This window comes from Chiroxiphia lanceolata, chromosome 5 (genome assembly GCF_009829145.1).
Source record: "Chiroxiphia lanceolata isolate bChiLan1 chromosome 5, bChiLan1.pri, whole genome shotgun sequence".
Lineage (NCBI taxonomy): Eukaryota > Metazoa > Chordata > Aves > Passeriformes > Pipridae > Chiroxiphia > Chiroxiphia lanceolata.
The window spans coordinates 68,177,181-68,319,372 of NC_045641.1; the positions used below are offsets into that span (position 1 = coordinate 68,177,181).

General features: G+C 43.3%; 6 protein-coding genes across 11 annotated transcripts; 3 read left to right on the plus strand and 3 right to left on the minus strand.

The window, feature by feature from the left end:
* Nucleotides 1–2,839: 2,839 nt before the first annotated feature.
* Nucleotides 2,840–10,698, minus strand: RAD51AP1 (RAD51 associated protein 1). Of its 3 annotated transcripts, none has more exons than XR_004357216.1 (8): nt 10,621–10,698; nt 8,194–8,243; nt 6,608–6,737; nt 6,134–6,221; nt 5,710–5,784; nt 4,957–5,100; nt 4,178–4,324; nt 2,840–3,340 (listed from the first exon to the last, which is right to left on the minus strand). XR_004357216.1 is itself a non-coding variant. In XM_032688635.1 (8 exons), the coding sequence occupies exons 1-8, from the start codon at nt 10,638–10,640 to the stop codon at nt 3,213–3,215; spliced, it is 792 nt and encodes a 263-aa protein (XP_032544526.1). In that variant the 5' UTR covers nt 10,641–10,698; the 3' UTR covers nt 2,840–3,212. The 3 variants fall into 3 exon arrangements, 2 of the variants coding, with proteins under 2 accessions (XP_032544526.1, XP_032544525.1); XM_032688635.1 differs by having other exon boundaries at nt 4,178–4,312; nt 6,112–6,221; XM_032688634.1 differs by having other exon boundaries at nt 6,112–6,221.
* A 100-nt stretch (nt 10,699–10,798) lies between these two features.
* C5H12orf4 (chromosome 5 C12orf4 homolog) lies at nt 10,799–32,756 on the plus strand. 3 transcript variants are annotated; one of them, XM_032688633.1, is made up of 15 exons: nt 10,799–10,874; nt 11,388–11,499; nt 12,056–12,255; nt 12,531–12,676; nt 13,780–13,961; nt 15,141–15,240; nt 15,336–15,457; nt 17,703–17,809; nt 19,419–19,616; nt 22,000–22,128; nt 23,212–23,280; nt 24,314–24,516; nt 30,208–30,265; nt 31,509–31,576; nt 32,486–32,756. In XM_032688633.1, the coding sequence occupies exons 3-15, from the start codon at nt 12,078–12,080 to the stop codon at nt 32,576–32,578; spliced, it is 1,653 nt and encodes a 550-aa protein (XP_032544524.1). In that variant the 5' UTR covers nt 10,799–10,874; nt 11,388–11,499; nt 12,056–12,077; the 3' UTR covers nt 32,579–32,756. The 3 variants fall into 3 exon arrangements, with proteins under 3 accessions (XP_032544524.1, XP_032544523.1, XP_032544522.1); XM_032688632.1 differs by lacking the exon at nt 10,799–10,874 and having other exon boundaries at nt 11,144–11,499; XM_032688631.1 differs by lacking the exons at nt 10,799–10,874; nt 11,388–11,499 and having other exon boundaries at nt 12,034–12,255; nt 22,000–22,107.
* A 15,150-nt stretch (nt 32,757–47,906) lies between these two features.
* TIGAR (TP53 induced glycolysis regulatory phosphatase) lies at nt 47,907–92,986 on the minus strand. Of its 2 annotated transcripts, XR_004357034.1 has the most exons (8): nt 92,801–92,967; nt 91,406–91,443; nt 90,410–90,531; nt 88,242–88,319; nt 86,696–86,806; nt 86,006–86,209; nt 52,317–53,822; nt 47,907–48,403 (listed from the first exon to the last, which is right to left on the minus strand). XR_004357034.1 is itself a non-coding variant. In XM_032687435.1 (6 exons), the coding sequence occupies exons 1-6, from the start codon at nt 92,830–92,832 to the stop codon at nt 85,760–85,762; spliced, it is 831 nt and encodes a 276-aa protein (XP_032543326.1). In that variant the 5' UTR covers nt 92,833–92,986; the 3' UTR covers nt 85,113–85,759. The 2 variants fall into 2 exon arrangements, 1 of the variants encoding a protein (XP_032543326.1); XM_032687435.1 differs by lacking the exons at nt 47,907–48,403; nt 52,317–53,822 and having other exon boundaries at nt 85,113–86,209; nt 92,801–92,986.
* On the plus strand, nt 52,818–56,458 carry FGF6 (fibroblast growth factor 6). Its single transcript, XM_032687437.1, has 3 exons — nt 52,818–53,373; nt 54,276–54,379; nt 56,265–56,458. The coding sequence occupies exons 1-3, from the start codon at nt 53,034–53,036 to the stop codon at nt 56,439–56,441; spliced, it is 621 nt and encodes a 206-aa protein (XP_032543328.1). The 5' UTR covers nt 52,818–53,033; the 3' UTR covers nt 56,442–56,458.
* FGF23 (fibroblast growth factor 23) lies at nt 72,801–76,904 on the plus strand. Its single transcript, XM_032687436.1, has 3 exons — nt 72,801–73,361; nt 75,305–75,408; nt 75,855–76,904. Exons 1-3 carry the CDS (start codon nt 73,142–73,144, stop codon nt 76,290–76,292), a joined length of 762 nt encoding a protein of 253 aa, XP_032543327.1. The 5' UTR covers nt 72,801–73,141; the 3' UTR covers nt 76,293–76,904.
* Nucleotides 92,987–100,952: 7,966 nt separating the features above from the next.
* CCND2 (cyclin D2) lies at nt 100,953–133,628 on the minus strand. The gene is made up of 5 exons (XM_032687438.1): nt 133,195–133,628; nt 131,547–131,762; nt 128,627–128,786; nt 117,475–117,605; nt 100,953–105,043 (listed from the first exon to the last, which is right to left on the minus strand). Exons 1-5 carry the CDS (start codon nt 133,387–133,389, stop codon nt 104,888–104,890), a joined length of 858 nt encoding a protein of 285 aa, XP_032543329.1. The 5' UTR covers nt 133,390–133,628; the 3' UTR covers nt 100,953–104,887.
* Nucleotides 133,629–142,192: the final 8,564 nt, after the last annotated feature.

The window sequence follows — 142,192 nt, forward strand, 5'->3', positions numbered from 1 at the left end:
TCTTCCCTGGGAGGGTGGTGAGGCCCTGACACAGGTTGCCCAGAGAAGCTGTGGCTGCCCCATCCCTGGAAGTGTTCAAGGCCAGGTTGGATGGGGCTCTGAGCAACCTGGGCTAGTGGAAGATGTCCCTGCCCATGGCAGGGGGCTGGAATGAGATGATCTTTAGGGTCCCTTCCAACCTAGGTCATTCTACAATTCTATGATCATTATGATTTTCATCTTATCTTCACTTTCCTGGAAATGTTATAACCTTTAGAAAGCAATTTTTAAAGATTTGTTAATGCCAGAGTAAGCTATAATTCAGCAAACCATACACTGGAGGCAGTGAATGTGATAGGTTTCAGTAAAATTTCTGCGGATGAGGTTCTAACATTTTACCAGGTTTCAAAAACTCTTAAACGATCTCAGAATGTAGGCATTTTCCTCAGAGGTCTCCATCTTATGGGATCGAAATAGGGGGCTAGAAAAGGAGAGATGATTACCAAAATTGTTCTCTTTTAAGTCTGGAATCTTATGAGCAAGCATAACTAACCAGAAATTGTTACTGTAACTATTATTAGTCCCTTCACCTATGAAAATGCATTAAAGCTGTGTTGTTGATATACTTGGACAAAAGTTGTTTGTTAAATTTCTGTTTGTTTTCCTATTCTAGATGTTTTGCTCCCAAATATCACCCAACCCTTTGATATGTAAATACAAATCATATGTATATCATACATATAGCTCCACTGCACTGGAATGATAACTTGATGTTGTTGTGCCCTCTAATGTTGATTTCCTACATAGTTACACTTATATTACTCTTTAAGATAAGAATTATTTAAAAAATTCTTTAAAATATTAATAATATTCTTTAAAATTATTAATGTAATTCTTAAAAATATGCACCTGTCTTCTAAACTTTCTGCTGAGATGGGGTTCACAAGGTATTCCTAAAAGAGCTGTCTGATTACAAGTCTTTATAGTCCTTCAGTTCAATGAATCTTGCAAATATTTTAGAATAAAAGCAAGATTTATGCAGATTTACTGGAAGTAAAAAAACGTGAAACATCTGAGGAAACCTGTCATGAGGGAAACAGAAAGATAACCAACCAGATAAATATCTGGTTTTCATGTTCAATCAGTTTTATTTTTTTATATGATTTCTTTGTTCATCGTAGTCTTATAACTTTTAATGACATCATAATTATGATCACCTTGTCCTCGAGGGCTGTCATTATGAAGAAGAATTTGGTAAGAGGAACTGAGAGCCCTGAGCATTAAACAGAGAGAAGCTTAAAGACACTAAGGAATATGTAGCTTTTGTCTTTTACACTCAATGCCAGTTGACCAAGCTTAAAGTCCTTTCATGCTCTTATTCAGACAAACCTAGAGAAAACTAACTTTTATTGAATCATATTCAAGAACAATTAAAATAAAAAATCAAACTGTGGGGAAAGCCCAAAATATAAGAAAATGAAATTTCAGATTTTTCAATATCCCAAATATACAGGAACAACTCCGGCTCAAAGCCTTCATTTAAAATGTACACAATGTTGCGGGTGTGAGGAAAGATCCAGCACAAACAGAAACAGCCTTAACCCACCAAAGTTCTTTTGTTTATCACAGCTTTTTTGGCTTCCTCCCAAGAGAACCGTGTCACACATGAGTGGAGATGGACCAATAATTCTTTGTGAGCAGCAGGACAAAGTGTTTTAAAATGCAAAGGGCAGGTTTTTGCACAGAGCCTCGGCAGAAGTGGTAACTCAGGGGTTTTCAGCTTTGTGGTTTGCACTGATAGGTTACAAGTCTGCTGGGGGAAAGGAAGTTGAGACAGCAAAAGTGATCAGGCATGAAACATAGTTTACATTTAATCTGTTTAGAGCAAATAATACCCAACCCTTCTGTTGAAAATTAAAGAGCAGTTAATGGAATTCCTGTTGCACTCAATCACAGGAAATGGCATTTGGGCACTTCTTTTCCCATTAGAAAAATAATGGGAAAAGGTGTTTTTCCCTTATTAAATCTCACAGTTCTGAGTAAGTATTGTTACATCTTTATTATTTAATCACAAGATACAGATTTTCACATTAACAGAATACCTGAGAAAAGTATAGACCAGGGAAATGAAGGCTTGGCTTCAGGGTGACCTAATGGTGGCCTTCCAGGACCTGAAGAGAGCCCACAAGAAAGATGGAGAGAGACTTATTTCCAAGGGCCTGGAGAGACAGGAGAAGGGGGAATGGTTTCAAACTGACAGAGAACAGGTTTAAATTGGATATTAGGAAGAAATTCTTCCCTGTGAGGGTGGGGAGGCCGTGGCACAGGTTGCCCAGAGAAGCTGTGGCTGCCCCATCCCTGGCAGTGTCCAAGGCCAGGTTGGATGGGGCTCTGAGCAACCTGGGCTAGTGGAAGGTGTCCCTGCCCATGGCAGGGGGTTGGAACAAGATGAGCTTTAAGGTCCCTTCCAACCCAGGCCATTCCATGGTTCCATGATATTCCTTTGTTAATGCAAATCTGAGAGTCATTACCAGATCCCTCAAGAAAGAAATGCATTTGCTACATCGTCCAACATAATCAATATGCTTACATAGGAAATTATTTACATTATGGAGCAATAAGTTTGAAAGCTCAGTTTCATTACTCAGTAACTGTCACTCCAATGCTTTACAAAACCCCCTCCCTAAGCTTGGTATCATGGTCCTCAAAGAAGCCTGAGGAGCTCCAACCAAAATCCTCGTTGTCTGAGCCCAACTAACGCTGCTGACTTCCAGTAAGGGCACACACATGCAAAAATATTTGCCAGACTGCAGCCAAAATTTGAAGTGATTTTCAAAATTAATAAAGTAAAATCATAAAATCAGATTATACGAAGCACTTTATTTTAGTTTTTTTTAAAAATACAACATTCTAAAAAACATATTTCCTGTCATACATACTGCTGTCTAGGTTATTTTATTGCCAAGAGTTTAGATATTAGAGAATTAAAATTATCACAAACCCACATCTGTGAATATAATACATGAAAGAGCTGGTGACCCAGATGTCACCTTGATTAAATAATACAATTGTTCAGTAGCACTTAAGGATGCCCAGCAACTTGCAGGATAAAAACTCATTACAACACCATCCATAAACAACAGTCCTCCAAAATGGATGGTGCCATGATGCTGTTTATAAGCAAAACGCTTTCCACAGTCTTTTCCTTCATGTGGCACCTTGTCACTGACCATTCAACTGCTGGTGGCACTGGGATGCAGTGGTTTAACTCTTGCCAGTCTGGAGAGGCCAAGTCTAAGGCAGTGAGTAGGTGACTTAACAGCAACGTATTTCCCAGAGGAATTACTGCTTCCTGATGGAGCTGAAAATAAGTTTAAAACAAAAAGAAGGTATAAGAGGTTCAGAGGAGGAAAAAAAAAATAAATCATATGACTGTTGACTTTTTATAGTTTCCCTAACAGAACAAAAAAACTGTTCTAAAGATATTGCAGAGAGGTCTGAACAACACAGCATGTGAAAATCAGCACACTCCCCAGGAATCCATCCCTTTGGAATGGTGCACAGTTTCTAATTAACCAGCAAGACACTGGAGCAACACTGCCCATAAAAACTGTTCCCAGTGTTCTGTGCATTTTCAGGCACTCCACAGAGAATCACACAGCACAATTCCAAGTGGGAAAGGAAGCTTGATGGAAAGGAGCCAAACAGAGAGAACCAGAAGAGTAAATTAGAAGGAAAATCAAAGCAAACAGCAGGACTCAATGGCAGCAGCATGTTCAAACACCTGCAAAAATAAAGCTTCTAAGCACTTGCCTTACTAGAGCAGTTAAAACTCTCAAACATTTTTCTAATATTATTTGTTTAGGATAGATAATTAAGGAGTATGTAGCAGAGATAAAGAAAGCTCTAAATAAGAGAGAAATGGACATAAAACAATCTCTTGATCCACACTATGAAAAATATTTCATTAACCCTTCCTTCCCAGATAAAGGAGTTAAGGATAATGCTGTAAAAGAAGCACAGAGATAGCTTTTCATCCTTTCTCTCTTTTTTAATCTTAAATCTGTCAAAAGAAAACCCTTCTTTATAAAAAAAGCAAGCATTTTGCTGAAATAGTTTGTTTTCTTTGTTTGCTTTCAGGTGAGATTGCTAAAAGCTCAACTAATGTATCTGTTTACAGTTACAACCTCACACGTACCTGGGGGTGTCCATTTAGGCTTTCTGTGTGTTACAGGACTTGATGCCAGTAGAGGCCTCCCAACTGGTTCTGAGGAGTTGGACATCATCTTTTGCCTTGGCTCAGGTTTCTGTTCCATTGTCCATGAAGGAGAAACTACAGGTGATGCTTGGTTGGAAAATAAAAGTGACTTTGGGAAGGCACTCTTTAGCAGAGAAATCATTATGTAAGATGACTGATCAGCACAAGCTCTCTGCAGGAGCAGCAAATATGGTACTAGACTGTCTCATCTTTGAGCAGTAAATATTTATACAGACATGTCACCTACTGGGGAATGACTGAGACATGGATTAGCTTGCTTTCCTAAGAGCTGAGAATTGGAAGAAAGGAAGAAAGAAGGGAGGCTACTTATTTTTATAAATAAGCTTAAACTGAAACCACCAACACCTCATACTCCAGAGTCTTCACGTTGATGCAAGCCCCAGAAAACCACAGGAAAAATGAACAGAGGCTCTTTAAAAAGACAAAAGCTTCCTGGACAAGGAGGGCAGAAGAAATTTGTCCTGACATACAAAGGCAGGGAAGCTGTGGAATTCTGCCACTTTGGGGTCTGTGTATGAATAAGCTGCAACTGTTTAAATTTATTGTGAAAGTGCTACTGGGTTGTCACTGGTATTAGAGAAGGGGGGAGGGAAAATGCAGTGGAAGCAGCAGGAATTTCCCTGAAAATACAAACTATTTGTAAGGCATCACATTCAAAGCACATTTAAGGAGAGGGTTTTTTGTGGAGAAGAACTTACTGGGGACAGACTCTGGCTCAGAGTCAGTGTCACGCTCTGTGTCATCACTGTCAACCACCTTCTGCCGCGCTGGAACTTTGGATGTCACTGTTCTTTTCCCACCATCACCCTTGGGTGTGTCTTCGTCCATCACCTGATTGAGACCTAGGAAACAGAAGGTGGTTCCATTAACGGAAATTCACAGCAAATCTATCCTCCTTCTCAAAGAGAAGAAGGTATTTGAGTTCCCAGGACTAATTTGTGGTGATGTTGAGTTACACTACACAAAAACATATCGCTGACACTTGATTTCCTGGGGTCCTCATTTTACTCTTTTAACCAACCAAACTGTACCTTCTCATTGTGACATTTCTCCGTAATCAAGCTAACAGAAGGACCAAAATAAAACTGGAAAAATGAAGTTTCCAATGGCACAGCAAATGCTTGGTCATGTTTATTTGATCCTTGGGCATTATGGACCCATTAAAGAGCAGAGGGTAAGTGTAGCTTCTTAAAGAATGAAATAAAGTAAGCATCTAAAAATGTCACATGCCTGTTGTGTTTTCCAACTGACTTTTAGTGATGTGTAACAATCTCACTCAGCAATCCCCAGGTTTTCCCATTTTAAGACTTAATGAAAAAATTAATGCATCCTTCAATCTTTATTTAAGACAAAGACTCTTTTTTTCACATCAGTGAAAGGCAACAATAGAGATAAAAAAGAGATAAGTACTTAAATCCTCTTTCTGAAGACAGAATATGAGAACAACTTACCTAAAACCTCACTGTCTACACTGCAGTTGGAAAAAGGGGGTCTCCTGTGTATGTTTTCTGATTCAATACTCTGATCTGTTTTAAGATCCAGAAAAAAAAGTTAAAAAATAGAAAATATCAACACGCAAAAACCACATGATAAAAAGTAGAAATATTAATAAATGAAAACAGCTACAGTTTTTATCTGTCTCTAATCAAACTATATGTTTGGGAGATCTTACTTTTCTCACAGAAAAAAAAAAAAGAACATAAGAAGACAGGCACTACCTAAAAATTCTCACTTCTTTATCAGGACATCTTGAAATAAAGCACGATTTTCAATCTATTTCACTGCAAAATAAATTCTCATGTTCAAATTCACTACATATGAATAAAGAGTGTTGCATTGAACTGCAAAGTAACCTTGTTCTTCTGAATTTTGCACCTCAAGGATATTTGCAGATTTTTCTTTGACAGACAAGGCTAAGGCAACTTCCAAATCTCTCTTATAAAGTTTGTCATCCAAGGATAACCTGGAAAAAAATCACAACCATGGTAAATAATAAAAGAATTATATGAGTGTTATAGGTCTTCTTCTGACTTACTGAACTTTTTAAAATTCAGATACTTGTAAAGAGATACATATTTTGATACTTATTTATAGAATTTCATGTTCTGAGCACTACCTTCTGAAATTATTTAGTCAAAGTACACCCTGATGTTTAAAGCACTCTACACTTAAAAGTATCATGATTGCAAAACATCATATATATATATATAAAATAATTATATATATTTATTTATATAATTATATATAATTATATATAATTATATAAATTTTATATAAACATTATATATAAATATATATGTATAAACTAATAATTGGTATTAGCACAGAGTTGACCACAACATTTGTTACCTTTTACTAAGTGTCTGTGTTTGTGACTGAGTCACTTCTTTGGGTGGCTTTTTTTGCTTCTCTTTTTTCTCCTTCTTTGGTTCCTTGGGTTGTGTTCTGGATTTTTTGCTTGAAGGTGCAAAGTCTTCATCTGTTGGAAAACAGCAACAAGCTCTCAGGAGTTTTCCTACACTCTTCCATGGGGCCAAAAGAAGTCATTTGACTTAATTCTCAACACACACTGACAATATATCACAGATAACCTTTTTTTTCTGAAATTTTTAAAGACAACAACTGTAAGTATACTATCCTTAAATGTATTTGAAATGAAAATTCAACAAGACCTCTTTTATATATGCTTTTATTAGCAATAAAGCTTCAGTGTCCACTGTTACCAGATTTTGATACACTGAGCATCAATCTTATTGATAAAATATGATATGATAGGATTGATATTATATATCATAATAGTAATCACTACCACTGTGATTTGAGTTCCTGGTGTTTTGGGATTGTTCCCCTTAATGACTTCCACTTTTAAAATATCTATGCTGCTCCCATTTTCATATTGCCTCCTATTAGGTATAATGCATTCCTCCAATTTTCAGATAAAAATAGAAGGCATGAAAACTGCCTTTCTTTCAGTTGAGGGCACTGCACACATATCACAGTGCTAAATAAGGAAAAAAAATAATGATCCTCAGTATTCTCTAAATGATGGAGAACCTTAGCTAAGATCATAAAGGTTTTGGAGACCTTACATTTTTCTTGATTGTTAGAAGTGGCCTAGAAACTAAGAAAAGTCATGCACCACATTTAAACTAAGAATATGCGTTGCCTTCAACATTATTTATTTTTGCCCTCCCCTTCCCACCAATTCAAACTGTTCCCTGGATCCTGCAAACAGCATGGAAAAAAAAGCAAACAAAGATGGAAGCAAACAAACTCTGCCAGAAAAATGAGTAAAAATGAGTAACATCCATTAGGGTTTAGAAGGAAAGGAGGACCTTTGTGGAAAAAGACAGCTTGCAATCTATTTTTCTGGTCAATGACACTCCAAATTTGACTACTATGTCCTTACCACAAACCCAGTGAGACAGAGAGCTGTGGAGAAATGTTAGACCTATGTAGAGATGGTTCACACTTCCTCTGTATTCACATTTACAGCCCTGTGAACTAATAGTCAGGGTGTCATGGACCTAATTGCCACTGAAAACTGGGGCACGGAGAGAAAGATTTAACTGCAACAAGATACTGTATATTCCAGAGTTTCCTGGTACACTGCTCTTATGCTCTGCTTTACAGCCATGACGTGGTTGTGGAATTGGGATATTCACCAGTGTGCCCAGATTCCTTCTGCTGAAAGAAGTAAGAGCTTAACAAACTATTCTTAACAAATATACTTCATTAAAGACACTCTGATGGTATTTTCACAGAATCACAAAATCACAGAATATGCTGAGTTGGAAGGGACCCACGAGGATCACTGAGTCCCTCATGAGGAAGCTGCACTGCTGTGAGGTCTCCCTTCATCTCTCCTCCCACCCATTTTGGGTGGTTCCATTAGTTCCTGGCATGTTTGTTACATGCAGGAACACACCACTTACCGTCATCTTCCAAATCCCCAAACTGAGAATAATCAACTACTTTCCTGTTCCTGTGTCAAAAGAAAATATACACTATTAGTCCTTTCTGTCTGAGTATCTTGACTTGCTAACATTTCATTTTTGGGTAAAGCAAGTTTTACAAGAAAAAAAAGCAATACATGTTCAAAGGTAGGGAATAACAAAATCACAGAATACCCTGAGTTGGAAGGGACTCACAAGGATCACGGAGTCCAACTCCTGGCCCTGCACAGGCCACCCCAACAATCCCACCCTGTCCCTGAGACTGTTGCCCAAACACCCCTTGAGCTCTGGCAGCCTTGGTGCTGTGACCACTGTCCCAGGGAGCCTGTTCAGTGCCCAACTACCCTCTGGGGGAAGGACCTTTTCATAATATCCAATCTAACTCTACCCTGACACAGTTCCAGCTGTTCCCTCGGGTCCTGTCACTGGTCACCAGAGAGAAGAGATAATGTGTATAACGAGTACTACTGTATAGAACAGGGTTAACAGGAATAGCTTCCAGATTTTTTAAAAATCTTAAAATAACAGCACTTTTTGTTGTTGTCATATGGGAGCATTGCATTGTCCTTATGGACACACTGCCTGTGTGAGCTGCTACTGTGCAATGGAAATTATTTATCTACGAGGTCACTTCTAGGCACTTGAAATGCTGCTGTCAGGGCAGGTGTTACTTGAGGGGAGCAGAGAGGACACAGCCTGGGATCTACCTGAGGGGTGCTCCCTGACAGGGACACAGACACACCAGGGAGAATCCCCATGCTTCACAGAATCACAGAATTTAAGGAAGGGTCAGGTTGGAGGGGACCACAGTGGGGCATCTGGTCCCACCTCCCTGCTCCAGCAGGGTTATCCCAACGCACATGGCACAGGACTGTGTCCAGGTTGTTCTGGAATATCCCCAGTGAGCAAGACTCCACACCCTCTCTGGGCAATCTGTTCAGTGCTCGGTCACTGCACAGCAAAGAAGTTCTTCCTCATGTTCAGCTGCAACTTCCTGGGCATCAGTTCCTGCCCGTGGCTTCTTGTGCCATTGCTGGGCACCCCCGAGTAGAGCCTGGTCCATCCTCTGTCCCCTCCCTGTAGACACTGACACACATGGATGAGGTCCCCTCTCAGTGTCTCCTCTGGAGGCTGAACAGCCTCAGCTCCCTCAGCCTTTCCTCCCCAGGGAGATGCTCCAGTCCCTGAATCATCTCTGCAGGCTGCTGGACCCACTCCAGGGGAGTCCCTCCTGTCCTGAGGAGCCCAAGACTCCAGATGTTCCTCACCATGGCTGAGTAGAGGGGCAGGATTACCCTCCTCATCTTGCTGGCAGTGCTCTTTCCAATGCCCCCCAGGATCCCATTGGCCTTCCTGCCCTCAGGACACACTGGTGGCTCATGGACAGATTGTTCTCCACCAGGACCCCCAGGTCGTTCCCCACAGAGCTGCTTCCCAGCAGGTCATCCCCAGCCTGTAGAGGTGCACAGGGTTATTCCCTAGGTGCAGACCCTGCATTTGCCTTTGCTGAATTTCAGAGGTCTTCTCTCCCCATCTCTCCATCCTGTCAAGATCCCTCCGAACGGCTGCACAGCCCTCTGAGATATCGGCCACTCCACCAGGCTTTGTGTCCTCACCAAACTTTCTGACGAGGCATCGACCCCTTCATCCAAGTCACTGACGAACAAGTTAAACAACACCGGGCCCAGGATGACCCCCCCTGCAGTGCTGCCTCCAGCTCTGGGGGCCCAGCACAGCAAGGACATGGAGTTCTTGGAGCGAGTCCAGCAGAAGGACACCAAGATGATCAGAGGGATGGAGCAGCTCTGCTGTGAGGAAAGGCTGAGAGAGTTGGGATTGTTCAGCCTGGAGAAGAGAAGCTTTGGGGTGATCTAATGGTGGCCTTCCAGGACCTGAAGGGAGCCCACAAGGTAGATGGGGAGAGACTATTTCCAAAGGCCTGGAGTGACAGGAGAAGGGGGAATGGCTTCAAACTGACAGAGATAAGGTTGAGATTGGATATTAGGAAGGAATTCTTCCCTGGGAGGGTGGGGAGGCCCTGGCACAAGTTGCCCAGAGAAGCTGTTCATGTCCCATCCCTGGAAGTGTCCAAGGCCAGGCTGGATGGGGCTCTGAGCAACCTGGGATAGTGGAACGTGTCCCTGCCCATGGCAGGGAACGAGATGATCTTTTAAGTCCCTTCCAACCCGAACCATTATTTGATTCTATCACTGAACCCCGAGGGACCCCACTAGCGACAGGCCCCCCCATCCGGACCCAGCGCCACTGACCGCGACCCCCCTGGGACCTGCCGCTCAGCCAGCTGCCAATTCCCCTCCAGCTGGAAAGGAAAACACGGCCACCCTGGGAGCCATCCCAGTCCCCGAGAGCAGGCGGCGAGCCCTCCTTTCCTCCCGGCACACGCACCTCCTGCCCGGCCGCGCCATCCCCGCTACGGGCGGCCGCTCCCGCCGCCGCTCCGCCCGCCCTTCCCTTCTTCCCTCCCCTCCTCCCTCCCTCCAGAGCCCTCTCTCCAGAGGCGCTTTCTCAGCACGTTCGCCACGGAAAAAAGAGCCGAATCTGCCTCTCCGGACGTGAAGCTGCGATGCCGGGGAGGCGGGAACACGCCGGGTCAGCGCCTCCCCCGGCGGCCGGGTTATCGCAGTGCCCGCCCGGAGCAGGTGAGCCCGCGGGGAGGGGGACACGGGTTATCCCGGCAGCCTTCCCGGGGCTGGGAGAACGGGGAGGGGATCCTGCGGGCCGTGTGCCTTCCCGCTGCCGGCTTTGCTCCTGCCTTTTTTTTTTTTTTTTTTTTCAGTAGCAGATTTGGGAGAGGGGGTTTGTCCCCGTCTGCCTCTCCGCCACCTCGTCACGCCCACCTCCTCTACCCCACTAAACCTCGGGGGACAGCAGAAAGACCTTGGTCAGGCTTGTGTTTGTCCCAGTGTTTTCCCTTTGAATCCAGCTCCTGGAAGGGCGGGGACACCGCCTGGCTTTAGCATGGGTTGCCCCGAGGTATTTGTTTGTGTATCTGACCTGTCTCATCTATTTCCAACACGTGGGTTTGTTCAGAGGAAGATCCAGCAAAAAAAAAACCAAACACAAACAACAAAACAACGCCAAAAACTGATCCCATGAATTCTACTTTTTTTTTTTTCTCTTTTTTTGTCTTCACCTTGGGCCGTGGTTTTTAGCACTGGGGAGATTTCATCCGAAGCAATGTGTCCAGCTTTGCGGGTAATGTCCAAAAAAGAGGGATGTGAATGAGCAGAGGAGCCCGAGAGGAGAGTAAAATTACCGACGCAGGTATGTTCTCCCATCCCGTATTTTCATTCTGTAGACAGCTCTCCTACATTTCTTTTGGATTTTGTTTTTTTTTAATACAGGTTACAAAATGACAAACTCTAAAACTTATTGCAAACATCCGCTCTACTCCCCCCCCAGCTGTGCCATCTGCACAAAGGAGGAAAGAAGACCTTTGTGCACTGAGAAGGATTTCAGATTTTGAGACATCCATGGCAGAAGTTAGAGTGTTTCAGTTAGTTTTCTGTTTATGAGGATTCCCATCTGTCTTGGTTATGCCTTTAAGTCAGGAGACTTATGCTGTAATTTCTGAGAGTAATGGCCCAAATTCATATAGTGATATAATTTAGAAATACAAATACAGTTTAGTAGCATTTGGTGTTTTGGAAACTGGGATTTATGCCCCAGTTCCAGCTGTATATGTTTGGAAGTCAAAACTGAGGGGAGAATCTATGAAAATGTGGGGGATTAAGTTTTTATGACAGAAGCTATAAATTATTAACAAAGCTATGTTTTTCTTATTTTACAAGAATGTAATTCTTGTTATTTTTATTTCTAGTGCAGGAAGCCACCTCAAGAAGATGAAGCCTAATAAAGGAAAGACTTACACTCGGGAAAGAGACTATGTGTACACATTCAGTGCTGGAAATGAACATTTTGTGCTCACTGTGCCTCTCAAATTCCCTGTGCAAGAGAATATCAGTCATTTACACGGACGTCTGATGGTTCTGCACAACCTACCATGCTTTGTAGAAAATGGTATGAATCCATTTCTTGAATCAGCGTCACATATCTTTGTCCACAATTGTCTTGCAACTTTCTTTAAGGGGAAAAAAAAAAAAGGGGTATTTTAGTAGAGCAGTGTTAAAAAATGTTTTTTAAACAGCGAAACATCAAAGACAATCACTGTCAGTGCAAACAAGTAAGGTGACCAAGGAAAAGGTTTTCAGAAAAACTATTTATGTTTCCTAGATGATTACTGGTACTTCTGTTGGTGTGTTTTGTTGGTGGACCATTCTCTTCTTGTTATATAGACCTGAAGCAATCTCTGAACAAGTTCATAAAAGAGGAAACTATAAAAGATTACGATAGAGAAGCTGAAGTGGCCCTGGAAGCAGTGAAATCAGGAAAAGTAGACATCAACCAACTGGCAGATACTTGGGCTAAAGCTTATAAAGAGGTAAGATTAAGGCTGGAAAGTTAATATTCAGGACTTGTTTTGTGAGAGTGTGCGAGTACAGACAGAATCACAGTTGTGAAGAGGCAAAATTACAGTGAAATTCACTTTTACTGATTAATTCATGCAGTTTTTTGTGTGAACATGAGCATGTGAACATGAGTCCTCATCCTACAAGTTCTGCATCAGGGTTTTCTTGAATGTAGTAGATTCAAAAGATACAAAATGAGGAAGTAAAGGGCTAGTTCATTTACCAGTTGATATTCAAACAAAAATAGGCATAAGGATTATAGTGCATTAGAATTAAAGCAAGAGTGGTGTTTTTAAATTAAAGTGATACTCCTAAATCTCCGTAGTAGCAATGAAGGCTATAAAGACAAAGTGCACAATGGAGTGCAACCTTTTAGCTCATTTTTTGGGTTCATGTGACTCTTCTACATTATTTAGGAATAATGAGGCTTTAGCTGGAATAAGGTTTCCAGTTTTGCCTGTGATCTTCAAAATAGTGGAATGGGAAAGAACTGGAGGGGTCCTAGTGAAGGCAAAAAAAAGAGTTGACAGAAACTGCAGTATTTGGGGAAAAGTTTGTAGGAATTGAGTTTGCTTCTCATGGAATATAGAAAAATGTTGGGAAAAATTTCATAAAGAGCTTGCAAAACTGGCACTTTTGGGCCAGTCTTTGTTCAATAAAAGTAGCTTTTCTTAAATCACTGTTGTTGATCAAATTCTTAGTGACATCAGAGGTTAGTCATCCTTGATAGTAAAGCATTTTTGTTTGCATAGCTGGTGTTTTGGGCCTTATCTAAAATTAATCAGTTGCAAATACTGTAGACATTGCTGTTCTTTCCAAGTTGGTGTCGTGTGAAAATTCTTAAGTCCTCCCTGTAGTGCAAACCTTAGTGATTCTACCTTCAGTTGCTTTGAACAAGAAAGAATATGGGAAAGGAGAGAATTTAAAGCTAAAGTAGAAGGTTTAAATTAGGAGAGATAACGTACGTATGGTAAAAGCTGTGTGTGTGCCCACTCGGTTTTGCCCCACCATTGTGAGGGATCCTTGTATGTCCTAAAAGGTACCACGTGCTTTAAAATCTCTTTAAAATTCTTAGACAACGTTAGAACATGCCAGACCTGAAGAAACCAGCTGGGATGAAGATTTTGCAGATGTTTATCATGATCTGATACATTCTCCAGCTTCTGAAATGCTGTTAAACCTGGAGCACAATTATTTTGTCAGCATCTCGGAATTAATAAGTGAAAGGGATGTGGAACTGAAAAAACTACGGGAAAGGTATTCCTTTTTGTATTTTTTATGTTTTCTTCTCTCTTATTGCATGTCACTGGATGTATAAACTTTTAGGACAATACGTCAACTTGTATTTGTTTTGTGTAAACACTAAGTACGAGAGCATGTAGGGACAGGAGAAGGGGGAATGGCTTCAAACTGACAGACAGGAGGTTTAGATTGGATATTAGGAAGAAATTCTTACCTGTGAGTTTGGTGAGGCCCTGGCACAGGTTGCTCAGAGAAGCTGTGGCTGCCCCATCCCTGGAAGTGTTCAAGGCCAGGTTGGATGGGGCTCTGAGCAACCTGGGATAGTGGAACGTGTCCCTGCCCATGACAAGGGGATTGGAAAGAGATATCTTTAAGGTCTCTTCCAACCCACCCCATTCCGTGATTCCATGATTCATTAGGGACAGCTGTCTTATATTACCTTGATGGTCTTAGATTTTATTATTTTCAATGACCGAGGAGAATATAAGTTTTGATTTCTGTTGTTCTAACATGAAAAGATTAGCAAAAGACTTGAGGCAGCTATAAATCAGAAACTGTTGAATTTGAATCCCAAGTTCTGGAATAAGTTTGGATAGCTGCAGGTGACTTTTTTGTCCACAAGAGGGAACACATACAGTGTTTTTCTTTTCCTCCCAGAACACTGAGTAGGTGTGTTTGAGCATCCTGAGTGGCAATACTCCTCTTGAACTGTGAGTGTTCAAGCTCACATTATACAATGCACATCTGTTCATATGGTTTCTCTGAGACTGAATTGTACATATTTCTAATTTGGGGACAAATGTTGCCAGTAACGGGTTTGTAAACTTTTTCGCTGCTTATTGGCTCTTCTCAAATGTTTTAGCAGTAATGTTTTAGAGCAATAATGTTTTAGAGCTCAGGTGTGATGCAGCTGTGTATTGACTCTGATGGAATTTATCAGATCTATTTGTCATAACCAGAAAACTCCCTATTCTGGTGGCGGCTGAGAGTGTCCCAAATGAGTGTAGGTTGTTGTTTTGTTGACACAGGAGCTGACTTGGAATCCCTGATCCTTAACTCTAATTTGTTTTGTGGATATTCACTGCTAAATCTGGGAGTGATATAACTATTCACTCTACCACTACTACTACTTTTATCACAACAAGGGTGTTCTTCTGCCAGGTTTTTGAAGTCTGCGTTTCTCATCTCTTTCAGACAAGGAGCAGAAATGGATAAGGTGATGCAGGAGCTTGGGAAATCACTGACTGACCAGGATGTGAATTCCTTAGCAGCTCAACATTTTGAATCCCAGCAGGTAAACTGAGGTCCAGTGAACTAAAACACATCATACACGTAAATGTCTTAAAAAGAAAACCCAAACCCCTCAAACTATCGCTGTTGTCTTGTCAGGATTTGGAGAACAAGTGGACTAATGAATTAAAACAGACTACTGCTATCCAGAAGCAGGAATATCAGGAATGGGTGATAAAGCTTCATCAGGACCTAAAGAATCCCAACAACAGCTCAATCAGGTATTTAATTCCTCTGTGATCCTTACTTCCACCTGTAATAGTTCAAAGGACTTGCATTTATGTAATCTTTTAAACAGAATAATATAATCCTATTAGGGTCATTATAATATCTATATACACATTTAAATAGGGTAATCAAAGCAAATCAAAGGCAAATAAACCACCATAATTAAATGTCTGTATTATTAGGAGTTTCTTCATTATGTAATGCTATAACCTTTCAGTATCAGAAAGTGTTCTACTGCACTGATATACAACTTTAGCTGAATGGAGTTTCCTCCTATTTTGCCTTTATTTCCTGTGTCTGTCTTTAACACTATTTCACAAGGCTTTTTGTTATCAGTTAAGGATGTTCTGCAGAATAATGGTGACTTGATACCATAATAATAGTTATAATGGTAACAATATCACATTTTGGAATTAATAAGCCACTTGATGTGTACATCACTGGGCAGCTAAAAAAATGGCATTTTTTAGTGTGAACGTTTATGGAGAGAGTGGATTGAAAAGCTTTCTGTTTGAGAAAATAGCAGGGAAATTAGAATTTGTAAGTGGTGGGGTGATCCTTAGTCTTTATCACTAGTAACCACCACCTTTACTACTAACAGGAAAACAGAAGGAGTAAAACCTGATGCTTTCTTATCCCTCATGTTGGTAGAAGAGTCAGTCTGATGGTGGACACAGTAAGGAATTTATGGGAAACACCACCTTTGAACAAAGTGGCTACCAGGGATAAGAGGAGACAGGATGGATTGTAATGCATGAAACACTTTACTTTCCCATAAGTGTTTCCTTTTGGGATAAGGAAACTGAGTGTATAGAGCATGAGGGAAGAGAGAGAGGAGGGGAAAGATGTTGGAAGATCGTGCTGTATGTTTAGCTTTCTCACTACTTTCCTCAGGATATTTTTTTTTTGTCTGTGAATTTGTGTTTTGGAAGTTCTTGTGCAGTTCTGAGGTTAGTCCCAGAATGTCCTAGGACTTCACAGCTCACAAGCAGTTTGACCACATTCTAATCCAGTGATTCTAATCCCTGCAGACTGTGCAGGCTCTAAGACCAATCCTCAAATATTTTTCCACAGAATTTTCATGTTGGCTCTGTTGATTTATTTCCACGAGGCTCTAAAGATAATGAAATTGCAAAGGCTGTTCATACTTGACAGTGTGAACCTCTTTCCAGGTTCTGGCCTTCTTATTTTACTGCTGTAAAATAAGACCAGAGTGAAGTTGCTTGGAGCTGAAAGCTAGAACTGGAATGCTGGAATTCCAGAGAGACAGTGAGGATGTCTCAGCTTCATAACTCTTGGGTGTTTATTGTAGATGTGATGGTGTTTTAATCATTGCGCTCTCATACAATGGCAGAAAGGGGAGTCTCTCTGCTTGTGTTCAGTCTTAAAAACTATAGGTCCTTAATGCATTTGAAAATAATGCAAAGGAAGTCTGTAACAGGTCAACTAGAAGGTTAAAGAGAGAGAGAGATGTGTGTGTGTGTTACACACCTATAGACATAAAAGAGAGAGAGATGCACATATTTATGCATTATGATATTGCTTGTATGTGTGTATATGTATTTTTCAGTGGTATATTTCAGTCCTATCTCATCACTAGGCATTTGCAATGTTTATAAAACACCTTTGTAAGTTTATAAAACACCTTTGGAGATGAGGCACTTTGAAAACAGAGAGAAACATTTCATTGATGCGGACTCACATTGGAGAGATGTTCATGTTATTTCACGCAGCATCAACAGCACTTATTGCATCACTAACAGACAGCTGAATTAGGGAAAAAATTGAAACTGATATCTGAAAAATTTCCTTGTGGGTTGAACACTGTGGAACATTTGATAAGGCTTTTTTTAACCTCCAGTTTTGTGTGGGGAGAAAAAAGAAATGTTTTATCCGATAACTTCATAAATAAGTTTTTTGCTATTATAAATAGGCTGAGAAGATTTTTTTTTTCCTTTTATTCCTGCATTCTTATTTTGTTATAAAACTTATTTTTATTTCTCAGTCTTGGAATGCTTTACAAATAAGCCAAATCATGTAAATCTAACAGTGGAGTCTACTCTCCCTGCTGCCAGCAAGGTAAAGATAAAGCCCCAGATTAGTGTAGTTCATGGAGGTTTAGTGTCCTGGTTTCTACAGACCAGCTGAGAAAACTTTAGATAGCTTTCACAGAGTTGTTGGTCTTGAACAAAAAATTAAGGATAAACTTCCCATTATGTATGTTTCTCATTATTTTAGTGATGAAATTAAGGTTCAGCCCAGTCAACTGAGAGAATCTGTGGAAGGAAATGGAAGAATTTATGAAGAACAAAGGCTGTTAGAAGAAAGCTTTACTATTCACTTAGGTAAGTGGAGTAAACTGACCCCAAAACCAAACATAAGAGGTGCTTATAAATAATGGATCTAAACCATGTATCGTTTGCAGTATTTAACTGTCAATGTATATAATGTAGAATTTATTTTGTATTTGTTCTTTACTTGTGTAAGAGAAGAATAGGATGGTATAAACTGTATCAAGCATTATCTAGCTATCTGAAATGTACTTCATGGAAGACATCTCTAGAAGTAAGGTTTTATCCACTTTAGCAAAGTGACTCATGTAGAAAAGCACAGTAACATCAAAACCCATAGTGTTTAAAAATGATATTTTAACTTTTCTTGGTAAGAAAACTGGTTTTTGGTAAGAAAACGTGGTTATCAAACTCAGTTCTCGTGCTCAGTTAACAGAAGAATAGATACTTAAAATTTGCATTTTTTTGTTTGTGCAGTAAAGACTTCTTGTGCTGTTTTGACCTTGTTATGTGGCTTAAAAAATCACCAGCAAAGGCATCAGCCAAAGCAGTTTTAATATAAATTTGCAAAGGAGCAAAAAGGTTCAAAGGCAAGGTTCACTCTATTGCTTACTATATAGATAAAGCACACAAAGGAAAATTGGATTGCAATCAATCTAAAATGATTTAGGCAGAGATAGGCAGTGACAATCCTCCAAGTGTCTCAAACCTCAGAGGTTGCCAGCTCTGAGAAGCTTCTCTATAAGAGGGAGATGCCAGTGCATCCTGCTGGGGTCCAGGAGAGCTCAAAGACATCCCTTAGGACCACTATCCATAGCGGTCATGAGATGATTGGCTTTAGTCATCTGTAAAATTTTCATCCTCAGGTCGGTAATTACTGGAGTTTCCAAACCAACTGGGAATTGTTTCCGAAACTCCAGCAGCAATGGTACCGTTCCCCTCAGGCCATGGTTCAGGTAGAGAGTGTTTCAAGGCTGTCAGGGGATGACTGATGATCCCTGCTCTTGTCCTTCACCTCCGTGCAGCTCCCACTTTAGCAAGACTTCCTAGGATGGTCAAGGGATGCTTCCCTCACCTTAACACTCATTACACAAACACCAAGGCCCACCGGGAATTCCTGAGGCTGTAGAGTGGTTCTAAGGAAGGGGGGAGAGGATACACCACCACACACTAGTATTGAATCCATAGCCTTACAGTATTCCTCAGGAAGAATTTCTTCATGGAAAGGGTCGTCAAGCACTGGAATGGGCTGCCCAGGGAGGTGGGAAGTCCCCAGTTTGGAGATGTTAAAGGAAAGACTGGATGTGGCACTCTGGCCTAGTTGACAAGGTGGTGATTGGTCAAAGGACTTGATGATCTCGAAGGTCTTTTCCAACCTGAATGATTCTGTAATAGGGAACAAGACTCATTTCAGGAGTGAACAAGCCTTGCTTTGTGACAGCATGTGAAAATACTTTACTTTGAAAATACCCTTTGCAAACTGCTGATACGTCTGTGAAACTGAATATAGGGTTAAGAACTTTTTTTGAGTGGTGTTGGTTATAACTCCCTCACAGATCTTTTTCAGCAAAACTTAGGGGAGCACTTTGATCTCTTGCATTTTAATCACAATCCTGAGTTTTGTCTTGTACTGTGTGTATTGAGCTGTGTGTGTTCTGGGCAGGAGCTCAGTTGAAGACCATGCACAACTTGAGGTTGCTGAGAGCTGATATGTTGGATTTCTGCAAACACAAGCGCAACCATCGAAGTGGAGTGAAGCTTCACAGGCTTCAAACTGCGATGTCTCTCTATTCAACTTCTCTTTGTGGCATGGTTTTGCTGGTGGACAACAGGATCAGTTCATACAGTGGGATCAAAAGAGGTGAGATTTCCCAGGGGGTGTATCATTTAAATTCTTGCTGTCTTCTCCCACAAAAAAATAGTCCTTGTAATATTAAAATTTAGTGGAGACCCTAATGTAAAATTTAACTTTAGTGGAGATAGTGTTTTGGATATGGCCTTGCAAAAGGGTAACAAATGCAAAAAGAGACACTGATAAGGGTGGAGGACAGTGTTGTGCTGTTACCCCTCTCATCTCTTGCCTAGGTTTTGTGTTTGAGTGAGGAACATGCTGGAGAGGACATTTCGATGTTGATTTTGCTGCCTTAGGCTGACTTTTTATAGGGGCTTCTCACTCTCTAATATCAGATTAGCACGCTGAATCCTGTTTGCAAAAATGAAAAGGGAGTATGCTGAAGTGATGAGTAAATGTATAAAAATGCCATGTGCTTTTGATAGCACGAATTCCATTAAAAATGAACAACAGGAATATTACTTCCAGGTCTATTCCTGGAAAGCTTGATTAGTAGCATTGGTTGAAGTGCATGTCTTTTGAGGAACTGGACACTATGGTGAAGGTGTTTTCTATCAAGGTTTACCAACTGAATGTGTGTTTGTTCCTGTTCTGATTTGATCCCCAGGACTTTCTGTGAATCACATTGCTGACCTTCCCACCTTGGTCTGGAAGTTCAATTCCAAAATATTCGCACTTGGAATGTCTTTTTTATGACTAGAACCACTATTACTTGTCATTATTCCAGCATGCCATAAAAAAATGTACTTTGGAGGTTGATATTCCCTGGAAACAGTGTGGAATCAGGCTTGTAGGAAGACAGAAAGGGAAGTGTACCAGTAAAAATTGCAGTTGCATTTGTGCTGTTTATGATTCCCAAGCTGTTTAATTATAACAGTATTATTTCATACTTCCTTGCAGTTACTTTTTCAACTACTTAAATATTTAAATGAATAACAAAAGCAGAAGATCTGTTTTTATGCTAAATTTTAGGTGATAAGACAGACATTTAGGTAATAACTTTAAAAACAAAATTGCCTTTCCCAGCCACCAAGGAGATCCTGCAACCATGGTAAAGGAGGAAAATATGGACCATATCACAACCTGTAAAATACAATCCTCAATAAGTTTGGATTTCTTTGACTTCTGAAGGGACTCTCTCAAACCTCTGAGAATGGTTTCTTTGTATACTTTATGCCTTATCTACCTCAAGTGTTTTATTAGAGCTTTTTAAGGCTACTGTGGCTCATACTTGTAGTGCACCCAGACAAATTATGAATTAAAGTTAATTTAAGTACAATTTATTTGCTTTCAGCTGATGTCTTCTAGCCTTATTTTACTTTGATGCACACAGAAAACACACTCTTTTGGAGTATCAGCTTTTTTCTCCCTTGGTTTTAGACACCAGAATTTAATAAAGCCTTTTGAAAATAGTTTTTAAGATGGAGGTGTCATGCAAAAAGATAAGATACATTAAGATTTTTCTGTCTACTCTGCCTGTTCTTGTCACTACCTGTTCATAGGAATATATGGTGCTCTCCAGACAGACAGAGCACATTAAGAAATTAAAGGAGGATTAGAGCAGGTACTCCAAAATGGGAAGTAAGTAGGAATTGCTTAGTTTTTATGATGGAGATTTCATGTAAAAAGAGGAAACTCTTTGCTGAAGACTTGTTTTGGCTCCTATTGACTTCCTTGGCAAGACAGCTGGACATTAGCATAAGGAGTTTAGAGTACCAGTCACATTGTGATCCTAATTATCAGTATATTTCCCAATCTGCTGTAATACCTTCTTTATCAGGAAAAGGAACTCACAGCTCTATTTAGCTGATGACACTTTTCTTTAACTTTCAAGATCTCTGTTTTGAGAACTGAAAGGAAAGAACTGTAATTCCAGTTTTCCAGATACACTGTTTAAGAATTCCGTTAATAGCTCTCATTTTTCAAAACAAACTGGAATGTTATTGTTGCTGTAGGAAGTATCTATTATATATGTTTTAACGAAGTATCACAGATTGAAAGACTGTTAGTAACAAGGCATCATTTTTAAAGCACAATTACATTTAATGCTCATATTATTGCTGTTATTTTGGGGGTTTTTGTGGTTTGTTTTTTTTTTTTTTTGCTCTGGCTGGTTTTGTTTAAAGAGCAGCAACACTCAAAGTTGGTTTGGTTTGGTTTGATCCTTTGGTTTGGGGTTTTTTTTTCCCGAGCATTTAATTTATTTCAAAAAATATTTTGTTCCTCTCCGAATTTTTTTTCAGAAATTGGAAGGGGGTGCAGCAGGGCTTTGTCTGCTTTTGAGGGGGTTGACTTTGTAGCTTTGTAGCCTTGCTTGAACAGTAGAGTAGAATTATGTAATGGTACTGAGCACAGCCTGATGACGCGGATCATAATCTTATTTTTTTCCTAGATTTTGCAACTGTTTGCCAAGAATGCACGGATTTCCACTTTCCTGGAATTCAAGAACAGCTTGAAATTGTCCAGAAAGTTGTACTTAAGGCCCGAGCACAGCGCAGCAGTAAGTCGAAAAGGCACCATGGTTAGTGACAACCAAAATTACTTTCCTTGAAATAGAACAGTGGGCAGCTGGATGTTTGTGGGCAGGGGCAAGTTGATTCCACTCTTCTGCAGTTACTTCATCTATAAAATTGGGATGTTTGGGTTTAGCAATAAACCCTGAGACTTCTACATGAAATTCTCTTTTCATAAAAGTCTCTCTTTGCTGCCATAACAGATATAATTTTACTAAAACTCAACATACAAGTCCTTAGGTTCTGATCACACTTTAACAGCATGGGAAGTGTATCAGGCCATCCTGCTTTCCTCTGCAGTTTAAACTACCTGTAGCAACACAGACTTTATCTGTGGTTCCATTTTATTTCTATTTAAATTTAAATCTTTAAAAATAGCAGGAGAGGAGTTATGACTTTTTCCCCTTCCTTTAAAGTGAATGCTAAAAATTGAATAATAAATTGACTGAATGTGTGTACCTTTAATGCTGACCAGATCTTTGTGAATGATTTCCTTTGCAGTTGTATTTACAAATGGCTATGAAATGTTCTGACCACGTGGTGTTTGTACATCCCCAAACTTTGTTTTTCTTGCAAAGAGCTACCTGTGTGATTTAAATATGTCAGGAACGTGAAAAAATTCATAGGAGTACATAGAAAACCAGGTTTTCTTGGGAATATTGCATTATTCTTGGAAATATTGCTGTAGTCTTGAGGGAAATAGTGAAAGCTGCTTTTATGTAAATACCGCTGATTTTTGTAAATCTATTAGGAATAAATTTGTTAAATTTGTTACATCATTTAAAGTGTAATAGGTGCTATGTAGTTGTGGGGGCAATTTGGAAAGTTCGGTACCACGTATGAGAAATTGTGTTTTGTTTTTTCCAAATGAGGAGATATCATAGAATATGATAAGAAAGTCAATAATTAGAGGTAGGATTCAGTTCGCTGTGTCTTGAAGGCAACAAAAACACTTCTGTCCATCCTCCTTCTTTTGGTGGACTTTGTGGTAAAAAGTCAAGCCAAATATCATCTTAGTACATCAAACTTTCGTGCTAAAATGTGATTAATAGAGGACCTATTTAATGTTTCTGCTGTGTGTTTATGTACAGAAAACAAAATGAGTGGAAATGAAGATAAATTAAAGAATATTGAACGAAACCAGTCCAATATTTTGCCGGGTGAGTTGTGTTGCAGTGACCCCCCCCCCTTCTTGAAGCAAGTTGTGTTCTGTACATGCACATTTTTAGCTCTAAAGTCAGAACATAAATTATAAACTAAACCCAAGTTGACCTCAATCAGAGGAGAAGGATGTTCTTGTGGCTAAGGCAGAGAACTGGGTGTCAGGACATCTGGTTTCTATTCCCAGCTTTGCCATTGCATCATATGACTTGGGGCAAATCACTTCTCTTTGCCTAAAATTTCTTTTCAGAATTCGAGGGTGGAAAAAAAAAAGATCTCTGAGCGTCTTGGGGAAAAGATGAAACTGAAATGCCAGCAGCTAATTTTATTTTTTAAAATAACTGGGTGTACATCACTATTGCGATGCAGAAAAGCGCTTTAGGATATGTTTTTTTAACTTGGGAATGGAGAAATCCATTCACCTCAGAGAAAGTATCTATATCCTGATGTTTAGTAATGAAAGCTGCTGTGGAGTTTGAAGATGAACACATGGTTGTTTGCAAACAACTCTGCAACTCATCTTCTCATTCTTATGAATTGTTTTGAATTCTAATGATCACTGATACCTTTGTCTTCCAGTACCATATCTCAGTTGTTACGTAACCCACTATCTGTTTCCACATCCTTTATTTGAACCCATCCATTTTTGGTATTTCCTCCTCCCACATCTGTCTGCAATTCAGTGCTTGCATTGTGTATTTTGAGTATTACACCTCCTCTGTGTTTGTTTTGCTGCTTCCTACTATATATAGATCATATCCGCCTGTGCTGGCACTGTTGTGTTATTACACCACATGTCCATGATGCCAGTGGAACCCATCAAAGCAGGAAAATGAGTGTAGGATGAATGTAAAACAGTGATATTCCAAGAGATCACTCGGTTCCTAACCTTTATTTTTCATCTCCTTGTTCCCATCTCTGCTGTATATTTCTATTTGACTTTTATCTTGAATGACCCTGTCCTTACATTGCCTAACAAGGGGATTTCATGCAGATCACCACCATGAGATCTTGGTTTATGTTATTCTGCAGGAGAATTCTACATCACACGCCATTCCAATCTGTCTGAAATCCATGTTGCTTTTCACCTGTGCGTGGATGACAACGTGAGGTCTGTTAATGTGACTGCTCGGGATCCTGCAATCATGGGGCTCAGAAACATCCTCAAAGTCTGCTGCACACACGACATCACCACCATCAGCATTCCTCTCCTGCTGGTGCATGAAATGTCAGAAGTAAGTCAGTGGAAAGGTTTGGTTTGGTTTTATATCCTTGGGTGCAACCGAAGTGATTTTTGCAAAGGGTGTGTTTTGCGCTGGTTTAAGCCAAATGGGGATGGTCTATCTCAGTCACATACCACTGTCCTGGCACTTGGATCTGTGTGGTGACCCAGGTAAAGGAACTGAACCAATTAAAACCATTTCAACCAGCTATATCACTTGGAGTTGTTATTCCCTACCCTCATTTTGGACACTTCACTTCCTGGATCCAGCTCGTTGCACAGCTGTACGAGTATTAATGAAAGGTGGAGTCTTGTGGCAACAGCTCTTGCTTAGGAACTGTACCTTCAGACTTGCTGATGAAGCAGTGATACCAGATCCCCAGTTTTCACTATCATTAGCTATAAAACCTGAAAACTAAGTTTTAGGAGCTGCAGATCTAGCAAAGCTCAGCTTAGAGTTCTGTATTCCTAAATACCACTCTCTAGCACCTCAGCCCTACACAACAGCAACCAAATTTCACCTTTACTTTTAACTCTCTCCTTCTTCGCTCTCTAATCAATATCATCCTTAAATTTTGTCCCTTTTTCCTGTAAGTCCTCCCAGATACCAGCTGGGCAAGAGGCAGCATATTGCCGAGGCTCTTTGTGTTCTTACCTACTAGGCTGAGTTCTGTCTTATTTTCTTTAGTGGGATTCTGATGTAGAGCTTCTCTCTCAGTCAGTAACTTTTCACAGTGCACAGTAATTTAAAACTGTTGGCAACCTCTTTTCTCTGTCACACCTGGCTCAGAAGACACCAGCAGAGAAGAAAAGGGGGTGGGAAGGCAGGGAGAGAAGTGATGGGCAGGCAGCACAGCCATATCCTTAAGAGGTGGAAAGTCTATAAACCTAAAGAAATGAGAAAAAAAAGATAATTTTGCCATCCATGCCAGGGTATCAATGGTAATTATAGTCGGTTGTAGGGTTTTTTTTAAGTAATCCTTTGATTTTTCACTTGTAATTTCAATATTGCCTTTACCTCTTGGGAAGTGCCTGAGTCACAGCAAGGTAAAGGCTCATGAGAGTATTCCCTTAAGCAGTGACTGGTTTTGTAACAGAATTTGACTGGAGCACAGTGTAGAAGTGGCCCCCCTTTTGTAGGATCAGGGTCAATTATGAAAAAGCAAGCAATGCAAAAGGTAAAAATGTTGGAAAATGAAGCTTCTAAAGGATATATTACCGTGCAGAAAAGCAGACTTTTAGGAACAGATGGAATTAGTTCTGAAATTTGTATCAAGTCCTTTGTTTTGGGCACAAATGCAAGTAATCAACATGCAGGGAAGGAGTGTGGGTCACTCATGGGACCCAGTTGCTGTATTTCACAAATTCATTGACCTTTTTCTTAGCCAAGTTGCCATCTGATTATATTCTTCTTCTCTTCTTTTGTTTCATTTAAACTTTGTTAGTTTTAGCTTTCATTTGCATATCTGTATTTTAATATACAAATAAAGCAGAAGACCAAGTGTTCATCATGTCTTGAGAAGGTGTGAAACTGAAGAATAATCTTCTTGTCTAGTGCAGGATTCTTTAAAGGTCCTGATAAAACAATTTATGTTCTATATGAAGTTGTAAGTCTTTGCAGAAAAAGGAGAAAGTGTCGTGTATGATAAGCGTATGTTTAGGCAAAACAGCCTTGTGTGACTTGCATTGGCAGCATTGCTTATTACAGTGCTTTGCAGCTGGCTGACCTCATTTGAAACATGCAAATATGTGACTTCTTGGTGAAGGAAAAGTGAATAATGACAGATTTCTGAAAGCTCAACCTGAACTCTGTGCCTTTAGCAGCCCCAGTTCTGAATCTGCGTTTACCACCTACATAAAAACATTTTTGTAAAGTGGTTAACCAGGAGCCCAGCTGCAGAGATGTTTCACCCTGACAGGCATTCATTAGGAGTGTTCTCTATGCTTTCTTTTATGGTTGGAAGGTTGTAACCTCAGAGAAGTGATCACAGAATCACACAATGGCCTGGGTTGGAAGGGACCTTAAAGATCATCCAGTTCCAGCTTCCTGCTGTGGACGGAGACTCCTTCCTCTAGACAAGGTTGCTCAGGGCCCCATCCATCCTGGCCTTGAACACTTCCAGAGATGGACACTGTTTCTCTCTGATCACTGTTATTATGGCTGGGCTTAACGGACGAAGATTTGGAAAAGGCTCTATCCACATTTATTACAAGCATACTGGTGGCTAAAAAGGCCAATACGAGATAGACACGTCCGATTGCAAAAGGCACAGCAGAAAGACTCCTTAGGTGGTAAATTCTGCAAGAGACGGTTCTTTCTGCGTTGTCTTTTCTCCTCGAGAGTGATCCTGCGTGCGTTCTCAAAGGCATCAGCAGTGTTATAGATGGTGTGTCTCCAGGCCTCCTAATTGGAGGCCAGAGTAGACCAGTGATGAAGATCAATGTGGCCAAGGCTGAGATGTTGTTTCAGGGAGTCCTTGTATCTCCTCTTCGGGACTCCTCTCTTGCAGCAGCCAGTGGCAAGTTCACCATAAAGCAGGATCTTAGGGAGGCGGTGGTCCTTCATCCTGGAGACGTGCCCTGCCCATCGCAGCTGTGTTCTCAGACGCATGGCCTCAATACTTGTGACTGCTGCTTGTTCTAGGACAGATGTATTGGTCACATAATCTGACCAGTGGATGTTTAGGATTGTACAGAGGCAGCATTGATGGAAGCGTTCTAGGAGACGCAGGTGGTGGCGGTAGATGACCCATGATTCGGAACCATATAAGAGAGTAGACAGCACAATGACTCTGTAAACACTGATCTTGGTACTTTTCTTGAAGTGTTTATTTCACCAAACTCTTTTATGAAGTTTTCCAAAAACACTATATGCCTTAGCTAACCTGTTGTCTATCTCTCTGTCAATCTTACCATCCGAGGAGATGAGGCTGCCTAGGTAATTAAACTGCTGGACTGATTTGAGCTCTGATTGGCCAATGGTGATGTGGGGATGATGGAAGACTTCCTGAGGTGCAGGTTGATAGAGAACTTCTGTCTTCTTCAAGCTGACTTCCAGTCCAAAGAGCTCAGCAGCATCTGCAAAGCAGGATGTTAAACGCTGCAGAGCTGCTTCTGTGTGAGTGACAAGGTCGGCGTCATCAGCGTAAAGCAGCTCCTGGAGGAGATGGTTTAAGGTCTTGGTGTGGGCCTTCAGTCGCCTTAGGTTGAAAAGGCTTCCATCAGTATGATATCGAATGTAGATACCGTCCTGACTCTCGAGGACTGCCGTGGCCCTTTGGAGCATCGTGCTGAAAAAGATTGTGAATAGGGTTGGTGCAAGAACACAGCCTTGTTTCACACCATTAGTTATTAGAAAGGGTTCAGAAAGTGCATTGCCATATCTGACTTGGCCGTGCTGATCCTCATGGATGAGATGATCATTTTAAGGAACTTGGAGGGACAACCTAAACATTCCAAAATCTGCCATAGACCTTTTCTGCTCACATTATCAAAAGCCTTGATGAGATCAACAAAGGTTACATAAAGACCTTTGTTCTGTTCCCTACACTTCTCCTCCCGGGACGCGTGTGCTCGGTGCGGCCCGGCCCCAGGCCCGGCTGTGTTCTTGAACCAACCCTATTCACAATCTTTTGGTTTGAAATCTTTGTCCCACAAGATGTTTATGGACTTTAGTGTTTTCGTTACCTGATTATGATGTGGTTCTGCAAAAGCATAAGCCCTTAGTTTTTTTAAAAGCAGCAGCCCCATGTAGTGAGCCCGTCACAAATTAAATCAAAAGAAAATATTTTGTAGCATTTCTTTCTAATCAATGAAGCTGGTCTCCCTCCCTCCCTTTTTTTTTTTTCTACATGAGGAGAAGAAATCTTAATTTGACAAAATCATTGCATCCTAGAAGGGAGTGAGGTGTGGTCTCTGCTAGTGAACAACACCCAGAATTCCAGGTGGTTTTTTTACTTACTTGAATGCTATTGACCAAAACTCACTATAGGAGATGGGGTGTTTGCTTTTTTACTTCCTGCATTCTGCACTGTATTTTGAATTGGTACTTAAATGATCATCGTTTTCACAACTGTTACTTAGTCTGCACATAGAGAAAAATCCTGATAATATGGCAAATTCATGAGAACTTACATTGTTAAAGATGGATTAGAAATGAATCACTGCAACATCATTTTCAGTTCCTGTGGCTTTCGTGGAGTGACATTCTGGATTCAACCTGTTATTTCCTTGAGTGCCCACAAAATTTAACATCTGTGTTCCTCTAAAACAGTCCAAGGAATAGTGTCATATCCTGCTGTTTCAATCAACCCTTTTAAGGCTTAGTTCCCATCAGTAATTGCACAAGGTAGTCCCAAGAGAGAACTTTTCTTCTTAGTCACTTGTTTTTTTACCCAAGCCAAAACAGAGATCAAAACCAACAATAAACACCTAAATTATTGTGACAGAAAGCACATGTGGGCAGATAAGTTATAATAAAGATCACGTGTTTCTTCTAGAAAGCATGGAAATTAAAAAACCCCAAACCAATACTTGTTCAGCATTGCTCTGATTAATGTGTTGAATACCCTAAAAGCAGCATCTATTGATGCAGTGATTTACATAATGAAAGTTTTCTGAAAAGACATTTCTAACTTACGCTGTTTTTAACGTATTGTGTATTTTGGGGAGGGCAAGGGATACTCCCACCTCAGTAGGAATTTTGGCCACGCATTCAGTTTATTGCTTCAGTGTTATCATTCTTAGATAACCTTTCCTCTCAAATAACTTTCTTTAATCCTGAAATTAAGCTCTTTGATAATGTCAGATTGCAGTGTTTGACATTGCAAAATAAAGGCTGGCTGGTTTGGGGTTTTTTTGTGAATAGAAAATGATGTAAAGCTTACATTTGAAAAGGTACCTGGGAAGATAAATTGGTTTCCATGTCTCTGTTCCTGTATTCAGACTAGGAAGTGCTCATCTTCATCTTGAGAGTACATCTGAACAAATAGAGACCGTTTTCTTTCTGAGAAGTGTTTACAGTGAGTTATTCTGTCTCTGACTAGGAATATTCAACCAAAGAATGTTTAATGTACGAGATTATTTAAACTGTTAACTTAAATTATTTAGTCCAATACTTGTAGCCATATCTTAAACACATGTGGTTTGCATGCCACGTTTTGCTATTGAACTTTAGGTAAGGATTTGCTCTCTGTTGTATCTGAAACTCCTTCATCAGATGAAGATGAATTTTGTTTGTTTTTACTGTTAACATAAATGCAGTTTTAGAGGAGAAGGGCTGCTTCTAGTTCCAGTATTAGACAGAAGGTTTTGCTGAAGGCTGTGGGTGTGCCAAGTAACCTCCACCAAAATCATCAAGAACAGATAGAAGTCATTATACTGTTAAGATGTGGTCAAGAGCCTGGTTTTGACTAGCTGAAGCATGAACCTGACATTTGTCAGTTGGATATTGGACATTTTCCTGCATTTTCCTGTATAAAAGCGTTCTGACATTGGGGTCTCCTGCCAATAAGCAATGGCAGTGCTTTTATGATCTCCTGTAAGGTATATACCACCTGCCCAGAACACTCTGGGAAACTCAGTCTGTAATGCTGCAGGAAAAATGAGGGTCTGCAACAAAAACATATTACTTTTAATGATTTCCCTGTCACTCTTGTTGGTTAGATCCATTGTGCACTGAGGCTTTTCTTTTATTCATTTTTAGGAAATGACCATTCCATGGTGCTTGAAGAGGGCAGAGCTCGTGTTCAAGTGTGTCAAAGGTATGTCAGTGAATGCTTTGGTTGGGTTTTGGTTTGTGTTGCATTTGGTGACATCCACTCTCAGCTCAGGCTGTGTATTTTACAAAAAAAATTAAAAAGGTGTTTTTCAAAATTTATCATTTGTTAAACACACTTATATTTTTTCCTTTGAAACTATTAACTGTCACACCAGGAAATACTCTCAGACACTTAGAGTACTGAGATAAAAAATGTTTCAGAAGGATCTTTACAACTTAAACATAGAGAAGAAAAAGTGCTTATTGCTGCTTTGAGAAGTTTCTGAAGGAGGGCAAGAGCTGCTGTTAGAGGTGAAGGGGGGATTCTGCCCCTCTGCTCTGGGGAGACCTCCCTGCAGTGCTGCCTCCAGCTCTGGGGGCACAGCACAGCAAGGACATGGAGCTGTCGGAGCAAGGCCAGAGGAGGGACACCAAGATGATCAGAGGGATGGAGCAGCTCTGCTGTGAGGAAAGGCTGAGAGAGTTGGGATTGTTCAGCCTGGAGAAGAGAAGCCTTTGGGGTGACCTAATGGTGGCCTTCCAGGACCTGAAGGGAGCCCACAAGGAAGATGGAGAGAGACTATTTCCAAGGGCCTGGAGTGACAGGAGAAGGGGGAATGGCTTCAAACTGACAGAGAGGAGGTTTACGAAGGAATTCTTCCCTGGGAGGGTGGGGAGGCCCTGGTACAGGTTGCCCAGAGCAGCTGTGGCTGCCCCATTCCTGGAAATGTTGAAGGCCAGGTTGGATGGGGCTCTGAGCAACGTGGGCTAGTGGAACGTGTCCCTGCCCATGGCAGGGGGTTGGAACTGGTTGATCTTTCAGGTGCCTTCCAACCCAAACTATTCTATGATTCTATGATTCTGTAATTTCCAGTGCCCTTTGTATTTTGATTGCCTCAAACAATGGAATTCCCTGCATTTTTCCGAGACTAATTTATATACTAATTCATCTCTTTGATGGAAAGTCCTCGTGACTCAGCATGGTTTTCTGTCTTTCCAAGTGTTGTTATTACTTTCTGTATTTTTGTGTGCTGCACTTAAATACTTGAACCAGTCATTCAATTTAAAATGTTAGTAGTGTTCTTTCTACCACCTACTTGAGGAACCTCTTCCTATAGTGACCTTTAGTAATTCCTGATGGATATGTCATCCATCCCTACTTTTATATGAAAACTCCCTCACTGATTGATGCTGGTGTGATTAATGGTAAATATTACATGGATATATAAGAAATGCTGTTATTTTAGGTTTCATGATGGAAATGGCCTCGTGGGATGGAGGAATTTCTCGGACTGTACAATTCCTGGTACCACAGGTAGGTTAAACCAAATTCACATCCAACCTAGGAGACTGTTGGAAAAAGAAGTTACATGTCAGCAGATCTAGTTTTGATGTGTTTGCTATTCCCTGCTCTTTTGGGGTGAGCTTAAATTAATCAGTGTGGTTTTGGTTCCTTGCCTGTAAAACAGGATTAAGGTTTATATTTTTGAATATCCAGTAGTATCTTCTGAGGATGCTAAAATTTCAAACTGGGAAGTTCAGCTTTCCAAATGTGCATCATTTTTGAAAAAGAGACTTTTTTTCCTGTTACCCTGAGGAGATAGGCTAACCTTGCATTACAGAATTTAGGTGTTTATTAGTCATAACATCTAGCAACTTGGAAAGCTGCAATGCAGTCACTTCAGTCATGCTTCCACAAAAACCTGAATTACTCCGGGTATTTGAAGTTACTTGTAATTAAGGTTCTGAAATGATTTAATTTGGAGTTGTAGCTGATCTTCAGAAACAGGAAGTTTTCCAAAGATAAAAGGCAGTGCTGGACATAAAATCAGAGTTATGTCAGGAAAGAAATAACATGTATTTCTTGACAAAGTAGGAAGCTGCTGAGCAAGGAGGAAGCCAAGAATAAATACTGAAGTTTAATCTAATGCTGGAATTCAGAGAGCAGGAGTCCTGTAGATAACAAGCAGCACTATCCGGCTTTTGCTAGGTAGAAATAATTATTGGAACAAGAAATCTACTGGAAATGGATATGTCACATAAATACAGTGTTTTTAGGTCAGTCTTTTAATTTAATTAAGTAGGATTATAACACACAGTTTGAAAATTATCTGTGTGGTCTCCTGAAAAGCAGCAATTCTCTGAAATGTCAAGAAACAAGGTTGAGAGAGACTTAATTCTTCCAAAAACCAAAGCTTACTGGTGTGTTTTTTTTTTTCCCCAGACAATTTCCGAGGAAATGTTTTACCAACTGAGCAACATGCTCCCCCAGATCTTCAGAGTATCCTCTACACTGACTCTGACCTCGAAGCACTGAATTTTGAGGAGCAGAAAGCTGTATCCTGTTGGACAGAGGATGAGATTAAAGAGATTCTGGACTAGAATGTCTCTTTCCTGAGGGATGATGACCCTGAAATGGTATTTGTTGCATTTTCAGGAATCGTGTCATCATAATAAAAGATAAATGCTGTCTGTACCTGGATGTGAGCAGCTGATTTTTGCCTCTTGCTTTGTTTCAGCACAGTATTGATGTTGAAGTCCTAAACTTTATCTGAAAGACATTCAATGTAACTTATTGTATGTAATCTACAGAAATTTATAGGCGATCCTCCTCATACGTGAGTAGGCATAAGAGTAGGAACAAGGTTCTTCTAGTTGTTGACTTTTACAAACATTTTCTGAATTTTCTCAGTGATTTAGAAAAACAATGTCAGGTGTCTCCTTGGAATAACTTTGGTGTAATTTGTAACAGTGACCACAAAATAACATGTATTACTGCCCCATTTTTACAGAATGAAAGACATTAATCAAACATTTAACCTGGTACATTTTGTAAATCATGGGAGTGTTTAAAAAATCAAATTATTATAGACCTGTGACAATAATTAGAATTTTTAATTATTATTTCTTCCTTTTTTTTTTTTACTGTGTTTGCTTTTTGCTTCATTTTCAGACTTCATATTGACAAGTGTGTCATATGAACAACTTAGTAGGAACACTAAAGTGTTCTGGACTGTTGTACAGGTATAATTTACTGCTTATTAGTTATTAACATTTTATGAATAATCAGAAATTCTGGGGAGACAGCTCAAGATGCAGCTATGGAATTTCTTGGGACGAACTTGAATCCAGTCAAAAAACCCCAACCAAACCAGCCTTGCATCCCAGTGATGGCAGGTAAGGACAATATTGGGAACTGTTTTTCCTCCTTCTTGGACATCCTGGAACTCAGCTGTGGACCCAGGAGACTGGAAGGAGCCCTTCTATGCAGAGACTGGCCACAGGGAAAGTCCTGTCTGGAACTGGGATTCCTGGGATTGCCAGGACTGTTGGGCTCACGGCAAAGCAGATGGGGAGGGGAAGGTCCCAGGTGACTCCTCAGATCCACAGTTCTGCTGTGTAGGAAGTGTGGGGATCCTGGCAGAGCTGGAGTCAGAAATCTCTGCCTATGCATTGCTGAAATTCTGCACTTGAAAACTGGAAAACCTGAAAGCTAATTAAAACCCAAATTCTTTTCTATCTCCATTGTGATTTTCTTTGAAAGTGATTTAGTTTGACAAATGCAAAGATGGCAAAGCTCCCTTGTGGGGAAACTGCATAATTTAAAATTCTCACAGAGAATCCAAGGAATAATCACGAGTTCATGATGTGTATAAAGTCACTGTGTAATAACAGACTCTCAGCTTAGTATTTTTGAGTCCTGCATGCTGTAAGAAGCCATTTAAGTGACCCAGCAAACATCTCTTGCTGAACTGTTAAATACTTTCTTTTCCTCTGCCAGCAACTTCTAAAGAGGAATCATGCAAGTAATGCAATCTAATTTGGTGTTCTAGAAAAGAAGGATGTAAATTCATCTAGAAGGAGCTGGATTAATCCTATTAGAGCTCACTTTACATTGCTGGCCTTCAGCTGAAATCAAACTCTGGTCCCAGAAAAGCAAGTGCTCTAACACTATTCTGTTTAGGAAAGGTGTGGTGGCAGAAGTATCCCTTTTTATAAGCTCTAAGACTTATCTGTGTTGTGATAAAGGTCTGTGTTACAGATTTTTAGTTTTATTTTTCCCTTCAGTCATCACATCCACCAACAAGGAGCCTGTGGAACACTGGCAGTCCTTGAGCAAATGTCTTACTTATACTTCTAGACTATTTGTTAATAAAAATTATGCCCGTTCCTTTGCCAAAGCAGGAAGAAACCATTTAATTTAGTTGCACTTTGGTGAAACTGCTGCTAATTTCTAAGAAAATAGTTAAGCTTTTTGCCTTTTATTTTTTGAATGTGTGTTTTCAGTCCTCAGGAGGTTGCACAGAAACTTGTCAGCAGTTGGTCTTTGGTACTAAAAAGAACAAACAAGCTCTAGAGATGAGGTTTTGGAAAGTCAAAGTGGTTGGAATGGTATGGGGAGCCTATTAGTTCTGCTTACTGAAGTCTGACCCTTGGAAGTGCTGAATTGTCCTGCCAGAGGGAATCTTTGTCAGAAGGATCCTTGACACAACATGTATTATTCCCACTTTTCATATCTGTTCCCAAGGAAGTGGTGGTAACAGCAGATTTTTAGCTGCCTTTTAGGAAAAAACCCAGAATATAGAAATGGGATCACCTAAACTGCACTTTCTGTTTGATCTGTACCCAGCAACTGTAACATGCAGGCTGCAATTTCTCAGAAACCCTGTTTGGGTCATGAAAAGCTATTCAAGATTAAGAGGAAAGTGACTTAATGGGAATGAGGTTTTCTATTTGTATATGCAGTGCACTATTCCTTGGAAGGATGACAGGATTTAATGCCTTGAAAATGTCGTGTAAAATTGCAGGCATGGCTCGTATTGAATAAAAAATTTTTGCCACTAGGAGGAGTGAGGAGCAAATGCCGTTGTTCAGCTTTATTAACCTGCTCGTGGTGACCACTGTAAACTGCAGGTGCCCTTTGCAGAGTCTGAACTGAGGATGTTGCAAGGAAAAAAAATTGCCAAGAGTCTTGATTTGTCAAGGATATAAGTTACTGACCTTCACCTATTGTCCCCAGCTCTGTGATCCCTGTCTGTTTGCTCACATGCTAACTGGTGGCAAATAAGGGCAGCAGAATGCAGGCAGTTGAGACACAGATGTACAGACCTTGTCCTGCCTGTCCCCTGCTGCGATGCCAGAAATTTCCCTGTTGGTAGATGGCACTGCCCAGAGGGGTGGGAATTGTATCTGGGGTCTTTCCTTCTGCAGTAGTTCTCTCTGGAGAGCACAATCTAAGTTCAGCTGAAAGACAGAAGAGTTATTTTATAACTTTTCCCATTGTATCAGAGATGAGTGAAGCCACAGAAGGTGATTATGGAAGAAGGGATATAGTGTAAAGGAGGAAATTATCGTGGAATGGTTCGGGTTGGAAAGGACCTTAAAGAACACCTGGTTCCATCTCAGTTAGGACTGAGATCACACACTCTAACCCAGTTCTGTGATTTCTGTGAGCTTAAAAGTTGATCAGTCTGTTTCATCTGTGTCTCATTTTCCCCTCATTGGAGGAAAGTTTAATTTACACTTGCATGATATTTTGAGCATTAGTCCTTGCAGGCCTCATTTACTCTTATTTCTTGCCTGTGCTATATCCAAAAATATATAGCTATTTGCTGGTATTCACACCAGGTCAGCAGTGTAAAGAGATGCCTGCCCTCTTCTTGTATCTTTGCCTCATGGAGGTACCAGGGCACACCATCAATACTGCATAAAAATACATTTATTACTTCATACTAGATAGTGGATGTGGTAGAAGTCAGTAGCAACCACAGGATTGTGGTCCCGTGGGACCACAGAATTAGAAGAATATATTCTTATGCACAAGGACAAACAACTTGCTCCTGGGCTGAGCCCTGGGGAGAGCATGTATGGTGAAGGTAGCCTGAGGTTACCAAATCTGAGTGAGCTCAGAACACAGCCAGTTGTCTTATGTGCTTGTTATTCTTGAAAATGCATTTTTGAATATTTAGAAGCAAAGCCTTTCAGTTCTTGGAAACATTTTCATATCCCATGCTTCAGTACCAAGTACTTCCATAGGTGACTACAGGCTCAGCATGGGTGGCAGGTTCACAGCATCTGAAGTGGGCATATAAATTGCATCTTAATTCCCATTTGGAATGGGCTAACTTCTTTCTCTGCACATGGTACAGGCTGCCCTGATGATTTTAAGCTATAGAGAAACCCATAAGAAATCTGTAAAGCTCTTTTGAAGGCTGTTTCTCACAGGTTAGGCCAGATTCTGGGTAAAGACAAGTGGTTCATAGTTCCTTATTTCCAATTCCCACTTCAGAATAAACTGGAAAGGGAGAAAAACAGAGTTATCATTTATAATAAAGAGAAAAGCTGTTGAAATGAGTCAGATTAGGATGTGAAGTCAGTCTTGCAAGCTCTGTCTCGTTCTATAAGGTTCCACACCGAGTGCCATGTCCAAAGTCCATTGTTTAGGAGGACCTATCAACTATCATTATAGAGAATCATGGAATCACAGGAGGGCCTGGGTTGGAAGGGACCTTAAAGATCATCCAGTTCCAACCCTCTGCCATGGACAGGGACACCTTCCACTAGACCAGATTGCTCCAAGCCCCATCCAACCTGGCCTTCAACACTTCCAGGGATGAGGTATCACAACTTCTCTGGGGCAACCTGTTCCAGTGCCTCCAGTAGAGAATTTCTTCCTAATATCCAATCTAAGCCTACTCATATCCAATCTAAACCTACTCTCTGTCAGTTTGAAGTCATTCCCTCTTGTCCTGTCCCTACATGCCTGTATAAAAAGTCTTGTAAAAAGTCTTATAAAGAGTCCCTCTCCTTCAAGGAAGCCAGCTGGAACAGGAACACAATTTAGACCAGGCCAAAGGATATGGCTGGAAAATAGCTGATGCAATTTTGCAGCCCATATATGCAGCCTATATGTTTAGTGGAATATGGCGGAATGGACAGGCCACCAGAAAGACTGCAGAGGTGGTGGAGCACTGTATAAAGAGTGGAGTGGCAAGTGCAGCTTGGGGAAGATGAGACAGCTTGAGCAAGCAAAACTTCCTTTGGGCACTTCATGTCCGTGTCATGTATTTTTTTAACTGGAAAATGTACTGTGGACATAAGTATGTGATGCACGGTTCCTGTCTCATTCGCCAGTTCCTCTGCTTACAGAACTGACATGGAACAGCACTTTCAACCAGTCCTGTGCAGGGCTGAGAAAAGGTGGAGAGATTTTCTCTAGTGGGAATAATTATCGATACCCATCAGAAAAAAAAAGTCACGGAGCAAAACAAGGTTACTGTGTCATGTTTGTAACATGGTCCTATAAATTTGAAGTATCTCGTATCAAATAATCTATGTAATATAGAAAAACTCAGTGTTGAATCGTGGAAGAAATCTGCATGGACCAGCACATAATGATGATATCTTCACTTCTCACAAGAACCATGGTCTGTACTGGCATGTTCCAGGTGGCTGTTGCACTTCCAAACTTCTAAATATTCACTCAGTGTGAATGCAAGGAAAAAATATCATGATAGAAAAGGCACTAACCTTGTGCAGTCTGGAGCCTGCAGGATGTGATGTTAGTTTTGATTGTCTTCCTAGTTTTTATTTGGCATTCACTTCCTGCTCTGTGTTTTGCTCATGTAAATTCAAAGTCTACCAAAGTTCACTGTCTTACTCCAAAATTACACAGGTGTAACTGAGGGCAAAATTTGTGTCCCCCTTGCGTGTCCTTCCAAGGGTGCTGCATTTGAAGAGATACACACAGAGCAACACTGGCTGAATGACAACTGAAAGGGAATATGAAAACCATCTGTAAATATTCAAAGGGTGCAAAGAGTAAGGAGGAGGTGGGTTTGTACCTCATGTTCCAAGAAGGGTTTCAACTTAACTAACGGGGATAAAACTAGTAAAAAAAAACTATGTAAGATTTAGAGAAGCAGCCTTTCTAAAAACTTAGAAATCAGTCTCATAATATACAAACATTTCTCTGAGAATGGAGAGAGAGCCACTGTGTGGATCAAGGTGACAGGATACAGCTATGCCTTTGTGTTATAAAGTGCTCTCAATCTGCCTGGAAGGTGCACAAAGGAGTATCCCCTGGAGAATATCTCTCCATTCCTTCAAGAGACATTTTCCATGGAAGACAAAATCTTGGGGGAAGAAATTCTTACTTTGAATTAATTCAGGTTTGGACAAAGAGGCATAGAGATGTGCTACATGGCACTGCCAGCTCTTTCCAACTCTTAACAGTGCCAAATGTCATCAGAGCATCTTTGAGTTTCAATAGGAGTTCAAGGCCCTCACCCCCCAGGCAGGAACAGACCCGGTACACATAAAGTTAGGAATGTCTTGGTCTGGGAAGTTACCAAAGGTGAAACTAGCTTGGTTGTCTCCCAGAAGTCTTATTTTGAGTTCCTTAAACTGAGCCATAACATAAATTATAATCCTCCAAAATGTTCTGTACTCACTCATGCAAGTCATTTATAGTGACTGTTTCAACTTTGCTCCAAAGGACAGTTCTAAATCCCAGCAGAAATAGCAGCACTCCACAAACAGGGGCCTGCTTCCTTCCGCCCCTCCTCATCCATGTTATCCGTCTTCTCTGTGCCTATTTCCACAGCGGAAATCCTACCAGCACAAGCCAGCCAAGCCTCCTTTTTTGAGGAATGAATCTCTCCTTGCTCACCAATAAAAGATGGAATTTGCAGTGGGTCATTGACAGGAGCTTGGCCTCAAGCTTGACCAGCCACACAAGAGGATGTGAGTCCTTCTGTTGAGTAGTTATTTGGAAACCGCTGCCTGACCACCAGTTGTTATCTTGGATGTGTTTTTGGCCATTTTAGGCAATTCTCCCTGCTGGTGGAAGGGGTTCTTTCTTCCAGGCAGTCCATAAATTACAGGCAAGTCTTGCAAGCTGATGTTGCTACATGTAAAATGGTCCACACCACTCTTGCGTTGATAGGGCTCCTCAAGCTCTCTGGAGTCTTCCTGTTGAGAAATGTGAACTGCAGATAAAAATACACTGTTGGCATCTTTCTGAGTGACCACAACACAGAAGGCAAAGCTTGAAATGAAATTATTGTATCCTTAATGGAAATTAGCTGCCTCACCCCTGAAGTGCCCAACACCCAGCAAAGTCCCTGTGTTTCAAATTACCTAGTCCTTTTAGAAAGCCTATCATTGCATCAAACAATTTATTCTACTAAATTGATTTAAAAATGGAAGCATTCAAGAGATTGAATGATACACAGTTGACAGTCATGCGGAAGACAGGCAGCAGACCCGAGGAGTTTTTGTTGTTAGCAGTGAAGAGAGACCTTGTCACTCTCTACAGCTCCCTGAGAAGAGGTTGTAGCCTCGTGGGGTTTGGTCTCTTTTCCCAAGGAATAAGTGATAGGAACAGAGGAAAGGGTCACAAGTTTTGCTAGGGGAAGGTTTAGATCGGATGTTTGGGAACATTTCTTCAGAGAAAGGGTTATCCAGCACTGGCACAGGCTGCCCAGGGAAGTGGTGGAGTCACCATCCCTGGAGGGATTTAGAAGACATGTGGATGTAGTGCTCAGGGGCGTGGATTAGTGGTGGACTTGGTAGTGTTAGTGTTTGGAGTCCATTGTCTTTAAAGATCTTTTTCAACCTACGTGATTTTGTGATTCTATGAAGCTGCAAAACTGTGGGCCAGGTAATGACAGGATAAATTAGAAAGAGATAAAAAGTAGTTTTAGATCAGGAAATTTTGCTGATTGGAAACATTATACAGCTATAGAAAAGTTAGATCACTTAAAATCACCTGGGAATTAAGTAATATGTCCAGATTCTGATAAGGCCTCAGAAGAAAATACCAGCACCCACAGGTCATTTGAAGCTAATTCCTTATAATTGAAGTCCCATACCAGGAAAAAGATCATTACAAGGGTCAAAAAGGTCATTACAAAGGTCTTCCAGCCAGAGCACTACACTCAACCAGCTGTGAGCTCTCCCGATGAAAACAACAGGTTTTGAACTGGAATGGCTCTGTAAAGAGGACCATCAAAGCTGTTCATACTGAAACTACAGAATTTGAAAAGCTAAAGCCCCAAAACCTTCATGTGATGATCTTTGCTGGGTGCTCTTATAGTGGCTGACTTTAAAGTCAGTCTTCTCCACTCAGTTGCCCACCTAATCCAAATTCAGGGCTTTTTATGGCAACACAATGTTAAATACTAGCCCTACTGAACTTTGTGGGAGTTTTGGCAGCATTTGGCCCAAGACTTCACTTCCCAGCCTATCTCTAACAGTAAGAATATATACAGCTCCACAAAATTCAAACCCATGCTTTCCAAATCCCCCTTGTTGGCAGTGCATCAGCGTAGGCAGTACATATCTCATGAAAAACAAAGCAAATTAATAGACCCATTCATTCACATCAGTAACATTATTCAGGTGCTTACATTTTCACAGGAGAGAAAGAAAGAAAGAAAAAAAGAAAGAGGAAGGAAGGAAGAGAGAGAGAAAGAGAGAAAGAAAGAAAAAGAAATAAGAAAAGAGGAAAATCGACTGCCAGAGGTCTTTGCAACAGGTACCATCCAGTGTATTCAAAAGATCCCCCTAGTCAGAGAATTATTCTTAGCCCTATAGTAATCATCATATGTTAAGTTAGATGACTGTCTCTCTACTGCTGGAAATACAACATGAAGGTCAGCCATGGCTTGATCTTTTCTAGGGCTGGCAGGAGTCCTAATACAAGTGGGAGGTTAGACTAGATGACTTCCAAAGGTCCCTTCCAACCAACATGATCTCACACCTATATTGTAATTAAAAGGATCATGTTAATTAAACATAAAAAAAAGAATCTTTGAGATGTGCAGAACACATTAAGGGCATTCATTTATAGAGTCTGGAAGAAGAGGCTTTCAGTCACGCTGATTCTTTATCTATGTACACCATATTTATATCTGACTACCACAGTTATATCTTACTTTGGTTTACAGTGGGGAATCTTTTGCTGAAAGACGACCACAACATTTTCTAGTTCTTCTTCTGCCCATAATTATTTTGCAGCAAGTAGATATTTATTGATTAGGACAGTCTGCCCCCTTGTCTGGGTGTGAGACCCACCAGGTGAGTCAGCACATCCTGGTTGTTGTGATGAGGGGGCCCTCAGGTCCCCAGCACAGAATCTTTTGGAGAGTCCAGAGGAGGGACACCAAGATGACCAGAGGGATAGAACAACTCTCCTGCGAGGAAAGGCTGAGAAAATTAGGGTTGTTCAGCCTGGAGAAGAAAAGGTGCCAGGGGAAATTTCAGTTCTCAAAGGGCATCTGTAAGAAAGAGAGGGACAAACTGCTTTGCAGGGCCTGTTGTGACAGGACAAAGGATAGTGGATTTAAATTAAAGAAGGGTCAACTGACATTAGATATAAGGAGGACATTTTTTACAATGAGGATGGTGAAACAGGTTGCCCAGAGAGGTGGTGGATGCCCCATCCCTGGAAACATTCAAGGTCAGGCTGACCAGGGCTCTGAGCAACCCGATCTGTTGAAGATGTCCCTGCTCATTGCAGGGGGGTTGGGTTGAATGGCCTTTAAAGGTCACTTACAACCCAAATGATTCTATGATTCTAGGAAAAAGGCATCAAGAATTTGGCAGTGCAGGCTTTATGCAATAAATGTTGGATCCATGTCTTTTTTTGTGTTTTCTACTTGATTTTTTATGGGGAAAGATGCTTTCAGTTGTGACTTTTGGGAAGCTCAGGCCATGCACATAAAGGAAAGAGCTCTGCTGTCCATCCAAACACCAAGCAATGTCTTCATTTTTGAGTATCCAAACACCAAGCAATGTCTTCATTTTGAGTACCCAAACTAAAGCAGGTTGGCTTTCAGATGGGACACATTCAGCACTTTCTGAGACCCAAGCCCAAGTGTCTGAGTTTAATGCATCTCATAAGCAGGGGTATTTGGAATTGCAAGCTGTCTGGGAAAGCCTTGGTCTTCATGCAGTGCAATGACACCAAACTGGGGCAAAATCTGGCTGTGTCCCTGTGGTTTGCTCTCACTGATGGCAGCACTTGACATCACAAATAGCTCTTTAAAGAAGCATCCTACCCAGTAATAACTGCCTGCTGAGTCACCTGCTTGCTTGCATGGTCCATCTTAATTTTTACAGTGGAGTTGTACAGTTTTACAGTGGAGACCAGACCTGCCAGACACTTACAAAAACTAAGCTGAACAAGAACAAAAGATGGAAAACATAAAGCAATCAGAGAGAGGTAAGGATGGGTCAAGCTGGAGGTGGTACTTCCTGTGTTTGTCACACAGATAGTAATAAAGTACAACAATCCAGGGCCTATTAGCATGCACTCCTGTGGCCAATTCTGGTTTCTCAAGGTGGATTTTATTGTGCCACGAGCACAATTAATTTTCACAACATTATTTTCGTGGGAGGTTATTGCACATTAAATTACAGCATTGCCATGCCTCCAGGCTTTTTGTAACAGTAGGAGAAATGATGGGCTGGAGAAGACAGCTGCGTTTGCACGTGGTATATGTCAGTTTACTTAAGCAGAACCATTTTACTGCTGCTGGAGGAATGCAGCAAAAGGTCAGTGCTGAAACTCCGCTAAAGTAAGCTGAGCACACATTCCACAGTGAGCCAACATATGCTCACTACTTGCTTGATCAAAAAGGAAATTTCAGAGCTCTGCTACATGCTTGCCTTGACCCTGCTCCATACCGCCTGTCCAGTGTGCATCAGGCAAACTGTTCTTTAATCCTGCATGGAATACACATTCTGGTTAGAGGATGCTTGGAATACTTGCATATCATCATTAGCAGCATAATCTTAAACTGGGTCTGTGCGTATGGAGTAGTGTAGGATAGTGTGGAGAGGGATGTCAAGAGAAGTGTTTCATGAATGCATAAAATGCATGGTTTTATTTCTTAGTCCTTTGTGCCCATCACAACCTGACCCTGTCCAAATGAGACTCATCTTTGCAGGCGAAAAATAAACTCAACATTATTATTCAGCTCTTGCATTTTCTTCACCTGTCTTCTTCAAATGTTTAATCTTCTGGAGTTTGTCAGATCTGGGCAGTGTCAGAGGAAGAATTCTGTACTAACAACATGCACAAGAAGCTGTACCAACTTAATTGGGCTGTTAAAAAGTTGCAGAAGTGAAGCTCTTGTAGCTACAAGAGCTTTAGGCTGATTTAGAACATGCCCTCATAACATCACTTGATAAAAATAAGACTTGAGCTTTTTAATAGAACGAATTACTTGGGTTTTATATTTAACCACAGTCACTGTTAAAGCTATAACTGGTTTTCAGAATATTTTAGGAATCTGATCTTGATCTTCCATATGTTAAAAACCATCACAACAAATGCCTTACACTGTGGTTCCCGACGAAGAAGTAACAAGGTGGCTGCAGCCCTTTCTGAAAATGGGACTTGCAGGCTTTAAAAATATTATGCAATGATTGGTGTAATCAATTAAAACTAGTTGATTAAAAACCTCTGGGTTGTGCTTTGGGGGGAAGCTAACGTTGGTTTCAGTGTATTGTATGGTCATGGATTAGGAGTAAACCAGACATTTACTTGAGAGTTGGACTCGATGATCCTTGTGGGTCCCTTCCAACTCAGAATATTCTGTGGATAAAAAAGTGGATGTTAAAAAGGGCACATCTCCAGGATGAAGCACCACCACCTCCCTAAGATCTTGCTTTATGGTGAACTTACCACCGGCTGCCGCAAGAGAGGAGCCCCAAAGAGAAGATACAAGGACTCCCTGAAACAACATCTCAGCCTTGGCCATATTGATCAACATAACTGGTCTACTCTGGCCTCCAATCAGGAGATCTGGAGACACACAATCCATAACGCTGCTGATGCCTTTGAGAACACACGCAGGATCACTCTCAAGGAGAAAAGACAACACAGAAAGAATCATGTCTTGCAGAATTTACCACCTAAGGAGTCTTTCTGCTGTGCCTTTGGCAACCGGACATGCCTGTCTCGTATTGCCCTTTTTAGCCACCAGTGCGCTTGTGTCACACGTGGGCAGAGACCTTTCCCAAATCTTCGTTCACAAAGCCCAGCCATGACGATGAAAAAGATGAAGTTAAAGAATAAGGTCTTTTCGGGCAGAAACCCAACCTGCTTTTTTAGTATCCCTTTTTACTCTGGGTACTATGCATGATGACCACGTGGCAGAAAATCGCAATGAATAATAGTCTGGGGAGTGGAAACAATATGCTGCATGAATGGAGTAGGCATTTGAGGAAGAATCCATCACTAGCACCAGATTAGTTTAATTTCCCTTACTCCACAAGTTTGTAGTTGGCAACAATAAATTGTAGGAAAGGCTGATACAACGAGGGTAGGGCTGGCATCCAGCAGGACCCTGGAAAGGTGGAGGGATGGGTTGACAGGACTCTCATGCAGTCTGCCATTAACAAATGCAAAACCTTGGCCCTGGAAATACATTATTCCTGGCAATAGTCCAGGTCTCATAGAATGAACAGAGTTCAGTTCCACTTTTCTAGTATCATATTTTACCTTTTTCCATGTTTCTGTTCATAATTTCTTTACTAATCCTGTTATACCATTGAAATAGAGGCTGTCTCATCTCCTTCATCTCACACCAAGAGGTTCACTACTGCTTATTTTGCACCCTCTTCTCCTCAGTGCTCCTTCTACCTTCTACATGTGCCTTTCTTTACTTAAGTCAGGCCAGTTCATTGATCTGCAGCAGCACTTTGAGAGTGTGAGCAGTCTCAGTTTCCACAGGTGCCAACAACCACAGACTCCAAGAGTGCAGAGGGCTAAAAGTTGGGTACTGATTGATCCCACCCATCTGCCACGTGTTTACATTTCCTGGACAGACTTTTTTACCTCAATCTTTCTTTGCAGAACTAAATCTTAGCAGTTGCATTGCCTTAAACAGCTCACCTGTCTTGCAACAATGGTCCCTTGCAAGAGTTCCCTATACAAATTTGGAACTCCTCAATAAGCTATGGCATAGCTTTGAGCCCTCTTTGCTGTGTTACTTTTGCTGCTGTTGAGGAGCCAAAAATTACCCTTTTCTCTTTCCCCTATTCAGTAAAGGAGCTGTAGGAACAAAACCTGAATTACTAACGTTATGAAAACTCGTCCTGTTTGCTTTAGCCTGCAAACCTGACTAGAATAAAGAATCACTTCTGAAATGGCTACTTTTCATCATTTAACCAGTGGACCTCCTCTTTGGATGAATTTCTGGTGGCTAACTGAGCTTTAGCCACACATCTAGGTGGCTTTCTGAGAATGCAGCCTGCAGGTTTACCAGACCTCTGGTGATAGTTTCATATGCAAAGAGGGAATTAAAAATCTACTGTTACTGTTGTAGATTCAGTTTAATCTCAGGTCCCTTTTAATAAGTCCCAGGAATCAATGCATTTATACTAAATAACGATGAAATAAAACTCCCCTACCCTCCCACCCTTGTTTGCCTATTTACAGAGATTCACATAATAGCAACATGAAGGGAAAACTCCAGCTCCATCTTTAAGCTAAAATGATATTTTTGAGCCATTGAAAATTCAAGATGACACCTGTTCAATTTATGGTCCCAGGAACTGAAGGCAAATAATTCGATCTTTTGGACAGTTTTAAGGACAAAGTTCTAGAACGAAAAAATATTTACCCTTTAGAGTAGTGCACCACTGGAAGGGACAGTCAGAGGGAGCATGGAATCCCCAGGAATCCCCAACCTTTAAGGACACTTTTTTCAGAGCCTTGAGTGCACCAGGAGGCTGTAATTGATCTGTACATCCCCATCTCTGCCCTTCAAACTTCATCCTCTACCCATTGCTCCTTTAAGCTCAGAGCTGCATCTTCAGTCCTGGCCTAAGCTGCAGAATAGGCATTCCTTGTGTCCCTGAACTCCTTCTAACTAGGTAGCCAAGGCCTTAATCACATGGAAGGCTCATGCCGCTGATGACAGAAGCCAAGTGTTTCAAAACCCTTCATGGGTCACTTAGCTCAGTCTGGAGTTTTGATGCCTTTTAGAAATGTTCTCCCAAGTTCAGATCTGGATGCAGGCAGGGTCAGGACTGTGCATTATGCTGTCACCCTCCACCCACCCTTGTGTAGCTGGGAATGTGCAAATACTCCAGCATCTGCAAGGGTATGTAATGACAGGACAAGAGGGAATGGCTTCAAGCTGACAGAGAGGAGGTTTGGACTGGATATTAGGAATTCTTCCCCGGGAGGGTGGTGAGGCCCTGGCACAGGTTGCCTAGAGAAACTGTGGTTGCCCCATCCCTGGAAGTGTTGAAGGACAGTTTAGATGTCCCTGCTCATGGCAGGGGGGTTAAAATGAGATGATCTTTAAGGCACCTTCTAACCAAGGCCATTCTATGATTCCATGAAACCAAAGGAACATGGTCTTTGAACACACATCTCACCCCAGAAAACATCCAGGATGCAGTAACCAGAATACTGAGACACCCACCTGATACAAGAGTGCAGGAAGAGTATGCTGAATATGGACTTGAGCTTCCTTTTCAGACTTTGAGAAACATGTCTGTGCCATTGGAACAGAGGTGCAAGAGGTTTCCAAGCAGACATCCCTGCAGATGCTGCTGGATCCAACACCAGCTAACACACCTTTACCTGCAGTCTATTTGCTGCTCCATTCCCAGGGAGGCTGCTGGGTACCAGGGAAGAGATTTGTCTCCAGAGTAGAAGGCATCCATGTGTCTCAGCTCCTGTGAAACACAGACCTTGTCAATGAAGGTGGTGGAGTCCCAAGAGTGTTTCAGCTCCCTCTGACAAAGACAGCTACTGGGGGATGAGCTGTGTCAGTTCCTGGGCTCCTTGGCTGTATTAATTAAATCTCCACTGTCTGCTCTGCAACCTTAAATCCTCAGTGCACATGGACCTACACGCTGGTGTCTGAATACAAAGCAGATTCCCACCTGAAGCTGCCTAAGAATCTTGAACCAAGCTCTCCTCTCCTCTCTCCTTGTGGGAGAGCCTGCGTATTTCCCCTTTCCCCTTCCTGTCACTCTCCCAGTAACTCATAACTTCCTCTGTGGAAGAGCAAAACAACAACAAGGGTGACACCACTTTCTGACCTATGGGATTTTGAAGGTACTGTGAGAGCAGCCAAAACATGAGGTAGTGTTGCTTTCCCTCACCTCCTGGGGGCAAGTGGGCAATCCTGCCACGTGCTGGAAACATCTGTTATGCTTTGGTTCAAGTCTTGTATTCCATTTAAAAACTAAATTATACTTCCCTAATATCAGGGATCTGAGGAGTTTCACTTCCACCCCTCAAGTAGCTGTGACCAGGACTCCAGGATGCAGTATCCACCCAGCATATTCCCACCTTCTCCTCCCCCACTAACACAGCAGGGAGAATGGGAAAAGGGCAGGAGAAGAGGACAGGAGGAGATTTCAAAAATAGAATTCTTTCTATGGAAGTTAAACTACAAGTCAAAACTGCTGTCAAAAAATGAATTACAAGCTTTAGAACTTCAAGTGTTGCCCACCATGCAGGGAAAAAAAAGCTTGAAAAAAACAGGGAAAAGCTCAGATGACTGCACAAAAGGTTTCAGAATTCCCTTTCAAGATATGAGGAAGGATCCAGACCCACAGATGAAGAATTGACATGCAAGAGGAAGAAAGTCCTCAACAACACAAGGAAGTTACCTGGAAAATGGCAGAAATTGTCTTTAATCATCTATACTGGATTGCATCATTTAATCTGAATAGTTTCCGTGGTCAGAAATCACCCAGAGATCTGGTCAGCTGGGCCATTGGACAAAATCTCATCACCAACAATAAAAACAAGGGTTTTTTGCTTTCCTATTCATTGAGTTACTTAAAAGTGGCATTTAGCATCCCTGTTCCTGCTGTAATGAGAAAACCATACATGTGACAAGCTAAACCCAAATTAAACATGCACCATGTCATTCCTCTCTTCTAATAAATAATACCAAGCAGATCCCTGTGGGGGCTGGTGGCTGTCACTTCTGTTTTTTCCAGCTCAGCCTTTTACCCTTGGACTGCCTGTCCCTGCAGAGTGGGAACAGCTGAGGAGGTGATGAGAGAAGCAGCGTGGGCTGGTGGGCACAGCAGCAGTTGGGAAGCCACAGGTTCTCTGTGGAGTCACCACTCTGTCTTCTGACTGTCATTCCAACTCCTGTAAGACATGGAGAGACAGACATGGCCACTTCAGGAGGCAAAGATGGGTGTATTTGACTGTATCTGTGCTTGACGTTCCCTCTTCAGAAAATGAATTTATCATGAATAAGCAGTAAACCAAGTTTTTTTTTTTCAAGGAAACTAGAATCTCCCTAGTCCTAAATCTTCCACAGTTTCCTTTGGGAGTAGATACTTTTTGCCACTTCCCTCCAAAAAAAATAGCAGTAATTTGTTCTGTGATTTGTACCTGCCTGTAGTGTGTGAAATCTCAGCGAGAGCCCTTGTGGTGAGACCTCTCTCTTACCCATGTACTCACATGCATGTGCCCGAGTGGCCTAGCCAGGATCTCTGTGTGTGTGACATGAAGGATGAAGTAGGACCTCTGTTAACTCCCCACTGTCTTGGGTTCCTCTTTACTGACAATAACAAACCATGTCTGAACAGGTCTTGTATATGTTTTAAGAGGCAGCAGCTGTAATGAGGTGACAGTTTTGGTTCAGAAGTTTGCTTGCTTCAGCCTCCAAGAGCTTATTAGCCCCCAAGAGTCTTAGCCAAGATTGCTGCCTGTTGTCCTGTTTATTCATTCTGGGTTTTGGTATGACAACAAATCCGCCTCTCTGTTGGATAATGGGGAGACAAATAACAAATTAATTGTTGTGCTACAACCATTTTTGTCACCCTCCTGCTACCAGGGCTTACGACTGCTGCTGATTAATCACCTATGCTGTGGCCCTATCCAAATTAGTCTTGATGCCAACAACACACTCCTCAGTGTTTATCAGTTTTATGGCTATTGGGGGTCCTTGGGTGTCAATACAGCCCAGCCCTACAACCTTTGCTGTATTTGGTACTCTCGGCCCATGGTGTGACTCTTGGGGATGGATGGTCCTGTGCAGGGCTAAGGGTTGGACTCGATGATCCTTGTGGGTCCCTTCCAACTTGGCATATTCTGTGATTCTTGATTACTTTTCCCTGCTGCTTTCATACTGTGATTCGTATTTCATTCATAATAGTCCCTGTATTTGTGTTATAAATCTCTACATGCTGGCCAACAAACGCCAAACCACTAAAGATGGTCTGATGGGGCTCCATGGTCATTCTTGGGCTTACAGAGTTTCATGCAGGTTGTCCAGAGTCTGCAACACTTGCCCTGCCACAACAGTCAGATTTGCCACCTGTAATCTCCTATCTCCTCTGACCATCACCAGCCTGGGGCTTCACAGGCGAGGTGAACAATTTCAGTCTGTCCTTCTGAATGAGGGATTGCTCTTTCCAGGCCTTAAAATAGGGAGAGACTTTAAAGAGATATGAAAATGGAACTTAGGATCCCTAAGTCATCATGCATTTTTTTGAAAGATGTGCTCTGCATCCATATCATGTTACTGCTCAGCTGCAGGACTTTTCTTAGACTATCTGAAAGTGGATCCTTGCTGCTGTGTTCCAAAGGGGATTATTTTAATATTGTACTAAAATACCGACAATGAAAACTTGTTACTTTAATTAGGCAGTAAGCACTGTCATCCTGGGTCTTAAGATTTCCAGTAAGCAGAGGTTGACTGCTGAAGTAAATTTTTACCATTTTTGAATTTTTGGAGGGTTTCTTTTACTGCAAATGCTATAGGTCTCTCCCTTGATGCCTTCTGTGAAGGCACATGAATCCAGGACAACATGCTGTCTGAAAATTAGAAGGTTACAGAGTGTTTTCTGGAAACAGGTGCTTCATGGGCCAAGAGCACAAGATTAAGAATGAGACATCTTTTAGAGGAAACAAGGCTTGCCTAGTTGAATGAGAAGCTCCAGGATTAACATTACAATTCATCTTCATATGCTAATACACAGAAACTCAGCAAACTGCTGGCCACAGATCTGACTTCAGAATGGTTCCAGACTCATTTCAGCTCCGATGCAGAATTGCTGAGCAACACAAGACTGCAGTATTCACTTTATCTCCCAGCTGCACATCACTTTGTCTTGGGCCAGATACCAAGACTCCTGCTCTTAAAAGGGCCAGGTGTCCCAGTGAAATCACAATTTTTAGCTGTTTAGTTTGGTTTTCAGGTCCAGCAGGAGAAGTCCTGATTTTTGCAAGTGTTCTGGCCAGCCTCTCCACACAGAATGCTGTCATATCTACTTGCTCAGAAGAAACCACCAGAGCAAGGCTGCCCCTGGTCCACCATGGCCCTTAGCAGTCACTTTCCAGCTGGGCTGACTAAAAGTCAAAGCAGTGCATCCCATAGACTTGTCAGAATTTATCCCCCCTTTTTTTTTTGTCCTGCTATTTGGTATTTCTTCTAGGATCAAGGGTGCTGGGATGAGACACAGTGTATCCCACAAAGTGTTCCTTTGACTTGGGCCGTCAGAATACCTTGTAGGGAATCTGCAGCACAAGTTAGAGAAACTCTTTTAGCCCGTGGCTTGTCTTTGCAATGAGAAACCTAATGAATAAGATATAAAAATGCAGAGGTGATTAAAAGATTATTAAAGCCGATGATGGAAATCCATCCATTACACTTGAAACATTCTTTAAGGGGGAAAAAAAGTGGAAAGGAAGTATTACAATGCATATTTTAACAGACAGTGATGGCTCTGAGATTAGGCAATGTTTCCAGGAGTCACGTGCATTGGGTATGGGCAGGTTTTCAGACTGCAGAGAAACCAGGAAATGAGTGCTCCATGCTTGTAACAGTGACCCTGGGCTTTGGTTCCCACTGGCACTGCCCTCTCATAAGGGCTAAGAGGCCAGAAAATACTAGTGATATTCCTTCCTAAAAATTATATATGCATTTTGCATAGATGAAAAATCTTGAGGTGAAGTAGGATGAGACAAAGATTTTAAGATTTTTCTTGTGAGCAAAAGGCAGAAGGTATGATTCCTTTGGTCACAGGACAATGTTTGGACAATGCTCTCAGGCATGTGGTGGGATTGTTGGGGCTGTTCTGCGCAGGGCCAGGAGGTGGACTTGGATAATCTTTGTGTGTCCCTTCCAACTCAGCATATTCTGTGATTCTGTGATATTCAAGTGCTGCTTCAGCAAAAGCACAGAGGTTTTGAATGTCACCTGGCACAGGGTCTAGTCCAGTGCCTCCCAATGATTTTACAGCTGAGCCTCTCTCAAGAGAGCCATCACGATTACATACCTCACTGGATCTGACTGTTCACCTGCCTCAGGGCTACCATGGGCTCCCCTTCACTCAGGGGTCTTGTGCTGAAGGGTTTGCAGTGGCTCAGGCCTCATATTACACTGCTCCTAATGTGAAACTCTCTCACGCTGGGTGTGCTCGGTTCAATTACTCTTCCAGGTACTCTCCTCTTTAACATGCAGGCATCTCAAATGACACAGAAGATGCAGTTTCTTTGCTGTGAAAAGCTGACAGTCATATTGGCAAAAATATTTGTATAAATCTCAGCTGTTTTCCTCCAACTAATATCTTAATAACTCCCGTGAAACTAATTTAAAAGATTAATTTGTCCAACTCTAAAGAAGCTGAAACAGCATCAGTTCAAAACGAGGGGAAACAAGCAAGGCGGATGGAAGGAGAGGCAAATTAAGATAGTCACATGTTATTAAAAAAAAATAAAGTGAGTATTTGCGCTTGGGGAAAGGAGACAGTGAAACAATAGGGAGCTGTGGCCATTTCCCCTTTTCCCTCTTCTTTAGCACATTACCTAAGTCCTTGTCTTGCACATACAAATTAAATTGCACCCCCGCAGGAGGCAATTACGCCCTCCCCAAATAAATGTGATCATCTTGAAGTCACCTCAGTGAGCAACATGAACACTTAATGTACCCGGCTATGTGTCACTGCAGGATCAATGCTCCAGCCTGCACGCCCTGCTCAGCAGAATTGCCACTGCAATAAAGGCAGCAGGAGCAAGCCCAGGGGCTTCCTCTCCCTTTAGCATGGCTTACCTGTCTGTTAACCAGCCAGGAGTTCTCCTTTGAGAGGTACAGACCAAGCTTTAGCATGTGGATCCCTTAGGAAGAGATGCCTTGGATTTGCTGGGCGTGTACAAAAAGAGCAATGGCCACTTGGAGCCAATTATCCCCAAATACTGAGACGCTTGGTGATAGTGCCACCAAGGAAGTGGCTGCAAACTTTTCATTGCTCACTGATGAGGTCCTCAACTGTTTTTACACCTTCTCCTCTAAATAAGGAAGCTGTGAGGCTTCTGACTAGCCGGCCAATTTGACTCCTTTGCTTCCCACAGCCAATGAAATCCCACTCCTGCCTCCAGTCTTGGGTGACAGCATTCATCAAAGCTCGGCCAGCCGGGGAGGACGGCAGGTTACTGTTACAGCCGTGGCAGGCTTACCTTTGGCAAGCTGTTGATGTCAGAGTGATGATGTGGGGAGGGACAGCCTCTGCACTATAAAGATGGCTCAATCAAATATAACCGAGGCTGCCCACTGGGGAGCAGGATCTACAAAACATGTTCCCCACCAGTCGGAGTCCTGCTGGCCTGTCTCTGCTCCCAACCCAACTGCTCTCGGGCTTTAGTTTCAGGTCAGCAATCTCTATTTGCTTTCCAAAAATAAGCCTCTGCCACCATGCTGAAGGGAGAAAAACAAGAAGGGCGGTATTTTTAGGGCCATTAATTCTGACCACGTGCCCAGGAGGTGAACCGGATGGCCACTGCACAAAGACTCCTCATCACTATGTCCTGCGAAGCCAGCGTTCACCGGACGTTCCCTGCCTTCGTTCTCCTGGGCTTTCTAGCTGGGATTGCTTCTACACATCCCGTTGTAAGCAGAACTAATGGCACATTGCTGGAGAGAGGATGGCAATCTCTGTTGTCCAGGTCCATTGCTGGGATGTCAGGGGAGAAGTCAGATGTGAACTGGGAGAGTGACTATTTGCTAGGAATCAAGAGGCAGCGGAGGCTTTACTGCAACGTGGGCATCGGGTTTCACCTTCAAATCCTCCCAGATGGAAGGATAAGCGGAGTTCACAATGAAAACCAATACAGTGAGTTGCATCCAGAAATGAAATAGAATAGATGTCACTTAATTGCTGTGAACTCTAATAATTACCCTTCGCAGAATGCAAATGTTATTACTTGGTATTATTAATCTGTTGCCTTTTGAAAGTCTCTGGGATCAATAAACATCAGGACCCTTTCGGTTGAAACATGGCACAAATGCTTAGACAAATTTAGGTAGAATTTATTGTTACTCTGCTTTACTGCACGGATGAGAAAAAAACCGAAACAGGTTGAAAACTGACTCTTCTGCTTCATTTTCTCACTCCTCACCTTCTCATTTGCCTTTTGAATCCGGGAGGTCGTTGCTTTGTTCCGAGTGCCAAAGCATGATTTTTGAATCCCAGCTGACTGTTCCTTTTGGGACACTCAGCGTGTCCCATGGAAGGGGCTTGCTGTTCCTGGTTTGCTCGTTCTTGTGGGTGCTGTTCTGTAGCTGTAAGAATAAAGAAAAGCATTAGTCATATGGATTTGAATTTCCTGCACAGGGCAGTTGCTAAAATCTTTTGCAGCTAAGATGTCATGGGGGACTTCAAAATAGTAAGCCACACTCCTCTAAAGCTAATAACAAACCCTCTGGAAGTATAGTATATTAGATAAAAATAATTTACTTATAAGAAAGCCCAAGAGTTTGACAGATCAAAAGAGTCAGATAGAGCAAAGGGATTATACAGTGTGTGACTCTGATTTCAGAATAATTATTTTCCAAGCCTATGGCATGTGGGAAAATGCAAGATCCTCTCTGTGTACCTCTAGACTAGGGAGATAACTCTAATAGAGAAAATATGATGAGTTCCTTAGGGTTTTAAAATAAATAATGATATGTGAATTGCCTTGGATTAGCTCTAGATTCTGTGATAACACTTCTGCTTAATGTCTTATTCTTCAGGTCTCTTTGAGATATCCACTGTAGAGAGAGGTGTTGTCAGCCTGCTTGGGGTGAAAAGTGCTCTCTTCATCGCAATGAACAGCAAGGGGAGGTTGTACGGAACGGTGAGTGTCAGTGTAAATACTTTTTCAAGGTTTAAACAAAGACTACAAAGGTTTTAGAGTGGTTTTGTTTGGTTTGGTGTTTTGTTTGTTTTTGGTTTCAGTCGGGATTTTTCTTCATGGAAATCTGTGATTACAAGCAGAGAAAACAGCCTTGCAGCTACAGGGAACGTGCCCAGCCTGGTGTCATCAGTGTTATTTAGTGCTGTTGGAGGTCTGGGATTTTAAAGCTTCCTAGTAGGACTGTACAGGGAGCACCCTGGGAAAATGAATGTATTCTACAAATAGGACAGATTAATTAAGTGGCTTCTTCTAAGGTCTCAGTGCTGCAAACACATTCTAGTAAAAGTGAGCCCTGTTGATTCCCTTTTGCATTGCATTGTGTGTAGGAGAGGTACAGTTAGAGCTATTAGTAAAATAATGACCACATGCTTCCCCCTACCAAAAACAACCCCAGCATGGAAAATAAATAGGAAGTCTACCCTACAAGGCCAACATATGCGGTTGGGGTTATTTTAATGATCAGTTTTGTGAGATCAGTTGCAAATGATGAGAAAATAATGGCTATTAAGAATGGAATGAAAATCATACTGAAACACTGTCACCATGGTCCTCATCTGGATGATTTGTCATCTAAATGCAATTTAATTTCCAAGGTACGAGCAAGACATCTCCAGGACATTCAGCAGTAAAAGTGCTCGTTAGGAAGTGCATTTGGAAGAGGCTGGCTCTGGGCAACAGGCAAAAGCAGCCCATTTCAAAGTAATGAACAGCACTGATCTCTTTTGTCAAGGAATAGCAGAGTCCTTTCCTTTGAAACAGCTGTAATTTCAACAAAACATTTCAGTTGCTTAATAAAATGGCAAATGTTGTGAAGGACCCGTAGCCCCGTAGCCATTACTAACCTGACTGATTCCTTCTTACATAGATAAGGGACATTTTGAGGTTCCACCGCAGGAATATTATTTCAGTCATGTCTGATCACCAGCACTTAAAGAGTGCCACGAACCCAACTGTTTTGCTTGACTGGGTCTTCCTGAAGAAATGCAGGGTCTGGCTTCAGAGCTCCCTTTGATTTGCCCCTATCCCCCCCAGTTTCAATCCAGTTTTGTTTATCTTCAAAGACACTTTTAAAAGCTGTAAGAGATGTCCGTTTTCCCCCACACAACAAGCTTTGAATGGTGTTATCACACAGGTGTCCAAATAGCACAGCACTGGTGGCATCTCATGTGTCAGATATTTGAAGTCAGAGAATTATTCTGTCTCTTGTAATTTCTTTTGCATTTGTCTCCTTCTTGTCCTTGCATTCCACTCTCCCAGATGACTCCTTATCCTTGGATTTACGTGATGTAATGTGGAGATAAATGAAACTGTCTTCCCAAGTTAGAACCCGCTGCATAGTTAAATATCACTAATGATTTATCGACAAAAAGATTCATTGTTAATCAAATCTCTTATCTCAGCAAGCAGTTCTCCCTGGACATTGGTGTTTGTAAGAGAACTGAAGTTTTGACATCTAGCATGTAGTTTTTTTACAGGACTTCTGGCAGAGGGGAGGTATTAAATTAAGCTATGAAAAGGCGTGATGCTGACAGAAATCTTTCCTTGCAAATAAAATGAAGAAACCCATCATTTAGAATTAATTAAGTTGATCTGCTGCAGGAAGTGCACAGTCCATTATGTGGACAGGTGGCATCTGAGTTCATCTGACACCAAATTAGCACCGAGGAGGGATTTATTGTTGGACACAGTCACTGAGGCACCACCTGTTGCTCACTGCAACGAGCCCTTCTGTAAAAATGTGAGCAAGAAAAATGACCTGGGCTTTTGTGAAGTATTTATTGTACCTGCTTTGTTCTCCCACCCCCCTCCCCTTACTGTGCTTCAGGCTGTCTTCCAAGATGAGTGTAAATTCAAGGAAACCTTGCTGCCCAATAACTACAATGCATATGAATCAAATGCTTACCGTGGTACTTACATAGCCCTCAGCAAACATGGGAGAGTGAAGAGAGGAAACAAGGTTTCTCCTGCGATGACAGTGACCCACTTCTTACCCAGAATATGAACATGAGAAGACTGAATCCCAGGAAAAACTGTTTCATTTTGCACATGGGAAATATGCTCCCAGGTAAAGTAGTATTTATACTGGTCATTGAAAAAAAAAAATCTATATATGTATGTGTATATTTGGATAAAAATATTTGTACTAGATTCATACATAGCATATGTAATATGATGCTGCTTCTCTTCTACTCTGTACAAATTTTACATGGCTGTGTGCCTCCTTTGGTGCTGTACAGAGAAAAAAAGCAAGGTGGAGTGCAAAGGATTTGGAAGAAAATTATACAAAAGTATACAAAAGAAGTATTTGGACCGGCTGTGGGCAACCATCTAATCAATCACTAAATCACTATTATTTACTAAATAATATTATTTACCTCAGATAATAACCTTTCCTAGTTAGCTGTTTACATATCATGGGCCAAATCACCAGACGATTTTGCTTCACCAGAGCTTCAGGCAGTTCACTCAATCTGAATATCTGCCTGCACCTCCCCTTCTACAGACTGTGCCCTGTCTTGCAAAGTCCTCAAGCTGTTTTGATCACTAAGGTGCCAATTCCACAACTGTTTCTACACAAGCAAACTGCTTATCCCCAGAGACCCTCTGTCTCTGAAGGGATTCTCCAGGGTCTCCTCACATGGACTGGTTGGCAAAATGAAGACCTACAATCAATTTCCCACAGGAAGGGCCATGGGATAAATCACAGATGGGTCCCAAATGCAAAACTTATTTGGAGCTGAGGATTTTGAATGGCATTTTGTGAGCTTAGTTTAGACTTACCTCAAATATAGATGTGCACATCTTTAATATAAGTACTTGTATATATATAGACATGGGATGTGTGAGTGTGTATCTATGTAATTACATGCTTTTAATGAATTAACCATCCCAGTCTCTCAAAGCCCAGGTGCCTTTACATGCATACACACCTAAAAGAACATAAATATTTAAAGGCACTGTGTTTCATTTAGGCTGAACTTTGTTAATCTCTAAGAACTAGAACTGGTCTGCAGGATGCATTTTATACAATGTAAGAAATCCATGGAAGCTTCCAGCAAAGGGTTATTTTAGAAAACTTCTCTGTTTTGAATTTTCTATTTACCACCTTAAATATATTTGGTTCTTCCCTATCATACCTCACGAGGTATGGAGGACAGAGAAAGAAGGAGGCTATATAAGCAAACCTTCCCAAGTTAGGACAGAGGAATTTGTGCCATAATTCCAATTTCTGTCACTTGCAAAGCATCAGTTTCAAAAAGAACACAGCAAACTGTGTGAAATACTCTTCAGAGCTCTCCTAGAAGCCTAACAAATGGGGCATAACCTCGCCTTGCTATTTTGACAACCTTCTTCCAGATCACCAACGAAGCTGCATTCTCTATGCCTTTGAAAGAGTATTTTGAGAGGCCCTAAGTCAATAGTCACTATAAATGTCAGTTACCAGAAGCCTTGGGATTCCTGCATTGATGGTGTGCTCCTAAATTTGAAACTAGATTCAGTGCAATGTCAGAGCACGAGCATTTTCAGCATAGATGGGCCGCGCTGCTGCAGAAGGGAATATATGAGTGCAAGATTATCTCCCACAGCCAGCCAAAATGGGGCTATGTCTAGCCTTGACATGCCATTCTATTTGCAGGGAGTGTCTATTCGTGATGAATTTGAGCCTTCTGACATGCATGAAAAACACTGTCAGGGTCAGATCCTCACTTGGAGTAAATTAGCCTCCTAAGACTATCAGTTTATAGGTGCAGAAGATTCGGCCCAAAGAACACACCCACAAGGATGTACCGACAGCCACCACTCCTGAAAAACTGCCAAGACAATTGTTTTGTGAACAAGATACAGTTTTCCAGCATCTTTTGTGTGATTGATACTTGAATTTATTTGGCTGAAATGTAAGTGCTGGTTTTAAACTGATCACAGTTTACATGAAGATTAAAAAAGAGGGGAATGCTGCTTACAGGAAATGAATGAGATGCTTCGGATGATGCTTTGGAAGGAAAGGAGTTACTCTTCATTTTCTGGTCTTGCAGTGTGTAGAGAGAAGCCAAGTTGACACACTTTGTTCATCCACAACATGCACAGCAGTTTGCTTTGGAAAAATGTGCATTTCAAGTGAAAAATCAGGATAGATTTTTTTTGAGAGGGGAGAGTGGGTCAGAGGAAAGTTTGGAGGGTATCCGACAGTCACATAGAGTCCCTAGAGGTAGAGAGAGGAAGACTGCAGCTGCGATGAAATGCATAAGCTGGCAACCAGCATCCTGGTGCTATATTCCTAATTGTCTTTGAAAAGAAGTTTGAAGAAGGATGGAAGATACATGGATGTGAAAATGTGGTTCGAATTCTGACACACAAGTTTGTTTCTTATTACAGCTTAAATCAGCCTTCTTAGGATAGGATGAAATCTGTTTCCTCTTAAACCAGCGCAGCCTAGAGGAATTTATTGTTGCCAGTACTGACAAGAAGTGGGATAGCTGACACAAAAGGTGAGAATCAGACTCAGTGGCTCTGTTTTTCACACACTGGTCAAGGTGAGAACAAACAATAGACCAGGTCACAAGAAGTCAGAATGAGGAAATGGCCTCAAGTTGCACCAGGGGAGGTTCAGGTTGGACATCAGGAAGAATTTCTTTACTGAAAGGGAGGTCAGGCATTGGAAGGGGCTGTCCAGGGAGGTGGTGCAGTCACCATCCCTGGAGGTGTTCAAGAAACTGCTGGACATAGCACTCAGTGCTCTGGTCTAGTTAACAAGGCGGGGATCGGTCAAAGGATGGACTCAATGATCTTGGAGGTCTTTTACAGCCTAAATGATTCTGTGATGCTACAGATCTGTGCAGACACAGCCGACTGCGCTGAGATTGTTCTTAGGAACTGCAGACCCTTTCAGGTGCAGTTTTGGTGGGCATTTGGAAAGCCCCATCAGTCACTCTACTGAGTTACTCTTTACAATACTGCATTTTTTCCTTACTACACATCAGTGACAGCCAGATCAACACTGAAGTCAAGGCTGAAATCAAAAAAGGTCTCCTGATCCCAGGAATTCTGACTAATATGATATGTCAGGAGGGATAGCTGTGGGAAGAAACCCCTCCAGCACAAATAGTGTAGAACTGAAGCCCTGTGGAGTTTTAGACCTGTTGGATATATGCTTTGACAGAGGTGCTTCTTAAGTGAATGCAAGTCTGCTTTCCAGAGAGGAGCTGAGGAATGTTTTGGCACACTGCAAGCAGTCCAGGGGCTGCTCATGGTAGCAGGGTTCAAGAAGTTATGCAGCTAAGCTCTGCCTGAGAAATGGCCTGATCCTGTTCTGCCTCATGCTTGATTAGCTAAATTCCTCCTTCTTAGGCCGTTATCATGGAGAAGGAAGATTTAGGAAGCCCACCATTCCTTTTGCACACCTTAGGATAAATTTGTTAAGCTGGCAAAACCCAAACCATTTGAAAGCCTAATGTACGTGATACGGTGGCTGTGGAGTGAATATGAACATCATCTGACAAACTCTTACACAAAACTTTCTTCCAAAGAAAAGTTTCATGGATGGGTGACTACATAAAGAAAACTCATGAAAGTGAAGGGATTTCCCAGACCAGAGCCAAATTAGGAACTGCAATGCACATCTCATCTCAGTGTGCATTAATGGGCGGTCATGACATGGGCTACAAGCTCTGAAAGCATTGCTGTGAATGCCCCGCACCAGCCTGTCATGCCCATATTTTCCACATGGGATTCTCCTGTGGAGTTGATACCTGTTTTCAAGGTTTCTTCTTCCTTAGGCAAATCCAATAACAATTTCAGACTTAATCCACCCCCGTTAGAACTGAGTCATGTTCTTAAATAACTGTATTTTTCCCAAATGTGCAGAGGCACAGATATACACAGTGGAAAAGCAGAGTAATATTTGTATACCTCACTATTTCAATTCCAAGATTTTATTTTGCACAGTAAAATGGTGCCAAAGTTCTCAGATTACTTTTTTTTCACTAAAATATACCTCATATTCTGAATCAACATGGACTCACAACTGAGACTGTAAATTTGCAAGAAACATGAAACTGTCCAATCAATTGTTTGTGAAATTGCTTCTATTTTTATATGTATGTGCTGTGCACAATAGTTTAATGTATTCCTAAAATAAAACTTTATACATTTTTGGTAGTGTTTTGACTCTAAGTTTCTCTTAATATTTGGGTTTTTTCCTTGATTACAGAGATTCTGTATTAACCACGTTCAGGGCAAAGAACGGCATCAGTGCTGGCACCCAGAACCCCCCATGCCCTGGGCTGCACCCAAAGCAGCGTGGGCAGCATGGGAAGGGGGATTCTGCTCCTCTGCCCTGCTCTGCACCTGCAGTGCTGCTTCCAGCTCTGGGGTCCCAGCACAGGAAGGACATGGACTTGTTGGAGCGAGGGACACCAAGGTAATCAGAAGGATGGAGAAGCTCAGCTGTGAGGAAAGGCTAAGAGAGTTGGGATTGTTCAGCCTGGAGAAGAGAAGGCTTTGGGGTGACCTAATTGTGGCCTTCCAGGACCTGAAGGGAACCCACAAGGAAGATGGGGAGAGACTATTTCCAAGGGCCTGGAGTGACAGGAGAAGGGGGAATGGTTTCAAACTGACAGAGAGGAGGTTTAGATTGGGTATTAAGAAGAAATTCTTCCCTGGGAGGGTGGCGAGGCCCTGGCACAGGTTGCCCAGAGAAGCTGTGGCTGCCCCATCCCTGGAAGTGTTGAAGGTCAGGTTGGATGGGGCTCTGAGCAACCTGGTCTAGTGGAAGGTGTCCCTGCCCATGGCAGGGGGTTGGAACTGGATAATCTTTCAGGTCCCTTCCAACCCAAACTGTTCTATGATTCTATTCTGCCGTCTGAGGGCCGTTTAACGACTATGGTGCTAGAGACAGCTAAAAAGAGTCTGGCCTCCTAAGGCTGATTACTGCCATTTTAATCAGCTGTTATTCCTATCATTATTGCCCTCTGGTGGTTATTTTGTTAATTTAGCAGCGAGATGTGAGAGATCAAGCATGGATTCTGTACCATGGACCTGGGCACAAGTGAGAAAGGAGTCTCCCGTCTCATGGCTGGTACTCTTTAAATGCTTCAGGCCCTCACTGTGTTGGTATCTGTTGCACCATTATATAGGGAAGCCACAATTTTAACTGTGAAGCCACCACACAATATTTGAGATTCAGGTTTCTCCTTGACAAGCAACTTTTCGTAGCATTAGGCAGGTAAATGGTTCAGGAAAACTATTTGGTTTTTGCTCCAAATTTTCCAACTCGAAGGTTTGCCAAGGATTTTGCAAACATAAAACCCGAGCCTAGGCCTCGATGGCAGTGCCATACAGAATGACTTAAAAGACATAGGCATGGGCCTGTTGGAGCAGATCCAGAGGAGGGAAACCAAAATGATCAGAGGGTTGGAGCAGCTCTGCTGTGAGGAAAGGCTGAGAGAGCTGGGATTGTTCAGCCTGGAGAAGAGAAGGCTTTGGGGAGACCTGAGGGTGGCCTATCAGTATTTGGGGCCTATGAGAAGGATGGGGACAAATTTTTTAGTAGGGCCTGTTGCAATAGGACAAAGAGTAACGGTTTTAAACTAAAAGAAGGTTGATTCAGACCAGGTATAAGGAACAAGTTTTTTACAGTGAGAGTGGTGAAACACTGGCACGGGTTTCACCTGTAGATGCCCGGTCCCTGGAAACATTTCAGGTCAGGTTGGATGGGGCTCTGAGCAGCTCCTAGTTGCAAATGTCCCTGTTCATTGTAGGGTGATTGGACTAAATGGCCTTTAAAGATCCTTCCCAAGCCAAATTATTCCATGGAAATACTGTTTAGCAGCACGGAGCACCTTGAAAAGGAAAGAAGAAAGCACAAGTTTTTTCTAAATTATACTGGAGAGATTTTAAAGCATGTTAAGAAATCCTGTTTTTCCTGTTACCTCACTGAGTGCATTAATACAAATCATGCTGTGGTGCCATAAGTGATCACAAATGATACAATCTCCAGTTCATAGAATCACAGAGGAGTTTGGAAGGGACATAAAAGATCATCTTGTTTTAACCCCCTGCCATGGGCAGGGACACCTTCCACTAGACCAGGTTGCTCAGAGCTCCATCTAATCTGCTCTTCAACACTTCCAGGGATGGGGCAGCCACAGCTTCTCTGGGCAACCTGTGCCAGGGCCTCCCCACCCTCCCAGGGAAGAATTTATTCCTAATATCCAATCTAACCCTACTGTCTGTCAGTTTGAAGTCGTTCCCCCTTCTCCTGTCACTCCAGGCCCTTGGAAATAGTCTCTCTCCATCTTCCTTGTGGGCTCCCTTCAGGGTCCTGGAAGGCCATCATTAGGTCTCCCCAAAGCCTTCTCTTCTCCAGGCTGAACAACCCCAATTCTTCACCCTGTCTTAGTAGCAGAGGTGCTCCAGCACCGGGGAAGTTCCTTAACTACTAGAGATATTTTTAAGGATCAGGAGCTCCAGGGGTCTGGCTGCCAGGGGGCAGTGTGCCACCTGAGGAAACCATAACTCTGGGGGTAAGGAAATACACAGCGAAATTCAAAACCACACGGGGTTCATTCACACTTAGAAACAAGAATATTGTTAAGAAATGTACTGAACAGAGATTTACCCCACCAGCAAAAACTAAAGCATCACAGTAATGTCAATTCTCCACCAACTGCTGAGCTAGCAGTTTTTCTAGGAGAGCACCAGGTACTAAGAGTTTTGTGGGGAAAGGGTTAACATTATACAGGAACATATCCCAAGGAACTATGGGAGATGTAGTCTCCACAGCAAACCTCTGGAAACAGTACTCAACAGAGCATGGAAGGACTCGCTAAGAACTGTGATGGGAAATACGGGATGTCACGGGAGGTTTATAAGGGCTTGTTAGCCCGCGAATAAACGATTTATCAGTTGCACATGCATCAGTTTGGTCCGTGAAGCTAAATGCTACAGAGTTTCATGAACAAATATAGCCATAGCTTTCCTCAATGGAAAAAAAAATAGGCTTCCAATTCAGAAAAAAAATCAAACCAAACCAAAACATCAACAAACAAAAACCAAACAAAACCCGCAAACAAAGAAATCTAAAACCAAAACCCCAAAACGACAGCCCAAAAAAATACAACAAACAAAAACCGTTCAGGTAAGTTGTACAGGTACATCAGAAAAATGATAACTGAAAACATTTTGATTTTTCTGTAATTTTCACTCATTTACTTTTTAGATCAATAAAATTTATGGTGGAAAACATCAAATTTTATTTAATAGGTCCTTATTTTCTGCATTGTAGGAAAAGGAAGAAATCCTTCTAGTTTACATGACAGTTATGTGAGACACCTTAGTGTTAATTCTTTTAAAAATGGGAATGAACAGGCTGACACAGTCTGAGACCACTGTACATTATGTCCATAAGTGTCACCTGACATTTAAGGTTCAGGTTTGCTCAGTGTGTTTGATCCAGGCCTCCAAGAAAGTCTCCATGATTTTCTGTGCTGGATCCCAGCACTGATCCTACGAGTGGGAGAAAGGAGTGGGATGCATCACTTAAATCTCATGGGGACCTGAGGACCCAATTGACTCTTGGATCTTTTTGTCCTTATTGGAACTTGTTGTTGCCCATAGGAGGTCTCAGTATGGATGTCACAGGGTGTCCAGCAGCTCTGGGATGCCTGTCCCCAGCTTCTCCCAGTCAGGAAGAGGGACTGGCTCTGCTGTAAGCCAGCTAACCCCAGCCTTGCAACCATCTACCTGTTTCCCCCCAGGCCCACCCAGCCCCTGGGGCTGAGAAGGGGCCCAAACCCAGCCCTAAATCGCTCCCTTTCCACTTTGCTCTTTCCATTGCAGCTGTACACCCCATAAAATCCCACAGGTGCCCCACATCAATCTCATCCCTCGACTGCAAGTCTCTCCTGATCCCAGCTCTGGCTTGGCAGGGGCTGCTGCTGGAGCTCCAAGGTCACTATTTGACCTTAGTGGCCCTGACCAGCCTCACCTGGGACCTCCTGGATTGAGATACATCCTCATAACTCTGGAGATGAACGTGTTTGCCTGGAAACTGGCAATATTAGGGAGAGGCTAATGTGAATTTCCACCATTAATCTTATTTTGGAACTGGAGGAGAAAGACCTTTTCCTCTAGGAAAAGGTTCCCACAGGGGTTCTGTAACTGCAGCCAGATTTGCCCCCTCATCTCCTCCAGGATGAACAAACCCTACTCCAACAGCCTCTCCCTGTACAATCTGTGACCAATCTGGACTTGCTCCTGCTTCTTAAATCTCTCTTGCAAATGGACCTCAAAATTAGACACGTTGTCTAATGTGTGTCTGATCTGGGGACATTTTCTGCCAAAGGGGAAATTAATACATCCTTCAAGCTGTTGGATGTGTTTTTGCCAGTGCAACCGAGGATGCCATTGTTTTATTTAATGGTTGCATTGATAGTCTTCCTTACTAAGAGGTAAGTAGTGCTCTTAATAAAGAGACCCAGAAGGCAAGGAATGGCAAAGGCAGAGTGTGTAACCCAGGGATTCCCCCTCCAGCCTCTCCAGGGAACAGCCAGACATTCATTTAAGGCAGAGCATGACAATGGGGTGAGGCAGTTGTCTGGATTGCATTAAGTGATTTGCAAACAAATTAAAATATTGTGAAACTGTCTGGTCCCCATGGAGCTTAGCAATGCCCAATCCCATTCCCACTGTTCCTAAGGAAAGCAGTGGATATTCAGTACCTTTTCAGACATTTGGAGGCCATGATCTGAAGACCTCTCAGATTAATAGTGCTGGTCAGTATTTGCCATCTAACTTAAGATATGCTTATAAAAGAAAATAAACAGCCCTAAATCTCTTCCGCATTAGGTTTTTTTTTGTTTTGCTTTGGGGTTTTTTTGTTTTACTTTTGGCGTTTCCTGAAGCCACCCTGCTCTGCATTGGTTTAAGCAATGAAGGAGACACTTAGGACCAAGTTATTTAACTACAGATCACTTCGTTCCTTGGAAAAACGACCCAACTGCAAGCTCTTGTGCCTCATGTTTGGAATCACAGTGACTCAGCAGAAGCCAAGAGGACATTTGGTTCCCTTGTCAGAACCTGAGAGTAAAGGAGGAAGTAAGAATCTCTTCCAGCTGCTGGGTAACTGAGGAGGAGACTGAAGCTCAGATAAACAGTGTGGGAATCTCTAGGTTTTATACATGTAATGCAAACTGGAATTGCAGTTCACTGCAGTGACCAATCCTGGCTGCGGGAATAGCTGTCACTGGGAAAAAAAAATCATAAAAACAAACAACCAAGTATGCAGCCACAAGCAGAGATTTCTTTTTTTTTCCCCTCTCCAGCCAAGCTCTGCATCCAGCTCAATCCAAAAGCATGTTTGTTTTGGAAGCCATAGTCTACTGAAAAGTGTTTGGCCAAAATCCAAGGGGCCAATAAGTCCAGATGAGCTGAACAAGCTGTGTCCTTGGATCATGAGATTTGAACATATTATTCAATCCTGAATCTCATGCATGCATATTACTGCTGACTATTTTTTGTCACAGGGTGTGGACAAAAATGCCTTGATTAGGACAAAATTTTTTGTCCCCTAAATCAACTGTTTACAATTCACAAATTTATTATGGGCTTGTGATTTCATGGCCCATAGCTCACAGCTCTGGAGTAGCTTCTCCAAGGACAACGTGACCATACCAACTTACGTCAAACGAGCAATCAGCAGCGATGATGGATAAAACAACAGAGCTTATAATTATGTTTGTCTCTGGGTCGTTTGGAGGAGAGTATCTCTTTTTTTTTTTTTTTTTTATTAAATGAGAACTGATCCATCCTGAGTCATTCCAGGTGATTAGAGCCTGTTTGTTTTTTTTCTGGGGTTGCTCTATGACCTGGGCTCAGGACTCACTGGTCCAACATGAATTTATTGAAGAAGCAATAAAGCAAAATGATGCAAAAACATAAGGAAGGGAGTTATGATAACTAGCCTAGGTTTAACTCAGTGAGATCAATAGCACTTTAACTACCTCAGTTATCCAGTGAGGGACAAGCCAGCTTGCATTCACCACAGGGGCAAAACACAACAAGGGGCAATGGCTTAAAACTGACAGAGGGTAGGTTTGGATTGGATATCAGAAAGAAATTCTTCCCTAGGAGGGTGGGGAGGCCCTGGCACAAGTTGCCCAGAGAAATTGTGGCTGCCCCATCCCTGGAAGTGTTCAAGGCCAGGTTGGATGGGGCTCTGAGCAACCTGGGATAATGGAAGGTGTCACTGCCCTGGGTACGGGGTTGTAACCAGATGACCTCTAAGTTCCCTTCCAACCCAAACCACTCTGTGATTCTATGATAATGTTGATTTTGCAAAGGCAACAACTACAGGAATAGAAACTGTGGGAAAGGGGACGTGTGTGGGGCATGCATGGGTGCCACATTCTGTAAACCTTGAGCAAATCTGCAGGCACTGTTTTTGCACATTCCAAAAAGAAATTGCAGATTTTAAAGAAGAAAAAGTTAATCTCAAGTAGGATTTATTTCCTACACACCTATAGCAATCAACATGCAGGTCCACAGGCCAGCTGGGTGACTGTGGAATTTCTTCTGTATGAAATTTCTTCTGTATGTTTGCGTTTTGCACAACCTCAGTCTATGCTGAGCTGGCCATCAGATGGTCAAGAAGGTGTTAACTTGAATTAATTTCCATTTTTTTACCAGAAGTGAAGACTGGGGAATGAATCAAGCATGGAACAAGGGGTGAAGAAGTGACACCAGTGTCAAAGAGACATAGTCATGTTCAGGGTAGGCAGATGGACTAACTAGCCTCTGGCATGTAAGAAGGTCCATTTGGGATAATGGAAAAGATAATAAAGAAGAATTTTTTTTAAAATTAAAAAAAAAAAAGAAAAGTGTTAAGTTGCATTTCTAAGTTTTTAAAAAATTGTCAATGAGGAAATCTTTGCTTTTGGAAAATTGGGCAGTTTGATGAGAGTCCAGAACTTCAACAAAAATGACAAGAACAGTCTGGTTTACTTATTTGAAAGAGAATGTGTTTCTCAATCAGTCCTGGTGTGGCACCAGCTTGTGACAGCTGTGAAAATGGCCAAAGATCAGCAGGGCCCAGGTGAAGGATCAGTGTCCCAGCAGCTGATGAACCTGTGCATCCAGGGCACAATGTGACACTCAAGCTCCTCCTTGCCAAGCAACGTGACAGGCTGAGAAAGCAGTATGAAGAGCTACTGTGCCTACAATACACCAAAAAAATACTGTAGCTGCAAATCTACCTGAGAAACCCAAATCAGAGACAGAGTTCAAGACATATCTTTGCCAGACTTCCATCCAATCTAATAGATCCTAATCTGTGTGTTCCAGGTGCCCCCATCACAGAAACACCTCCACAAACAGAAACCAGCTTCTGAGCAAAGATGAGCTAACACAGTTTAGGTGAAAAAATGAAGTCTCTGTTAGTTATCTTGCCCTGTCCCTTGCAAAGCTTGATCTCCATGTTGCTTTAAAGGAGTCCAGAATCACATACTGGGCTTGTAGTAGCTTAGGAAATCTTTCTACTTTCCTTGCATTAGAAGTACTGGGTACAAGTACAATGCTTGGTTCAGTCAGAAGTTTTCTTCATTTGCTGTTTAGGTTTTAAGGTTAAAAAATTACTCTTAAAACTCACAGAGAAAATGTTTCTATGATCAAGTTTTAATTTCAAAGAGATCTCACTAAAAAAATAAGTCTCAGAGCTAAAGAGCAGCACCTGCAGTTGCATTGATGTAGCTTTAATCACACCAGTCACATGCTCTGTTATTCCTGCCCCCAGAAAAAGAGCCCTTGGGTGATGATGATGTTGTCAGCGTATTTTGTCTTTTGAAAGTTTCCTAAGCCTTTTTTTATCTCTTCTTCAGGGAGACAGATTTAAGTGAAACATGTGAACCCGAGAGATTGGAATAGGTTTAAAACCAGGTTAAAATAAGGTTTATTATTTACCCTAATTTTCTGTCTAGCCAGGGGAGATAATCCTATTAGTTTATTGGAAGCTGTCAATGAATGCAGTGGCATATATCATATATCAGAGAAATAGGTCAGAAGGAACTCCTGGATGTTTCCAGTCCAAGCTGAGATAACAATGTTGGGAAATAGGAAACTTTACATAAACCAAAGAGTTTTCCCCAAATAAAATGGTCAGTCAGCCTGCTTTTAGCCACCATGCAGTGCATTACAATAGGAGATGGATGACTGAATTGACTTTCTTGTTGAGGCTGTATATCTGTGTCTGTGGGATTCCTTAGCACCTGGAAGCAAGCACACCACGCTTTCCCACGTAAGACACACTGCCTAGGCAGGTAGGTGAGCAGAACTGGGTGTGCCAGTGACAGACAAACTGTAGCACAGGGCACATTTCAGAATCTACACAGAGAAACTTCAGCCCTTCCATGCCACCTCATCAAAAACAACATTTTGTGGCCTTCCAGTACCCAAAGGGAGCCTACAGGAAAGATGCAGAGGGACACTACAAGAGCATGTGGTGACAGGACAAGGGGGAATGGCTCCAAACTGACAGAGAGGAGGGTTAGATTGGATATTAGGAAGAAATTCTTCCCTGTGAGGGTGGTGAGGCCCTGGCACAGGTTGCCCAGAGAAGCTGTGGCTGCCCCATCCCTGGAAGTGTTGAAGGCCAGGCTGGATGGGGCTCTGAGCAACCTGGGATAGTGGAAGGTGTCCTTGCCCATAGCAGGGGGATTGGAATGAGATGATCTTTAAGGTCCCTTTCAACTCAGGCCATTCTATGATTTTCCGAACTTGAGGGTATCAGCAGCTCTCATCACAGACTGCAACCACTCTCTCTTCCACAATACCTAAGAAAATTCAGACCCCTTAAAATGTCAGAAACACTCTCTGTTCCGAAAACAAAACCTTTTAGGGACTGGTTCAGCTTTGACTGGGAGCTCTGCCAAGGATTTCAGCTGGAGGAGGAATGAGGCCCTTCATTTCTGTTCCTCAGAGCAAGCACATTGCAACAACTGCTCGTACACCCTGTGGTCACAAACCCAGTGGGCTGTGCTTACCTCATTTGTTTCACGTAGGTGAACTTAGCCAGGATGTTTTCTTTAGTCGTGGGCAGTGTGACAAGAATGGGACATCCAAATAAGGTCACTCAGGATGTGTTTAACAACACCGGGTAAAGTCTGTGGCAAAGGCTTGTGCACACACACACACACACACACACACACAGAGCATCCACTCTACATACCCTTGGCTTAGTGCATCATTATTCCTAGAATAACTTCTGGAGAGGCACTCCACCCTTGTGCTTCCAACCCTGAAGATGTGATTGTCCCAGAGCCACTTGTCACAGTGATTTTAAGGAAGGGGAGGCAGAGGGAAGGGCCCCTGATTTCTGTGGTCTCTTTTGGAGAGATGTGACGCAAAGAAAATTATTAAAGGCAGAGGCAGCTTCAAATCTGTCAACCTAAACTGCCTTGTGATCTTTGAAGCTTCCTGAAGCCAGCACAGACACTCGGCACAGAATTCTGCAAAAGGGCAAACCACACACCTGTTTAAATATAAGGCAATATGTTTTATTAAGCAAGAGTGCTACAGATGCTCCTACATGATGAAAGGTAGTCCAGCACTGCGAGGGAACGTGTGATTTTGCTCGTAGGAGAATCCTGGAAGGCTGAGTAGAAAACTCCTTTTTATTAACCTGCAAATTTCTAATGGTCCACAAACTACTTCCAGGGGGTCTGCAAAAAGTAACTGACAGCAAGTCACTTGCAGTATCTTAAATTTGTTGCGACAAAAAGCTTGCCTTTCCCTTGTAAGTCCTCTGCAGCTGATTTAAAGTGATAAGCAATGAAATTAAGGAGTTACTTCCCTTGCAGCAGCACAAGGGATGACACACAGTTGCTGAAATGGGGGTTTTACAGATCTGAGATGGTAAGTTTTGACTGAAATATGAGCTAGAGCTGAAACACAAAGCAGTCAAAATGGAGGAAAGTCAGACCCCAAGCTGCTGTTTTCTGTGCACAGTTTTGGATATAATTTGCAGTTAAATGAGCACACCAGCAAAGTATGAGCATTACAGCTGAGAACTGAGAAAAGCCATCTCAATTCATCAAACATCGCAGAACAATATAGAAACCTGAAAAAGCAATATCACTATATGTGGTAAAAGTTGCAGAAATATTATTACTGATGCATCAGTATAACAATCAATGCAAGACAAAAAAGGCTGCCATCACTTCTCTTAGACTGACAGGCATAGCTGGAGAAGTAAACAAGCTCTCATACACCTGGTTACTCCATCAACAGCTGAATGTCTAGGAGAAGATAAGTAAAATACCAACAGAAAGAATAAATGGATCAGCCAGAAATAAAAAAGAAATGCATTGTTAAAAAAATCCACACAAAACCCCAAACACATGCAGTGGGCATTTATAGGTTTAAAACAAAACAAACCAAAAGTCCACGAAAAAGCAAAATTTGCATTATCATCCTCACAAGCAGAGACTTGAATAAATTCACTTTAGCCCAGCAGCTTAAACAGAATTTAGGAAAATCTGGAGTTTTGTTGACCCAGTGGGAAACTTATGAAAGTGCTAAACAGTTTAAGCATGCAAAAGTAATCTTTACATCTTTGACATATATAAAAAAGAGAAACAGCTGCTCACAACTGACGTGTGTTTAAATGAGGTTGAATCAATTTTTTAAATATCTGAGAATGTTTCCTCTGCCACCAAGACACCAGAGGGAGATCAGATCAGTGAATGCTGGCAAGTCCAGGAAAGTGTCATGGTGAATATGAAATATCAAACCAGAAAAACAGCATCCACCAAGGAATCATGAAATATTCCAAGAGGACACACTATTCTCTAAGCAGCTCTGGCAGAAGCTTTTGCAATTGCTCCTGAATCCATATCCACATTTCCATAGGAGTCTGAATAAATGGGGAAAAATAAAACCATGGAAAGCAAAACAAGAAAAATCTCCAACACTTGTTTTAATATCAGAGTAAAAAGTATGGGTGGATAATTTCAACAACAAATAGAGAGAACGCTTTTAAAAAGAGAAGAAAAAGATAGCTCTCCTTTCCTTCACAGCTATTTTTTAAATTAAAGCCTTTCAGATGTTATAACCAGTAAAATATCTGTAGCCTGGACAGGGAAGACAGCTTTGTCAGGCTACTCAGTTTAAGACCTGACCCTTATACACTTTGGCTAAAAAGTGCTGTCATTTACACAGGTGAATATACACTGATGCAAGCCTCTGGATTTACACAGGTGTGGCAGAAGGATTTGGCAGGCTTTTGCTAATTTTAAACAATTAAAAAAAAAAGAAAAAGAGATTCACTTTTGCGCTGGGTTACAGTTGTATCAATCCACTAATGTTATCAATCCATTATGTGCTGATGGCACCGCTCCACAGCTCGTTAATGAAACTCAGGATTTTTCATGCTGTGTCCAACTAGAGACTGTAACCAAAACTAACACTGCTACAATTAAAATCCTTGGGTTTCATCAAAGCAAATTATTCATTTATTGTTTGGTGCTCCTCGGTTTTATATTAATTTTTGAAAGGAATCTTAACACAGTCTCGTTATGGAACCCGTTACTCCTATGATTCCCCCGTATACAATGTCCCATTAGCACAGCATTTTCATACAATAAATAGAACCACATTTGTTTTTAAAGCAGATTTGTTTGTAAAGACACAGATCATTGGCAGGACAATTGAGAAGCAGGGCTTGTATCTTGGAACACTTTTTACACCACTATCCACTTATTACTTTTTAGCTTGGTCCCTTCCAACTCAGGATATTCTATGTCCCTTTGTAGCTCCTCCAAGCTTGCCTGTTGTACCTGGAATACTAAAAATGTGCCGATATGAGTGATTTCAGGTTTGATTCAGACCCCATAACTACTGCCCAAGCAAACCTGTATGACTGTAAAACTGCCAGCCAGATGCGCAATGCAGGAACAAACATCCAGTTTTTAAGTGTTTTACACATAATTTTCAGCTGTTTGGCCAACTTCAGATATTTAGGTGGCTCAAAATGAAACAGGAGATATAAAAGGGAATAAAAGTCTATTTGAAGTGGGTTGTGTGCTCATATCAAGTTCCCTTTGCTTAAATGCAGTGACACAAATATCACCCCAACAGGCTTGGTGTGGAATTTACACCATAATTAAGGAGGGATCAGGCCCAGGGCAACCTAATACGAGCTTTTCATATATTTGCAACAAAATTTCAGCTCTATTCAATGTGTTTGCTAGATCAGAATGCAGTTTGGAAACTCTGAGGGGAGGTGGGAATCTGAATAAACATGCCTGCAAAAAAAGAAAGATAATTCAGGTCCGAAGGGTCATTCCCTTCAGTTCAAGTGCAGTGGATTGCCCTTCCTGGATCCAACAGTAGGGGCGTGGGAAGCTTTCAGATGTCACAGGGTTGTAGATAACATTTGAACATATGATTAGCTTTTGTGAGCTGTCTTTAGAAACCTTACATTTTTTCCCCCCCACACCTTAGCCAGAGATCCTTCCCTTGAGGTTTCGGGACGCTTAAAATGTTGCTTTGCCAAAAATCAAGGATGTGGAGAAGGTTTTCCTGTGTGATGTCATTTTGCTGCCCTTTATAAGCCTCTGCAGAGAAGAAGGGAACCTATCTGAGGATCCACACTCCAGCACAAGGGCGAGCAAGGAGCGTGGAGGCGAATCCAGCTGCAGATCCTGACCGACCATGGAAAAGCGATCCATGGCACCCTGCAGCTCCCTGCTCCTGGTACTCTGCAGCCTGAAGGCTACCTTTGCCTTCCCCAACTCCTCTCCACTGCTGAATCCCAGCTGGGGGAATGGAGATTGCCTAATGCACCTCTACACGGACACGGAGAGGAACAGCTTCCACCTCCAAATCAATGCCGACGGCTACATTGATGGTGCCCCTCACCAAACCATCTACAGTGAGTAGCTTCCTATGGATCCTCAGCCTTCATGGGAGCAGGGGAGGGAGGGCAACAGTTTTAGTTTCTCACTACCTATAAAAAATCCCCTCTTCTCCTTAGGCAGGCAGACAATAGCATGGGTACGGGATGGAAAACAAGCATAATTATTCCTCCTTTTGTTTAAAAAATAAAATCACTACAAAGAAATGTAGTGGATGGGGAATTTCAGTAAAGTCCTTTGCTTTCTCTGCAAGCAAAAACTACCTGAATTATCCTTCACTTCATGATTTTACCCGCAGCTTCTTGTGGGAGTTCCTATCAGAGGTTGGGGATGACATTCCCCAAACAGCTGCTTCCCATTGTGGTGACAGTCTTCCCAAAGGAACTGCACTGAAGGAACTCACCACACCAGTGCTGGAAAACTGATAGCAGCCCTAAAATCTGTGTTTTGGGGTAGAAGGCTGATGACTACAAAACTAACTTTGAATGTGGATAGAACATGGGAATACAGAGGTCAGTTAAAAATGGGAGAACTAGGAAAGGCCATAAAAGAAGTGCTAAACCTTTGGGGTTCATGAGAAATAACTATTCTCTAGTATAACTAAAAGGTTCTCAAATTGTCTCCTCGCAGTTTATTTTATTAAATACTTACTGTGTATTTTATTATATGCTTATTGCATATTTTATTATTCTATTTAAACAGAGAATAGTTTACTAAATTTCTTCCTTTGCTAAATACTTGACCCAAACTCTTTAGTTAGTAGAAAAATGGTGGGTTTTTTAAGACTTGGTGTTCTTTTAAAGCATTTCAAAAGTACTTCTGTCTTAGCAGCACTCAAATCACAAGTAGGTAGGCAACATAAAGTTAAGTTATTCTTCTTATTATAGCATCTTCTTTATACACTCAAAAATCTAAGCATACAGAACAGTGTTTTTGCATAATATATTTGCAGCACATATAAGGATGAAGTTATAATTTATTCAAGGAGAAAAAAGGATCATGCTCTATTTTTTTAAGGAATTGCTAAGGAAACACTTGCAGGAACACTTGCACTGCCTTGTTATTCTTCCTGCATATTTAAAGATTTTATAAAACTCATTTTAGGTATGTTAGTCAAGAACCAGTGTGGGATTTTAGAGAACAACAGGCAGGAAATTGTCATGTTTTGTCATATCTGCCATGAAACAAGTACACCAAGATTTGGAATGGTGGAGCAGGAAGGGTGGAAATCAGACAACAGAAGGGGTTATGAAAGGGAGGGTGACTGAACTGCTGCCAGGTCACCACGGCACCACCGAGACACCAGGTAGGTGGGAAGTTCTGCAAAGTTCTGCCCTGGGGTTGCAAAAACCCCCGGTGAGTTTGGAAGGAAACACAGTGGGTCATCTGGTCCCATCTCCCTGCTCCAACAGGGTCATCCTAGAGCACATGGCACAGGATTGTGCCCAGACAGTTCTGGAATGTCTCCAGTGACAGATACTCCACACCCTCTCTGGGCAATCTGTTCAGTGCTCAGTCACTGCACAGCAAAGAAGTTCTTCCTCATGTTCAGGTGGAACTTCCTGGGCATCAGTTCCTGCCCATTGGCCTCTTGTGCCATTGCTGGGCACACCAGCGAAAACACCACAGGGCAGTCACAGAGATGGGGGAGACAAACTGCCAAGGACAGAACTAGGGGCAGTGTCCCCAGACTGTGATCTAGGACTTCAGAGAAAAAAGTTGTCTTTGGAAGGTTAGTTAGGGCAACATTGGAACAGGGCACCTGGAGAGGTGGTCTCCATCCTGGGAGCTTTCCAAAGCCACAGCTGACCTGATCTAGGGTGGACAACGCCCCAGGTCATGTGGGAGGTTGGTTTGGACTCCCACAGGGACTTCCAGCCAGAGCACCTGTGGATCTGTAAGGCAGTGGTGCAGGGTCAAACCAGGATCTTGGATTTGACATCTTCGTTCTTCTAAACAGGTGCCCTTATGATCAAGTCTGAGGGTGCTGGCTCAGTAATAATCACAGGGGTGAAGAGTGGACGTTACCTATGCATGGACATGAAAGGAAACATATTTGGCTCGGTGAGTGACCTCTGCTAAGCCTCAAGGCTGAAGGGCAGGTGCAGCCTGCTGCTGTGCTGCCCAGGCGGGGAAAACCTGTGTAGGTGCAGATTTAAGAGAGGATGTGCCACTTAGGTAATACTTTCCTTTCCTCTTTGATTGTACTGAGTTGTAGAGCTGATTAAAATCATCTGAGATCCTGCTTGGGTAAACGAGGGCAAAATGAGATGCAGTGATGGACCAGTCAGAATTCCTGACGTACCATAGAGCCATGGGTTGGGACCCTCTGAAAGAAAACAATGTTATCATTAAAATACCTTTGCTGAAAACTTGGGCATATATCTCAGATCTACTGAGTTGTCTCAGTTACAGACCTGGGAGATTAGAAAGCAAGATCTCATCCCTCTTTCCCTCTTTAATTTGTGCCAAACCCCTCTGCTCACAGGTGTCATGTTTTTTCCCCTCAGCATTACTTCAGCCAAGAGGACTGTGTGTTCAACCACAGGACGCTGGAGAACGGATACGATGTGTACCAATCTCCCAAACACAACTTCCTGGTGAGCTTAGGCAGAGTTAAGCAAGCTTTTTTCCCTGGCATGAACCCGCCACCATACTCCCAGTTTTTATCCAGGAGAAACGAAATCCCGTTGTTCCGCTTCAACACCCCCAAGCCCCACAGGAACACCAGGAGTGCAGACATGGATCCGATGGATCCTCACCAGGTCCTGGTCCCGCAGAGGAAGACCTCTGGGCTTGGCTCTCCCCTGCAACAGGAAGCAGACTTCTCCCACGTGCCCAGGGAACCCGTGAGGATCAACCAGAATGACGTGGTGAACCCTGATGACCCCCATGCCATGATGGACGCTCGGAGGTACCCGAGCCCCCGGTTCTACATCACCAGATAACTGTGACCCTGGAGCCTGCAAAGTGAGGACAGAGGCAAAGGGAACTGTCTGACACACTCTCAGTCTGAATGTCCAATGGGAAACACCGGGGAAAGTTCCTTATATTTCAAATTTTTGTACTTAGAGATGACACATTACTGACAAAGCAAGTTGAACTTTTCCAGCCGGAGCTCTGTGGACTGAAAAGATATATTTTTTAAAAGAATAGTAGAAATCAAACCTTTTAGGATCCTAATCACCTTAAGTTTCCATCAATGAAGAAAAAAGAAATCCCTTGAATGAACTGAGAAACTGATATTATGTTGCTGATGTAACTGGGAAGAGACGTGGAACATCTGACATTCCAACAGAGGCAGGGAATCCTCTTATTGCACTGTTGCTGAGTGTTCAAACACAGCAGACAAACTCTCTGGCAGTGTGTTATATTATTATATAAAAACTACTATATATGCAATATATACATTATCTGAAGGGGCCTACAAGAAAGCCAGAGAAGGATTTTCCTTCTGAGTAAGTTCTTCATCAGGAACTGTAGTGGCAGGAGAAGGGGGAATGGCTTCCAACTGACAGAGAGCAGGTTTAGATTGGATATTAGGAAGAAATTCTTCTCTGGGAGGGTGGGGAGGCCCTGGCACAGGTTGCCCAGAGAAGCTGTGGCTGCCCCATCCCTGGAAGTGTTCAAGGCCAGGTTGGATGGGGCTCTGAGCAACCTGGGATAGTGGAAGGTGTCCCTGCCCATGGAAGGGAGCTGGAACGAGATGATCTTTAAGGTCCTCTCCAACCCAACCATTCTATGTTTTTAGCTTTTAAGTTGGAGCTTCAGTCTCTTTTCATGCCCCTATGAGTCAAAAAATGACCACTCTGCTGTTATAAGAGCACCACATGTGGAAAACTAGTAAGTGACAGAAGGACAGGACAGGATTAAATGGTCTTGTGTAAACAGAGCAATTCTGGACACTTTCTGAATCAAAGCTGAGGTTTGGGAAAAAAAGAGAAGAGTCTCACTGTCTGTCAAGTGCTTCTCTGTCACAGTTCTACATTCACTGAATTCTGGCATCACGATGTGGAAAAATAATGTAAGGATCATTAGTTTTCCTCTTTCCAACCTAGAGAAGTACTAGGATTATTAATAATCAATAGTGTGTGTCAAGATGGTTTGTTTTGCAAAATGCTGAACTACACAGGGGGAAAAAATATCCAAAAATTTATGCCTTGTAAGTGTCAAACTGTTAATAGTTTCACTATAATGAAGACTCTCATCTAATGAGTGAAAATTAGGTATGTATTTAGAAAGGAGCATCTAATTAGCACCCATGTTTCTATTCAGTTCTGAGCAGATATTAGATGCTTTATATTTGTAAGAGTGAAATTACCATTAATCAAGAGATCTCTCATTTACAGAACTTTTTCCCTAGATTGATTTATGTTATGGATACATTGACTTTGAAAGTTATTTGTGATGCAACTGTGCAGAAATCAATTCACTGGAGTTACATCAGTGCAACAAAATCAAAATAAGGCCCTCCTGTGTTCATTGGAATTTTTCTGGATTTAGCACAGGGTCTGTCCTGCTGACAGCATTTAAATAATCTCTTTTTCCCTCCCTATATATGTATAAATACATGATATCTTTTTATCTATAACATTCAACTCATGTTAGAAAAGTCACAGGTCCTGATACTACTCTTAGAATAGTTTTCCTATCTAGAGTGATTCCTAATTCATGTAAATTCTAGGGAGCACAGGACAAGCCAAATGATTAAGACTAGACCAAGAGTTCTGTCTCATCATGGTTTTGATTAATTTCTGAATGAAATGAGTGATTCTAAGGAATTCAGGAGAGTTGCAGGTGGGTGGAGAGTTGTGCTTTTTCTTGCTTATTCAAAATGCAGCAAGACTTTTTACCCTGCTGTCTGTTGTACAGTGCAGAGGTGTGATTTTATTTAATAACTTTACTTGATTTCTGTTCTTGGCTTTTGCTCCTTGAAAACTCTGGACTTCAAGTACAACAGCAAAGTTTGCCTTTTGCATAAATTGTTGGAAGCTCCACAGGCTCTCTGGGACTCCAAGACAATGGACCTACAACAATTTGAATCTCTGTCCATATCAAACTTTGATGAGAAATGTGGGGTTTAATCTCCACACCATCTCTATATTCATACATTAGACCAAAGTAAGCAGGTTGCTCACTCTCTTAGTAGCCAGGGGATTTAGTGCCTAAGCTAAGACTGAATACACAGTGGATTTTGCATTAAAAAAATGTATTTGTAGCTATAGACAACTGTATCAAAATATCAAAAGAATTAATTCTTCAATGGAAATGCTGGCAATCACCAGCTGGTAAGAAAGCATTATTATTTATGTTGCAATATTTATTTATTTATTTGTGTGGGTCTTAAATCCCACAGAATATTTATAAATATTTATAATAATGTATAATAGAGATTATTTCCTTTAATAAAAGCACCAATAAACTTTTCATTTTCTCCAAATGGTGGATTCTGCATTGTCTGTCTAAATCCCCCATTCCAGAAGGATTTGAGTAGCAGGTATGTCCGAAAATTTTTGTGTCCCCCTGTGCCATGAGTTCCAGCCTCACAGGTTGCAGCTTCCTGGGTGTTTCAGGGACCACAAGTATAAAAGTTTTGTGAAAGATGATGAGAAAAACAATGTCTTAGTAGGTCTAGACTGACCATGAGGGATCGTCTACTGGGAATTCTGCAATGCAAAAGCAGTGGTCCCATCAGGAAATATTTGTGAACCTGGCTCCAAGATCTTAGGGTAAAAGATACTTGGTAAATTAAAAGTATCTGCAGGGAGGGGGCAGAGGATGGACCAGGCTCTGCTCAGGGGTGCCCAGCAATGGCACAAGAGGCCATGGGCAGGAACTGATGCCCAGGAAGTTCCACCTGAACATGAGGAAGAACTTTGCTGTGCAGTGACTGAGCACTGAACAGATTGCCCAGAGAGGGTGTGGAGTCTCCCTCACTGGAGATATTCCAGAACCATCTGGATGCAATCCTGTGCCATGTGCATCGGGATGACCCTGCTGGAGCAGGGAGGTGGCACCAGATGCCCCACCCTGGCCCCTTCCAACCTGACCCAGTCTGTGATTCAGAGAAGACTCAAGAAGTAGCAAGACTGGCAAGTTAACTAAATTTAACTTCCACTTCTATGACTTTTTTGGTGCTTTATTAAGTAGGCCTGCCCTTCTTCAGCCCTACTCTGAGCATTTAAATGAGATACAGGGCTTGTACCATTTGTGTGCCCAAAAATGAACTTTACTCCTGCCTGTCAGCGTTCAGGGTAAGCAACAAGCTTAGGAAGGAGGTCAATGTTACCCCAAGTTATTCTCCTCTTTTGTTGTTTCAACAATTTTCTTCCAGCTCATAGGGGGAATTCTTGTCATTGGGATCGAAGAGCCTGAGCTGGCAATAGGTAATCTCAAGACACGTCTTTGATTTCACTCCTCAAATTCACCATTTCCTCCTCTACATGTTATTCTGCCCCGCACACTTATTGATGATGCTTTCTCATGAACATTTCCACATTCCTAAATTTTATTCAAAGTCATCACAAAAAAATAACCCCATGAGGAACTTAAATACTGATTTTACTCAAGCTCAGTGCTTCACCTTGGACATTACTACTTACTCCTGTGCCCAATAACTGCTTGCATACCTACTTCACCTTCTTTTATCTCCTAAGTAACATTTACCTTTTCCAGTTAAGCTTGTGGCATCGTGTCAAATGTTGAATTAAAATTCACCATCATTTTTCCCTTGCCTATACATCAGTTATTTCATCAAAGAACCACTCGCGTAAGTCTGAACTACTTATGGTAAAAACTCAATTATATTCCAGGTTTCATTTACCCCTCTTGTCTGTAATTACATTCTCCTTCAGAATTTGTTCAGCCCTGAGTGTTATTAAGGTCAAACTGACAGTCCTGTAAGATTGCTTTGTCCTCTCTTCTCAAATAAAAATTACTTTATTTCCCATTCTCTAGTTACATGGTTCCACATCCAGTTGGACAGATCTGTTTAAAATACTTGCTTACAGATGTGTAATTTTAGATGTGCTTTATTCTGGGATAAAGATTAGTGATTTCATCTGACACGAGCATACTAAATTCTTGAATTCTTGGCTTTAAAAGAGAAGAGGAGGGGAAGCACTGATCTCTGCTCTGTGGTGACCAGTGACAGACCCAAGGGAATGGCTGGAGCTGTGTCAGGGGAGGTTTAGTTTGGATATAAGGAAAAGATTCTTCCCCCAGAGGGTGGTTGGGCACTGACCAGGCTCCCCAGGGCAGTGGGTACAGCACCAAGGCTGACAGAGCTCAAGGAGTGTTTGGACAACACCCTCAGGTACATGGTGGGATTGTTGGGGTGTCCTGTGCAGGGCCAGGAGTTGGACCTCCATGATCCTTGTGGGTCCCTTCCCGCTCAGGACATTCTGCTATTCTATGGTTATAAAACTTTTGTGATTCTTCAGTATACCTGACATCACTAAACCAATGTTATGATTCTTGTCCTTCTGAAATCAAACCTTCTTTTTTTACCTCAAGTTTAAGTAAATTAACTTTTTAAGATATATTCCAAAATATATTCAGGATTTATTACAGTTAAGTCTGTTGCATCATCCCTCTTCTGTTCAGCTATGGATGGATCAGCCAACTGGGCACCACAAGGAAAAAATTACATCCCAAGGGGTTCTGCCTGGACCTCAAGTGCATTCCTGTGGTGACTGGTAACACCCTACTCATGATTTCTGGTTTTTATGCCAGTATCTTCCTGTGCCATATCCTCTGATTGTGCTCTCAGGAGCTTCTGGCATTCAGGTGAGGCATCCATAGTCCCACAGGGTCCCTGCATGCCAGGAATCCAAGAGCTTTTTGCAAGTGACAGCAGAGCTATCTCAGCTCAGGAGACCTTCCTGAATAGCACTGGATTTACCCTGCATGCACAGATCCTCCATATCCATGGATGTCGGAAAAGCAGCTCACACACTGTGCCCATGAAGCTGCCTTGGGATCACTATATATCCAAAAACCTCAGGCTCACGGCCAAAGCCCTCAAAAGAGGGACACATCTGGGGGAAATCTGACATATTTTAGGTCCAGGCATGTGGGCTGTGGATCTGAGGCAGCCAAAAGCTTAGACAGAGAATGCATCTGATCTAAATTCTGTTCTGAAGGAAAAAAGTAAAAAAAAAAACCCTCCGAAACTCCTCCTATTGCAAAGACAGGGCTATGTCTGGAAAACAGTCCCTAACAGAGAACTGTGGGAATGAAGAAAATCTCTTTATTTTAGAGGAAGGAAACTGTGATACTACCAGAGCTCTCTGCCAAAGCACTCCCCTGATGGCTGCTGGAGGTTAGACCTGTGAGATGATGGTGGTGGAGCAACACCAAGGAACACGAGCTGCCATGAGCTTTCAACTGCTCTTTTTCTCTCCTGTCACCTTTTCCAAATTAAGCCTGGTCTGATAAAGCACCGGCTAAACATGAACAACTGCATCAAAGGAGGTCACAACTCCCCTACCTTTTGAAACATTATTGTTTTGGAAGCAGAATACAACTGGGTTCTTCAGCAAAAGAAAACATCAGCTTAGAAAGAAGCTGAGTTTCCTCTTGTTTTGGGCGATCTCCACAGCCACGTTTTTTTCTCTCCTGATGTTCAGGTGAAAAAGCCTGCCAAAGACAGCTTTTATTTTAACTTTCACCAGTTTCAAAACCAATTTTCAAGCACACATCAGTTCTGACAGATCTGACTACAGTCAGACAGGCAAGTTGAGAAGTTTCTAACCTTTATTTCAGCACTACCTTCCTAGAAAGGTGTTCAAAAGGAATGTAACATTTTCTTATCACCCAAAATTCTCCTGATCCTGGTAGTGTGTTTAACAGCTTGATCTGCTTTCTCTGCCTCTCTCACATCTTGGCAGCTACTGCTGAAAATCCACCCTGTAGTTAAGGCCTTGTCTTCTGCTGCTAATTAGAGACTGGCACATCACAGGGACAAAACATCCATTGCCCACTACTGAGTAATCCCTCAAATATTTATGCTCTGTTGCTATTCCTAACAGAAGCATCTATCATTGCAACTCTCCTTTCCCATGATCCCAATAAACTGTACGGATTTACTGCACAAATGCACAGGAGCCACTTGATTAAAAAAAGCAAGAAGAAAGATTTAGCCTCAGGGTCAATTTAAAGACTTGAAAAGAGCAGCACTACACACAGACCTAAAGAAAACAGGGGTTAGAATTAACTTCAGAAGCTTCCAGAATTAGTGACTTTCTAATGCATAGAGAACCTTACATCTGACAAAACAAAGGTGAAATAACTATATTAGGGCAGGCTATAAGATCATCTAGGCTAGTCTACAATGCCAAGGGCAGATAAATAATATAAAAAATACAACAGGGCAACTGTAGAACACACTTGATTACTTGTACTCCCTTGGCCACTGGCAGATGTGTTTGCACCATTTTAGTGTCTTTTACAAAATCTGAATTGGGAGATTCTGACTCATAAGTTTTTCACTGAAAAATAAATGCTACTTCATTAATACAGGAGCTGTTTAGAAAACTTGAATGGTTTCACCCTGTGGTATTTTTCATCCTACCATCTGCTTGCCCTGTGTAAGGGTTACCAAAAGAGGAAAGGATTTGGTAACAATAATTTCAAGAAAACAATGATCCTATTTCTTAGCATGGGTCTAAATTTTAACCACCTAGAAACACATTAAAGAAGGCAAAATGTATTACAGAGGAAGAGTCAAAAATCCCTCTGGGAAGAGTATCACCCAAGCAGTGGCAAAGCATTCATTGAAAAGGGAGATGTTCTCCTAAGTTATTTACATCAGCAGCAAGAATAAAATGTTAATTACCTGCTTGAGAGTAGGCAAGAAAGAGAGAAAAAGAAGTCTTTTAAACTGAGAAGTACATAAATCACTAGTGTGTTTTGAAATATTTGACAAAAGTTACAGACTTAGGGAGAAAAAAAGTGTTATATCTCCAGTCATCTTTCAGCTGATGAAGGAGGCACATTTTCAACTCAGTTACTGTGGCTCCAAGAAGTATTAATGGAATGACTGACAAAATTCAGGACATGGCAATTCCAGAAGAGTTCAAGCTATTTAAAGCACTGACAGGAGAGCCTCCTGCTATGTAACTGCCCTTCCTGAAATAAACAGGCACTGCCAGGGACAAGCAAAGTAAGAATGAACTCCTGTCCCACCCTCTGCCATTAAGTCTGTTATAAGTCATGCTTAGAACTGTTCCACCTTCCTTGGCTGTGACCATCATTTAGTATTCAGGAGCCCTCTAGGAAGATGCCTCTAGGAAGGAGCTCAAGGAGCCTGTGCAAAAGCCCCACATTCCCTTTTTTCCTTCCTGAGAACACAACTTATTTCCTTCAGTACATTGAGAAGGAATTCTTTTTGCTGGGAAAAAGTGCTATGGACACTTTTAAACGAGTCTTGAGTAGTTCCTCAAGCTGCCACTGTTATCTCTGTACTTCTGATTTTAAACAGGTCCTTTTTAATTTCACAAGTACAAACTTTACTGTTTGGGTCAATGATGTGGTCAGTAACGGTTGGCTACCAAGGATTTTTCCAACCCAGCTTAAGGGCACCCAGTCCTTCAAATTATATGTGTTTGAGGTTGAAAGACCAACCTTGCTGACACCAGAATAACAAATATGCATTTTTTACAGATCAGATGAGCCACTTTAGAATCATGGAATGGTTTGGGTTGGAAGGGATCTTAAAGATCATCTCATTCCAACCCCCTGCCATGGGCAGGGACACCTTCCACTAGCCCAGGTTGCTCAGAGCCCCATCCAACCTGGCCTTGAACACTTCCAGGGATGGGGCAGCCACATCATCTGTCAAAAATATACTTTCCTCTCTATGGACTAATTTCCAGATACAGCAGCAGAGGGTTTAATGGTTATTTCCTGGATAAACAAGCCATGCTTGGCAAAAAACAGGTAAAAATCAGGTAAAAAGCCTAATGTTCATTTCCAGGTTCTGGAGAACACAACCCTAAAATCCCACCTCCAGTCACCACAGGACTGAACACTTCCCACTCCATCCCCTACATTTCAGCAGTGTTAGTGTTGAACAAACAGCCCAGAGAACTGACTATTTTTAAAAATTATAAAACATTAAAACTTGAGTCAAACGGTTAATTTTGTACAGTCACAAGCAATTTTAGGCATGTCCTTAACATTTTTACATCAGTGCTTCCAGGTTAAGAGGCAGGACAGCACTGAACCATCAGCCCTGGAAGTCTTTTTCACAGTAAAAGTCCGGCCTGGGGTTTTGCAGAAAAAAAAAAAAGGAAAAGCAAGTTGTGTGATCTGAACAAAGTTTTGTAGAGTAATTGTTCATTTCTCATACTCATTATTCATAGAGTAATATTAAGAAAGATTTTTCCCTCACAAGAAATACAGATGAAATGAAGGAACCTTTAATTGTTTTGTTTTTTTTTTTTTGAACAGGCTTAAAATATGCAAACGAAGAAAAAATACATGGATATTATAAATAACATAAACCAGATAAGCTTACACAGTAACACTACAAACATCCCAGAGAGGAAAGAATGCAGTATTAACATCAAAAATTGCCAAGCAATCAAATTTGCCTAATTCTAGGCAAAAACATTCACAGAATCAAGTGTATGACTGAACTGACAGAAGGATTTTAGTTGGGTACAACTCCCCCTATTGATAAAGTTCCTTTTTAGAAGAGAGACCATTATTCCAACTATGTGCACATAAGGTTCCTCTTCCTGCTTGCAGCTTAAAAATAAATATTTTATGTTTGTGTACAGTGCTCTTCAACAGAGATGACAACAACCTGAACAATTTCTTAGGAAATACTCCCGGCGAGGTAGGTATATCAGAATTTCCACTTTACAAATGGGAAGGAGATTTTCCCAGAGTCTCCCAGTTCTTTAGTGCCAGAGCCACATCTCCTGACTCTGCAACAAACCTTTCCCACTAGGCAATGCTCCTTTTTTTAGGTTATACTATTGCATTCAAAAATTTATTTTAAGACAACATGTAAGTTTGATATTACAATATAGCATTTTGTAATAAAACAAGAATACAGTATAGCTCATCTTTGAGGTACCATTCCTCTCCCCTCCCCAACTCTTTTACATGGAGGTCATAAAAATAATTATGGAGTAAAGCAAAGGAGTTTTTCAAATTATGTGCTATAAGATCAGATATGTAAGTGACTGAAGTGTTATGTTTCTGTTCAGAAAGAATATTTGTTTTATTTTGCTACTGAAAACTTATGCTGGGCACTAGGACCATGCAGTTTGAGGTTTTTTAGGATGGTAAGCACTTGCAGTTCAGTGTCAGTAACTCCAGTCCATCTCAGTAATTACTACAGGTACTTTTCCCATGCTTAGCAAAACGATGATCTAAATCCACCTCCTCCCTGCAGGGGCTGCTAAAACACTTTTGAAGCTACACATTCAACTCCCACATCCACTAAGTGAGAGTCCTGGTTAAGACAAACACACGTGATTTCAGGTTTTGACAGGTTCCCATTTTCAAGTTTTACAACGAAATGACTGACTCCTGTATTGGGACTGACAGAAGACAACTGGGACTTGGTTAAATTTGCTGGCAAAGTACAGTTGAGATCTGAAACAAAATAACCAATCCAATTTCTCATGTATGCTCCATGACTCACCACCAGTATATTAGCATCTAATATTTTGGAGGATCCACTGCCCTCAGAACTCGGTTCTCCTTCACTGCAGTGGTTTGTCCAAGGGAAAACAAATTGTTCTTTAGGTGTTCCTGAGCTTCTGCTGGATGCACCAGGTTCTCTCTGTTCCAACCCAACAGCTAGCTGGCACAGGAATTCAAAAAAATCCCTCGCACGTTCTCTCACCTGAAGAGAAAGACCAGGAGGGAACATTGGGAAGAACAAAGAGACCGTTGGGAAGAATGAAGAGATCATGAAGAAATAAAGAGATCCTTGTGAACAAAGCAAGAGGTTCTGACTTTCAGAAATCTGAGCTACAACTCCTTCAGTTAAAAGACAAATATTTATCACAGACAAGGCTCAGAAGTCAGTGTCAAATTACTGGATGTTGTACAAACTCCCCTCGAAAGCCGAGGCTGAGAGTAATTGCCACCATCCTCCTGCAAATCCTCCTCTTTCATGAGGAGTCAATCTCAAAATCAATATTTCAGTTACAAAGAGATTTCCTACTTGGCAGCCACTGTTATAAAGCCAAGCAGTGTTTTTAGCTTAGAAAGCAACTACCTCTGGTTGGGCTGAGCTCTCAGTAAGTTCCTAAGCAGCACAAGCTGCAATCACACTGATAAAACAGCCTAGAAAAGGAAGGCACAAATAAATAAATAAATACCATACTTCATCCAGTGTTTCTCCTCCAGAGGGGGTGAATGAAGGACATTGCTCTCCAGCATCCTTTGCCATAGCTTTGAGGTCAGCCAAGGGCCTTCCTTCTGCAACACCATATTTCTGTGAGGGATAAGGTACAAAAAGAGGGGTTGTCAAGATGTGTCAAGTCTCCTGTTCCCCTTCCAATGCAAACAGCTTCGTTTTCTTGAATTCTCCAATGTAACATGAAAGTTTAACCACCATTCATATTTTATTCCAATTTTGGGGGGAGGAGGTATCTTTATATTTGCCATTTAAAATTTTTCTAAAACTATGTATTTTTATATATATATATATATATAATATATATTTTTATAGATATGTGTGTGTGTGTAGATATATATATATGCTGGGTAGACAAATATATTAAGAGCAGCATCTCATTTAAAGCACTGACATTCAAAACATGACCTTCAGCCTGATCTTTAGCTTGAGATTGTTTCCTCCAATGACACTCCCAGCTAACAAAATTCAAGTGTCTTTGTAACTGAGGTTACACTGCAAACACTTCTGTGCACAGTTGTTCACACGAGGATAAACTCCATTTACTTTTCATTTGCACAAACATCGAGGGGAATTATTTTTCACATGTAAGAAACAAATGTTTTCTCTATGGATTTCTGAAATCTCCACAGCAGAGGATAAATCTCTGCAGATTAATCCTTCATTGCCACTAACATAATTATCATGGAATATAATATATAAATTACTACAGTCTTCAGAATTTAAATATACTGAAATACATTTAGTCTCTCAATCCCCTTCTCTAAAGCAGAATAGCAGCAATTTAAGAACACTAAGAAAGATATGAAGAAATCAGTGCTCTGAAGCTGCTGGAAATGAAATCCTAATCCTAAAGATTTTTCCAGAAAAATCATGAAAGCAAGGCACAAGAGAATAAAACTTTCTTAAGAGGGTCAATGACGTGTTCTTTTAAAGTACTTTGCTTCTTTTTGTGCAATTCACTTAATACCTGTTATCCTAGTAGTGACTCACAACCAGTGACCTGCAGACACTGTACTGCATTTCCATACATCCATAAAAACACCATATAAAACAGTGTAACAGAGACATAAGATTATTCTTTCTAAAGTCTGGTATCATGAGCCATAATATTTTTCTAAAAAGTCAGGTGGTAAAGCAACTAAAGAAGTTTGGGAGGCATTTAACTTGCTGGTCTCAGGGGAAGAGCTGGAATTTCTGAGAGAAAAAAAGATTCAAACAGGAAATGCTACAGTCACGTGCTGCTCCTTAAACAATAAATATTACCTTATTTAAATCATTAAAGCATCACAGTTACAACGTTTATCACTAAATTTTGGCTTTGCTTCACAATTCTGCGAACAATTCATTGTCCCTGACGTGAAGAGTTCAGTTTTCAGTGATTAAGAACACAGCAAATAATGCTCTCCACTGTTAAATCTACGATTTAATAAGCCAAGATATCAATCAGCAGTAGGCTACATTTTCGAACTCTTCAGTATTTGATATTAAAACAAATTCTTCTGGCACTTACTCTCTCTCGCAGTCTTGCATCATACTTGATTTCCAAATCTCTGCAAAACTTATTCTTTCCTAGAATGGCAGTAGCAGTCTAAAAAGTGAATATATACGGTCACATCAGTGGGATGGAACAGAGACCATGTTACACCACAACAGCCAAGGTGAATCACGTCAGTAGCGCCCAACAGCCCAAACCAACAACACAAAAAGTTTTCCAGCTGAATTTTGTGAGAATTGGACATATGGCCTAGACTGGGAAAAGCTTCTGGACTTTCCTTCACAATTCAAAGTCCAGAAGAGTTGAAACACTTAGCACCTATGAAAGGTGGGCAGCAGGATTTACTGGGATAAAAGCCCCATCTTGAGCGTAACACTGCTCACAAATCCACCGTGTCCACACATTCTTCACATGTACTACGTGGGACAGACCGAGGTCCTAAAAACTGTTCAGTTAATCCAACTGCAAAAAACATCTGTCTGACACCTGCCTGGCTGCCACAGCCAATCCCAGAATCATTAGGGCTGGAAGGGACCTCTGGAGATCATCCAGTCCAATTCTCCTGCCAAGGCAGGGTCACCTGGAGCAGGTGACACAGGAATGTGTCCAGGTGGGTTTGAAATGTCTCCAGAGAGGGAGACTCCACGACCTCCCTGGGCAGCTGTTCCAGTGCTCAATGGAAAGAAATTCTTTGTCATGTTGAGGTGGAACTTGTGTTTTAGTTTGTGGCCATTGCTCCTCGTCCTGTCACTGGGCACCACTGAAAAGAGCCCAGCACCACCCTCCTGGTTCCTCTCTTGGAGATATTTATGTGCATTAATGAGATCCCCTCTCTTCTCCAGACTAATGAGGCCCAGGTCCTGCAGGGAGATACTCCAGACCCCTGATCATCTCTGTGGCCTCCACTGGATCCCCTCTGACAGCTCCCTGTCTTTCTTAAACTGGGAAGTAAAGGATGGCCAACCTGCTCCAGTTCCTACATGCACCAAAGTGTGAAGGCTGTACTGGGCTCACAGGAACTTTGGACTGGTAGTGTTGTGCAAACATCCACACCCAAACTGAAGTTCAAACAACTCACTTGGAAAAGTTTCCTTGGATTCTGGCAAAGAAGCAGCAGCCTTGTTGTACTGACAAGGTTTTATGATTGAGTTAACATATTGCTTAGGAAAAGCCTTATCTTGTAACTTTAAATTTCTGTCACAGAATAACGTCAAAATTCAGATAGGCTCGAGTCCACTTCCTTGTATATATGAATAGTATAGTTAATTGTATGATTATATGCTGGAATTTCCTCTTTTTCAACAGAATTTGTACATTCCTCTCATAATTGAGCTATGAAGTGACAGCTTAGCAACAAGACACTTCAGAGATTTGCAGCTGCCAAGAAAGGGAATTCCAACCACATGGAAACTGCACCTTTATACATCTCTGGAAAAGCTTTCACCAAGTCTGGATAGCTTGTCAAACAAATGGCAAAACACAAAACACATGTCCTTTAGGCAAAGGAAAAATTCAGGTCTGTCTTCTACATTGTGAGAGTACAAATGCTTTCCCCAGAAAAGGCTGTCTCTAATACAAGGAAAAAAATCCAAACCCAATTCCCCTAAGGCAGGCACATAGCCCAGACAGTTTTATGAAAGTCAGAAAGTACTATTGATTTAAAATATAATCACTGCCTTCCACAGAAGATATGTCCTAGAACAACTGATCTCTGACTTTAAAACTTCTGATTCCCTAATTTTGAGTATTTTGTAATCTTGCACACAAAATCACATGCAATCCCACTCAGTAATTTACATTTTTTTCCTCTTTATTTAACATATAATGCATCAAGGTGAGAGGTGTGACATTCCAACCTCCCTGCACATCTAATGATCCTTGCTCTGACTTCACAGCAAAACTTGATCTTGCCTATATTGGCCTGGATTCCTCAGAATTTCTTCCACAAATCCACAGGCACAACAGTGCATGAAATCCTGCAAAATGAGTTGGCCTTTAGTGATTCCCAACTGAGCTGTTCTCAACAAAATTGTGTAGAACTGCTTCCTGCAGTTCTACACAATTCAAACTGCAGTGGTGGGTCCATCAAAACAGCTTTTGGCTCTCCCTGCATTATTTTTGCATCATCAATTGCAAATAAATGCTGAATTTTGCAGCTAACTGTTGCCTCAAGAAGCGCTCACCTGCTTTGCTCGAAGGAGGTCACTTGAAAAGACATGAGTAAACTTCACATTACTGAGAAATACACCAGCAGCATCTGCTTGTCTGAAACCAGTTGCAGAGAGTGGCTCATCCACTCCTTGACCTGCAAAATAAAACCCCATCAACATTAAGACATGCAAATTTTAGATCATCGAGCAGCTGAGCGAGTATGACAATAAAGAGTCTGCTCAGTCATAATAAAATCCTTCTCCTTCAGTAAAGCCAAGCACTGGGAAAAGTTACTGCTCTTCTGGTCTTCCCTAAACTCAGTCACACAATTTTAACAAAACAAAGGAGTACAGGATAGGAACACAGAAGGATAACTATCAATGATATTTATATTAATCTATACCTCTGAAAAATTTAAACTTAAAACCATGCTGGTATAGGCCTCAGACCCCTCAAAAACACAGGGCTACCTTCACTTGCTATGCTGGAGAGGGGAAGAGAAACCCACTGCACATCATTTGACCCAGAGAGCTTGGAATTTAAAATACATCATTGGTACTTTCAAGAAAGTAAGGCAGGGAAATATTCTTTATTCATTTTACTATGAGCACAAAGCCCTGTTGCCAGATCTGTAAACAGCAATGTCACAGAGGTAGAAAACAGAGGTAAGAAAATCTAGAAGCATGAGCTTTTCCTCACAACATGTAGCATTGTATAAAGTTCATTTATTCAGAGAACAACCCCAGGAGGTTCCTTGTAGTGATGCCTTGATTTTCCTACAGCAGACATCCAAAAGAAAGCAGCCCAGTGTGTGTTTTCAGTTCTGGGTGTCCAAGTCAGCAGCCACTAAGGTGAAGTCTAGTTTTAAATGTGTCTAATAAAGACTGGCTTCCTAGAAGGAGCTGGGATTGAACAATTCAAGCATTTAAACAATCTTTTTGCAATGTTATTCTGTAATAATACTTAACAGCTGAGCAGTTGGTTACAGGGCTTCACCACAATTTTCCAGTAGAATAACTGATACTAACCTTGTAGTATCTTGTCTTTGTTGTATCTTGTTTCTCCACTGAAAGAGATTATAAACAACAACAAAAAAATTAACTCATAATCGGTTTACTGAATTTGCAAAAATGTTCTTATATTGGACACCAAGAGACAGTAGAATCTGAATGTGAAAAACAGAATGCAGCACAGATTCTTTTCAAAAGGATGCACCTAAAGGCTTTACAACAACAAAAATCCATTTTCAACTAGTCAGCCCCAATCATGCTATCAATATTTTTAAGACAAACCCACCTGGAATAAAAGGAAATGAAGTAACTACTTAGATTTATCAACAATGCAGCATAATTTGTCTGTAACAACTACACCTCCATGCTGGAGAGGATAAAGTTGCTGGAAGATTCCGGAGCCCTGTTATGAAAGGCATGTGTTGGCCAACTGGACCTCAAGATGAGCCTCAAACACGTAACTGTTCACAGAAGGCCAGTACTTTTAAAATGAGCTCCCATCCCCTTGGTGAATGATCTGGCATCTTTCTAAAGTGCCTGCAAGAAACTCACATGAGCTTTTCAAGTTCAACAAACTGATCCAGGCTCATGTTTTCTAGCTGATGTAAAAATTAACTGTGGTCACAGCACCACGTCAGCAAGATCCAGGTCTTTAAAGGAAGAGTTTCTCTTAACAGGAGGAAAACGAGAAAGGAAAATCAGTTTTGCTGATTAAGCGTTAAATCACAGAAGCATGGAATCGTTTGGGTTGGAAGGGATCTTAAAGATCATCCAGTTCCAACTCCCTGCCATGGGCAGGGACACCTTCCACTAGCCCAGGTTGCTCCAAGCCCATCCAACCTGGCCTTGGACACTTCCAGGGATGGAGCAGCCACAGCTTCTCTGGGCAACCTGTGCCAGGGCCTCACCACCCTCACAAGGAAGAATTTCTTCCTAATATCCAATCTAAACCTCCTCTCTGTCAGTTTGAAGCCATTCCCCCTTCTCCTGTCACTCCAGGCCCTTGGAAATAGTCTCTCCCCATCTACCTTGTGGGCTCCCTTCGGGTCCTGGAAGGCCACAATTAGGTCCCCCCAGGCTGGATAATCCCAACTCTCTCAGCCTTTCCTCACAGTAGAGCTGCTCCATCCCTCTGATCACCCTGGTGTCCCTCCTCTGGACTCGCTCCAACAGCTCCATGTCCTTGCTGTGCTGGGCCCCCAGAGCTGGAGGCAGCACTGCAGGGGGGGTCTCCCCAGAGCGGGGCAGAGGGGTAAAATCCCCCCCTGCCCTGCTGGCCACGCAGTTCGTACTCTAACGGAGAAACCCAGGGTTCAGCTTCCATAAAAACTAAAGGGTTCACTCCTGCCCGTCGCAGGCAGCGGGAGCTGCTCCGAGTGCCCACAGACGCGGGGCTGGGCTGTCGGTACTCACTGCCGCACCACGGTCAGCCCGAAGCGAACCATGGCAAGGTTGGCTCAGCTGAGCTCAGCTGAGCTCAGAGCCGGGCTCAGGAGGGATCTCCGGCGGGATTCCAGGCGGGATCTCAGGTGGGATCCCAGGTGAGCGCAGCTCCCGCTGCCCGCACTGCGGCGCCGCGCGCGCGCGCCGCGGTGACGTCACGGCCCCGCCCCGCGTCACGCGGTGACGTCACGCGGGAAAAGGTGGTGGCTCCCGGGAAAAAAGGACGCTCCGGGAAGATCTCATCGCTCCAGGCGTCTCCCTGGCAGTAGCGGGTAGCCATGTGCGGGACGGGCTCCGCTCCCAGGGAACCAGCGACGGGACGAGAGGACACGGCCCGAAGGGGAAGTTCAGGTGGGACGTCAGGAAAAAAAAATTCCTCGTGGAGAGGGTTTCCAAGCATTTAAACAGTCCGCGCGTCGTCCCTGGTGGTGTTTAAAATAGATTTAAAAGCCCTATGTCTGCGGCACGTTGCGAACAGAGCTCAGCGGTGTTAGGTTCGCAGCCGGACTCAGAAGTCGCCTCCACCCTAAATGATGCTCCGATTGTCACTTTGCAGTTGTAAGCAGGTGGTTTTCGCCTTAAACCCCTGGTTTTCACGTGATTTCACGATTCTGGTGTTAAGGAAACTTCCCTGTCCGACCGTCCAGGAGCTACTCTGGCGGTGACACTCTGGGTCCAGGAGCCACTCTGGCGGTGACACTGTTGCACCGCCTTCGGTCCTCCTGCAGCTGCACCCGGAGCTGCCTGCACTGAATATGTTCCTCGGCTCCAGCACCAGAGAATTCAGTAAGTTTGTCATGTTGCAGAGCACATAATACTTGGTGATGTTCAGCCCGGTTACATCGACTCAGTCAAGAACACTTAATCGGCAACAGGGCTTTGCTCAGAGTAGTATCAATACATCGATATTTTTAGGATAGATGAAATTCATATGATCAATGCAAATGGCATTACTAACAAGGCAGTTAAAAGTCTTGGGAGCCAAATCACACCCTGGAGTAACCATCAGCAAAGGAAAGCTGGTTCAAAAGAGCAGTGTCAGACCGGCGGTGCACAAGGTACAAAGTGCATCCACAGCCAGCTGGGACCATGCTGGCCTTGTGCTGCAGAATCACAGAATGGTTTGGGTTGGAAGGGACCTTAAAGACCATCCTGTTCCAACACCCCTGCCATGGGCAGGGTCACCTTCCACTAGACCAGGTTGACCCCAGCCCTGTCCAACCTGACCTTGAACACTTCCAGGGATGTGGCATCCACAGCTTCTCTGGGCAACCTAGAAATTACTGCTGGTGAAATGGACAAAGTAACACGAGAAGTGACTGGAAATCATCCTCTGACCCTCAGAAAGCTGAATTTTTATGGATTACAGAAAATGTGATTAACCAAAATGTTAGTTGGTCAGATAGCTGAGTGTGTTTCCTTTTGGATTTCACAACCGGATGGAATAAATGCTATCTAAAAATCAGAAATTCTTCTGGTTTGCACAGAGATCTGACCTAACTTTGCAACTGGTTTGAGCTTTAACACCAAACACATCCTAAATGATGCCAAAAGCATAATTTGTTTCATTTGATAGTTTAAACCAGCTGCTAAATTAAATCTTTAATGCAATAGCAGGTCTGTTTCATTCCTGTTTTATCTTCTTTTGCAGCGTGGAATTAACCTCATATTTCTGCAGTGCTTTTGCTCCACAGATTTCAGAGCTGACATTTTCAAGGGGTGAGACCAGTGACATGTCTCTCCTCTATAAATGAGCCAGTGCCAAATGACTCAGCTCTGGCCTGTTTCTGTTCTATCACTGTTAAAAACAACTGTGTTTTACTGTGATGAGGAGACCCCAGATGTCTTGAGCATGTTTTAGAAGGACAAGAATCAAACATGAGCCAACACTGTTGGCATCTATATTTTTATAAGTACATGTTTTGATACAGGTCCATTTGCAGAAGTGATAGCCCTTCAGGCAAAGTTTTAAAGAGACTGCCTGAAGTTGCACAGCATTAACATTCTTATTTTTCATTTCTTCCTCCTCAGAAATTTCTCTGATCTGCAGCAGCACATCGTGTCAGTCCGTGTTTACGAGGCTATTTTTTTAAATTGACCCATTGAAACAAAATGTTTATAAAGCACAACTGCTACCATGAGCACAGAAGCTCACCAGATGAGGAGCAGTATTTTGAGGAAGTCATCTTGGGAAGGAAAAGCTTTTGTGAAGCCGGAAATTAAGCATTTTTGAATGAGAATCTTTTTTCCCAATACAAATTTTAAACTTCAGTAATGTTGACTGTCTAGTAAATTCATCATCATATAGAGCTCATATCATGAACATCAGACAATATCCTAAATCCAGAGTGAGTTGTGATAGAATCATAGAAACATAGAATGGTTTGGGTTGGAAGGGACCTGAAAGATCATCTGCTTCCTACATCTGTGGCATGGGCAGGGACACCTTCCACTAGCCCAGGTTGCTCAGAGCCCCATCCAACCTGGACTTGGACACTGCCAGGGATGGGGCAGCCACAGCTTCTCTGGGCAACCTGTGCCAGGGCTTCCCCACCCTCTCAGGGAAGAATTTCTTCCTAATATCCAATCTAAACCTCCTGTCTGTCAGTTTGAAGCCATTCCCCCTTGTCCTGTCACTCCAGGCCCTTGCAAATGATCTCTCCCCATCTTTCTCGTGGACTTCCTTCAGGTATTGGAAGGCCACTATTAGATCCCCCCAAAGCTTCTCTTCTCCAGGCTGAACAATCCCAACTCTCTCAGCCTTTCCTCACAGCAGAGCTGCTCCATCCCTCTGATCACCTTGGTGTCCCTCCTCTGGACTCGCTCCCACAGCTCCATGTCCTTGCTGTGCTGGGCCCCCAGAGCTGGAGGCAGCACTGCAGGTGGGTCTCCCCAGAGCAGGGCAGAGGGGAAGAATCCCCCCCCCACCTGCTGCCCACACTGCTTTGGGTGCAGCCCAGGGCACAGGGGGGTTCTGGGTCCAGCCTCTCACCCACCAGCACCCCCAGGTCCTTCTCCCCAGGGCTGCTCTCCAGCTGTTCATCCCCAGCCTGGGTTGATACCAGGGTGGTTGGTATCCTGACCCAGGTGCAGCACCAACACTTGATCTTGTTAAACCTCATGAGATTTCCCATGGGCCACTCTTGGAGCTTGCCCAGGTCCCTGTGGATGGTTCCAATCCTTCATGTGTGTCAACCACTCAGCTGCAAAATTGCTGAGGGTGCACTTCGTCTGTGTCAGTAATGAAGATATTAAAAACACTGGTCTGGTCTCCATGCAACAACAGCTGGCAATTAGGAACACAAAAGTGAAATCATCAAGGAATGCAGCCCACTTGTCATTTGGGATCCGATCTCGCTTCTTGCTCTCAGCCCAGCAGAAACCCAGGCTGAACTGCCTCAGTTTTGTCCTCTCCTACTTGTCCCCGTGCGTAATCCGTGCCTGCTGGTGTTGAAGAGATGCATAAATCCTGCAGAGGGATTGTGCTGTTCCTTTCCCGGCCTGGAATGCCCGGGGAGCTCCCACGGGAGCTCCGGGCCGTGGGCGCGGCGGTGCCGCCACCGCGCGGTCACCCCTGAGCTCTGCACCTTCCCATTCCCATCCCACCGCCTCCGCCTTTCCCTTGGATGGCACGTCCCACCCATCTTTTGCTCTGGTGGTGCTGCTGCTCATTAAGGAGAATCACGTCCGCGTTTTAGGCATTCCTGTTGCAAATCGCTGCAGCGTTAGGCCAAGCCTTAATACCTAAACTTGGGAGGTTAAACAGTAACCATCGGCGTGCTCCAGGAAGATCTTTGTTGTGGGTAAGAAGCAAATCCAAAGAAACTGAAATAAAAAGCTTCTCAGAGAAGCAGAGAAGTTGAACTTAGAATCATAGAATCACGGCATATCCTGAGCTGGAAGGGACCCCCAAGGATCATGGAAATCCAACTCCTGGCCCTGCACAGGATACCCCAAGAATCACACCATGTGCCTGAGAGTGGTGTCCAAATGCTTCTTGAACTCTGTAAAGCTTGGTGCTGTGCCCACTGCCCTGGGGAGCCTGTTCAGTGCCCAACCACCCTCTGGGGGAAGAACCTTTTCCTGAGATCCAACCTAAACCTACCCTAATGCAGCTCCAGCCGTTCCCTTGGGTCTGTCACTGGTCACCACAAGAGCAGAGATCAGTCTGCCCCTTCACTGCCCCTTGTGAGGAAGCTGTAGGCTGCAAAGAGGTCTCCTCTCAGAGGGAACTTGAGGAAGCTGGAAAAATTGAGAGAATTTTTTGTTTAGGTGTGCTGGGTAACAACGCTGATTTCATTCCTCATCCTTCAGCTGGTTATGCCCCATTCATAACTTTGTTCAAGTTCTGAAAACCCTCCTTGTCAGAAAGGTCAATCTATTGCTCTTCAGGGATGCTTGTGGGTCCCCTGTCAGATGAACCAGAGCTTTTGCTCTAAGAAGTATTACCAAGTAGTTTGAGGAGGCAAATGCAGCTGGTCTGCTGTGACCTTTCTCTCTCTCTCTCTCTCTCTCCTTCCCTGCTCTGTCCTAATTCTTCTTGTACTTTCTGCATGTTACATTTTGGAAGAGCTCAAATAACATCCCAGTTTATTTTTAGGGAAAGCTCAATAGTAAGAGCAAGCTATCACCCCATCATTTCCACAGAAGGATAGGCATTTAAAGAGACTTTTTCTCCTTTTTTTTTTTTTTTCCCCTTTTCATCAGCTCCTTTCTCCCTCACTTTCAGGATGCAGCAAAACTCAGAGCAGACTCGGTGTTTTTTCACACCTAAGTGTAAATACTTCAGCTTTACTCACCTTACTTTGTAATCCTAACAGGTCTTGATTTAATGTGTCCATCAGAGGAGATGCTCACCTGAAGCCCACCTGAGCACTGGCCTCATGTTCTCCCTGGCAAGTGTCTTCACTAAGACTCCCACAATTTTCATTGTTATCTCCTGGAAGCATCAGCAGTAACATCAGCTGCCACACACACTTTTTGGTGTCAAAATATTGTGGTACCTGTTCCCCTGAGGCTGCACACAAACTGGAATGCAAATCACCTTTGAGAACCATTTTAAATAGAATCACAATGCCTTTTAAATAGAATCACAATCTCAGAATCACAGAGTAATGTTGGAAGGGACCACAGTGGGGCATCTGGTCCCACATCCCTGCTCCAGCAGGGTCATCCCAACGCACATGGTACAGGATTCCAGACAGCTCTGGAATATCCCCAGTGAGGGAGACTCCACACCCTCTCTGGGCAATCTGTTCAGTGCTCAGTCACTTCAGCAAAGAAGTTCTTCCTCATGTTCAGCTGGAACTTCCTGGGCATCAGTTCCTGCCTCTTGTCCCATTACTGCCCCCCACCCCCGAGTAGAGTCTGGTCCATCCTCTGCCCCCTCCCTGCAGACACTGACACATGGATGAGGTCCCCTCTCAGTGTCTCTTCTCGAGGCTGAACAGCCCCAGCTCCCTCAGCCTTTCATTGTAACAGATATCATCATTATATTTAGAAAAGCAAAAGAGTGTTTGGTTTGCTTTTAATATTTCAAGTAGGTACAAAGTAAATGTGATACACTTAGCTTTCTCCACACATCTAAAGGGATCCCCAAAGAGCTTTGAAAATAAACTTTCCCTTAACTGGGAGGAAAGATTCAGCAAGCTGTGGGGATGAAGAAGCAGAGCATAGGCTCTTTCCCTGCCCTTCCAGCTTTGATTTGCTGACAGCACAGAGAAGGCTCTACCACAATTTTCTAATACCTGAATGCAACTACTCTGACTTTATACCTGCAAGGGGATGCAGAAAGGTGAGAGAGTGTATCAGCAATAGAGCTACAAAGCGCTGTGGTTTTCCAGGCTTTTTCTTCCCCATGAAAAGTTAAAATAGACCTTTTCTACCTGCCTTTCCATCAACATTACATTTACTGAGGTGACTAATAATTTACAGTATGAGGCATGAACAAGGTGGAGTTGGTGGGGAAAATTACTAATCTATTGAAGAGTTCCCACTGTCTTCCAGCAGGGAAAGAATTTCATTCTGCTTGTGCTGGTTGCATGAGATTTGATGGGAACTTTGCTTTTAGGGCAGCATGGAATAAAGAGCGACTACATAGTTACTGGACAAATTAAAAAACACACAGCAAGTGCAATAGAAGAGTTTGAAGACTCCTGGAACAAGCATTCAGGATAAGTTCATTGAAACACAAAGGAAAATTCCCTGCATTTCTTGTCCCCACAGAAAAGTTTTGGGAAATGTAAAATAAAAAATAACCTAACTTGTATTCTGAGATTGGAAACACCAAGCAATTATGTGTTTGGGTTTTTTTTCTGGAATCTCGGTGCTAAAGCTTTCTTTCCTTTGCCTCAGAAATTTCCTTAAACACAGGAGTCAGTCCAGCCTGTGCCCATCCAGTTGTTTTAAGCATGATTTTTCTGTGTCGTCCCTTCTTAAAATCCTCAGGCTGTACTTATATAAAGTATAGGATCGTAATGGGCAGAGATTGTTTGCAGATGGCAAGGAGGTGACAACACAAAATAGTTTCACAGGCCACATAGTAGTGAAACTTAACCCTATTGTCTGTGGCTTCTCAGCATCCAGCCAGCTTTCTTCAAAGGAAAGGACAGGCTGTTGTCCAATTAATTTCAATTTTAGCTTCTGTGCCCCAATTCTGAAAATATATATTCACTTAATGACAACAGGACATCTCCTTCCTTCTAAATCTAGATTTAGTCAAACCTCTCGAAACATGAAGATACAGAGCACATCTGTGCAGTTCCAGGGCTGGTGACATTGTATCAGGAAAGGAATTAATCCCCTAAAACCCGAAATTAGGCTGGAGAGCACCCCTTTGAGCCTTAGACCACGAAAGGAAGAAGAACCCTCACAAAGGAAGAACCCTCACAAGTTCCAGTTCTTCAAAGGATCCAAGTTGTGCCTACAAAATGTCAGAAATTGTTGGTCATGTTGTGGCCAGAGGAACAGAGGACTCGTTATGTTTTAGAATCTCTACTTTTTGTGCACACAACCTGGGAAATATGAGGCTCACAGGCCACTTTGCAGGGAAGTCTTCAGAGACTTTGCCTAAAGCCACAGGTCCCAAAGTCATGTGATTATTTTTAAAAAGATCTGTATGTCCTGATTCACAGCCTCCTGATTTAATTCATGTTTCCTATTAATTTCTTATTCATTCCTATTAATTTAATTTATAGTTCATATTTAATTCATATTCATATTAAATTAATATTTCCATCATTTTTTCTATTTGTTCATATCTGTTTATCTTTGCTCATATGTTTATTTCAGCAACATTTTTTTCTTTTTTTTTTTTTCCTTCTCCCTGTTCATTATATCTTGGAGTTTGTTTTTTTTTTCTTTCATTTATCTAGTATTGGCAGTATTATTCACTTGATGATGGTGTTTCCCCAGCATGTCTGCCCAAATGCCTCTTCTTCATTCTTCAGTGCTTCTTTGCTCTCTCAAACTCAGGAGAAAACTCCTACTGGGTGGCAGTGGAGGAGGGATGCTGAGGTCAGGCCAAGCACATCACGCAGGCTGGTCACTTCACAGCAAACATCCACAAGCAGATGTGGAAGAGAGAGAGGCTGAGCATCCCACCTCTGGCCACAGGCTTAGCACATGGAGGCTCTGCCTTCACCATAAATCCCACTCCTTTTATTCTGTTTGCCTGAATATTACAGAAACAAAAACCACCTAATTTTTGCAGTAGCATTCCAATGCAACAAATAACTGAGTGGGGATTTAAATCATATTTCAGTAGGTTGCAAAACCAGGCACTCCCATGTCCTTACGACGACTTTTCACCAGCTCCAGTTAATTCCGACAAAATGTTTTGATCCTGTAACTTACCTTTTAGGGCTTTGTTCTCCTTAAATCTCACTGGATTGTTTCACAGAAGAAACATGCCAGGATTTGCCTATCCAGTAGGCAGGAAAGCTTGTTCTGTGATTGTGACACTCAACAGTGCACATTTTGTATGCCTGCTGACACCACCAATCCAGATCAGAGGCTTTAAAATCACACTCTTTGCACCATCACAATCACACCCAGGAAAACACCATCATAAAGTGAGGAATGCAGCCAAATTCAGGGAAGGAATAAAAGCAAGGCAGGCAAATGTAGGTCAAGGTGAGTTTATTGTCCATACAGCATACCTAATCCCGCCAAAACACTTGTCTTAGAACCATCTTTAAACTAGTCAAAACAACAGGTTATTAATAAAAATGACAACACTGAACAAAGACCTTTTAAAAGGTAATCAAGACTACACCGTATCAGAGTCTTATCCATTGAAAACAACCTTGTGTACTTTCTAAATACTTTTTGTTTACCCTGATGTCTACTACCACACTTTCTAGCATCCCCTGACCACATAAACATCCACACCTCTTAAAGAGCACATTTGTGAGAGAATAACATTGACTTGATATGGCATCACACTCAATAAAGCCAAAAAAAAAAAAAAACCCAAACAAAAAAAAAAATAAAAACCCAAAGAAGTTTGAGAACAGAAACTGTGCAACCGAGACTGATTTCTGAGGTACATGAGAACATGGTAATAAACATAGTGGAAAAAATCCAGTGGCCAGGTGGCTTGCTGAGTAATGAAGAGCCATCCAATTATTCAAGCACAAATCATCGACATTGACATGGGATTAATCATTTTTCTCTTTCACAAGCATGTTGGAAATACAAATAAATACACTATGAGGTGCTCCTACACTACAGGAACGGGAAGGAGGGGAAAATCATCACAAAGTACCATAAATAGGAAGCTGAGAGAGAAATGCTTTTAGCAATTCTGCCAATCCTTTGGCACCTGGGAAGGCATAATCAGCACCACCTTATTTTTTTTTAATCAATCAATTGGAAGGTTTAGGATTTCTGCAATTCAGGGGCAGGGGGACGCTCACACCTCATTTGCAATAAAAGGGCACTCCCTTTAACATCTGTTAGAAGAGAGCGCTAGACAGTAATTTCATTTTGGAAGCTACTCTGAAAACACTCAAGTTCTAGGTTTTCCAGACTTTAAACATACAGTAACCAGGTGGTCCCTGTGAGGGACTGGGGCCAGCACAGGCCTTCCAGGTCCCCGTCAGGGACTGGGAATGCTGAACGGTGCTGCTCCTTCCAGCACAACCGGATCTGACCTCGGTGGTGGCCCTCAGCCCCTTTCTTGGGGTGTGATCCTGCAGGGATCACCCCCTGTGATCCCACGGGACCAGGGCATGCAGGAGACGAAGAGCAGGGGCAGGCACCCTAAATACTAGTGCTGCCAACACTTGACCTCCAGCACAGAGGGGAGCAAACCATACAAACACGATGAACATGGTGCCAGCGCTCATGCCATGACAGAGAGGCCATCCCACCATGTGGGACCTTCTGGCACATGCAACCACATTTGCTGTCTGGGAATGGTGTGATCTGTCACATACAAGCTGCGTGGAGTCTGGCTTCAACAACATTAACTATTTTTTTCCTCCAGGAGAGACACTGTCGCTGAACTCCAGGCGCTCCCAGCGCGGAACATCAAGGCGGGAGGTGAGGACAAGGCCGTGCCCACCAGCGACTCTGGGAAAGATGGACCAGCCAGTGGAGAGTCAATGCATTTTTTCCACTATGACAAGAATACCAAAGATAAAAAGGAGCCAGTGCCCCGCCTTGGCTGCTTGCAACCCCTCTCCAGTGCGGACAGAGCGCGGGCCCCGGGGCGAAACCAAACTGTCACTGTGTGAGGTATTGTGAAAATGGGAACCATTTGTTTTGTCCAGCAAACCTGAGGTAAGTATACCGTCTTTGCAGGATGTGATAAGGAAGGAAAGGGAAAAGAAAAAAAAAAAAAAAAGAAAGAAGGAAAAAATAAAATAAAAAAAAATAATCATGAACACGCTATTAGGAAAAAAAAAAACGACTGTACAGGGCATTTCCAGTAAATCAAAAGAACTCATCATATCTCCACTTAACCATCTACTTCAGGATTTGAAATTTAAGCAGTAAAATAATATATTATAAAAATGTTTATAAAATAGCAGCACACTCAGTGAAACAATACAGCTAAGTACTGTTAATGTGAATAAGAATGAAACAAATCATAGCTTCTTAGCAGCGCAAAAAAAAAAAAACAAAACCAAAAAACCCCCCAAAACCAAAAAAAATCCCAACAAAACCTTAGAATCTTACTCCATTTTTCTACCCTCATCTAGCCAAATATGGCTGAGTCCATACATATAATTTTCTTCGAAGTAGCATGTTCTTTCTGGATTTTTTTCTTAAAAATGCAAACATTAACATTTCAAACCGACAGCTTCATATTGGATATCTGCAAACTGTTAATACATTTGTGCAAAAAAAAAAAAAAAAAAACAAGTTGCTCCAACTCCTTTTGCCATCTAAATGCCTCTTTGTTACAGGTGGAGCAGGAAAATAAATTCAAGTACACTGAATACACCTTTGTAATAAAACTCCAAGTCACACACCTCGATGTTTCCCATCATGTCTGTTGCACCAGGAATGTTCTTGCCTTGTCCACAGATGAGCATGAAGGTGGTTATTAAGATCCTTCTGTGACACTGAACAATACAGATGGTCAGGCTTTTTTCCGGAATGTCATGACAGGAATGTCATCTGAAGTGGGTATTGGTATTTCCAGCAACACCTCAACTAACCAAGTACACCAAATACTGGAAAATATTGACTATAAAAAGCTATAGGCCTTGTTTTTGTGTCTTCTTTCTCTTTTTTTTCCTTTTTTTTCTTTTTTTTTTCTGTTTTTTTTTTTTCCTCCTCGGCAAAATTGTCATAAACCATCTCATTTAATCCCTTAGGAACAATTTTCAAAGTGCTTTTCGAATGAAATGGTTTACAAAAAATGCTCACTGTGGATCAGTAAAGTTAATGAAATGCTGAAAAAGTGTGCGGGGGTGGTGGGGGAAGATGGGAAGGTAGACGAGGGATCAAACCAAATCTCATCTTCTTTAACACAGCGAGGTTTATGTCAAAAAGGAAGATGGACAGAGCATCATTTAAATGTCTTTATGGCCAAGCTAAGAAGCTGCCAGAAGTTAACAATGATGTGAAGCATTAGCACTGGAAAGGAATATAATGCTTTTCATAGATGATCCACCACGTCTTGCAATCCAAAGGTTGGAAGTGGTCTAATTAGAGCCAACCACTTGGGATTAATGCAAGCATTTCCCCCACTGAACATCGACACTCGATAACTTTGGCTTGGCCCACAGCTGGGTAAACGGAATTGCCCTTATGCCAAAGATGCTGCTGTGTTTAGAATGAACCATTTCTGAAGGAGAAGTAGAAAGAAGTCAAGAGGGGAGAGGGGAAGCTGAGAAAAAAAGAAAAAAAAGAAAAATAAATCAACTAAAAATAAAAACCAAAAAACACCTGCTCTTCTGGCTGGTAAAATAAAGCATCTTCTTTCTTAGGTAGCAGCTACCACAGACAGCAAGAGTAAACAAAACTAACATACAGAGATCCAACAAACACTTCTGACTAATAACAGAGGTGACAGATCAGCAAATCTCTTCTGCATTCAAAATGGTTCAATTGCTTTGGGGATCTTTTCCCACTTTGCCCTAAACCCCTTATTCTATTGCTTTGCAATCTAGTCAAGCCATAAAATCGCACACACGATTCCTTTCTTAAATCTAAAAAAGGGGTGTATGCACTAGGTCATAATACATAGACAAGTATACTCTACTTTGTTCCCACAAATGCAGGCTTACATTGATCTAGCTACTTTGTATGCTTTTATAAGCATTTAATATCACTGATACATAATCAAATAGCAATTACCAAATATATTGTGGGATTCCCTTCTGTAGAACATCACAGGCACCAAATGTTTTTTTTTCATTATTCAGTTTTTGTTTTGTCTTTTTTTTGTTGTTGTTTCTTTGTTTGTTTTTTTTTTTGCCTAAAAGAGGTTTAAATATGCTCTATGTGGGAGCAGATTAAAAAAAAAAAAATCACTCTAAAAATAATAACAAAAATAAACTGGTCTGGGAGGAGCAAGCGTGACTTTGTGTGGTGATGTCCTCACAGGTTGATGTCCCTCACATCTGTGGGAGTGCTGGCCTGGTCCAGTTCATCCACCGTCTTGGAAGGATTGCTTTGCTGCTGCTGCTGCCGGACTTGCTGAAGGCTGTTTACTAGCACCGCCTCGATCTGTTCCTGACAAGCTTTAAGGCAGTCCTAGACAGAAAGCAAATTGATGTGTTAGTGGAGACAAGGCAGGGTTTTTTCCCCTTACAGGCTTTTTTTCCTTACTGGGCACTAGTCAGAAGAGCATCAATCTGGTGTTCCCCCAAGGAGCGTCTGCTCTGATGCAAAATGACCTTGAATTCTCACGGGCAATCTCTGTGTACAAACTGCTTGGGTTAAACAGTGCTAATGCCATATTTATTAGACTCTAAATCTTAATATTTTACTGGTCCTTGCTCAACAGGTTGCCCAGAGAAGCTGCAGATGTCCATCCCTGGAAGTGTTCAAGGCCAGACTGGGATGGGCTCTGAGCAACCAGGGATAGTGGAAGGTGTCCCTGCCTATGGCAGGGGGTTGGAACTGGGTGACCTTCAAGATCCCTTCCAACACAGGCCATTCTATGATTCTATGATTTGTGTGGTCTTCTTGAGCAGGAAAAAAAGCAAAGAAATGAAGGGTATATGATTTTTTTCATTTTCCTATGCAGGGTTAAGTTATTTGAGAGGGAGTAGAGCCTGACCTCCACCTGGCTACAACCTCCTTTCACGGAGTTGTAGAGAGTGAGAAGGTCTCCCCTGAGCATCCTTTTCTGCAGGTTAAACACTCCCAGCTCCCTCAGATGCTCCTCATAAGACTTACTCTCCAAACCCTTCTCCAGCTCTGTTGCCCTTCTCTGGACACACTGGTACTGGCTCCTCCAGTGCCCAGTACAGAAGGGCAATCCCTGCTGGCTGCACTGTTGCTGAGAGAATTTGTTCTCTGAGCACATTCTAGAGAAGAAAAGTGATTTCAGCAGCAAAGGAGGAGGAAATGTAGGGTGTGCTCTTCACTCTGAGAGCAGGACTATTTTAACAGCCCTAGGAATAGTTATTGGCAAGAATTCATAGAAGACAATAAAGCAAAGACTAGATACTAGAAAAATATGTAAGTCAAAAGCACACAACCAAGCCTCAGAAGCCACTGTATTTCAAACTATACTACATAACACTCAGAGAAACAGCAGGATACACAAATGTGGGAACCTTGTGCATCAGGAGTCTGACAATAAACATGAGGCATAAATACAGAAATAACTGAGGATTCACCACACTTAAACTTGACACAGCATTAAGATGACTATTAAAATATTTACAGGATGTTCCATATTCTTGATAACATGCTGGAAGACCAAATAATACGGTTTAAAAAAAAAAAAAGGTGTGAGAAAACACTGACAAACAATTATAGCAGAAATTGAAAAATAAAACCCGAGCTGTGACTGTATAAACACAATTACATGTGGTGGGCTGGGAGTATCAGTATGACACTGTGTAGGTTGCCACGTAGTGCTGTGATAAATGGCATTTTCTAAAAGCAGTCCTTCTACAACACTGGAAAAGGTACTAACACTGCAAAAACTTCCTGCAGTCTCAGTCTGCCTGAGAGCTGGGACTCTCCCAAAAACTTCAGAGAGCAGAGAAACACAGGTTTTGGAAGGAGGATTTTTACAGCACAGCCCTGGCAGGGGCAGTGAGACTCAGCATCACCATTCCCACTTTCAGGCAGAGGAGCTGAAGAGCAGAGCTGGGCACTGAGCTCCACAGGGTTCCACAGGTGCTTGGGAATCCTCTGTGGGATGCCACAGCATCGCTGGGGAGATGGGCTCTGACCAACACCCCCCACTTTCCCAATGCAATATCAGGTTATTTTGGAGATGTTCGACATATTCATGTATGGAGGTTTGATTTGTCTGGGGAAACATGCCAAGGGAGGAGGATCTCTTCTGCTGATTACACTGATGCTTGTGATGGGTGCAATTAGCTTGTGAACACCCATTTTTCTTGGCTCCTGTCCTCTCCTTGTCCTGAAACTGGCAAAAGATACCAGAAACTCAGCTAAAAAAAAAAAAATCCTCTGTTATTAGCATGGGCAGGTTTTAAGTCCATCATAACCTGTAAGAGGGCAATGGCAAAAAGTCACTTCATGGGTCAAGACATTTTTCAGTGTGGGGGCACCCGTTTGGAGACTCTTGTAACAGACTACACTCATAATGCACTTTTTTTTTTTGTTATAAGAATCCTTTCTTTTAAAGCACAGTGGTGCACAATTTCAAAATATTTTGTCCTCCCGAAAACAAGCCAGATTTTTTTAAAGCAGCTTCAGACTGAAAAGCTTAATGAGGCAATTTCCTTGCAGCCAGGCCTGGGGAAGGAAGGGTGGTGACAGGAGGAACATAAGGCTTGAGCATTTGGAGTCCACTTTGTCAGTTCCTAAACACCCTTAGATATGATCATTTACACCATTACTATACAAACTTCTGATGGGCAACATGTTGATTCATTTAATGTATGAAGATGCTAAAATCTCTAGGTAACCCTATGGAGAAATCGGGTCATTTCTTATGTCTTCATTTTGTACATAAAATCAATTAAGGGGCCTCGACTGGAATTGCCACATGGATTTTATTTCATATGGGAATCCATAGGCCACTGTGTATTATTTCTCTGGTCTACACTTTCATTTTGAACTTAAAATAATGTACCACTGAACTCTTTAAAACAAAGAAACTTATGGTAAAATGCATTCAGCATGAAATAGCTTCCCAAAAAAGTGTTTCCATTTGCATACTAAAGCTCCTTGGATGTTAATCTCACAGGTGAAAGGAAAAAAAAACCCCTAATTTACAGTACACTACCAGCTCAGTTGTCATAGTGTGATAAGGCAAGTGGCTTTATTTAATGAATGGGGGCACCACTGGAACTTTCTGTCAATTCAAAGTTCAGTGACATACAAAATACAAAAAACCCATCAGGACAAACAACCTGACACAGTTTTTTTAACCCTTCCTAGTTTCATGGGGATCTGCTGTATGTGTACATATTTTACTGGTGGATTTTCATTTTGCTCTAGATCGCCCTGACAAGAGAAAATTAAAGCTTTACAAATGTATCAAAGAAACAAAACATGAATTGCATTGTTTTCAGCAAATCTTCCTTGAAAGAACACTGTAATGCACTGCAGCAGTGGCCCCAGATTTTCCAGATATTCCTTCAGAATACTGCAGAGTTGCCTTTGTTGTTTTTTATAAAAAACTTTAAGTGTGTGTCACATGGATTAACTTCCCCATTCTTCTATATGGTCTAGTAGTTTTAATGACTAAAATAGTTCTGGTACTTTCCATTCCATAGTTTTATTTTTACTTCAGCATGTACAGAACTAAAAAGGCAATTAACTTTTGGGGTAGTTTTGTTTTTTTTATTTTCTGAAACTCTTTCATCCCTAGGTGATTTTACTAGCACACTTGAAATGTATTTGAAGGAAAAGAAAAGCTTTTCTGTGTCTGATGAGGGATAGCTTCATGGCTGTGATGGAAATGCTGGCAGTGAAAATAACTGGAAGGAGGAATCAGCAGCTCTATGGCATGATCTACTTATTCAAGTCAATAAGAATTGAAGATTTCAATTTCCATTCATGACAATCTTGAAAGAAAGCACAACCACTAGGAAAGATCCTGCAGCATATTCTACGTAATTAGTTTTCCTGAACTTTTCTACACCTCTGTAAGTCCTATACTGGCCCCTAGCTTTCAGTTTTAAACTGGAATTTACAGTTCACTGGCAAGCTATGAGGGAAAACCACTCTGAGTTAACTAACAGGCTCTTACTTTGCACTGGCAATTACTGGGATTTTCAGTCACGATGGCTCCAAGCTCCAGGAGCAGCCTGTGACCCACATCCTCTCCATCTTGCAAAATCAAGGCTGGATTGATAAATTAAAATGAAAAAAAAAAAAAAGGAAAAAAAAGGGGAGGATATTGAAGAGGCATTTTATAGTTGGTTTAGGAACTTAGCTTGGGTTTCTGCCATAGACTTTATCCGGCTGGTTTCAAGTCTTCCTTGGCCCCCCACCCAAATAGTCCCCTTTGGATGACGGTGCTCCCTGCATCAGACCCCACCCCACCTGAGCAGCAGTGTCCTTCTCCACAAAGAAGATCACTCCTCTCAAATGACAATAGTGGAGGGCTATCACAAGAAGGTAAACCATTTCAGTCACACCTCTTCTACCTCCTTCTTCCTTCTGAATCTGTCCAGAGCTTCCGTGAGCATACAGGGACTGCAGTTGTGTATTTACTACACCTATTCCCACCTCCCTGCTCCAGCAGAGTCATCCCAGAGCACATGGCACAGGATTGTGTCCAGACAGCTCTGGAATATCCCCAGTGAGGGAGACTCCACACCCTCTCTGGGCAATCTGTTCAGTGCTCGGTCACTGCACAGCAAAGAAGTTCTTCCTCATGTCCAGGTGGAACTTCCTGGGCATCAGTTCCTGCCCGTGGCCTCTTGTCCCATTGCTGGGTACCCCCAATCAGAGCCTGCCCCCTCCCTGCAGACACTGACACACATGGATGAGGTCCCCTCTCAGTGTCTCCTCTGGAGGCTGAACAGCCCCAGCTCCCTCAGCCTTTCCTCCTCAGGGAGATGCTCCAGTCCCTGAATCATCTCTGCAGCCTCTGCTGGAGCCACTCCAGTCGTTCCATGTCCCTCCTGTCCTGAGGAGCCCAGGACTGGACACAGCACTCCAGATGTGCCTCACAGGGCTGAGGAGAGGGGCAGGATCACCCCTCTCGACCTGCTAGGAATGCTCTTTCCAATGCACCCCAGGATCCCATTAGGTGCTCCCTGACTCTGGCCAGCAGGAAGACATGCCTTATAGAAGGAATGAACTCAGCTCTGGTCTGTTCCACAGTGCCTCAGGACACAGTGCTTTTTGTATTGTGATTTTTAGATTCCCCTTTAGCACCTCAGTTTGGGTCTTGCCTGAGAGAAGAAATAAAAAAGCTTACCCCAGAAAGCACCTTAATCTTTGTCTGCTTATTAGAAACTAAATTTAGGGAAACATCTGGGTACATGGAAACTGGTCTGAAGCAGCAATGCAGCCTTTGCCCACTCAAGATGGCACTCATTTGGGAATCCAGAGAAAATACATTATGGCAGCATTTAAGGAAGAAAACAAAGACTGCAAAAGTACTGTTTAACAAGGTTAAAATATTCTGCTAAATTTAAATATTGCTTAGCCCTTGACAAGATCTTACCTATGTGGTGAGGGGTTGTGCATCAGGAACCAGAGAATAAATAAGGCCAAAGCCTGAGCCAGTTAAAAACCAGCCTGAGGACAATCCCACTTGCTGCCCGAGTGGATCATTTCTCAAGGCCTTCCAAAAGCCAAATGCAACCCTACCCTCCTTTACAATCAGCTGCTGAAGAGTAACAGTAGGGCTGTTGTTATATATAACATATATACATACAAGCAATATAGACATGTATGCAAACAATGCAAAATACTGAGCTATAACTCTACTGGACACTTTTTGATGCCCCTGCATTTCCCGACTGGATTTAGGAGCCTAGATCCAAACCCCAGGTGCTTGGCTGAGTGCTCCAAGCCCCAAAGCTGGGAATGCTTAAAACACCTTCCGGCATTTTTGTGTTAAAGGATGGCTGGTCTTCCACATATACATTAATTAATTCACAAATTAACACCCCGATCTCTTCCTCTTGCTTAAAACTAATTGCAAAAGGGAAATCAGGAAAAGACTTTTTTTTACCTGGTATGACAAATGGGAAGGATACTGGATATATCTGAAGTGACAATATGGTTCACAGGTCATGTATGCATTGCTTGGATAATCTAAGAAAGCAGCAATCATACATGCATTAAAGAGTTGGGGTTTACATAAATTCCAACGTGGAACGCTTCATTTGTACTCCTGACTACAAAAGGAGGGCTGCATTCCTCCACTGGTTCCCATTTAAGCCCCAGTTCAAACCTCTCCAGAGCAGATGCTTCACTGTTGACATAAACAGGAATTCCTTCCCAAAGTGGGGCCTTCGTATGCCGAGTGCTGGTCCTTGAGCTCGCCAGCATTCTCCAGAGCGAGAGCCTGGAAAGCTGCTGTAGGAATATCATATCCATTTACTCTATTTACTGTATCACAGTGATCTCACAGCTCAGGGATGCAGTTTAAAAACAAAATTCTTTTCCCTCCTAAATGTGTGGTTTCGCTACTGTAACAAAGAGCATCAATCACAGATAAGTGTCTATGTCTCTTTTTCCACCTGCAAGTACAGAAAAGCAGTGTGCTGTTCCAAAGGGCATTTCATGTGGACTAACAAGGACATCTCATCTTAAGAACAAAACAACCCCAAAAAACCCTCATCTATGCCAGAATTTCTCCACTTACTATTGCTACATTACTGCAATGATGCAAAAAATAAGGTGACTAGCATTAAGCATGTGAAAGATGGGACATTTTTCTCTGCAATCTTTAGGCCTTTCCAGCACTTTCACCAGTGTTCTTTCTAGATGCAGTTTCACTGTTTGCTTCAACAATCAGTTTGTTGGTTTCCTGTTGCTCCTCTGGGTTACTTCTCATTGCAGTAGGAGAGAACAATGTTTTTAGGACAGGGAAAAAGTGAGAGTAAAGCCAAAACACCAGCAGGGTGATCCAGGGGCAGAGTACCTGGAATGGTACTCCCTGCTCAGTGTGACTTGGGATTTCAAGCTCTGTCAAATAGGTAATACTTTGCAGCTGTGAAAAGCTGGGAATTTTACCCTGCTGTAACAAACGCCCGGAGGGTTTATTGAGAAAGGGGGTTTTAAAAAAGCTGTGACAACCTGCCTGTGTCACACAGAGCTGAGTGAGGATTCCCCGCCAGGGGTCGAGGGCCAGTCTCCGACCAGACTCTCCATGGCCTGTGAGCTCCCCTGGCTGTGGAGCCGGTTCCTCAGGGTTCCTCAGGGGGCCTGGCTTCCTCGGAGTGCCGTATTTATGAATGGATCTGACGGAACTCCGCCATGAGCCCGCGGTGTAACTGCATCACCCCATTGTTGCTACACACGCACAGCACTCACTAGGGAACAAAAAGCTGAATGAAACGGAGCAGCTGCCAACTCAGGCAAAGACAACTTAGGAAACTATCTCATTCTTCCTTTCTTTTAGAGGCTATTTTGCCTGTTGTTTCCTTGCATACAAAATGCGGTCTGCAACAAATAAGGCAGGATAAGATACAGTGAGTCCTGTTTCTTGGTTCCAAAACCACAGGCCCTGAACACTACAAAGGAAGGGATAAATGGTGTATGTACTGTAGGGACAATGTTCAATTGCGACCCATTCAAGATAGATTTCCATGATTTTACACTGCAGCTCAACAGAAACTGAATTCTTGAGCATGGGGGTTCTGAATTTTGTTTCTGGGCAGAAATTTGTAGGGATCTTTAGGAAGGGACTGGGGGAAAAAAAAAGTCCCAGCACAGACATATGCGTGTGGCACACAGAAATGGAGACATTTTAAAGGCCGTTTATTGTGGGTCCAGTCTTCAAAACAGCCCCACTCCACATATTCAATGGCTCACAGCCAGCTTGTTCGACAGGACCTAAAGAAAATCTTGATTCCTTATTTTCTGTCTCTCTCAGGCCTTTAAATATGCTTTGGATTTTCCAAACAACTCAGTACACACCAGCTTCCATCTGGAAACAGACTTTTAAAAAGGAATTGTGCCCACCTACAGGCCTACACGTTGTCTCTGCCTGAAAACCTCTTCCCTGCTGCCGAAGCTGGGGAAGGACAACTCCTTGTGGCATCTGGATGTGACCTTGAGAGCTGGGCTCAGAGAAGATGCTCCTCTTGTGCACATACAACCCCTTCATCACACACAGCGGATCCGACTAGCCCTTCTGGTGACCATGGTGCTACAAGCTTATTAAACAGATACTATCAGCTTCATTTGGGATGTAACCTTGTTGGCTTTTGTCAGTGATGTAACCCTGAAAAAATTTTTAATATGATATAACAGTTTCAACATTTCTACTTGGCCTCATAGAAAAGAGACTGAAGGGGCCTTTGGAGGTCTAAAACTTAGTTGTGTGCCTTGTTCTCACTGACTTAAGCCTACAAAATTCTGGTCCAAGGTGAAGATTTTCATCTACCTACCTCTGCAGTGGTTTCTCCAGCTCCTCAGAAACCTTACTGTATTTCTCCTCTGGGAGGAGATATGGGGGCCCAGACCAAATTCCCTGCAAGCAGAAACCAGGCCAGGGCACACCTGTCCTGGACATGATTTATAGGAACACTCCCAGGTATGCCCAGGGAGACAGCTCCCAGACCCAAGGCTAGCAAGCTGACACACTGAACTGACAGATGGCTGCTCATCCAGGAAGTGAAAGGATGGATTTACCCAACACGGGTCTGTGGTAAAGCAGAATACTGATTGTAAGGCCTTAAAATGTGCCCTGCCCACTCAGCTATCCTTCCTCACATCTCGTACTTGTGCTCAGCAGGGATGCTGGTATCCTCCTCCAAAACATGGAGCTCCACCAGGGACAGGATACTGCTCCCACTGGAGTGCTGGTCTGGGATGCTATGGAAATTCCTGACTTCCTGAGTTGTTTGTTTTTCCATTGCAATGACCCACCAAGAGATGCACAGGGAGCTCCACGGTTTCCTGTGAGCAGGTCTGTTAACTCTTTGCCCACCAGCCTCTCCTCTGCCAGCAACAACAAAGGGAATGTTCCCACCCCCTGGCAGAAGAACAGAATGGAACATGCAATCCCCATCCTGCAGAGCTGTGTGAAGTCAGAATCACATAATCACAGAATGGTTTGGATTGGGAGGGACCTTGAAGATCACCTGGTTTCAACTCCCTGCCGTGGGCAGGGAAACCTTCCACTATCCCAGGTTGCTCAGAGCCCCATCCATCCTGGCCTTGGACACTTCCAGGGATGGGGCATCCACAGCTTCTATGGGTAATCTGTGCCAGGGCCTCACCATCCCCACATGGAAGAATTTCTTCCATATAGCTAAACTAAATTTCCCCTGTTTCAGTCTGAAACCACTCCCCCTTGTCCTGTCACTAGAATTCCTGAGGTAAAGTCCCTCCCCGGCTTCCCTTGAGGCCCCTTCAGATACTGGAAGGTGCTGTGAGGCCTCCACACAACCTTCTCGTCTCCAGGCTGAACATCCCCAACTTTCTCAGCCTGGCTTCATAGGGGAGGTGCTCCAATCCCCTTATCAACTTCATGGCCTCCTCTGGACTTGCTCCAACAGTTCCATGTCCTTATGTTGAGGACAACCTACAGGTGTCCACGTAGGGAGGGTCTCATGGGGGCAGAGTAGAGGGGGCAAATCACCTCCCTAAGTTATGTGGGACTAGCTCTCAATGACTCTTTGGGACAACAACAACCACAAAAGGCAACTCAAATACACCATGCAGAGCTACTTTCACTACCCCTAAGGCTACTGAGCTTCTCAGCTCCTCCAAGAGCAGCTCCCTGGTGTTTATTTTGGTAGGGGGAAGGAGTAATGAAACCAAGGTTTGCATGGCCCTGTTGTCACTGTTTCTCCAGGCTGTGATTTACCCTTCGTCAAACAGCCCAGGGCACCGATTTATCAGAAATAACTGTTATCTTTAGAATGACACTGACAGGATGCTTTGTACAATCCTGTCTAAAGTCTGGAGCGCTGCTTTGGATTCCTACAAGGATATCCAACACCAATGTGTCTCAAACAACCAACGTGTTGGTTGCTTGCTTACCCAACAGCTGGGCTCTAAATTAAATGTTGTCTATTAATAACATATTTTTTGGTCTAATTCTTGATGAAATATACATTAAAAACATTCATTTTAGCACTAAAAGTCAAACTCTAGTGTAAATCTAGAGTAACTGATTTCAGCCTCCTGGTTTATGCTGCTATTTCCCAGCAAATAGACTGCACCCTTAAATTATCATTATAAACCAGTCAAAGTTCAGAAGAGCTCACTGCAGTTAAGCTGCATCAGGGTTTCATTATCACTCTCTCTTTTCATATGCTTGGAGCTTTGAAGCTGAAATTTTTCATAGAATCATGAATTATGATTCTATGAAAAATTTCATGCTTCACCTCGGACAGTGACATCTTTTGAAAAGCCAATAGGAAAGTCCTATCATCTGTTCCCATGCTAAGCAACCACACACTCCAAAACCAAAAAGGATCAGAAGGCCCCAGCACCATCTGGCTTGGGAAGGACTCTCCCCCAGCCTCCTGATGGTTCCTGTGCCACGAGGCACAGGGGGGCAAGAAGTTTTTGCTCTGTAGAACTGTAATTTCTGTGAGTTCCCCTGCTTTTCTACCATGTGATGCTCCTGAAGCCCAGGAACTCTCACTTCCCCCTCTTCCCTAACCTCCCCATTGAAAACAAAATCATTCACACAGTGACAAGGAATTAATTGTGTCACTGCAAGAACAGCTCTCAGGCATCAGAAATTAGGAAGTGAGAGAACTGAATCTGTTCATTCAACTTTAATTAAGTCCTAGTGTAAAATATATTACAATAGTCTTTAATCTTTATTAACACAGCCTTGGGCTAACTCTTACACAATCTAGCCAGTACATTTTTTTCCAACAATACATTTTACACATGAGGCTGGTATTACTACCTATTGCTAAGACTGCCCCTGAAACCATATTTTCAGTTGTTTCTTTCTCTGTCAAGTGTTAACATGTGGGATGAAAGTTTCCAGTCCTGGGCCCTTTTGCATTTTTCCAATGCAGAAGTCACGAAGGAAATTTCTACCAAAATATTTCTCCCAAATCCAAATAGCTGGCTAACGAAAAATACATTGTTTTGTCCAAGTTAAAAATTTTGGTCGTCTTTGGTTGGACTGAGACTTCAAAGCTTCCAGGGAGTTAAGGTCACAACAATGGAAACACCTTGAAAAAAAATGACAGCACCTCCAACTTCTGCAGAGACTTCTATTTCTTAGCAATTAAATTATCCAGAAGCTCCTTTTATCCCAAGTGTGCTCCGATTTGGGGACTGAAACTCTTCGCCATTGTCTGTGCTGCTAAGGGCTGACCCCAGGAGCAAAGAAAGTCTGTCTCTACCCAGTGCCAACAGATATTTGGAAAGGAGATGAGACCAGTAAAACATTCAGAGTTCTTTGTTATTTGGGAAGAGTGTCTTTTTGTTTTTTTCCGAAGGAACATAGTCTCAGTCGGAAAGATTTTCACCAGGATGACAAAAAGCAAATTTCTGACCAAAAAAATCTGCTAAATTTAAAAGGTGTAAAGAAATTTTCAATCCAAAAAAAGCCCATTTTGTTTTCTTCTAATCATTTAAGAACTACTGAGCTATTGTGGTAGGTATTTGCTTTCAAACTGAAACAATCTGGGTAAAAAAATTCAACACAGGAGATAAAAGTTTGTCCAATCTGCAAGATGCTGCAAAAGGGCCTTACACCCAATTCTCTCAGCCTTTCCACACAGCAGAGGTGCTCCATCCCTCTGATCATCTTGGTGGCTTCTTCTGGACTCGCTCCAAAAACGTCAGTGTCCTTCCTGTTAGAGCGAGTGCAGAGGAGGCACCAAGATGATCAGAGGGATGGAGCAGCTCTCCTAAGAGGAAAGGCTGAGAGAATTGGGATTGTTCAGCCTGGAGAAGAGAAGCTTTGGGGTGACCTAATTGTGGCTTTCCAGGACCTGAAGACAGCCCACAAGGAAGATGGAAAGAGACTTTTTCCAAGGGCCTGGAGTGACAGGAGAAGGGCGAATGGCTTCAAACTGACAGAGAGGAGGTTTAGATTGGATATTAGGAAGAAATTCTTCCCTGAGAGGGTGGGGAGGCCCTGGCACAGGTTGCCCAGAGAAGCTGTGGCTGCCCCATCCCTGGAAGGGTTCCAGGCCAGGTTGGATGGGGTTCTGAGCAACCTGGGCTAGTGGAAGGTGTCCCTTGCCCATGGCAGGGAGTTGGAACTGGATGATCTTTAAGGTCCCTTCCAACACAGGCCATTCCATGATTCTATGATTTGCACTCTAAGCATTCAGAATTAGAAATATCCCTATTTTTGTGCAAATCCGGTTCCAATCAAAAGACATGGGAAGCCACAGAACTGCACTTGAAAATTAGGATCATATCAAAAATCCGATCGTAAGAAAAAAAGACTTATCCTTTTTCGGTAAACTAGACTACTTATTCATTTCCTTCAAGCCAACTATTTTTAGATGATACCTCAACGAAGGCCAGAAGAGCAGTTTTCAAGGCTGCAAACACAGGACCAACACCACCACAAGACCTCCTGGTTTACTTTATACCCCCAGGGAATGCTGCCTGCCTGCTCGCCCCATCGCTCAGGGTACCCAAGAGGGCTTTAGTGCTGGACCACCAGCCAGGGCAGGAAGAACAGCCCCTCCCCACCAAGCTGCTGAACCAGTAAGGGTGAATAAAAATTGATCCCTGGAGTCCACGGAACTTTAGAGATTCAAAAGCTGGTTCCATGTCTGCAAGTCAGTTCGGAAGCATCACTCTGCCTTGCTCCACTGAGCTTTCAGGATCAGGACAGGTTTCATGGTCTGGTGCTCCACTGTGCCCTGAAAAGTGAAAGGAGGAAAGGAATGTGGGACACTCACCACATCTGTGTTTGTGATCTTGGCCAGGAGGTCCGTGAGGCTGTCCCCATCATCGAGCTGAAGGCCACAGATGGCTGCTCCCACACTTCCAGTTGCTATCATTGATGGTGGGTACATGGCAAAGTTAAAATCTGCAAGAACAGATCTGGGAATTAGTCCAAGCCCAGACCAAGAAAAGCTGCAAAACATCAGAGGCAAGCAACATAAAAAAAACCACACCCAGGAATAAAACCCGGGGAAGGAGAAGAAAGGGAAAAGTGCCACTCTTTTTGGTCCCGTGGAGCTCATTAGTCACACTGCTCATCACAAGCAGTCAAAGGAGGGGGAACAGACCTGCAAATTAAAATGGAAATGCAGTTCAGTCTTTTATTCTCACTGATGCATAAAGTAAACCTGGACAATTTTTAATAGTCTTTCCTTAGTTTTAAAGAAAAGGAAAGAGAAGAAGGAGGCTTTCTGTAATTTATGTCAGAAATTTGGGTCTTGGTCACATTAGACCTCTCTGTATAACTGGAAAACTAACTGGAATAAGGTATCACAAAGGACCAAAATGAGATTTTTAATCACGTCAATTTTTAAAGACTTAATTAATTCGAGCATTTAAAGACCTGCCCGGGAAAGAGATTTTAATTAACAGTTCATCTTTACTACCTTAGCAATTAGGAAGTGAGAACACTTAAAGCCCATAGCTACGTAATCAAAGGAAAAAGAAAAAGATCCCACTTGTCATTACTACTATTTCTTAATAAACAAGTTGAAAATACATTTCAGAACTTCCTCTCACCCATCTGTGAAATCAGAAGAGAAAATGAGATAAAATCCTGTGGTCTTTATATAACAATTTTATGGTTTAGGATGCTGCCATAGGACCTGGTTTATCAGCATGCCTTACTAAAGACCATTTTCAGATCTTCTACATCACTGACATATTCCTAATATTAAATTTGATTTTCAAGTTCTTTGGCTCAACAATAACTCATTAACAAACCTTCCTCTACTAGTTTTCAGCTGGGAAGACTGGAGGCGAACGCAGAGTAAAGCAAAGCAATACCTAATATGAAATAAACCACCAGCAATCCATCCAGTCTATAGAAACAGACTGTTCCAGAAAACTGCCCAACTGCAGATCCCAAATCTTCTCTGTGCATCCAGCACAAATTCTGTAATCCTGTTGATGCCTCAGTAACCACTCAAGTTTTAGACACATGGAGAGTTGTTCTCGGCCTCGTAGACTCAGAGCTGGCAGATACTTCAAGAGCTGTGGAGACAGCATGTTCTTCTCCAGGCTGGAATATGTCCCTGAGATTGAAGTATTCCAGTAAGAATGGGACTTGGGTCATAACATTCATTCAGATGGACTGGAACAGGATGGAGAAGTTAGAAGTATGGAGAGACAAGGAGGAGTTGAAACCCTGACATGAATTTATCTGTCTCACAAAGTCACCAGGAGGTGACCACCTGCAAGCCCACCACCACATGTGGCTTCCTACCAGGGGAGCTCAGCAAACATCACACTCTGACAAACACTTCAAAAGCAAGAAATTCCCACTGACTGAAGCAAGGAATATAGACTGCCATTATTCTAAAAATAATAATTATGCACTATTATCATAGTAAGAACTCACTGTACCCATCAAAGCTGATTCTTGGAAATGAAATTATATTGACCCCGCCGATGAGAGTCAACGGGAGAGCCTTGACTCCTCAGTGCAGGACACAGCCCTGAGGATGCTGATCTCAGCAAGGTAACGGGAATTGCAATTCCATGATTGCACTTTCCCCCAGCCACTCATGGTGTCCCTCGGGGCTCAGTGTTGGAGCCATTTCTCTTTGATATCTTTACCAATGACTTGGACAAGGGGATTGAGTGCTCAGTAAGTTTGTGGATCACACCAAGTCAGGTGGGAATGCTGATCTGCTGGAGGGCAGGAAGGCTCTGCAGAGGGATCTGGACAGGCTGGGGCTCAGACCAACGGCATGAGGTTCAACAAGACCCAGTGCTGGGTCCTGCCCTTGGGTCACAACAACCCCCTGCAGCTCCAGGCTGGGGCAGAGGGTCTGGAAAGTGCCCGTCGGGAAAGGCCCTGGGGGTGCTGGTGACAGCGGCTGGACATGAGCCCAGGTGTGCCCAGGGGGGCAAGAGGCCAATGGTACCTGGCTTGGATCAGCAATAGTGTGGCAGCAGGACCAGGGCAGGGATTGTCCCCCTGTACTGGGCACTGGTGAGGCCACACCTCAAATCCTGTGTCCAGTTCTGGGCCCCTCACTGCAAGGACACTGAAGGGCTGGAGTGTGTCCAAGGAAGGGCAACAGATCTGGGGAAAGCTCGGGAGCACAAGTTTTATGAGGGGTGGCCAAAGGAGTTGAGGGTGTTTAGCCTGAAGAAAAGGAGGCTCAGGGAAGACCTTATTCCTCTCTACAACTACCCGAAAGGAAGCTGAAGCCAAGTGGGGGTTGGGCTCTTCTCCCACGGAACAAGGGACCGGACAAGAGGAAATGGCCTCCGGTTGCACCAAGAGAAGTTTGGATATTAGGAAAAATTCCTTCAGGATGGTCAGGCATAGGAACAGGCTCCCCAGGGAAGTGGTGGAGTCACAATCCTTGGAAGTCTTCAAAAATGTGTGGATGCGGCACTTGGGGATATGATTTAGTGGTGAACATGGGGGTGCTGGGTTAGTGGTTGGACTCAATGATCTGAGAGGTCTTTTCCAACCTTAATGATTCTGTGATCAAAACTGTTTTCACATTTACCTCATGTGGATTTATACAAACCAGTATACACCAGTTTACGGAAGTCCAACAAGAAGAGCAGGAATGGTTCAAGGACTCTGATAACAATAACAAGAGGTTTTTATAAAGGCTGTAAGTGTTTATGTGCCTGAGTGAACTGTCCGGTGTCCTCCTGATCCACAGAGCAAATAACAAAAACCTGTAAAACTTAAGAATGGTCAAACATCTATGGAGCACACCTCGCATCCCCAAAATCCGCTCTGATCTACACCGAGTGGTTCCTCAGCAATCCCACTAATCTCTTCAGAAAAGGGATAAATTAAAACAGACTACATGTACATGAGTCTGTTTTCCTCTAGCACATGCTGTATTTCCTGGGGATTGCAAATCCCATGTGCTATTATTGGTGTGAACAAGGTCTCACTTGGCCAATGTGGCCCTAAGTTGGGAAGCAACTGCTGTGTTTGATTTTTGGGCTTTACCAAACTGTCTCTTAGTTATACAGGTAGCAATGGACTGTCCATGATTTACCCCTCTTTGTCTCGAGTTTCAGGAAAGTTGTAGAAAGATGATGAGAAACCTCTCAAACTCTGCCAGTGTTTTCACAGTCCCTACTGAAGCTATGATGTAGTGAGTGAGAACTAAAACCCACCCTGTGCCACCCCTCCTTTGAGCCAGCAGCAGGCAGAAATGGACTCACTCAGAGGCTGGGATGGACCCACACCCTCATTCATAGTCACCAAGGAGCAGCTTCACCCAGATCTAAGCGGCTGGTGGGGAACCCCAAGCAGGAAGCTCCCATGTCCTGCACTCAGTGCTCACCACCAGGCTCAGCAGAGGACACAGGTCCAGCCTGCCCTCTGAACTTCCCCACCTCCTAAGGGCTTGCCCCAAGACCTCCACGTTATCCCGACAGTGGTGTTCTCGTGGCTGATTTTACATCTACTCCCAGAAACTGTCTTCCTAGGAAGCTGAATAAAGAGGCACAGTGTCCCTGCCAGCTAGCACTGCTGTAGGTCTGCTTCCACGTGGGGTCACATGCGAACATTTCTATGCCCAATAACCTTGTTAGTTCCCTTAATGTCATTCATAATGCAAATGAGACAGCGAGCAAATGGCCAGAGGCCCAGAGTGACTAAAGCTCAGCATCCAGAAAGTCTTACATCGCCTCTAGCTCTAAACTAACTTCTCTCCATAACAAGCACCATAAACTTGGCTATCAAAGCTACACATGCCCAGTCTTTGTTGTACAACAGGCAGCGATTTGTATCACTGGCTTCTATTTTTAGCATATTAATTAACTACTGCAACTGGTGAGGCAAGTGTCTCCAACTGGAGAGTGTGGCACCATTGTCTGGAGTCATCACCTCATCTTGAGCTATTGAAAATCATGGCAGTGACCCTCCTGCTGATATGAATTTAACCTGACATGCCCACAAAGGAATGGGGGGTGGTGCACCAATTTTGTGCACATGGTTCTCCACATCACCCTGGACCCTATTAGTGTGGAAAGAGCTCACTGAAAGAAAAGGAGCCACATTGTGCTGGGCCACCTAGAGGGTTGAATAGAAAAGGCTGAGGAAAAGAGCAGGCAGCAGAATAAAGGCCATAATTAACATATTTCCATATTCAAGCAAAGCAATAACTACGTGAAGTGTTTGTCAAGGTGCAGTGAAAGCATAAATATTAAGTACCGTATCTGAGGGGATGCAGAACCGCCCTCAGAGTCTCTTAGATTCCACTGAGAAATTCAAAACAAGCTTTTTACATGCTATTTTCAATTACAAACCTCTATCTCCGCTTCCCCCATGGCAACAAGCCAAGGCCCTCCATCCTTACTCGGTTTTCACCCAGGTAAAACTCTCCCTCCCAGAACTAAGTAAAAAATTTGCCCTGAGATTTTAAAAAAAAAATTTAAAAAAAAAAAAAAGGTGGAGACAGAGGACCTAAACATGCAAAGCTGAAACTTCAAATGACTTCAGATTCTTGTTGTGGATGATGAACTCTGAACTACAGATGAAATTTTATCCAAAGCACTTCTTCCTGAACACCTGAAGCAAGGCTGTGGGCTAAATCCTTCTTTCAGATCTTGGTTATTGGGCATCCAGAGCCTGCATCAAAGGCATGGCTCCGATTCTAACTTTGCTGTGATTTATAGGTTTATAGGTTGGACTCGATGGTCTCAGAGGTCTTTTCCAACCTAACTGATTCTGTGATTATGCCATTCCATGGGAAAGTACAAAAGAGTCTTGTTATAAGTTAGAGGAGTGTTGTCACAACGCGTAGTGTACAAGAATCTGAGCACACGAACACTTCAAGGGAAGACACTGCGTTTTTAGAAGGCAGGACTTGCTTTACTTTCTATTCCCAGCCAATAAACACAAGACACCATCCCATTCCCATTTCAGTATCACGTGTTTCCTAAAGGACCTTAAAAATAAGTGACCAAATATCCAGGCTGAATGCTCTTGGTGTGTCAAAGCCAGGTGGGGAACTCTTCTTACAATGACCCCGGTTGCTGCTCTGGCTGCTGGTCTTTTTTTGAGCAGCTGGTTTTCATCTCTGTAGTTTGATAGAGGTTTATTTTCGGAGTTGCAACTACAGAATTGGAAACTGCTGTCTTAAGGAAGGTAAGGGAAAAAAAGACAGAAAAAAAGGGTACGTTACCTCCATCAGGAGAACAAGTATTTATATACTTGAGTTTTTAAAACAATCTAAAGATAATGGTCACAACCAGCCTCAAACTTCCCCCAACCAATGACTGTACTATGAAGACAAGCATGGATCTACATTTAACCATCTAAGCTTATAAGGAAAGGTATAAGGGAAACAATGGTAGTAGTGAATTTAATTCTTGCCTGTTTTGATCCAAATGCATTTCCAGCATTCCAGCCTATGTAATATGTGCAGTCACCACAATATGCTCAGTAGCTGATTGTAAATACTACTTCTGAACAACTCTTTGCACTGGTTATTATTTTCCCTTGTTCTACACCTTCCTTAGGAAAGCCCAACCAAGGATCAGGATGATGTTAGTGCTCAAAGCACCCAAAGGTCAGACCTGCAGCTGGTAGGAAAGAGGGTAACTTATCTGGCAGCTCTGAAATAATGCCAGCTTGTCTCAGCACAGGCTCTCTTGCTTCATTTCCTTCTACCTCATCTTCCCAGACTTGACTGGTCATGAAACATTCCCCAGGCCCTGATTACCTGTTGATGGCAATTCCTTGATTCTTGTGGCTCCATTTGTCTGGAAGGCTCAATATACTGATAGGAGCTGCCCCTCCCTGGAACAAGCAAGAGCCTTCTTTTGTATAGCAATAAATTCATCTGGATCATTCTTCCCTCTGCCATGCAAGAAGTATTTGTGCAAACACTGCCCCTTTGCAACATGCATTTCATTTTCAAAGAGATTAATTCACACAATGAAGCCTCTGCAGACTTCTTTCTTTCCCTCTGCAAAGAACACGTCCCAGATAAAACTCGTATCACGCTTTCAGGGACAGAGCGTGGTAGCTTACACTGGATGAGAAGGTGATGCACAGAAGGCTTGCCCAGCAGGAATCCTGAGGACCAAACATGCCTCTTTGTGTTACAAAGTATTCTGTGGGGTTACACTCCAGATCACTGCTAGGGTTGTGGGCCTCATCTTGCAGTCTTTGCTCAGACAACACTCTCACTGACTTTCACAGAACTTCTGTGAAGGACACAGGATTTGGCCCAGAAGTTAAAGAAAAGGCTTCTCAGCTTTCAAGTGCAGATGATTAATGTCCCAGAGACAGTGGGCAGAGGTTTGGCACACTGTACAAAACTGACTTAAAGTTGAAATTTTCCTACTCTTTCTTAGACCCTTCACTGACACAGGCTCTGAAAGCCACTGGTCTGAGGTGCTGCACTGCAGCCATGATGAGAACATCCCACTTGCTGTAGGATTCAGAGAACAGACCATGCAAAGGGCTGGGTCCAGGGTTTTACACAAGTTGCCTTCTGTCCCCGCAAGTCTGCAAAGATTTTTCCTTCCAATTTTTGCACTCCACTCAACTAAAACCTTGCAAAGCTCCTCACTGAGATGAGTCTCTCCGTTACAGCTTGTGTTCAGAAACAGGCAGTTCTTCTTGAAAGTCTGACATGCACAGGCTGTCCTTCCCCAAAACACATCAGCCCCTTTCAGGCTCTCACACAGAAAGGGGTATACTGCACCAAACCAGTGGCATGTGCAGCCTCCAAGAAGAGAGTGGAACACCAGGAAGCAGCTGTGCATCTGTGACTCTGAACAGGATGAGAGAAGAAGAAATGAAGGGCACTCTGAAATCAAGGAAACAATGCATGGTTCTCTTTCCAGCAGTGGTGTGGCATGTTCCACACACACCCCTGTAACCACTGCCCTCTCCCACTCCTCCAGGAGTGACTCCCTGGGTTGGAGCACAGAACAGGCACACAGTCAACCCCTGAAAAAACATTTCCAAACTGTGGAGCGCTGTGTAAAGAGCCAGACAGGGAATGAAGGGTGCAAGCAATGGACAGATGGAGGTGTGGGCAAAGTGGAAAAGCAACATGATCCCAGCGAGCAAAAGGAGGACATCTCCATTGGGCTTAAACAGGATCCTCCCATCCTGAAGAATCACAGAATCACAGAATTGTTAGGGTTAGAATGGACCTCTGGAGATCATCCAGTCCAACTCCCTGTCAAGGCAGGGTCACCTGGAGCAGGTGACACAGGAATGTGTCCAGGTGGGGTTGGAATGTCTCCAAAGACTCCATTACCTCCCCAGGCAGCTGTTCCAGTGCTCTGACACCCTCAGTGTAAAGAAGTTCTTCCTCATGCTGAGGTGGAACTTGTTGTGTTTTAGTTCATGGCCATTGCTCATCTTGTCACTGGCAACTACTGAAGAGAGTCTGACACCATCCTCTTGGCATCCACCTTTGAGATATAAAATTCTATGGAATCATGAGCTCCCCTCCCAGTCTTCTCTTGTCTAAACTAAACAGGCTCAGCTCCTGCAGTCTCTCCTTGTAAGAAAGAAGCAGTAGGCATCACTTTTGCCAAGCCATATTGTAAGGACAAAGGTTCCAAATGCAGCCTCTTAATGCCTTTAAATTTCAGAAGCCTCCTGAGGGAGATTTTACCTTGCACAAGGAGCCACCAGTGGGAGGAGAAAACGAATGACAAGGTGACAGACCAGGCTATGCCTGAGCATAATGTCAATCTACACAGTCTTACTGTGCAGTGAGCGAGGCAGCTGGAAGAAAGTTGTCCTTATACACGGGCAATTCCCAGCCAAAAGATCAGCTTGCTCCCAATGACAGCTCCCTGTTTGCACAGCCATGGCGCTGGCAGCACCACCTGGGCTGGGGGGGGATGCTGCTTACACCCCCTTCTCATGGAGACCATTGCAAGTGCAGGGCAGCAGAAGGAGAAAACTTATTATTCAGGGAACAAGCTTCTGTCTTGCTCAGCAGCCATGTGTTCAGATGGGACCAAGGGCAAAGAGGGATACATTCCAGTTTCGGTCATGCTCATGTGAATCATTAATCACTGCAAGGACTGGGGAGAGGCTGTGGGTTTATATCCAGGCAGCTTGTTTCAGGAACTGGGTTCAAAATAAAGGCAGAGAAAGGGAAAGAATGCCAATATGACTGAAAGGAATACACAGAAGAACTGAGTTATCATCTCCTTTTGAGGGAGGTTCAAAGGGAAAGGAGAATAGAGATGAGTATCAAAGCGATCCTACACATCCAGCAGAACACCCAGTAACTGTTCATGGTTGCTTCCCTCTCTGTTTGCTGACACAAAGTGCTGCAGGACTGAGATCACAGCCAGCTCTGTACAGGCAGGGAACACTTGGGAATTTCGGGTATAACGTTTTTGCTGGGAGATTAAAATGGAGCAGGCAGTGAAGAAGAACTCAGGCTAGAGGAATAAAGTTCAAAATATGCCAGATTTTGCGTGATACACTAAAGAAAAAGTACTTAACAGCAGAGAAAGCTGTGCTGAGATGAATCAGGATTCACTGCTGTGCTCCAGACCAGAGCTGTGAGCCAGGCAGCAAGGTCAGGTCTGGGAACAGTAAAGAGTCAACCACACATGGAGGGAGCAAGGGAAGAGCCAGCCACATGTCAAAGGAGGTCATACTGCTGACAGAACGCAAATGGGGAAATGAAAAACCAGGCTTAACCCAAGCTGGTGGAGAGCAGCAGCTTTGAGGGAGAAAGAGAAAGAACAAACAGAACAGCTGGTGAGAGCTCTGTAACAAACAGGACAAGAAAAGGAAATGACAACTGGATCTGGAAGGAAGTCTTATGAGAAAGGGCTTTTCTTCAAAGAGTGGCAGTGAAAGGGAAATACATCAGTAACAACATTTCTACAATGGAAATGGGGGTAGGAGTTCGCTGGTAAACTGAGAATGTGGGAGTGAGGGCTTGGGTAAGACCTTCGCTTTCAAAATGGCAAAGGGTTGGGGGTCCTCCTCAAAACTAAATGCCAACACAGTGGTCTGTGGAAAATGGGATGAGAAGAAAAGAAAACTTACAGCCAGCACCACAGTGCCCTGACTTTTGGGAAGCTCTGTACACAGAATTATATCTTTCATTTGTAATCTCGATTTGCTGCCTCTTTAAACTCTACATAAAGGACTTCAGTTCATGCACTGGAGACATATAACATGAGAGGCAGATCACATGGGGGAAACACATGAGATAACTGCATGACTAGGCTTAAGGGATGGAAAATTTGGATCTCAGTGAAAGGACTACTAAAGCATGGAGCTAACTATCAGAGAATTCATGGAGTGGAAAGAAAACACAGACTTTGGAGACTCTTTCACGGCCCCCAGTCTTGCAATGGTTTGGTTTTATGGAGAACTTCATGGGCAAAGGATTATAGACTAGAATTCGAAAAGTTAAAGCATAATGAAATTCTAGGGCACTCAAGAAAATGTCCTCTTAGATAAAAAAATACAAACCAAAACACTATTGCAGGAAGTGAAAGCAACAAAGGAGAGGGAAGACTGGTCTGGTTTGGAAGACCACACGCAGATGTGTTGGAGGTTGATGGCTGATGGTGTTGTGAGGATCCAGAGAAATACCCATGGGAAAGGCAGTGTGAATGAATTAGAGTAAGGGGAGGAGGCAAAGAAAGAAGGTAAAGCTGATTGAACATATTAATGCCAAAGTATAAAGCTGATTAGTCTGAAATGGCTGATAAATTACCAAGAGTGATCCTGTAGAATTTGAGCAATATTTCTATCGAGCCCTGTGAGCTTTTGTGTGAAAAGGGATCATGGAGCAGAGGGAAAAGGAGGGAAAGCTTGAGCATCATGGTAACCAGAAAATCAATTACCCTAAGACAGCCCATATACAATTCTCTAAAACTGACCAACAGGGGTAGGAAAAACTGGCCTACATTTTAAAAGCAGTCACTACATATTAAATACCAAGAAGCAGCAGCAGACATTCAAACCCAAAAGCTGTACCCAAGTCTTCCTTTCCTCTGTGCAAACACACAAGCAGAACAGCTACTATCACAAAGGACTAGATATGTCAAACTACTGAATTCAAACACTGAGCCATACACTACTTGATAGTAACTCTGGAAAATACTGCACGCTGTCTATCTGTTCCAGGTCTGGCTTCCAAAAAATGGTCTTACCATTAACCCTTTGGATGAAAATTCTAAAATTCACTGGGGGGAAAAAAAGCCCACCAACAAAAATAACCAACCAAACAAAAACTGATCTGCACACAGGTATAAATTAAAAAGCCTCTTTTCCACAGGAGCAATTATCCTCATTTAAACCTTCAGAAACCATATTCAGCCATACGACACAAAGGCAGTGTAATGTTCCATATGAAACACATTTGTTTCACTGCTTTCTTGGGAGTGAAGTTAGAAAAAGAATCCAAATTTATTTTTTTTTTTAAAAAGTCATTACGTTCTGAATTGTCATTCCCTATGTTTCAGGGATGTGGTAGTACCACACACGTTAAGATACCATTTTTACCTTTTATCTGGACAGAGTCCAGTTAGTGAAAAATTTAAGAACACATTCATGCAATGCATTAGCCCAATATATTTTGGGCTAATGTACTATAACAGCTTCCAGTATTTTGGCTGTCCCACATCTGTCCTTACAAACAATTTTCAAAAAAATCAGTGAATGGGCAGAGAACAGTATGGTCTAACCCAGCCTTACAGACTTCGCTGCACAAGCACTGCAGGAGCAGGACTGCAATTGAACCGCAGCTCCCCACTGCAGGAATTCTGGTTTTACACCGTAAATGGGGGCCTGATTCACAACAGTCCCATGGGATTCAGAAGCTGCTCCCACATCGTGTATGGATGGAGGGGATGATGTACCACCAGTAACAAATCTGGTTTCAAACCCTTTCAACTTCACAGGAAGCACCCAAAGCCCCTCAGCCCTACCTGTTGCACAAAGGGCAATGAAGGTCTGCGCATGCTTCCGGATCAAAAGCAACTTGTCTTTAGGGAGAGGCACCTTCCTTAGGATGTGTTCGATGAAATCATGAGGGGTGACGGCTGCAAGGTTCCACTTCAACTTCCCTAGCACCACCAGCTCCCATTCCTGCAGCAGAAGGAAGGGAAGAGAAGAAAAGCCATAAGCAAAACTGAAAAAATAAACCAACTTATTTCTTCTTATTTCTCTTCACTTATTTCTCTGATTATAACTTTATCACTGCTAAATTGGTTTTGCTCAAACCTTTTTTTCCATATGCCTCTACTGCTTTGAAGTTGTTGACTTTATATTCTTTTTTTTCTTTAAACACCAAAAATGTCAAGCTCTACTGAAAATAATGAGATCTGGCAGCTCCTGCCAAGGTTTTACTTTTTTTTTTTTTGCATCCAGTGCTGAATGCCCACCCAGAAAGTTTAGCCTGCAATTAGATATTGCCAAGGTCACTGTGGTCCTTTCCTAGTAACTTCTTTTAAATGGCTATAGTCCTTTCTTTATAGCCATTTAAAGCCCTAGGGATAGCCATGCACAAAAATAACCTAGATATACATTCCTTTTTTTCAAAACTGGGAAGTTAGCTTGACGGCATTCCCTCCCAAAACTGTATTCAAAATGTCCTGCAGATAAATGTGATGGTGCTTAAACTACTTCAAGACAGGCTCTGCAGGAAGGAAATGCAAACAACACAGCCAAGAAGTAGCCTGCGTAAATTATCTGCCAGTAAATCATGCAGGATCCATTCCCACATTCTTCGCACACCCAAAACTCCCAGCAAAATCAAAGGAAAACTTGGGCGTGTATGTAACTACGGCCATTCCCCGTGATGGGATTCCATGTGGAAACGGTGCCCCATCACCAGATCCAGCCACAGGGTTCAAGCAGGGCTAGACCTAAACTAAAACTAAGTTTTGAACACCTTTCAGTGCCCCACAGAGTGAACAAAGCTCAGGTCTTCAACTCATTTGTTGCCTCATCCACCAGCTATTTGGTGTTCACTGAATTCCACGCACTGATTCCTGCGTCCCCGAGGATGCACGACCCTGACGGAGCCAGGTGTGGCAGGGGAGCCCCAGCTGAGCTCGTGGAGCTGGCAAGTTGAAAAAGCAGTCCTTTAATTTTGCAGCCGAGGAGACATCAACCAGCGTTACTGAGAAACCATAAACGTGGACCCCACGATGCCATTTCTGCAGCCTGAACAGGTGTCCACTTCACCTTCCCTACGGACATTCCTACTGGATTATGACAGAGCCCTCCACAGCCTGAAAAGTCTCACATCCACATATATGCAAAAGGCCACAAAAACCAGGTGGAGATTTTTTTTCCTTTCTCAAGAAAACCTGTAAAATGTTTGAACGTAATGGCAATGACGTAAACTAAAGACTGCTCTTCCCAATATTTCTGATGTGACATGGAACAGTAAATCTAGAGGAGTGAATACAGGGAAGCAATTAAAACACATGCCTAAATCCACGTGTAGGGACATCATTCTGCATCTTCTCCTATGGGCACCACAGCACCTCCTCTGCCAGTCCATACTACCAAGGGGAGGATGCATGTCCATGAGTTTGCAGCCTTTGCAGGGCAAGCCTCTTTACTCTGAGGAAGCATGAGCTCCCAGCCCCTCCCCAGGGGGAATTCCCAGTGATTCAGAGGAGAAATTCTCCTGGGATTCAGATGGCCATGTGAATCTCTTTAAATTCTCAGTGATTCATAGGAGAAATTCTCCTGGGATTCAGATGGATGGCTACTTGCATCTCTATGACAGAGCATCCATGTCACCAAGGGGCTCTTGTGCATGCCCAGCGCCACCAGGTAAATGTTAGTTATACCCTTCAAAAATTATTAGCTATTCCCTTCAATAATTTTCAGTTTGTTTCTGCTTTCTCTGTGTCTGGGCTGAGCCCTCCATGGAGAATTATCAGGCACAGGATGGTTTAACCGACACAGGATGGGTCAAGCTGGGAGGGACCACAGTGGGACATCTGGTCCCATCTCCCTGCTCCAGCAGGGTCATCCCAGAGCACATGGCACAGGACTGTGTCCAGACAGCTCTGGAATATCCCCAGTGAGGGAGATTCTACACCCTCTCTGGGCAATCTGTTCCAGTGCTCGGTCACTGGACAGAAAAGAAGTTCTCGCTCATGTTCAGCTGTAACTTTCCCAGGCATCAGTTCCTGCCCGTGGCCTCTTGTCCCATTGCTGGGCACCCCCGAGCCGAGGCCGGTCCGGCCGCTCTGAAGATGACATTTATACACACACATATATCACCGGCCTCGGCGACGGCCCGCGGGCAACACCCACCGCGAGGGGCACCGGAGCCACCCCTTCCCACGTCCCCACCGAGGCGGATCCCCCCGAATTCCTCAGGGAGCCGCCCCCGCCCGCTCCCGGCACGGCCGCGTTGCTGCCGCCAGGTGGCGCCGCCGCGCCGCCCGCCCCGCGCACGTGCGCCCGGCGAGGTGTCCCCGCGGGACGGGACAGAGGGACACCCCCGGGACACCCCCGGGACACCCCCGGGACACACGGACATCGGGACGCGGACACATCCTCCCGGCAAACACAGCACCCCACGGCAACCCCAGGGTTTCCCGCATGAGGCGGGAAGTAGGTCTGAGCGCCGCATGGCACGGCCAGGCAGCTTCAGAGGACGGAGATGTCCCCGTCTGCGTGTGTCCCTGCCACTCTGGTTGACCCCCCGAAGTGTTGTAGCGCTTTCTGGCCATTCAGAAACCTGGGGAAAGTGTGTTTTTGTTTTTTTTTTTTTTAAAGAAAAAAAAGGGAGGAGATGGGTGGCAAAGCGATGGGTGCCAGCGAAGGGCAGGGAAGCGATGCTGGCACTGCCAAAGAGAAGGGGATAAGGGGGCTGCTTACCAGCAGCTCTTGGGGTTTGATGGAATTGTCCGTGTATATGCACAGCTTCTCGGCTGTGAGGGGGATTGTCTCTTTCAGCTTGGAGGCCAGGAACATGCACACTGCCCCCAGCAGCTGCAGATGGCACTTCCGAGTGGGCACCACAGCTAAGAATCTGTCCAAGTAATTCATGGCCAGAGGGAAAACTTCTTCTTCGCACTTCTGCTCTTCGCAGACCTGCAGGCGAGGAGCGTGGGGAGGGATGGATGGGGTCGGAGGGGGGGCACATAGAAGGGATGGGAAGAGAGAAAGAGACAAGAAGGAAAAAATAAATAAATGAATGAACCCAAGAAACAAACCCACTGCCTCCCTTGCTTTGGCTCCTGCTATTTTTGTTTCCCGGGGAGCTAAATTTTGGGGGAGGGGGAGATCTCCGGAGACGCTGGGAAGGCTGTCAATCGGCTTTCACATTCCTTTAGTTCATTCAGTAAGAAATGAATTCAAGACACTGTGTGGGAGAGCCGAAAAGCCCCATCCAGCAGCAAGCGAGCAGCCTCCGACTTTTTTTTTTTTTTTTTTTTTTGCGACCCAATTTTTTCCTTTTTTTATTTCGTCATATTTTCAAAAAATCGATAAAAAATATCAAAACATCCCCAAGGGTCCCGGTTTTGGGGCCAGCGGCATCCCGGAACGTTCCCCTATCGTTTCCGACAATTGCAAAAATTTCCCCGCGGGGTGTCCGCCAGCCCTGCGCCCCCGATCCCGCGGTGGGGGGGAAAGGACGGGAGAGACGCAGCGAGGGCGAGGTGGGGTGGGGAGAGCCCGAGCCGCCTGGATCCTTTTAGCACAGGGAGCGAGGGGCGAAATTCTTTCAAAAATTCACCAAAAATCGGCGCCGCGGAGAAAAACTACAAATCTCACACGAAAACCAAGCGGGGAGTCTGGTCTTTACGACCCGGGGGGTCTGGACAGGGAAAGGTGCCCCCCGAAGGAGATGCGAAGGGGCAAAGGATGGGTGGCGGGGCTGCGGGGCTCTGGGCCCGCGGCAGCACCGCCCGGGGCATCGGGGCGAACGGGGGGCTCGGCGCCCGCCCGACGGGACCCCGACTGCCCGGGGGTCCCGCTCCGCGGGGCCGGGGAGGCATTCCCGATCCCCTGGAAAAGGAAAAGGGGGGAAGCCGGGCTCGGCGCCGGCGAGCAGAGCCCGCATGCAGCGCAACATGGCGAGGAACAGGCACGTCCTACCCAGTGCATACGTGGGCATGGAACCCTCGCCGGGCAAAACGCGGGGGGACCCCCCGACCCTCGCCCTGCCCCGGGCGCAACTCGCTTTTCCCAGGAATGCCTCGAACTCAAGCGCTCCCGGAGGCGGCTTTGCTTTTTAACTGCAAATGACTTTTCCAACTCGCCCACTACCACCACCACCCCCATCCCCAGCACGCCGCGTTTCCTCCCCTCTCCTGCACCCGCTCCACGGAGCCCCCCGGAAGGGGCGACTTCCCCCGCAGGCTGCTGGTGCCCCCGCGCCCCTTCCCGCACCGGGGGAGCTCAGGAAGCGGGGGAGAAGGAACAAGAAGGAACCCCCACGGCGACCGCAGGGGCGAGGGGGCTGCAGGGGGAGAGGGGACGGGGCCGCTCTGCCTCCCCCCCGCTCCCAGGGTGTACAAACCTCCAGCATCCAAGTGGCCACCATCCTCCTCATGAAGGGCTGGATGTCCTTCTGGACGCACTTGAAGTAGGAGCACTGGGGCAGATACCTCTCCTCTATGGTTAGTAAGTTGTGCAAAACGCGGTCATCGTAGAGCAAGTTCGGGTCGGGCAGAGCTCTCCTCATGGGGTCCACCTCGCAGCACAGCAGCTCCATGTTTCCAAAGAGATCTCCCTCTTTCTCTGATGGGAAAGGTTTTTTTTCTTTTTTTTTTTTCTTTTTTTTTTTTATTTTTTTTTTTATTTTTTGGTGGGGGGGGGAAGGGGTGGGGAAAGGAGAAGGGTAAAGGAGGAGGGGTAGGTGGGTGGGAGGAAGACAGGGTAGGTGGGTGGGAGGAGACAGGGCTTTCCAGCTCGCTCCTGCCTCACTTGAAAGTTCTCTCTCCCTCTCTCTTGATTTCTAGCCTAAAGTTGAAGCGAAGTGACGCAACTCGTCAGGGCAGGCAGTTCTCTCTCTCTTGTTATTATGGAGAACAGCAGCTGGTCAGACGTAACATCAAACGCTTTTTTTTCCCCTCCCTCTCAATAAGCTAACAAGGAACCAAGAGGCCCTCGTATAGGGACACACACACGAATGACAGCTTCTCTCTTTCTTCCTTCTAGCAACCAAATTAATTGCGCTCCACACTTTTCCTTCTGCGGGAGCCCGTCCCAATCTATTTCCCTCTCATTGCGAGGAATTGTGGGCTCCCCTCGGTACCCAACGGGGCGAAGTATTGAAACGTACTGGTGTAGCAGGGTGCCAGATGCACGTCTCGCCCTCCCCGCTTCGGCACCTCCTTAATCTGCAGCCGGAGCGGGGTAGAACCCCCAAAATAAAACCCCACTCCTTGAGGGGTGGGGGTTCCGCGGCGCCTTTTGGGGCGAAATCTGACAAACCACCACGCTACTTCCTGCGGCACATAGACGTGTTTCGAGCACGCGAACGCCTTAGCGCTGCACGGCCACACTGATATAACTTTCTAGGAAACCCAGCGGCGGAGGGAGGGAGAGAGGAAGGAGGGAGAAAGGTTGGCTGGGGGAGCGGAGGGGGAGGTGAGAGGGGTTACGTCCCGCACCGGGTGACTTCCACCCTGCTCGCACTTGGTCGGAGCTGCAAAATGTGTCAGCTCCGCGGAGCCTCCGGCGGCTGCAGCAGAGCGGAGGCTCCCGAAGGGGAAAAGCGCTGCCGGGGCGTGCGGGGCACTGGGTGCCCGCAGCGGCCGCCCCGCGGCCCCCCGCCCCTGGGCGGCACGGACGGTGGGCTGGGTGAGCGGGGGGGGGGGAGCGGCAGGCATCGAAATACCGCCTTAAAAGTGCGAGCGGGGGGAGTTTGGGGCGCCGCTTCCCCTCCCGCTATTTGCATAGCCAATGGCTCTGGGGCTCTCGCCGCTGCGCGCTGATTGTTACCGGGCAGATTATATTTTAAGGACGCTTGGTGCTCCGGCGTCGAGAGCAAGCATCCGGAGGGATGGGGGCTAGGGGGGTTCTCTCACCTGAATGCACCGCCCGGTCCCGGCAGCTGCACCGGGGGCAAATGGGGTGAGCGGCCGTGGATGCCCGCGAGTGGGCACACTTGCCCCCTCCCACGCCAGCCCTCGGCCCTCCGCATCCAAGAGGATGGGAGGGGTGGGACCGGCTTCGCCGACTCCCGTCGGAGTCAAGCGGCGAGGCTTCCTTGGCAAAAACCGGCTGGGACTCCCGTCGGAGCAAAGGGCTACTTGACCACCAAAAAAAGCCCAGCAGGAGTGTGGTCCGCCCTCCTCCCGCCGCCCCCAACCCCCATTAAACCCGGGACGGGCCGAGCAGCAGCATCCTCCCGCAAAATCATCCCCGCCGCCCCCTCGTCCCGTCCGCGAAACGCCGGGAGCCGCCGGGCACCGTGTGTGGCCCCTCGCAGAGCCGCACCCCCCCGAGCCGCAGGCTTACCGGGGGCGGAATCGGGCTGAGCTTTGCCTGGCAAGGCTCGCGTTTTCGGGAGGGCGAAGGAAGGGAGTGCAGAGGGGGCACCCCCCTGCCGTCCGTCAAGGGCGGTGAGCGGGGACCCGCCGCGCTCCGCAATGAAAGGCTCTTTAACTTCCACCATTCATTTCCCCTTCCTGGCTACTCCTGTGAACAGGGAGCGTGTTGTGTCAGCGCACGTTTTCCTTCTCCAAACTTAAATTCATAAGCGCTCCCGTCTGGCTTTGTAGCCCGACAATGCAGCGATTGTGATTTATGTGGGTTTCGGGGGGGTGGGGGGGGGAGAGGAGGATAACGGGTGTCCTAATTGTCCGGCACCGACTTTCCGAAGTGGGGTGATGTCTGGGGCACGGAGGGGAAGGGATGCGGGCGAGCCCCCCGCACCCCGCGATGGGGCAGCAGACGGGGGAGCAGCCAAGGGCCACCTTGCTCTGTGTGTGTGTGCGCGATGGGGGTGTCCCGTTAGGAAAAGAAAACCACCCTCCCCAAATCAATAAATGGAAGCATGCCAGCTCTGCACGAGGAGGTGCCGTTGATCTGCAGCAACGTCGTGGGGAAAAAAAAAAAAAAAGGCGAAAAAAGAAAACGAAAAAACAACCCCCAAACTCTTTCCCCCGGTGCGACGACTTTTATAGGCGCAGTGCCCGTTTCCAGCTGGGAAACAGCGGCCCTGGGAAGCGCGGCTGTGCCCGAGATGCCCCTTCGCCTCGTCCCCGTGCCCACGGGCGCTGCCGCACGCGTTGGGAGGCAGCAGATGTTTTAACAGCCTCCGTGTAGAGATTACCGAGTGCCATATGTTAAATACCACCCTTCCTCCGGAAAAAAAAAACAAAAACAAAAACAAAAACAAAAAACCCCACACAAAAACCCACTAAGAACCCCAAACAAACAAAAAAAACTCCCCCGCAAAACAAACAAACAAAAACCCCCCCAAACCAACAAACAAAAAGAACAAAAAAAAAACCCTCTTTTCGCACTCGCTGCCCTGCTTTTGCTGAGCTGCTTCAACCATTTAAAAGCATAAGTGATTAAATTAAGCACCCCCGGAGTGTGCGCAGCCCCGGGCGGGCGCTCCCGCGGAAGAACCGCACTCCTGGGAAATCCGCTTCCCGGGACAGGCCCCGCCGCCTTCCCACCCCCGCGGCCCCGTGGGAAAGGGGCTGTCCTGCTCCCAAACCCCACCGCAGCCGCCGAGTGGCAATGCCGCCGTCACTACTTAGGTCTTGGGACACTCCTTCAGGGCATCAAGTCCGGTGTCGCGGCTCCTCATCATTAATCCGACATTAATCATGCAATCGGCGATATGTGATGATGTTTTATTGAGGTCAGCCTGAGAGCCCTGCAAACTCTTGTTTGTTATTATTTTTTCTTTTTTTTTTTTTTAATAGATCTTTTTTTCATCATCACTCCTATTTATTTAATCTCCTCTCTCTGCAAATCCCAGAGAAAAATCGTGAAGATGCTTCAGTGGACAGGACGGGCTCAAGCTTTGCAGACCAATAGACACATTGCGTGTGTGTGCCGTGCGGCCGCAGGTTTTTTGTTTGTTTAAATGAAATAAGTAACCCTCGCAGTGCTTGAAACCTGAAGGCTGGAGTGTGAAACATGAGAATCTGAAAGTGAAACCGACTGGAAGCCAAGAAAGAAACAGATGAACGTGTTTCCACTGTCCAAGCTGAGGAAAGCCCTGAAAGCAAACAAACGCCGTGAATATTAAAATGTGCAATAGATTTGAAATAAAATTATTCCAGCATCAATCACTGGAAACAGTCTATCCTGGTAGTCCAGTTTTTGTTTTTTGATATATCTGATTTTTAGCTGTTCAAAGGTATATAGTATAATTCTGTGCTGTGCATTCAACAGGAACAACATGATAAAAATAACCTTTTATTTCCTCTGGTTTTGGATGAAAGACTAGAAAAAGATTTGGATACCACAGGGTCTGCTGCTCATAAGCCATGTGTCTTCAAGGAGTATTTTAATTGTACAGGTGATTTTCAACCCAAAAAACTGTGTGATGGCAGCTTTATAATTAGCAGCCACCTTAGAGAACATAAGTACTGAACAGGTGAAATATACCCTGTAATAAAACTATTTTTGGCAGGGAGATTTCATGCAGGCACAAGAGTTAACAGCATTAACTAATGAATTCTTGTTGATTGATTAACATATTTTGAATTGATCATTTCTTTCTGCTTTATGCAGTTTCTTCTTTAGCTTTTCTCATTCCTTAGCTTGAACTTCTTCAGAGCAATAATTAGAAAAACTGTGTTTGTGCAAGGAGTGCGCAAATCCACTCACATTTCTTTGTTAGGCAAGATGGGAAGGGAGTCAAAAAACAGCTACAAAAATGATCATGTACCTGGGACTCAAATTTTAGGCTGGAAGACCTAGTAAATTCATCACAGTTAGCCCAAAGACACTCCCAGGTTTGGCATGAATGAGAAATTCAGGGAGATTTAGGATAGGATAGTAGAGGTAGTAGGTACCACATTTAGGCAAACAACAAAGTGAACTTGTCAACTGCAAGTTTCCTTAATCCCTTCTCTGTTTCATTTAGAGCTGTGTCTTTAAGGTTACATGAGGTTAAAACTTAAAAAAGTATGTTCTGCCACAAATTCCACTCACTGAGCTGAAGGAGGAGTTACTGTGTGGGTTTATCAAATACATAATCCCTGTGATGTGTTCTGGCTTTACAATTGCTGGATCTGTGAATCTCTAGAGAGCCTATAACCTGTGGTAACGGAGAACTGCAGAATCAAGGTGAGATCTTGCAGTTTTTCCTGAAGCAAAGGAGCTGAAACCGATGAGAAATTTTCTGCTGGAGCTTTAAGCCTAGGATTGGGATTTTTCTCGCTGTATAGGACACAGGGAAAACTGTGCACTGCTTGACTCCCCTGGTGCCACAGCCTTATCTTGCAGGGGTGCCACAGCCTTTGCAGCCAGTGCTCGATCCTCTCCTTGGTGAGCCGGGTGATAAGGCTGCTGTTCCTTTCCAGGGAGTAGGAACACACAACAGGTGCCTCCCACACGCCAGGAAAGGGAAAGCTCGCTCGTGGCATATTTTACAGGATCAGGCCCCTGGTGTGCAGAACTGTGCATAAACACTGTCAGTCTTCTGTTGTTTTCTTTTTTCTTTCTTTCTTTCTTTCTTTCTTTTTTTTCCCCCCTGCTTTTGGAGCTGATATTTGAAAGAGCAAGAACAGTTCTGACAAATTACAGGTATGAACCATTGGTATCTATATCACCATTAATATCATGACAGGAGCTAAAGGTGACAATCCCTGTTTTATTTTTTTCTCCTCACTGCTTATGAGTCATCTTCCTTTTCTGCTTTAAATGACTTTGCTGTTAACCTCTTGAATTCTGTTGGGTGATTTCCCTGCCTTCTGGGGTGTTCTTATCAGTGTAGTTCAAGAACTTCAACATTGAATGAACAATTTTTTTTTTCTTTCCAGACTGTTGGGAGAGATCAATAAAAGACTCTCTGTCCCCAAACCTTTAGCTGATCTCCAATTTTTAAAGCATCTTGCTGTGACATACCCTCCTTCCTTCAAAAGTAATTCTCTGACTTTTCTCTGTGGTCTCTCAGTGTTGATCCAATACTTGTGGTTTTCCTCTTGCTAAAACAAATGTGGAGCTTCAGTTCCATTTTATTTTCTTTCTGTCTACACTTAGGCAAAGATTTTAGATTTAATACACATGTGTAGCATGGCCAGGTCTATGCAAACAGGGAAGGGGAGGGGAAGACCTCCAGAGCAGATTGCTGCTTTTATGGGGAGTTGGGAAGGGATCCTGCACTTCTTGGTTGTCTTAACATTGCTGTGAGCTGCTAAATATTTACTTCCAGGAGCAGCTGTATTTTTAAGGTAAGAGAATTATCCTGACGCAGGTTCCCATGCTGAATAGTTTGCAGAAACATATGAGGCGTATATTGTCTGGCAAGGAATGAGACATTTAATATAGAGCTACATCAGTATGGGATTATGGTTTGGAAGCCAGGTGAATGAGTATGTGCTGGGAATAAGTCGGTCTTCTCATTGTGTACAGATGTGTAGAGCACATCCAAGTTCTGAAAACAGGTGGATTTTTAAAGGGAAGAAAAGCTTGGCTTGTTAACTCTGTAAAAAGCATCAAAAACTGTCCATGAAGAAATATTAGGCTCACAAGTATTCCAGCTTAAATAACCAGTTGACACAGTATTTTGGATGTCCCCTTTGCATTCCAGAAAACTCTCTAAATCTGTTGATTTCCTTCTTCTTAATATGATCAAACAAACAATGAATAAACTTTTATTGCCTGACAAGGAAACAAACAAACAAAAACAAATAAACTCCCCAAAACCATAATAACACAAAATAAAACAGTGCGAATAAATGTTCTCTACTGAGGTAAACAATTTTACTTTTTAATTTCTACTTCCAAAACTGCTGAATTAAAAGCTATTCCCATGGATAAATAGTTTGGATATCTTACTAATCTATTCTGTGGCAATTACACCTACACCTGGAATAATTGCTTTTAAAACATAATAGCCTGAAATTTTACATTGCATATAATATTAATGACCACCTGAACGCAGTACTAGCTTTGAATTCTTTTTTCTCTCCTTGTCTTTTGGGAATGCAGCATTTTAGTCCTAAAATGGAGTGTCCCAGCACCGATGTGCTCCAAAGGAAGATGTATACATGTTAAAGTTAATGGTGAAATGGAAGCATTTTGAAAGGTGTCCCCCCTTTTCCCAGTGGCACTTACAGCCAGAGTCTTCAGTCACTTGCCAGGTGCCACATGGCTTTTGAACAAATGACTTTATTGAGGTTTAAGGCATAGTGGGCGGTGTGAAACCCCTCTCACCCGTGAACTCCCCCAAAATCTCGTTCTCAGCATTGCTGCTCTTGTTGAGGCTTTGCTGGGCACTTGAGTGAGTGATGGGCAATCCAGGTCTTAGTAACTCTGTGCAATGGGGTGACAAACATCCTTGTTTCAAGCTCAAGCCCCAACTATTTCAGATTTCAGCAACTCCCAGCAGTTTTTGGCTGACTGGGGTGCCTTGCTAGGCATGGTGAAATCAGGTGTGCTTTGTCTGAGTTACATCCAAAGGTCTGAAGAGGTTTCTGTTTGGTCTGGGCAAAACTCCTGCTGTGGGTGAGAAGGTTGTTCGGGCAGAGACAGGAAGGCTGGTGAAATGATAGCTGCCATCCTGTTGAAGCGGAAAGAAATTCTCACAGGTCTCTGCGAAATCCTCTGCTGCTGCCCCTGGAGAGCTCCCAAAGCTCCTCCATCACTCCACAGGGGCAAAGCCCTTCAGCAGCAGCTGGGCAATGGGGAGGGATTTCTCAAGGGCTGGCAGAGGAAATGTCCTCCGCTCTCTGCATCTCTACTCCCTTACTTCTGCAGCATTTTGCTTTTCACTCTCCACTAGGACACCCTTTCCTCCATTGCTGTTTTCCCTGATTCTGGAGCTGGAGTCAACAGGCAGACATAACTTCCAGTGCATGACCTTCTGCCCCCTAAAGGGTGGTGCTGCCCCTCGGCTGTTTTAGTGCATGTAAATATACACAGGTCTGGGGGAAACACTGCTCACAAAAAGAGTTAGGTTGGAAGCAGTCTAGTCCAATCCACTGCTCACAGCAGGACCAAACCAGATTGGGTTGCTCAGGGCCTTGTCGAGGCAAAATATCCAAGGATGAAGATCCCACAGTCTCTCTGACTAGTGCCTCAGTGCTGCACCGCCCTTGTGGTGGAAGAGCCTTTGTTAAGAAAGGCTAAGAACTTAACTTTTGCTTCATTAAGAATCCTTATGCCTGATCAGAGCTTGCCTGGATGCAATACTTGTCCATCCCCTTGAAGTCTCCTGAGTGTTTGAACAGCAGAAAGAAGCAGAGGTAGGTGTTTGTTGTCCACTACCAGAAGTCCATATTTATAGCTCAGGATGTAGTGTGCAGGATCTGTAGATGTGGAGTTTATTGGTAAATGGAACTAAACTGCCTTATTAACTAAGAAAATTAGTACCATATGTCCCACATTGCTCTTCTTCATCGAAACCTCCAGATGTCCTCCACTGTCTCCTCCCTTGGCTCCATTCTTGGTTGTGAGCAGTGCTCTTTCCTCATCCCTGATGGTGTAAATCTGTACCTCAAGCAAAACTCTGTTGTGCTGCTGTCTCATTTCTCTGCATGCTGAAACTCTCACCTGGGCTTTCACTTCATCTTGACGTGGCAATACTCTCTTTGAAAGGGAGTTAGTTCCTGGGGCAATGTTTCCAGCTCCTCGTGTTGTTCTTCAGCTCTTCCCTAGGTCTTGTCTGCTGGCAGTCAGGGCACTGGACTAGGGGCTGTTCTGATGCCCAGAGATGAACAGCCCTCTTTTTTTGAGGTTTCAAATTTTTATTTATAAGACTGATTGACAGCAATTGCCATCCTCAGAACAGATGCTTCCCAGAGGTTAGGAAAGCATCGTTTCTATTTTGCAAACAGCTGAGGCTCTGTGATGTAAAACGATGTCCTACATGAATTCCACAGCACATCCTGGAGTAGCACTGCCATTCCAATGTTACCTGAACAGTAACACTTCCCTCCTCAGAGAGGAAAGTTTCATTTTATAAGTGATTTCCACCCTTACGTTCCAGCACCGTCTTCTGTTGTGCCTTTATCTCACAAACGTTTCACGAGGAAAAAAGGGAGTGGAACTGGTTTCTCTGTCTATGAATAGATGGACTATTAGAGACTGTTGGCACCTGAATGGGCTTGTTATCTTCAGATAACAAAGGAATTGCTCCATCCTGGAGAAGGTCAGGCTGCACAGATTCCCTGGAGCAGGCTGAGATTGAGGGACAAGCATTCCCTTAGAAGCAGGGCTAAGAAGCCGTTCAAGAACAAAGCTTGGAAGGTAAAAAATCACTAAGGGGACACACCTCTGCTGAAGAGAATCCATTATAATGAGACAAGTACGTGTGAGTGGGAGCTGCAGAAGAAAGGCTTCAATTTGAACGTGGGGACAACTTGAGAAAAAAGTCCTCC

Coding starts and splice junctions, on each gene's coding strand:
- FGF23 (XM_032687436.1), top strand. CDS start 73,142: ATGGAAAAGCGATCCATGGCACCCTGCAGCTCCCTGCTCCTGGTACTC. Junction 73,362..75,304: donor CCCTCACCAAACCATCTACA/GTGAGTAGCTTC, acceptor TCTTCTAAACAG/GTGCCCTTATGATCAAGTCT. Junction 75,409..75,854: donor AAGGAAACATATTTGGCTCG/GTGAGTGACCTC, acceptor TTTTCCCCTCAG/CATTACTTCAGCCAAGAGGA.
- TIGAR (XM_032687435.1), bottom strand. CDS start 92,832: ATGGTTCGCTTCGGGCTGACCGTGGTGCGGCA. Junction 88,320..90,409: donor ACCTCCTTCGAGCAAAGCAG/GTGAGCGCTTCT, acceptor TTCACTTTTTAG/ACTGCTACTGCCATTCTAGG. Junction 86,210..86,695: donor GAGGAGAAACACTGGATGAA/GTATGGTATTTA, acceptor CTTTCTCTTCAG/GTGAGAGAACGTGCGAGGGA.
- FGF6 (XM_032687437.1), top strand. CDS start 53,034: ATGGCCACTGCACAAAGACTCCTCATCACTATGTCCTGCGAAGCCAGC. Junction 53,374..54,275: donor TCACAATGAAAACCAATACA/GTGAGTTGCATC, acceptor CTTATTCTTCAG/GTCTCTTTGAGATATCCACT. Junction 54,380..56,264: donor AGGGGAGGTTGTACGGAACG/GTGAGTGTCAGT, acceptor ACTGTGCTTCAG/GCTGTCTTCCAAGATGAGTG.
- C5H12orf4 (XM_032688633.1), top strand. CDS start 12,078: ATGAAGCCTAATAAAGGAAAGACTTACACTCGGGAAAGAGACTATGTG. Junction 15,458..17,702: donor CCCAACAACAGCTCAATCAG/GTATTTAATTCC, acceptor TCATTATTTTAG/TGATGAAATTAAGGTTCAGC. Junction 30,266..31,508: donor CGTGTTCAAGTGTGTCAAAG/GTATGTCAGTGA, acceptor CTGTTATTTTAG/GTTTCATGATGGAAATGGCC.
- CCND2 (XM_032687438.1), bottom strand. CDS start 133,389: ATGGAGCTGCTGTGCTGCGAGGTGGACCCCATGAGGAGAGCTCTGCCC. Junction 128,787..131,546: donor TCAAACCCCAAGAGCTGCTG/GTAAGCAGCCCC, acceptor CTTCTGCTGCAG/GAATGGGAGCTGGTGGTGCT. Junction 117,606..128,626: donor CATTGCCCTTTGTGCAACAG/GTAGGGCTGAGG, acceptor CTGTTCTTGCAG/ATTTTAACTTTGCCATGTAC.
- RAD51AP1 (XM_032688634.1), bottom strand. CDS start 10,640: ATGGCGCGGCCGGGCAGGAG. Junction 8,244..10,620: donor ATGGCGCGGCCGGGCAGGAG/GTGCGTGTGCCG, acceptor CTTTTGACACAG/GAACAGGAAAGTAGTTGATT. Junction 6,222..6,607: donor ACACAGACACTTAGTAAAAG/GTAACAAATGTT, acceptor ATTTTTTTCCAG/GTTATCCTTGGATGACAAAC.